This window comes from Onychostruthus taczanowskii, unplaced genomic scaffold, assembly GCF_017590055.1.
Source record: "Onychostruthus taczanowskii isolate IOZ18803 unplaced genomic scaffold, ASM1759005v1 scaffold91, whole genome shotgun sequence".
NCBI lineage: Eukaryota > Metazoa > Chordata > Aves > Passeriformes > Passeridae > Onychostruthus > Onychostruthus taczanowskii.
In genome coordinates, this window is record NW_024507105.1 from 2,315,530 (window position 1) to 2,432,777 (window position 117,248).

At 54.6% G+C, this 117,248-nt stretch overlaps 17 protein-coding genes across 29 annotated transcripts in view; 12 read left to right on the forward strand and 5 right to left on the reverse strand.

Annotated features, from left to right (window-relative positions):
* WNK4 (WNK lysine deficient protein kinase 4) overlaps positions 1–10,699 on the forward strand; it is an 11,733-nt gene extending 1,034 nt beyond the window's left edge. The window contains exons 2-20 of one of the 2 annotated variants that reach the window (XM_041426329.1): positions 4,349–4,521; positions 4,674–4,894; positions 5,111–5,268; positions 5,781–5,869; positions 5,943–6,162; positions 6,232–6,562; positions 6,721–6,851; positions 6,926–6,993; positions 7,073–7,214; positions 7,306–7,422; positions 7,496–7,651; positions 7,941–7,998; positions 8,138–8,272; positions 8,383–8,963; positions 9,186–9,282; positions 9,382–9,808; positions 9,921–10,123; positions 10,198–10,295; positions 10,372–10,699. In XM_041426329.1, coding sequence (XP_041282263.1) covers positions 4,349–4,521; positions 4,674–4,894; positions 5,111–5,268; positions 5,781–5,869; positions 5,943–6,162; positions 6,232–6,562; positions 6,721–6,851; positions 6,926–6,993; positions 7,073–7,214; positions 7,306–7,422; positions 7,496–7,651; positions 7,941–7,998; positions 8,138–8,272; positions 8,383–8,963; positions 9,186–9,282; positions 9,382–9,808; positions 9,921–10,123; positions 10,198–10,295; positions 10,372–10,374 — 3,408 coding nt within the window. In that variant the 3' untranslated portion in view covers positions 10,375–10,699. The remainder of the gene's footprint in view (positions 1–4,348; positions 4,522–4,673; positions 4,895–5,110; positions 5,269–5,780; positions 5,870–5,942; positions 6,163–6,231; positions 6,563–6,720; positions 6,852–6,925; positions 6,994–7,072; positions 7,215–7,305; positions 7,423–7,495; positions 7,652–7,940; positions 7,999–8,137; positions 8,273–8,382; positions 8,964–9,185; positions 9,283–9,381; positions 9,809–9,920; positions 10,124–10,197; positions 10,296–10,371) is intronic. The other variant, XM_041426328.1, reaches the window with a different exon arrangement.
* A 133-nt stretch (positions 10,700–10,832) lies between these two features.
* Positions 10,833–11,537, reverse strand: LOC121347597 (cytochrome c oxidase assembly factor 3 homolog, mitochondrial). Its single transcript, XM_041426342.1, has 2 exons — positions 11,281–11,537; positions 10,833–11,199 (listed from the first exon to the last, which is right to left on the reverse strand). Exons 1-2 carry the CDS (start codon positions 11,477–11,479, stop codon positions 11,087–11,089), a joined length of 312 nt encoding a protein of 103 aa, XP_041282276.1. The 5' UTR covers positions 11,480–11,537; the 3' UTR covers positions 10,833–11,086.
* An 83-nt stretch (positions 11,538–11,620) lies between these two features.
* On the forward strand, positions 11,621–16,565 carry CNTD1 (cyclin N-terminal domain containing 1). Of its 6 annotated transcripts, none has more exons than XM_041426335.1 (7): positions 11,621–12,059; positions 12,145–12,220; positions 12,842–13,013; positions 13,486–13,585; positions 14,039–14,183; positions 14,598–14,742; positions 15,431–16,565. In XM_041426335.1, the coding sequence occupies exons 1-7, from the start codon at positions 11,882–11,884 to the stop codon at positions 15,590–15,592; spliced, it is 978 nt and encodes a 325-aa protein (XP_041282269.1). In that variant the 5' UTR covers positions 11,621–11,881; the 3' UTR covers positions 15,593–16,565. The 6 variants fall into 6 exon arrangements, with proteins under 6 accessions (XP_041282269.1, XP_041282265.1, XP_041282271.1 ...); XM_041426331.1 differs by having other exon boundaries at positions 11,624–12,059; positions 13,423–13,585; XM_041426337.1 differs by having other exon boundaries at positions 11,625–12,059; positions 13,423–13,585; positions 14,598–14,659.
* BECN1 (beclin 1) lies at positions 16,455–20,504 on the reverse strand. Its single transcript, XM_041426330.1, has 11 exons — positions 20,288–20,504; positions 20,140–20,207; positions 20,005–20,063; positions 19,555–19,645; positions 19,172–19,308; positions 18,858–19,052; positions 18,495–18,641; positions 17,859–18,008; positions 17,713–17,773; positions 17,113–17,255; positions 16,455–16,846 (listed from the first exon to the last, which is right to left on the reverse strand). Exons 1-11 carry the CDS (start codon positions 20,418–20,420, stop codon positions 16,678–16,680), a joined length of 1,353 nt encoding a protein of 450 aa, XP_041282264.1. The 5' UTR covers positions 20,421–20,504; the 3' UTR covers positions 16,455–16,677.
* Positions 20,500–26,258, forward strand: PSME3 (proteasome activator subunit 3). Its single transcript, XM_041426338.1, has 11 exons — positions 20,500–20,626; positions 21,024–21,056; positions 21,372–21,434; positions 21,808–21,912; positions 22,200–22,248; positions 22,835–22,947; positions 23,439–23,507; positions 23,720–23,787; positions 23,940–23,994; positions 24,205–24,291; positions 24,717–26,258. The coding sequence occupies exons 1-11, from the start codon at positions 20,585–20,587 to the stop codon at positions 24,795–24,797; spliced, it is 765 nt and encodes a 254-aa protein (XP_041282272.1). The 5' UTR covers positions 20,500–20,584; the 3' UTR covers positions 24,798–26,258.
* A 3,226-nt stretch (positions 26,259–29,484) lies between these two features.
* LOC121347608 (membrane primary amine oxidase-like) lies at positions 29,485–36,584 on the forward strand. Its single transcript, XM_041426371.1, has 5 exons — positions 29,485–30,183; positions 30,295–32,164; positions 33,925–34,210; positions 34,426–34,555; positions 35,328–36,584. Exons 2-5 carry the CDS (start codon positions 30,598–30,600, stop codon positions 35,610–35,612), a joined length of 2,268 nt encoding a protein of 755 aa, XP_041282305.1. The 5' UTR covers positions 29,485–30,183; positions 30,295–30,597; the 3' UTR covers positions 35,613–36,584.
* On the forward strand, positions 36,278–39,676 carry LOC121347553 (primary amine oxidase, lung isozyme-like). The gene is made up of 5 exons (XM_041426267.1): positions 36,278–36,358; positions 36,606–37,368; positions 37,455–37,740; positions 38,450–38,579; positions 38,741–39,676. The coding sequence occupies exons 1-5, from the start codon at positions 36,278–36,280 to the stop codon at positions 39,041–39,043; spliced, it is 1,563 nt and encodes a 520-aa protein (XP_041282201.1). The 3' UTR covers positions 39,044–39,676.
* A 152-nt stretch (positions 39,677–39,828) lies between these two features.
* On the forward strand, positions 39,829–45,365 carry G6PC1 (glucose-6-phosphatase catalytic subunit 1). Of its 2 annotated transcripts, none has more exons than XM_041426381.1 (5): positions 39,829–42,957; positions 43,448–43,557; positions 43,885–43,993; positions 44,210–44,325; positions 44,424–45,365. In XM_041426381.1, the coding sequence occupies exons 1-5, from the start codon at positions 42,728–42,730 to the stop codon at positions 44,933–44,935; spliced, it is 1,077 nt and encodes a 358-aa protein (XP_041282315.1). In that variant the 5' UTR covers positions 39,829–42,727; the 3' UTR covers positions 44,936–45,365. The 2 variants fall into 2 exon arrangements, with proteins under 2 accessions (XP_041282315.1, XP_041282316.1); XM_041426382.1 differs by having other exon boundaries at positions 43,885–43,952; positions 44,172–44,325.
* Positions 45,366–45,545: 180 nt separating this feature from the next.
* Positions 45,546–51,529, reverse strand: LOC121347612 (alanyl-tRNA editing protein Aarsd1-like). 2 transcript variants are annotated; one of them, XM_041426379.1, is made up of 13 exons: positions 51,367–51,527; positions 51,171–51,293; positions 50,943–51,102; positions 50,466–50,523; positions 49,970–50,126; positions 49,766–49,882; positions 49,025–49,155; positions 48,785–48,851; positions 48,506–48,597; positions 48,013–48,067; positions 47,376–47,470; positions 46,484–46,553; positions 45,546–45,677 (listed from the first exon to the last, which is right to left on the reverse strand). In XM_041426379.1, the coding sequence occupies exons 1-12, from the start codon at positions 51,403–51,405 to the stop codon at positions 46,517–46,519; spliced, it is 1,131 nt and encodes a 376-aa protein (XP_041282313.1). In that variant the 5' UTR covers positions 51,406–51,527; the 3' UTR covers positions 45,546–45,677; positions 46,484–46,516. The 2 variants fall into 2 exon arrangements, with proteins under 2 accessions (XP_041282313.1, XP_041282314.1); XM_041426380.1 differs by lacking the exons at positions 45,546–45,677; positions 46,484–46,553 and adding an exon at positions 47,017–47,238 and having other exon boundaries at positions 51,367–51,529.
* Positions 51,530–51,568: 39 nt separating this feature from the next.
* Positions 51,569–53,815, reverse strand: PTGES3L (prostaglandin E synthase 3 like). Its single transcript, XM_041426384.1, has 7 exons — positions 53,681–53,815; positions 53,202–53,315; positions 53,011–53,077; positions 52,625–52,723; positions 52,168–52,257; positions 52,011–52,064; positions 51,569–51,797 (listed from the first exon to the last, which is right to left on the reverse strand). The coding sequence occupies exons 1-7, from the start codon at positions 53,686–53,688 to the stop codon at positions 51,789–51,791; spliced, it is 441 nt and encodes a 146-aa protein (XP_041282318.1). The 5' UTR covers positions 53,689–53,815; the 3' UTR covers positions 51,569–51,788.
* Positions 53,808–58,048, forward strand: RUNDC1 (RUN domain containing 1). The gene is made up of 5 exons (XM_041426376.1): positions 53,808–54,197; positions 54,747–54,905; positions 55,171–55,369; positions 55,638–55,727; positions 56,563–58,048. Exons 1-5 carry the CDS (start codon positions 53,868–53,870, stop codon positions 57,426–57,428), a joined length of 1,644 nt encoding a protein of 547 aa, XP_041282310.1. The 5' UTR covers positions 53,808–53,867; the 3' UTR covers positions 57,429–58,048.
* Positions 58,049–58,313: 265 nt separating this feature from the next.
* Positions 58,314–60,410, forward strand: RPL27 (ribosomal protein L27). Of its 2 annotated transcripts, XM_041426385.1 has the most exons (5): positions 58,314–58,448; positions 58,548–58,630; positions 58,782–58,951; positions 59,501–59,611; positions 60,320–60,410. In XM_041426385.1, exons 2-5 carry the CDS (start codon positions 58,550–58,552, stop codon positions 60,366–60,368), a joined length of 411 nt encoding a protein of 136 aa, XP_041282319.1. In that variant the 5' UTR covers positions 58,314–58,448; positions 58,548–58,549; the 3' UTR covers positions 60,369–60,410. The 2 variants fall into 2 exon arrangements, with proteins under 2 accessions (XP_041282319.1, XP_041282320.1); XM_041426386.1 differs by lacking the exon at positions 58,314–58,448 and having other exon boundaries at positions 58,547–58,630.
* A 269-nt stretch (positions 60,411–60,679) lies between these two features.
* Positions 60,680–64,112, forward strand: IFI35 (interferon induced protein 35). 2 transcript variants are annotated; one of them, XM_041426378.1, is made up of 9 exons: positions 60,680–60,919; positions 61,280–61,351; positions 61,606–61,761; positions 62,074–62,181; positions 62,480–62,624; positions 62,846–62,976; positions 63,141–63,330; positions 63,588–63,694; positions 63,816–64,112. In XM_041426378.1, the coding sequence occupies exons 1-9, from the start codon at positions 60,695–60,697 to the stop codon at positions 64,005–64,007; spliced, it is 1,326 nt and encodes a 441-aa protein (XP_041282312.1). In that variant the 5' UTR covers positions 60,680–60,694; the 3' UTR covers positions 64,008–64,112. The 2 variants fall into 2 exon arrangements, with proteins under 2 accessions (XP_041282312.1, XP_041282311.1); XM_041426377.1 differs by lacking the exon at positions 60,680–60,919 and adding an exon at positions 60,946–61,211.
* Positions 64,113–64,243: 131 nt separating this feature from the next.
* On the forward strand, positions 64,244–70,639 carry LOC121347609. Of its 3 annotated transcripts, none has more exons than XM_041426373.1 (5): positions 64,244–64,607; positions 64,945–65,048; positions 65,955–68,807; positions 69,141–69,349; positions 69,814–70,639. In XM_041426373.1, the coding sequence occupies exons 1-5, from the start codon at positions 64,430–64,432 to the stop codon at positions 69,881–69,883; spliced, it is 3,414 nt and encodes a 1,137-aa protein (XP_041282307.1). In that variant the 5' UTR covers positions 64,244–64,429; the 3' UTR covers positions 69,884–70,639. The 3 variants fall into 3 exon arrangements, with proteins under 3 accessions (XP_041282307.1, XP_041282308.1, XP_041282306.1); XM_041426374.1 differs by lacking the exon at positions 69,814–70,639 and having other exon boundaries at positions 65,955–66,918; positions 67,342–68,807; positions 69,141–69,807; XM_041426372.1 differs by lacking the exon at positions 69,814–70,639 and having other exon boundaries at positions 69,141–69,807.
* A 121-nt stretch (positions 70,640–70,760) lies between these two features.
* On the reverse strand, positions 70,761–78,988 carry VAT1 (vesicle amine transport 1). The gene is made up of 6 exons (XM_041426383.1): positions 78,676–78,988; positions 77,687–77,894; positions 77,158–77,328; positions 76,981–77,070; positions 75,859–76,100; positions 70,761–74,863 (listed from the first exon to the last, which is right to left on the reverse strand). The coding sequence occupies exons 1-6, from the start codon at positions 78,781–78,783 to the stop codon at positions 74,762–74,764; spliced, it is 921 nt and encodes a 306-aa protein (XP_041282317.1). The 5' UTR covers positions 78,784–78,988; the 3' UTR covers positions 70,761–74,761.
* Positions 78,989–88,284: 9,296 nt separating this feature from the next.
* Positions 88,285–89,996, forward strand: LOC121347554 (pre-mRNA-splicing factor SLU7-like). The gene is given in 2 exon segments (XM_041426268.1): positions 88,285–89,650; positions 89,653–89,996. Coding segments are annotated over 2 exon segments (1,710 nt in total).
* Positions 89,997–95,670: 5,674 nt separating this feature from the next.
* On the forward strand, positions 95,671–113,234 carry RND2 (Rho family GTPase 2). The gene is made up of 5 exons (XM_041426439.1): positions 95,671–95,824; positions 95,919–96,006; positions 106,802–106,911; positions 109,881–110,015; positions 111,793–113,234. The coding sequence occupies exons 1-5, from the start codon at positions 95,723–95,725 to the stop codon at positions 112,039–112,041; spliced, it is 684 nt and encodes a 227-aa protein (XP_041282373.1). The 5' UTR covers positions 95,671–95,722; the 3' UTR covers positions 112,042–113,234.
* Positions 113,235–117,248: the final 4,014 nt, after the last annotated feature.

Below are 117,248 nucleotides of genomic sequence, written 5' to 3' on the forward strand. Positions count from 1 at the left end.
GGTGCTTTACAGGTGGATCTGGGGCTGAGCATCCCACTGTGTTTCTGATGCTCAGCAGCTCGTGGGAGGACAGCGAGGGCAGCAGTGCCCTCTCTGCATGCCTGCCTGTGCTTGTGTTGGATCTGCCTCCCAAAGTTTGCTGCCATAGCCCTTGGTGTGCCCTGGGGCTCGTGCCTGCAGCGAGCTGGGGCTGGCTGTCACCTGGGAGCAGGGTACAACATGACCTTGGTGCTCTCTGCCTGCTTGACCTTGGCTGAAATTGTACATGGTCACCTGTGGGTGCTTTCTGTGATGCTGCCAGGGCCTCTCTGCCTGAAGCAGCTGGACCTGTGCTTCCAGATCTCTGAGGAGCATCCCCATCTCCTCTCTGCTGCCACATTCTCCATCTCCTTGGCTTCCTGCAGCCTGCCAGCAGGATGCTGAGAGCAGTGGTGATAGTGCTGCCTCCACAATGTGTTTTCCCCGTCAAGTGCTTTTGATGGACCTGATCTTGTCCAAGGAGGTGCACAGGGAAATCTGTGCTGTGGGGCTGCCTTTTCTCCTTGGAGCTCCTGGGGAGAGGTTTTGGTGAAGTCCAAAGTCTCCCTCAGGCTCCTGATCCTAGGAAGGCTCCTGTGGTGGGAAGGTCCAAGTCCTTGTTGACACAGAAAAACGTGTCTTGCGAGTTTGTTGTCTTGTTCCTAAAAGCTCAGTGCATTGCCTGGGCTGGGTCCTTGGGGTGGCTGCAGCCCAGCAGAGCAAGAAGAAATCCTGAGAGACTGGTGGGTGGTTTCTAGAGGGCTGACTACGGTCTCTTAGTGAGGAAGGTGAAGATTTGCCCCCCACTCCCATGGGCTGCACAGTTGCTTCAGTTGTTGAGAGTTCAGTTCAGAGCCAGCTCAGTTCTCCTGCCCTCACAAAGCCCCACAGCTCCATCCAAACGCCCCTGAGCTGTCTTGAGTCCCTTCAGGTGGCAACCACTGACTGGAACAGGCTCTCCTTGGCGAGCCAGGACCTTCCTTCTCTGGATGAGTCAGCTGTCCGCAGCGCTTCCCGCTCAGCCAGCTTCGTGTCCCTCCCCGTGGGTCTCAGCCCCACGTCCCCTGCCCTGGGGCCTGGCACCCACAGCAGGGCTGGCAGCAGGTCCTGTTCCTGCTCCTCCCTGCGTGCAGGCACTGCTGGTGTCTTGGAGGGGCTGTGAGGGGATGAGCCTGCAGCACCCAGGTGGAGGGGAGAAGGGAGCTGGGAAGCAAAATGCTCCCGCGTCCCGGCCCAGCAGGCACAGGCTGGCCCTGCTGCTGGTCCTGCCAGCCAGGCAGGAGTGGCACAACCACTCACTTGTCCCCTGGGGGTGGCTGTGGAGAGGCTGGGGTCCCCTGCCAAGGACCCTCCTATGAGCATCCCACGGTGCTGGGAAGATCTGACCCCTCTGGTCCTGCAGCCTCCCAGGGGATGCAGACAGGTCCCTGCTCCCACCCCGTGCCTGCCCTCTCCCCTCCCCACCCAGTGTTTGGCTCCATTCCACTGATTGCTCTTTATTCAGTGTCTCTTGTACCCAAATCTGTGTCCCACAGGGGGCTGAGAGCACAGATGCAGACATTTAGAAGTTTGTTTTCTTCAGCAATCATGCAAAGAATTGGACACTGTGACACAAATATGGGATTTGGAACCACAAATAAAAATGGTTGTGGTTCTGCCATTTTAAAAATAGCTTTGTCCTGTGCACTTCACAGTTCTCCTTCTATTGCCTTTCAATTCCAAATGAGTACTTAACCTCAGGCCTGACCTGTTCTGCACCAGAGAACCTGGTTCAGCTGCCGTGATGGATCCCAGTCCCAAACCCCAGCTCTCCCTCCTGTCCTTGCCCTGACCTTCCCTCCTCAGAGCCTGGTGAAGCAGAGGTTGGCTTTGCCTGTCTTCTGTCTCCCTGAGACCCCTCAGGGGACCTGCCCATCCCTGTCCCCTGTCCTGAACGCAGCGTCTGTCTGTCCACAGCCCCGCTGTTTGTGCTTTCCAGCTTTAGCCTGGCACTATTTCTGTCCTAGGTGCTGCGGGCGGTGGGGAAAGAGGAAACAGGGAGGAAACCAGAGGCCCAGAGTGGGGTCTGGCTGTAAATACCTGACTGTGCAATTTCCCTGTGGAACCCCTTGGGGTTCCCCAAGTGGGCAAAAGCATTCTGGGCAGCAGGCACTGCTGTGCCTCCCCTGGCTCCAGCGCCCAGGTAACCTCAGCCAGCAGCCCTGGAGCTGTAGGGCACCTTGTGTGTGTGTGCTCACATGGCTGTGAGCACACAGGAGCTCCTGCTTGGCAGGGCAGACCCACAGGGAGGGCAGCGAGGCGCTGGCACCCACTGCTCACAGAGAGCTGGCTCCTCTTGGGGGCTTGGGATCTCCCTGGGACTGTGGATGTGGCTGGAGGGAGAGTGCTGGGCACTTCCCAGCTCTGGCCCTGTGCCCCACCGTGGTGCTGCTCTGAATGCCCCTCCAGAGTGCAAGTGCCAGTGCAGAGCCAGGGATGGGGGAGCCCTGTGAGTGCTGCAGAGGGCACTGAGTGCTGCCAGGCTGGGAACAGCCTCCTGCTGCAGGGACAACAGCCGTCCCCACCCTCCCTTCTCCTGCAGCTGGCCTCAGCTCCTGGTGCTGGCTGCGCTGGGCTCCTCAGCAGCCAGCTCCTGGCTCACAGGATGGGCTGGACCATTGCCACCCCGCTCCTCGTGGTCCCCGTGCCACCACCCCCAGCGTCCTCCTCTGCCCTGTGTGGGAGAGGACGTGGTGTGCCCATGCTGTGTGCCATGTCTGTGCTGGCAGCCCTGTCTGCCCTGCCCCTCCTGGTGTTCCTCCAGCCAGGCTGTGCCCAGGCTGGCCTTTGATGCCCACACTCAACAGGGAGAGTATCAGCACAGGGCTGGGAGCTGCTGCCACTTGGGTCGTGTGGAAGGAACGATGCCAAGTGAGCCCAGCAGCCCTGGCACAGGCTCGGGGGACAGCCTTGCCTCCCCCAGGCCTTACTCCAGGCACTCTGGGAGAGGTGGCCTTGTGCTGGGCATGGCACAGTGAGGGCTGTGCTGGCACAACTGCTCCAGCTGGAGTCCACTCTGCCTCAGCTGGGAGAGCCGTGGGCACCTGTGACTGCCCAGTTCACAGCCCGTGCCAGCTTCCTCCTGCCCTTGCAGGTTTGTGGGGTGCAGTGAAGCCTCTGGACAGCTCTCAGTGGGTAGGAGAGGGCCAGAGGGGTGGTGGTGACCGTGGCACTGGGCAGGGAAGCCGGTGTGTGCTGCTGGCCCTGCAGGGGTTCGGGTGCTGTTTTCCTCCTTCCCTATGAAAGGTCCCATTCATGCTGCTGCAGCAGGCTCAGGTTCTCATCTGGGCTGAGCCTGTCCCTGAGCATGTATTAAATGTGGGGGGATTATGGAGCAGCTCCAGCCAAGCCATGGGGCCGCCTGTGATGCAATGAAAATGTTACGAAAGCCGACGGGATTGATGGATGGTGGCCACTGGCCAAGGGGCCGAGACAGTTCTGGCAGCTCTGGTGGTGGGAGCTCTGTGGCAGCTCCAGTTTCCTTGGCCTCTGAAAGTGGGCTGGGCAGGGGTCCCAGCTTGGAGGCCCCCACGCTCTGCAGGACCCCAGGTTGTGGTGGGGTTGTTGCTGCTCCTGCTCCTGCCCAGGGCTGAGCCTGTGGGGCTGGACCTGGCTGCTCCAGCCCTGGCTCAGCTCCCCTGGCCCTGCACCCCGGGGCTGCGTCCCTCCAGCATGAGGGGGCTGTCCCCTCCGCTGGCCCCTGCCCCAGCTGCAGTCAGCACCCTCGGCTTGTGTTTCCACTTTAATTAACTCGAGCAGGAGGAACATGGAAAAACCTGGGCCGGAGCCTCCCCCGCCTGCTTTCCCCAACAAAGGCCTCATTGAGGCTGGCCCAGCACCCGGCTACACGGAGCCCAGTGCTGACGGAGCCCCGGTGGGGCACAAGAGCCACGGCCACCGTGCCTGCACGGGGCAGGATGGCAGCAGCTTCTGCAGACCCCCACACGTCCCCTCCAGCTGCAGCCTGGGGTTCCCTGTCCCGAGGCAGCGTGGTGGGCTCCAGCTGGGGGCTGAGTGAGGGCAGTGGGCCCAGCACAGGGGAACTGCACGGGTTCCTTGGTGCCCCGTCTGTCGTGCACCCACCCAGAGCAGTGGGCTGGTGGGGGGACCACAGCGCAGGGTGGCCCCAGCCACGTGTGTGCCCCCGTGCTGAGGGACAGCAGGTCTGTGCTGCGGCCACAGAAGCCTCCTCTGCCTCGTATGGGGACATGAGGGACTTTTGTGGCCAGGGCAGCCCCCTGTGCTCGGCAGGATCCCCGTGCCCTCCTCACACCCCCCCTGGCTCCCACAGACACGGAAGCTGTCCAAGACGGAGCGGCAGCGGTTCAGCGAGGAGGTGGAGATGCTGAAGGGGCTGCAGCACCCCAACATCGTCCGCTTCTACGACTCCTGGAAGTCAACCATCAAAGGCCAGATCTGCATCGTGCTGGTCACAGAACTCATGACGTCCGGCACCCTGAAAACGTGATTGGGGCAGGCAGGGGAGGGAACGGGGTCCCCGCTCTTTGTTGTGGGGTCATCTGAGCCAGGATGGCAACGGGAGGAGGGTGGGCTGGAGCCAAGGCTGGGCCACGAGTCTGAGCCCCGCAGGTCTGAGCCCTGTTGGTCCCTGGCAGGTATTTGAAGCGCTTTAAAGAGATGAAGCTGAAGGTGCTGCAGCGCTGGAGCCGGCAGATCCTCAAGGGTCTGCATTTCCTGCACACTCGCTCGCCCCCCATCATCCACCGCGACCTCAAGTGTGACAACATCTTCATCACGGGCCCCACGGGCTCCGTCAAGATTGGGGACCTAGGCCTGGCCACCCTCAAGAGAGCCTCCTTTGCCAAGAGTGTGATAGGTGGGGCTGGGCTCCTGGGAGCTGTGGGGGCTGCAGGACCCCGGGGGTCCTGAGCTGCACTGCTCCTCCAGGGAGCTCCTGGGAGCTGTGGGGGCTGCAGGGGGTGGGCATCCCGGGGTCCTGAGCTGCACTGCTGCCTGCAGGGAGCTCCTGGGAGCTGTGGGGGCTGCAGGGGGTGGGCATCCCGGGGGTCCTGAGCTGCACTGCTGCCTGCAGGCACCCCCGAGTTCATGGCGCCGGAGATGTACGAGGAGAAGTACGACGAGGCAGTGGATGTCTACGCCTTTGGGATGTGCATGCTGGAGATGGCCACCTCGGAGTACCCCTACTCTGAGTGCCAGAACGCCGCCCAGATCTACCGCAAGGTCACCTCGGTGAGGCCCGGCCCCAGCTGGGGGTGGTGCTGCTGGCTGATCCCACAGGAGGCAGGGGGCACGGTCAGCTGGAGCTGTCAGGCCCTGCTGCTGACAAAATGTGTCACTGTGAGGGTTGTGTGAGTGTCTAAAGATAGTGAGGGGTTGCTCTGCCATGCGATGGAGCTGTGGGTGGTGGTGGTGGGGCATGGCTTGGCCAGACCCCACATCCCTGGCTCTGCACCAGGCACTGCCAGTGTGTTAATGGGGTGGAACGGGAGCAGTGTGCTCGGTCACCCTGGCCTGGAGCACTGCAGCTGCCCTGACCGGTCACGGCCGGCTCCTGCCAGCTCCTGCCTGTTGGGGTGGAAACTCTGCACCCTGGGGCATCCTGGCTCGTGCAGGCACACGTGGCCTGGCTACCGGGGCCACTGCAGAGCTTGTGTGGCCCTGGGCTGGTTGTTCCCTGGGCCCTGGGAGCCCCAGGCTCCGGGATGGCACAGGAGGTGCTCACTCACTCTCATTACCCCCAGGGCCTGAAGCCCAGCAGCTTCTACAAGGTGAAGGTGCCCGAGCTGAAGGAGATCATCGAAGGCTGCATCCGCATGGACAAGAACGAGAGGTGGGGGCAGAGCGGGGCCTGGGTGGCAGGGTCCCCCTGGCCCTGAGCCCACACTGAGCTGTGCCCTCTGCAGGTACACCATCCAGGACCTGCTGGAGCATTCCTTCTTCCAGGAGGACACCGGGGTGCATGTGGAGCTGGCTGAGGAGGATGATGGAGTCAAGTCTGGGCTCAAGCTCTGGCTGCGCATGGACGACTCGAAGAAGCTGCATGGCAAATACAAGGACAACAACGCCATCGAGTTCCTCTTTGAGCTCTACAAGGATGTGGCAGAGGAGGTGGCTCAGGAGATGGTGGGTACAGAGGTGGGGGAGCCCTGGGGGGTCCCTACACCCCGAAGTGACAAGCTCCCTCCTGTGCAGGTGGTCCTGGGCTTTGTCTGTGAGGCCGACTACAAGCTGGTGGCCAAGGCTGTGCGGGACCGTGTGGTCGCCATCAAGCGCAAGCGGGAGAAGCTGAAGCGTGCCCAGGGCGCTCCATCACCCGCCGAGCCAGAGCAGCCCCCGGGCGTCCTGCGGCTGCTGGAGGAGCTCAAGTCCCCGCTGCCACCTGGTGCCCCCACGCCTGCCCTGGCCACGCCTGGCTCTGGGGACTCTGCCTTCAGCAGCACCTTCCCCCTGGAGCCTGAGGAGCCCGAGGCTGACCAGCACCAGCACTTTACCTACCGGCACACCAGCTACTCCTCAGCCACCTGTACGTAGGCACCAAGGGGCAAGAGCTGGGTGGGCAGCAGGGGAGCTGGGTGGGAAGCAGGAGGGGGGTCTGTCAGCTTCTCCCAGCCCCACAGCCCTCCCCCAGCTGCCCAGCCAGGGAAGGGACTGGCTTTGGTTCACGCCAGTTCTCCTCCACAGCCGACTGTGAGACCGATGGGTACCTGAGCTCCTCTGGCTTCCTGGACTCCCCGGACCTGGCCCACCGCAGCTTTGTGGCAGTGGACCCCACCAGCCCGCCCCTCACCCGGCCCGTGCGCTGCTTCCCCACGGTGAGCACGGCCCCACGGCGGGGAGGGGGCTCAGGGCAGCTGTGGCAGCAGCTCACCCCCTCCTCTCCCTGCAGAGCATCGCCGTGCAGCTGCCCACGGAGCATTTGCCCCCTGCCAGTGGCTTCTCCTCCTCGGTGGACAGGTGAGGCTGGGGGGTCGGGCAGGGAGCGTGGTGCTTGGGAATGGCCATGCTGATGCTCTGGAGCTGGGGCTTCCTGCAGCTACACCTCGGATGTGGCATCGGGCATGAGTGATGGCTATGAGGGGCTGTCAGCCAGCGAGCAGAGCACCAAGCTGCCGCCCAAGAGAGCCTCGGGGAAGCTGCTGCGGCGCCGAGCCCGGTCCAGGCTGCGCATCACCAACGTGAGTGCCACAGGGGCCAGGCAGGGGCCAGGAAAGTGCCAGGCAGGGCCAGGAGGGTTCTCCTGGGCTGAGCCAGCCCTGCCGCCCACAGATCTCCGACAAGAACGACCGAGTGGTGGAGTGCCAGCTGCAGACCTACAACAACAAGATGGTGACCTTCAAGTTCGACCTGGATGGGGACAACCCGGAGGAAATTGCAGCCGCCATGGTGAGAGCAGGGGGAGGGTGAAGGTGGGGTCTGCCTGGCTGGGCTGGGTGCTGATTGACCCCTCCACCCTCAGGTCCACAATGAGTTCATCCTCAAGTCAGAGAGGGAGAGTTTCATCAACCGTATCCGGGACATCATCCACCGTGTGGAGACCCTGCTCCGCAAGGACGGCCGCAGTGGCACCGAGCTGCCCAAGGGCCCTGAGGCTGACAGTGCTCTGGGCAGCCCCGTGAGTGCCAGCCTGGCCCTGCCAGCGCTGGGGAAGCTGCTGCTGCTGCTGCTGGGCATGGCTTTAAATGCTGCCTGGCCCCAGGGAGTGCAGGGTGGGGGCTGGGGTGCAGGGTCCTCCTGTGGTCACTTACCAGCTCCTGTGACAAGTCAAGGTGCTCGCCAGCACAGAAGAGACTCCAGCTCCTGTCCCCACAGGTGGTGGGGCCAGGGTGGGGCCCAGTGGGGGCTTGGCACAGCCTGGCTGGGGCCTCTGCCCCAGTGCTGGGCTCAGCTCACCCTTCTCGCAGGTGGACCTGCAGCTGCAGGGGCTCTCGCGCTCCATCTCCTCCTCATCCTCACTCAGTGGTATGTCTGTGCCCCTCTGCGGGCCCTTCCCGTCTCCCCAAGCCTCGTGCAGGGCAGGTGATGGCCTCAGCCAAGCCCTGAGTGTCTCAAAGGACATGTCCTGCCCTGGCTGAGCCTGGCTGTCACCCCTGTGCCACAGACCTGAGCTGCACCAGTCCCAGCCTGTCTGTCCAGTCCCCCGTGCTGCCGCTGCTGAGCCGCTCCCCATCAGAGACCAACCTGGCCAGTCCCGTGGAGCTCCCGGCAGCCCCGGGGCCACTCGGGTCCCCCACAGGTACCAGTGGCAGGCTGGGCATGTTCATTGCCCTGGGGCTGCCAGCTGCTCCCCTGGGCAGGGGCAGGAGGTGGCCCTGGGGGCTGCTCCTGATGCTTCTCTCCCTGCAGGCTCAGTGCAGACCTGGCCCCTCGTCTCGATGACTCCATCCTGGCTCACATCGTCACCAGCACTGACACCAACGCTGACTCCCCAGGGGACCCCAGGGGGGCCTGTCCCCCCAGCCCTGCCCCAAGCCCTCCTGTCCCCCCAGCCTGTCCCCCCATCTCCTGTTCCCCATGAGCCCAGCAGCCCCCTGAGCCCCGCTGTGACCAGCACACCCTTGTCCCCCACTACCCCCCTCTTGTCCCTGGCCAATGTGTTCTCCCTGGCAGTGATGACTGTGGCCCACACTGTCTCCTCCATTGCCAGCTCAGGTGGGCACCTCTACCCACCACTGCTGCCACGGCCACAGAGTCTTGCCCTCGGTGCCCCACGCTTTGTCTACCCCAACCCCACCAGCACAGACAAGCCAGTCCCACCTGGCAGTGGGATCCCAGAGTCAGTGGGAGGTGCTGTCCCCACTGCTGGAGTGCCCATATCCTCCCTTCCCTTGGCACCAGCCCCAACGTGCCCCCCGGGCAGCGAGGCCGTGGGGAGCCCTCTGCAGCTGCTGAGCCCATCCACATCTGGGAGTGCAGAGGGCAGCACGGTGAGTGTGGGTGTACAAGGGTTGTCCAGGGCTGCTCCAGGTGGAGCTCAGTGTCAGCAGGGCTGGGTGGCTGCTGCGGATGCTGCACTGGGATGGGATGGAGCCTCATGGCTTGTGGAGCCACTGGGATGCAGCGGGTGGCAGATCCCAGGGCACGGAGGGGAGGACAGGAGATGTGGCAGGACCTGGGGTGGGGCTGCTGATGTGCTCAGGTGCCCACAGGTGCTGCCCGGTGCTCCCAAGCCCAGCCACTCTCTGATCATCTCGGAGGCACCAGCCCCCAGCGCGCCCAAGGCGCAGCTCTCGCCCATCAATGAAGGTAAGCGGGGCAGGGCCGAGGCTGTGCCTGTGCCAGGGCACCGCAGTGCCCGGCCAGCCCCTGTGCCCTGAGCCCACCAGCTGCCCCTGACCCCCGCAGAAGCCAAGCCCCAGGTCCTGGGCCGGTTCCAGGTGGTCCCAGCCCGGGACCTGGCCGTGAGCTCCGCGGTGCTGGGCAGCAGTGACGGGGAGCAGCACGGCCCGGAGCCAGCAGCGAGCGGCTCCCCGCCTCCCGCGGTGCCCGACACCAGCCACAGCTCGAGCAGCGACTCGGATGTGGCAGCGGAGGCAGCGGAGCGAGGCCCCAAGGCTGAGGAGGTGCCAGCCGAGGGGGGCACCGCTCCTGCTGCGCCGGCGGGGAGCGACCCAGGGGAGGGCCCTGGGGAAGAGAGCACAGAGAACGTGCCGCAGGCCATGCTGAGCCAGGTGTGGCTGAGCTACTCCCGCAGCTTGTCCTACGTGAGCAGCGATGACACCGAGAGCGAGGACGAGGAGATCTGGGAGGAGCTGCAGAACCTGCGCCAGAAGTGAGCCGGGGCTGGGCTGCACCTGGGAGGCGACCCGCGCTCCCAGCCAGCCCGGGGGGGAGCTCGCTGTCCCTTCCCCAGGCCCCGCTGCCAGCCCCTGTCCTCTCCGCAGGCACCTGGCGGAGGTGCAGCTGCTGCAGAGCGCCCAGAAGAAGGAGATCGAGGAGCTGTACCTGCGCATGGGGAAGCAGCCGCCGCTGGGCATCGTCTCGCCCGCTGCCATGCTGTCGGGCCGCCAGCGCCGCCTCTCCAAGGGCAGCTTCAACCCGTCCCGCCGCAACAGCCTGCAGCGCCTGGAGCTGGCACCGCCCGCAGGTGCCGCCCGCTCATCCCCGGCGGCCACGGGGCTGCTCGGCCCGGCCGCGCCCTCACTCGCGCTGTCCCCGCAGGCATCATGCGCCGTAACTCGCTGAGCGGCAGCAGCACCGGCTCGCAGGAGCAGCGGCTCAACAAGGGCGTGACCTTCGCCGACGAGCTCGGGCGCATGGTAAGGGCAGGGCGGGATGCCACGGCGCTCCCGGCCGAGCCCGCGGCGCTCGGCTCACGGCTGCTTCTCTCCCCAGTAGCCGGCTGGCCAAGAATGACTCCGTGAACTACCTCATCCAAGTGCCTGCTGCCCCGGGGCGGGCAGAGCCAGCCCGGCAGAGCCCGTGCTCCCAGCCACAGCCGCGTGCCCGCTGTCCCCAGCCCCTCAGCTGGAGGACACGGGCGAGGCGTCTCCGTCCTGGGGGGCTGGAAGGAGCTGAGCCCGCCCCGAGGATCCCCGGCTTGTCCCAGCCCAGCCCCGGAGCCCGCCCGCCCTGCCGGCTGCAGCACCGCGATCCGGGAGCACTTTGATATGAACTGGCGTTGGAAAAGCGTTTTCATAAACACGGATTGAATACAAACGGTGTCTGCTGCGTGTCTGTGGGGCAGGACGCGCGGCTGCTTGCCTCACTGTGTGAGGATAAAGAGCAAAGCAGAAAATCCCCCCTCAGCCGCCCCTGAGCCGGGCTCAGCTCAAGAGATCCGTGACAACGGGCGCTGAGGCGTTCTCCAGTGAGGGATTTATTGTGGGGAGTGCCGGCACCGGGGCGCCCCTGTCCTTCCCGCGGGCACGGCCCCGGGCCGGGCTCTGCCTGCCTGCGGGGAGCCCCCGGGGCGTTCTCCCGGGCCAAGCAGAGCACGGGGCAGGCCCGAACCCCTCAGGCGCAGCTGCCTCGAGGCCCGTCCTGCCTGGCGCGGGCGGCAGCTCAGTCCCGGGCCGAGCCGAGCCGGGCCGGGCCGGGTTCTCCCCGCTCAGCTTGCGGCGCCCTCGGCCCGCGCCCGGGCCCGCGCCCGCGCCGCCTCCGCCTCCTGCTCCAGCTCGTCCAGGAACCGCTCCTGCGACACCGAGTAGAAGGTGTAACCGTCTGCGGGGGGAGTTAAGGAAAAGCAGCGGGCGCGGCCCCCGGAGCCCCCCGGCCCCTCGGTTCCCCGGCCCCGGAGGATACAGATGCCAAATGTCACGGCGCCGATGCCGAGCGCCAGCAGCACGTTGCGGCTGCGGAGCCGGCGCTGCAGGGCGCGCTGGCGCTGGACGTGCTCCACCTGCGCCATGAGGCGGCGCTGCTCGGGGCTGAGCCCCGGCTCCCGGGCCGGGTCGATGCGCCGCGCGAACGCCGCCTCCCCTGGCTCTCCCGGCGCCGCCATCTTTCCCCGCCGTCCCCGCGCGGCGACGTGACGTCACATCCGGCGGGGACGCGCTGGCCAATCGGAGGGCCCGAGCGGCGCGCGGTTGGTGCCGGTCGCGGCATCGGCGCCTGATGATTGGCGGAGCGGCGTCACGTGACGGGGGAACCGGGCCGGGGCCTGAACCGGGCCGGGGCCTGAACCGGGCCGGGGCCTGAACCGGGCCGGGGCCTGAACCGGGCCGGGGCCTGCCCAAAGCCCGGCCCGGTCCCGCAGCCGAGCACCGTGGGCCCCGAGCGCCCGGCCCGTCCCGTCCCGGTTCCGCCTCCGAGCGGCCGGGAGGAGGCGGCGGAGCCGCGTCCCGGTCCGTGCCGTGGCGCCGGTGAAGTCGCTGCCATTGCGGCTGCGGGCCTGCCCCGCTCCATGGGGTCTCAGGCGCCCGTGCCAGGCCGCGGCCGTGACTCAGGCCCCGTGTTCAGTGGCGTTGCTGCTGAGGTCATCGAGGACACCCTGATGCACCTGGCCACGGAGAACGAGCAGTACCTGAGCGAGCTGCCAGAGCAGGCTGGGCTCTTCAAAGAGACGCGCATCGTGGGTGAGGGTCAGCCGCGGCAGCTCCCGGGGCAGGGGCGGCTCTGCGCTGAGCTCCAGGAGCCTGCAATGAGTGCCTGCTGTGCTTTTTGCAGAATTTATATTCCTTTTGTCTGAAAAATGGCACTTGGACCAGTCCACACGGTACCAGGCAGTGGAGTTGCTTGAACGGTAATGAAGAGTCCTCAACACTCAGCACATTTCCCATTCCCTGCTGGGGTTTTATGGCCCAGCCCTGGCCCACTCTGTCCCAAAACCACACATGATTAATGTGCTCTGTCTCCTTTTTCATTTAATCCAAATTACCAACATATACTCTTATACATATATATTAAAATATATATGTATGTATAGTATAGACATGTATAAATAGTATATATACATATAAAACATATGTATATATAGTATATATAGTAATATGTATGTGTATATACATTTTATGTATAGTACATAAAATATATATGTATATATAGTACATATACTATATCTAGTATATGTATATATATAATAATCCAAATTATTACTTCTACATATACATATGTATTCACATATATATAAATATATATATTATATCATGTATATATATTATATATACACATCTACACATATATACATATATATACACATATATATATAATATGCACATGTCTGTGGAATTGCCTTTGTTCCTTTTTGTGGGCAGCCAGAACCATCCTCTGAGCAACTTTTGTTGTACATGTATGTGGAATTGCCTTTGTTCCTTTTTGTGGGCAGCCAGAACCATCCTCTGAGCAACTTTTGTGGCTTTTGTAGGTTCATGATCAAGCAGGTAGAACAGATGTGTGATGGCAGAGGGAGCACCAAAGGTCGTGAGCAAGGCCAGAGGAGCAGCTGGAGCTCTGTGAGGGATCACATCACCAACACCTTTGTCCTGAGACTCGTGTCCTGTGTTCAGCTTGCCAGCAAACTCTCTCTGCACTACAGTGTAAGCCAGCTCAGCCTGTCCTTGCTCTAGCAGCGTGGTTAAATCAGCAGGGTATTAATCTCTCTTAAAAATAGATTTCCTTTTTGGAAGACAGTAGTGATAATGAGATGCCAAGGACACCACATTCCCTTTAGGGTAGGTAAATTGCTGCTCGTCCAGTAACAGTTTGCTGGGAAGTGTTCCCAGTTCTGAGGGGATAAAAAAGGGCAGGAACATCTCAAAAATGGTGTGTCCACAGGGTTCACACCTGCCTGGAATGGTTTGTTGAGCTGACACCTGTGGGCAAGGTCAGAGCTGGATTTCCCATGCCAGCTCAAAGGACTCGTGCTCAGCAGGAGCAGAGGTGACAGAGCACTTCGTTCCTGCCTTACTGCCTGGAAGACCTTTTGTCTCTTTTTTTCTTCTTCAGAGAGTGACCAGTGACACAGCTTTAACATTTCTGCAATCCTTAAAATACTCCTACACTAAACAGGAATTGCTGGAGTCGGAGCTTGCTGTTTTAAACACTCTGCACTTCCACATCAATGTGTCAACTCCCTTGGCCTATGTGGAATTGCTCCTGGAGGTCCTAGGTGAGAGTATCAGTCAGGGAGAATGGGAAGGAAGTTTTTTAGTAGGGTCACAGAGCTGTTGCTGGTCTGAAATGTCTCATATTACAGATTTTGCATGTGGAACTGTTCAGACTGTCCAGAGCTTCACTTTTTAGAGGAGAACTCTGTCCTTTGTAGAATGTTGTTGGACAGCCAGTCATGACTCGTTCAGTAAAAGATTAAGAGTTTAAAGCCCCCAAATGTGGTGCCAGGCCACATTTTCCACAATCAGTCACCATTTTCTTGGACCAGTTCTGACAGCCTGAATTTCAGAGTGAAATTACATTGAGGCTGAGGGATGCTGAGGCTGAGGGATGCTGTGGCATTCAGAGACAGGGCAGTTGTCCTCAGAACTCCCTCTCCCTTACGGTACCCGAGACTCCTAATTCAATGTAGTGACCCAAAATGTGGCACTGATGGTGTGATCTCTGCCAGGATACAATGGCTGCTTGCTTCCTGCCAAGCCCTTACACCAGCTGTGTGTGCAGCTGCTGGACTTCTGCTACCTGACCAGAGAGACCATCTATGACACTCTGCTGAAGACTGCCATCGAGAACTCCACACCAAGCAAACTGCAGATGTAAGACCTGACAATGACTTAAAATAACCCTTTGAAATGAAAACCCTTGAGAAACTAATAATAATCATAAAAAACCCCTTTGAAATTAAAACCCTTGGAAAAGCTAATAAATAGCAGCACAACTCTCATTATGCCATTCTGGGGGCATGTTTCAAAAAATAGTTTTTGAGGAGCATTCATCATTGTTTCTCAGTGTACCAGTTCAAAGCAACATGCTTTTCCACAGCTGCTTCAAGGCAAGGAAAGTGTTTCATTTGGTTAAAATCCAGCCTTGCACTGTCAGTTCCAGCTTCTGGTGATGGGTTTTGGCTGGCCTGAATAAACCAACATGTCCTGGGCACTGGCATGCAGCAGCAGGTGGCTTTTGAACTGTGAAGCAGCATTTTACAGCTGAACACACTTTTCCTCCTGCAGAGCCAAGTTTTTAACAGTGAAGGAAGATTTCATGCTGCTGGCTGTTGGAGTCATCAGTACAGGTGTGTTCATCCTGAGCCCCGGGCACTGGGAGCAGGTACAGTCACTGCTGAAGGCGTTGGCTCCACGGGAACACAGTGCCAAGGTGGTTGATCTGCTCCAGCACAAGTGGGGCTGCACTGGGATGGGCACCTCTGTCTTTTAGCACAAAGCATGTGGGTTTTGTCAGAGCTGAGGGCATGGGGCAGTTCTGTGTGCCACATCTGTTGTGTTACTTTTTGAGTTAGCTCAAAGAGAAACTCATTACACTTGAGATAGCTAAGCTACTTTGAACAGTATAAAATTAGTAGGATGGCTTTTGAGGTAGTGTTGGAAATAGAAAAAGGTTTAATAAAAGGCAAAATAACAAAGCTCTTAGAGAGAAAAACTGAGTTAGGGGTAAGAGGTTTTTGCTCCTGCTAAAACACCCCACAAAAGGGATTATTTCCTTTGTTCCCTTCCTTTTCTAGTGAATTACCTAGACAGGACTCTTGGCCTCTGTCTAGTTGGACAGCCCCAGGTCTGAGGTGAGTCCCAAAAATCCTATGAGGTGTCTTTTGTACCAAATTGTGAGAGAAACTTCTGGGCTTTTTGCCTTTTTAAGCAAAGAATAATTTAGTCACTCCATCAACAGGGGGCACATTCCTACAAGTGTCCTCCCCTTTAGTGCTTCCCAGCCAGAACAAAACCCCACAGCAATGTTTCACTGGCAGGTAGAGCAGCAACCTCATGGAGCAGTTACTCTTGTCAGTCTGTAAACTCACAGCCTTTAGGTGTTCTTTTATTTTCTCCAGGTTGTGGAGCATTTGAACTGCATCACTGGCATTACTCCCCAGAGCATCCTGGAGTTCTCCTACGCCGTGGTGAGGCGCATCGTTGGCAGCACCACACCTGAGCAGCACCGTGGCAACTGTGGCACCAAATCTCCTGAGGACAGAATTCCTCCTCAGAAATAAAACCACCCTGGCCATCCAGGCAGCAGCAGCAGGAATTGTCACGCTGCTGGGAACTGTCCCTCCTCTGTGACACTGCCCAGGCACCCAGCACAGCTCAGGGTTACCTGAATTCTGTCACATCTTAATTAGCAAAGCTCGTCCTGCCAGGCATCACAGTCATGCTCTGAAAGGAGCCCAACAGCACCACAGTGTTTAGAAATGTCCTAAAAGCTTTATTGTAACAGCTGCCTTTTTAAATTTTGAATCTAAGCTCCCTTTAACCAGAGACCCCTCAGAGTGGTTGTGTTTGAAAGGTGCTGCCATGCCTGGTGGGACCAGCTCCACAAATGGGGCTGCTCTGTCTCCTCCTGCTGCTTTTATAAAACCCCTGTCCCAGCTGCCTGTGATTGTCCCCTCTGTGCCAGCACCTCCTGCCCTGCCACAGCCAGCAGTGTTGTGTGAGGACAGAATGGGGCCAGTGCTGTGACTGTCACCACAGCAGTGCCCAGCCTGGGTGTCCCTGCCAGTGCCAGGGGTTTGTACTGTGCCAGGCACTGCTGGAAACACCTGGAATCATTTCATGGTTTCCTCAGCACAGCCCTGTGCAGGAACAGGCTGCAGGAGGGATTGCAGTGCTGTAATGGTATCAAACCTTGCTAAGTGCAGCAGCACAAAGAAGTGCTGATATGACTTAGGAAATATTTTATTTTAAACTATTTAATGACCAGGCAGAGTTCTGGCAGTTTTCTGACATTATTCCCTGTGTTTGTAATGTCCTGCTTTTCCAACCTTGCATTAGCTGTAACAGAGCAGCATCAAACTGATGCTCATTTGACAATGATTTATGTGCATGGCCATAAACCCCAAAAATAACAGTTTAGAATCCATTTAATAGCTGGGTTTTATTCTGTTCAGCTCAATGATACAACTTTGCATATTGCTTTTCTATTAACTACTTGTAATAATGGCATTTTAAAATAAAGTGTCTTGTGGATTTTTGGTATTGTAAACATTTTGTACTGGTTAATAGTAAGAGACATCTGAATTTGCCTTTCTCCAACACAAAGCAGACACTCCACAGCTGCCAGGCCAAGTTCTGATCACAGTTACTTGTTATAGAATTGGGATGAGACCCAGGCCAAGCCCCATTTCAGGTTAGTTAACATGAATTTTAGTGCTTTTGTCCACTGCTCTTCAGAGTTAAATTGTGTTTTAATTGAATAAGAGCCACCACTGCCACCTGTGTCTTCGATCTTTCCTTTCTCCACGTCCATCCTGTATCACACACAAGCTTTAATTAGTGTATTCCCACTGCAAACATTTAATCTCAGTATGACACCAAGCACTACATTTTAAATCTGACAATAACACTATCCTGTTTTTAAAGGGACTTGAGCAAGCCTCAGGACTTAAGTTTCATTCTAACTAGCAAACACATCATTAAGAATTCCAGATGATTTCTGAAAAATCAGGGCTGAAACAGCAAGCAGTGCTAGGGGAGCATAGAGGGCTGAATTTGACAGTTTTGTGGCAACACTCACCTGTAAGGCAAACAAAACCGAGTTTCACCTTTCTCCACTTCCTCTTTGAACTGCTGCACACAGTCCAGGAATGCCACCATGGCATGATCAAACTTATTGTCCCAGAAGAACCTCAACCCTCCAGAGCAGTACAGGGGAAGCTCCTGGGAAAGAGATTTGTGTCAGGAACACCAAGCACTTGTTTCTGGTATGGTCACTGCAGCTTTTTAACCTCATGTGAAGCTTAAACATGTGATGGGGTGCTGAGAAATGGCTTGTGGCAGAGGGCAAGTGTGACTGGTTTTGTGCAAGTGCCTACCATGTGCAGGCATATGTTCCTGACTTCCACCAGCCCCAAATCATGCCATCTACCTGCCAATCACCCCAAAATATGCCTTTGCCTCTGGGCATTCAACAGTTCTTTCAGTTTTAACACTGCTGGCTGGCAGCACCAGTGGCTTCATACAGGATGTGAGATGTCACCATGCTGGAGGAGCTGGGGCAGCCAGCTTTGCTGGATTCCACATGCACAGAGACCAAGCTTTGCTTCCTGCATCCCCAGTGTGACCAGGGCTCTGGCACTCAAGATCAACGTCCCATGACTTGTATGGGATCCCTTACCTTGGATTTGTCTGTGAGAGACTCCAAATAGGAGTGGTTGCCATAGGGGACAAGGCGGTACCTGAAAAAAGGAGACAGAATTCACAGGCACCCGAGTCTGCCTCTTCCTCTGGGCCATAAATGACCTGTGTGTGGTATTTGGGTACCTCTGAAACTTCAGGCCCATTTTGTTGGCCAGGGCATGCAGCAGCAGCACAGTCTGCCCCCAGGCAGCGTTGATCTCATTCCATTCCACAGGAACGCTGGGGAGGCGGCCAAGCCTGAAGTTATTTATTGTGCCAAACTGCCCACTGTGCCTGTGATAAGAAAAATTATAAATAAATGTGCTAGGCTGGAAAAAGCTCCTGGCCTGATAACCAAAGAGGGGCTGCGTCCCAGCAGCACAGCACACACAGTGCCAGCCACGCAAAAGGAGGGTTTGGGGCTGTTCTTAACAAATGTATGTAAACACCAAACATTTGTTCTCTTTTTGCCATAAAAACACAACAAAATCCCCCAGCCAGCCTCTCCAAGCTGCCTGCTTTGTGAACCCTAATGCCAGTGTCACTGCTTGCTGGCACAGGGGGTCCCCAAGTGTTACTGGGACTGGTGAAGGAGCCATTTCCCAGTCCCACAGCCTGGCACACCTTACTCAGCTGCCATGCCTGGGACATGGCGTTCACTGCTTTGCTGGGAGGTAACTGTGAGCTGGCTTGCACCTCCCCTGTCAAATGCAGTGACTTAAACAGCTTCACACTGCAGATTCCAAGAAAATGGATGTAACATTCCAGTGTCCACGTTACCAGATGTGGAAGGTAGCGTTGAACACGTTGGTTTTCTTTAGTTTATCCAACTGCATCTGGGCATAGCGCATTTGGTTGTCCACACTTTTCAGCTCATCATCCAGCTCCAGCTGCTGCCTCTTGAACTCACAGTATTCCTTCTGGTACCTTTGAGCAGAACCAAGACAAGAAGTGCTGAGTGCTGGCTCCTACCTCAGAGTGACAGCTCTGCAGGCCAGTTTGGTCCTGCCACCTTTCCTTCTGCACAGAGCGAGCCACTGGCACTTGGGCACATTCACAGATTTCTCATGTTACCATTTACATGTTTGTCATTATTTTTTTGCCTCCAAGCCCTGCCACAAGCTGCAGGAGCAGCTCACTCACTGAGCCTCCTCCTGCTCCAGCCGCTCAGCCTCTGCCCTGACTTTCTCAAAGTCCTCAGCCACAATCTTGCGGTTCTTCTCCACATCCTCCAGCTCCTGAATCAGCTGCTCTTCCTCCAGCGCCAGTTCCTTCAGCTCTGCCTGCAGCTTCTCTTTATCATCCTCATTCATCTGCTCCAGTATCTCCAGGCATCTCCTAGAGAACAACAGGATTACCAGAACAGGTATGCTGGGAGTCCTGCACCGCCAGCCCTGTCAATCCTGAGCTCCCCACACTGACTGTGCCTCACGTGCCTCAAGCTCTGCATCACTCACTTGTAGTTCTGGCACTCGTTCTCCGTGATGTTGAGCTGTGTGTCCAGCTGGTCCAGCAGAGTGTCTGTGCACTCCTCACACAGAGGGTGATCCACATCTGTCTGCCCAGACATGATGTCAAAGAGGTCCCCAGTGACCTGGAGGAAGGGCTCACATTACTGCAAGTGAAACCACAGGCAGCTGCCTGCTGCTTTTCAGCAGCTTCAGTTAGCAGGAATCTTCTTTGCAGGCCAAATATAGATTAAAATCATTTATCTCTGCTCAACTAGTCACCAACCAAGCCCCTGGAAGGCAAATGCTATGGGAAACTTTGCGGTTTAGTTTTGCAGAGCATCAGGAAAAAGTGATGCTCCACTGCCAAGGATCTGAGTTTGCCCACTTGCCTTCAGTCTCCTGCTGAGGTTCTCCATGGTGCCACCATCCGAGGCCTCTCCGATCAGCGTGAAACTGTTGGCACTTTCTGTTGACATCATTCTTGGAAAGAATGTGACTGATATGAGCGCTGAGTGCTGAGAGGAGGCAGCTCCAGCGCCAGACCAGAATCTGGGGCTGACTCAGGGAAAAGGGAGAGCAGGAGGCAGGGGTAACCCGTGTTTTGGGGGCTCTGTCAGGTTTGCTGACCCACAGTGCCCCAAGGACTGTGCAGTTCTGTGCTCAGACTGACAAGGGGCCCGGGGGATCCTGCAGGGGAAGGTGACAGGAGCTATCCAGTGTCACCCACCGGCGGGGGGACATTTCTGAGGCGCTGCCCCAGCGCAGGCTCAAGCTGTCCGCAGGGAGAGGCCAGGCTCCCGCAGGGAGAGAGCCTGACGGGACTGCGGCGGCGGCTGTACCTGGCTGGCGGGATGAACCTCCTGGACACGCCATCCTGCCGGTTCTCCACGAAGGCTTCCTGGAGGCACGGAAACACCGTTACGGGCAGGCCCGGGGGAGACGCCGCCGAGCCCCGCCGCCGAGCCCGCCCGTACCTCCGTCAGGGCGCTCTCCTCTTCGTGCAGATCCCCGGGCCTGGCCGGGGCGGCGGTCACCAGCGGGGCTGTGGGAGAGACGGCGTCAGCCGGGCCCAGGCCTAGGCCCGAGCCGCGGCCCCCCACCCCAGCCCGCGTCGCTCGGTACCGGTGAGCTCCTGGATGGTGAGGCGGTCGAGGACCTTGAAGGAGGTGTCGAGCTTGAGCGGCTGGCAGCAGCGCTGGCACACGAAGCTGACGTGCGCGGTGCCTCCGCCGCCGCCCGCCCGCGCTGCCTCCATCGCGCCGCCCGCGCGCGCCCCGCCATCGCCGCGCGCCGGACGTGACGCAGGGGAGGCGGGGCGCGGTCCTGGCAGGGCGCGCGCGGCATTGGCGGGCGCGCGGCGTGAGGTCACTTCCGGCGTGGGCCCGGGGAAGCGGAGCGGCCCCGAGAACCGGACCCGCCATGGCCTCGCTGCTCAAGGTGGACCCGGAGGTGAAGCTCAAGGTGCGCCCGGCCCCGCCGCTTGCCCCGCCCCGCCTGGCCTCGCCCGGCCCGGTTCGGTCCCGCTCGGCGGCCGCCTCCGCTCTTGCTGGCGCCGGCCCGGGGCGGGGCGGGCTTGGGGCCGCCCCGCCCCCGAGCCGGGCCCCGTGTGCCGGGGGCGGCCCGGCGCATCCTTGGCCCCGGCGCATCCTTGGCCCCGGCGGGAGCTGCGCGGTTTCCAGCTCCCCGCAGCGCCCGGGGGCGGGCGGGCGGACGGAGCCGCTCCGGGCAGCTCCCGCTCGGTGTTGGCGGGCTCCTCCCGGTCCCCCGGGAGAACGGGAGGCTCATGCGGGGCTCAGCGCGGCCTCCCCGGGCCCCGCTGTTCGGAGCGACCCTGACGTGTCCCTGTTTCGTTCTGTAGGTTGACTCCTTCAGGGAGCGGATCACGAGTGAGGTGAGTGCCAGGGCTCGGGCAGGAAGGAGGGTTTTTTGGCCTTATCTTTCTGACACACTCGATTGTGGGCTGAGCCTGCCCTGGCAGCTTAGCAACACCCAGCAACACCCAGCTGATGCCCTCATCGCTGCAGTGAGGCTCCTGAGCCTCGTGCCTTTCTTCTCACCTGGGCTTTGTTTGGTGTTGGCAGCAGGAAGCAGTCGGTTCTCTTTGTTTCCTGCTTGTGTACAGATGATTTCCCTGCTGTTCTTGCCTGCTAGTGGGAGCCACGTGGCCTTCTCCCTCATCACTGTTTGTTCTTTATTTCTTTCTTAGGCTGAAGACCTCGTAGCAAACTTTTTTCCAAAGAAGCTGTTAGAACTCGATGGATTCCTTAAGGTAGGGTGTGCCCTGTGCTTTGTGTCCTTTTCCACTCTCAGCTACATTTTGGAAGTGTTGTGGCAGGTCTCTCCTGGGTGTTTTCCATGCATTTCACCTTGCTGCAGAGACACAAGGCAGCAGCTGCAGTGCTGTTGGCTCTGGAGGGGTGCTGCCTTGTGCAGTTTGCTTTGTGTGATTTCTCACATTTATCTTTCTCCCCAGTGTGCTGCTCCTGGCACTGCTGGGGGGTCCACAGCCTATTACCAGACCTTCTATCTTCACTCATCCCAATTTTGAACAAGAAGGAGGCTTGAATCTTTTTTCTTGTTGTGTTTGGTGTGACAGAATTTGTTAGCTCGTGATCAAGTAACAAATCTGCTTTACTTTGCAGGAACCCATCCTGAATATTCATGATCTTACTCAGATCCATTCGGACATGAACCTCCCAGTGCCTGACCCAATTCTTCTCACCAACAGCCACGATGGGCTGGATGGGGTAAGGTTACTCTCCTGGCTGTGATCCCAACCCCTGGTAAAACTGCATGGTTTGCTCTGTGCTGGGGTAGGATATTCTTATTTAATACCAGGCCTTGGCCCAGAGGCTTTTAGAGATTGATCTCTCGAGCCTGGAGGTAACGCTGCTCTGCAGCTCTTCCTGGGATTTCAGGAAGAATGCTCAGAAACCAGGAACATGGCAGGGCTCTAAGTTTTCCTTTTTTTTTCCTTTGCAACGTTTTTATAGCTTACAACTAGTTTGTGAATAAAACACTTTGTATGTTTTAGCCAAATATGAAAAAGAGGAAGCTGGAAGACCACGAAGAGACCTTTCAGGGTAAGACTCCCCGAGTCCCTTGTATTGCTGCCTGCCCCCTGGACTGCTGCACTGAGCCTTGGAGATGCCAATTGTGCAAGCCCCACTTGCCCTGCCCTGCCAGCAGCTGCTGCTCGTGCAGGCCAGAGCCTGACCTACAGATGTTCTGATGTGGAGGATTGAGGTTCCAGCTCTTAGAAGCATAATTAGTACTTCTCTGATAGACATGAGTAGTACTTGGCTGGATCTTGGCCTGCTGACAGAGGCAGCTGATCTCCTGGTGGCCCTGTGCAGTTCCTCTCTTTGTCTGGAAGAACATTCCAGGCTTTGCATTAAGCTGAGACAGAAACTTCTTGTGCACCAGGAAAACCCTTTGTGCTCAGCATCCTCGAGCTCTTCAGTCTCATCCTGCTCTGGGTTCTCTTTTCCTTCCCTTGTGCTCCCTGCTTGTCCCATGTCCCTTTCCCCTTCCCTACAGGTGGCCATAGCCTGGCTCAGTCCCTTTCTGGCCTTGGTAGAGATGAGTGAGGCTCAGGTGGCCCCTCAGTCCAACCCTGGTGCAGCTGCTCCTGCGAGTCCCTGACGCTGGGGTTTGTCTCTGCCACAGGTACCAAAGTGTTTGTGATGCCCAATGGGATGCTGAAGAGCAACCAGCAGCTGGTGGACATCATTGAGAAAGTGAAACCAGAGATCAGGCTGCTCATTGAGAAGTGCAATACGGTGGGTGTGAGCCTGGAGCAAGGGGGGCAGCGGGGTGGTGTTACCCCTGGAGAGCTGGGGCTGTGGAAGGAGCAGGTCCCTCTGTGCTGCAGATGAGGAAAGGCAGGGCTTTGTCCTGTCTGACAGGGGCTGGGAGGCAGGTGAAACCCTTGGGGAGCTCTGTGGTTCACCTGAAGGAGAAGGATGTCTGTTATCTGGCCTGGTGAGGCTTTGCCTTGCCCTTCTTTTGTCCAGGCACAGACTCCTGCCAAGGGCTCCTGTGGCATGGTGAGGAGAGATTTCCATGGGAAGCTGGGCCTGTGCTGGCTTGCATGGCATCCCAGCCATGTGGGAAGTGATCTTGGAAGTGTTATAGGTGCATAAGGGACCTGCAGCAGTTCTTCATGAGCTGTGTTGCAAAGGCAGGGTCCTAGGAGCTTTTGCTGACATTCCTGAGAGAAGTCTTTGTGCAGATGTTGGCATTGGTCAGTGCTGTGATCTCTCCACTGCAGGTCAAAATGTGGGTGCAGCTTCTCATTCCCAGGATAGAGGATGGGAACAACTTTGGTGTTTCTATTCAGGTAAGGCACTGCTCTGTGCTCCAGGGACTTGGATCTCTGGGCTTCCTCTGAATCTTGCAGTTCTTGGTGTCCAGCAGCTGCAGTCATGGGGGTGGCTGAGATTTTAAAACCCAAACCTGAACTCGATGTGGTGCTGCTGAGACAGTGCTTCCTGGGCCCTGAAGGCCAGCTGCAGCCTACTGCAGCTCACAGCTTCCTTGTCTCCCCTGCAGGAAGAAACAGTTGCTGAGCTTCGGACTGTGGAGAGTGAGGCAGCATCTTACCTGGACCAGATTTCTAGGTAGGCATGCAAGAACAGACTTCTTTTTTGGGATCTCCTTGGAAGAGGAATGTGTTTGGGAAAGGTCCTCCAGCTGTTGTTACAGGGCAGCTTGGACCTGGAAATAATCCTGGTTGTTTATCTGAGCTTCAATTTCTCTCTTTTCCTGCCAGATACTATATCACAAGAGCAAAGTTGGTTTCCAAAATAGCCAAGTACCCTCATGTGGTGAGTCAGCGGGGACGTGGAGATCTACATGGTGGGGACTTAGATGATGCTGGCACTCTGAGCTGCTTTGTCACTGTCCTTTCTGAGCTGAGGGTGCTGGGGGAAGAGTGGGAGATCATACAAGGCCTGAGCTGAAGGTGGGGGTGCTTTGTGGAGGGCAGGCAGAGTGTGGGAGGCTGGGCTGAGCCCCGTGTGCCCCCGTGTCTGCAGGAGGATTATCGCCGCACCGTGACGGAGATCGACGAGAAGGAGTACATTAGTCTGCGCCTCATCATTTCAGAGCTGAGAAATCAATATGTGAGTGAAAACACACAGCTCACACTGTGCTCCTGCTGCTGCTCCTCTCCCCTTTCCCCCTGAGCATGGCCACTCCTGGAGGAAGCCTGCCTGCTTCCCACTTTGTCTCCAGCAAAGTGCTTCTCCACCCTCTCCTAGAGGTGCAGATGTTTCCAGTAGTGTTCACAGGGCCCTAGTGCAAAATATTCCTGTCCCCTCTGTGGGAACCTAATCCTCAGCTCTTGATACAATACAAGCCAATCCTAGGGTTTCTGAATGAATGTTTTTGGTATTACATGCAGTGGTTTCTGTAAGGTCTGGAAGCTCTTACCTTAACCAGGTGTGTGGTTGCACACGGGGGTTGAGGGCGGTGCTGCTGTGGTAACCACTGCTTGTGGTGAAAGCTGGATGGCTTCCTGTCTGAGTCCTGTTCTTCCTTTTTGCAGGTCACTTTGCATGACATGATCCTTAAAAACATTGAGAAGATCAAGAGGCCTCGGAGCAGCAATGCTGAGACCCTCTATTAAGTGTCAACGTTTGAACTTGAGAACTGTTCAGTCAACTAAAGACCGTCATTGCCTTGGTTTGTTACGTGACTATCGAGATGGGAAACTGGCTGGAAATAGTATTGCATTCTTAGTTAAACTCTAAAGAAATTCTTGCCTAGTTTTGTGATTGGTTTTGTTCAGGTCTCAGGAGCTCTCCCTCTTCCTCTAGTCACTGGTAGCAGAGGCCATGCTGCACTGGACGCCCCAGAGGCTGCAGCAGCCAGGCAGGGACATTCCTTCATGCCTTGCTTCCTACCTGAGTGGGAACAACACTATAGACCAAGCCCTTGTCCTGTCCCATCTCTTGTCTGGTGGCTGCACTGGGGTTTCTGGAGCAGGGCAAACAGCCCAGCACAAGGGCAGCCTGGCAGTGCCACAGCAGGGAAGCTCTCTCCCCACTGCTGGCTGTGGCCAGGCCCCTCTGCCACCAGCTCTGCACTGACCAGGGACCCTGCCCCTTGGCAGCTGTGCTCTGCTGCCTCTGAGCCATCTGCACTCCCTGTCTGGCGCTCTCCTGGCTCAGCAGAGCCTGCCCCACAGGTCCCTGCCTCACCAGTTCTGTCTGGATCAGTGCAGAGCATGAGGCAAATCCTTGGAACTAGAGCTGGTGCTGTCCTGGCTGTCATGAGCTCAGGTGGCTTCTGCCATTTGACTAGAGCCACTTTCTTGGCTGAAACCAATGTTCTTTCACATACATCCCAGTTGCCCCTTCAGCATGGGTTGCTTTTGCCTGGGCTGAGGGAAGGGAGGGGTTGGAGATCTGATGCTAAAGTCCTAAAATATCTCTGCATGTGATCAGACAGAGTCCCCCTGTCCCTGGCAGTGCTTCCTGGTGCCTGGGCAGAGCAGGCTGGCTGCCACAGCTGGTGCTTGATGGTGAGGGTGGCTGATACCCACCTGGTACCTTGCAGACCTTGCAGTTTTTCCCCTGCCAAGGGCACACTCCCGTGCCCCGTGACTCCTCTGAGCTGCCAGAACATTTCGTGGTCCATTACAAGCCCCTCTGGAAATGACTGGTTGTATTGCGTCAGTTTTTGTGTGTGGCAAGTGGGCCCATAACGCTGCAGGCTTCAAAATTTTCTTATTTATAGTATTTCTACTTAAGTCCCCTAATCAGGGAATGTTAAATCATTTGTTTCAGGAACCTTGCTGTTTCCCAGGTCTCGCTGTTACACCTGTATATTCTTATTGTGCAGTAGCCTTAAGAGTTGTGTTAATCTCATTGTAACAACAGTGACAAAATTTTTTTTTTTACTTTGTTTTTAGTTGGTTTTTTTTTTTTCCTCTGCTTCCACATCTAAGAGCCATGTTGTCTCTTGCTGGTTTCCCAGGGATTTGCCCAGAGTGTGGCGGGCTGCTGGCCCCTGCTATAGACTCTTCTGTTGTTGTTTGTAGTAAGTCAACTCTTAGTCTTCCCGCTAATAAACATTCAGTAACAAACCAACTGCGTTGAGCTGCTGTGTGGGAGCAGCACTTCCCCTTGTGTTTCTTTGTATTGATTCCTTTTAATTTGTTCAGCTTTCTTTGCGAGATGAACCTATGTAAACTTTTACCATGTTAAGAAATTAAAATAAGGTACTTGGAATTCTTTCAAGGCAGCCCCTTGTGTGTGATGCTGGGCTCTTAGGCCATGCAGTTTTAGTGTCCAGTTCTGGTTCTGCTTTTCTCACACTCAGTTGCTCCTTCCCTTCATTCTCCTCATTCCTCTTTGTTATAAACTAATCTGCTGTGTAGGTGGTTTCTGTTCCATCAGCATGCCTCACGTTGGGCATGATTTTGCCCATGGGCTTGGGATTGATGGAATCTGTCCCTTCTCAGCCCAGAATGGGACTTGGGCTGTCCCAGTTCAAACAGACGTGGTGTTTCTCTGAGCCTGCAGTTGCTCAGGGTTTCTCTGCCAGGCAGGTGTCTCGTGGCTGTCCTGGATGCAGCACCCAGTGTCTCTGTGGGGCACACATCTCTTGCTCCTGGCTGCCCCCTGTGTGTGGTACCCAAGGAGAGGCAGCTGCCCTGCAGTGCCCTCTGCTCTTCTGGGCATCATCCTGTTCCTGCCTTCCCTGTGTGCTGGGGCACTCCAGGCTCTCCTGAGTGTCCTGCCCCCATCTGCAGGGCTGCAGCCCCTCTGAGCCAGCAGAGGGTCCAGGGCTGGGTGCCAGACTGGGGTTGTGCCTGTCCTGGTCATGGTGCTGCCCAGCAGAGTCTGACTGGCCCTGGGAGCAGCTGCAGACTGGAGCTCTGGCTGTGGCACCTCCGGCTGCCCAGGAGTGGGAGCAGCCACTTGTGCAGGGAAGTTCCTGCAGTGTGGGAAAGCCCTGCAGGTGCCTGACCCGTGCAGGGAGGGGGCACTGAGCTGCACACAGATCCCAGGCCAAGGCAGCTGGAGCAGAGCCCAAAGGAAGGACTTGCTGGCAGGACTTGGTGTGGTGCAGCACGAGAGGCTCCTCCTCACCCCAGTCAAAAAATCTGCACTCCCAGGGAGCCAGTGCCAGCACTCCCATGGTAGGATGGAGCACCCAGGACAATTGTCCTGGCAGGTGCTGGCAGGGAGTGGGGTTCCTCTGTGGGAGCAGGGGAGGGTTTGTTTTCTGGGAGCAGTTGCAGTGTGCAGTCAGGGCTCTCTGCTTCACCAGTCCTTGAAACATCCCAGCTCAAGTGCAGGGGAGGAGAATAATGGCTCAGCAGCTGTGTGCAGCCACAGCACTGCCAGCAGCACAGCTGGAATGGAGCAAGGGTCAGGCAGGTCCCACTGTTGTGCTTTGCATAAGCTGATCCCATGAGGTGAGGCATTGAGAGTGGGAGCTTTCTGAAGTCTGAGCTCTGGTTTGGGGCTTGCTCAAGCCTTGCTGGTGTTGGGAGTGTTGGCAGGGGTGTTCCTCCTGTGCCCTTTCCCCAGCTGTCACAGTTACTGTCTCTGAGTTTCCCCAAGCCAAAACCTGTCTGGTTTGGGTTTCAGTAAATTTCAGATGCTATTTTTTGCCACCTTTACCTTTCTGTGTGCGTGAAAAACAGCACTCCCATCTCCCTTGCTGTGTCTGGGGAACGTGGGCAATTTAGCAAATACAAGATGGGCAGTGCCTACAAGCAACCACACAGCCAAAATAAAACATGGGTAGGATGTGAATTCTCCATGGGGTGTGGGTCAGTGATGGGCTGATCACACTGGGGACTGGCATGTGGGAAGCAGTACGTGCACTGAGCAGGTCATAAACAAGTTAGGGAGAAGTTACAAGTTGCTGCTGTTATTACAGAGACGTGCAATTTCTTTAATTCTAGGTTAGCTTTAAGCTGCTGCAGGCTCCTTTTGGAGAGGGGACACGAGCAATTCCATGATGTGTGTGGCCCCCAAAGAGCCTTCATTGCTTTCCATCAGGCAGCTATTGACACAGGTTCTGGCTCTGCAGACTTAGTTAATTACTCTGCTTCCTCAAATTCCTACTGCAGGATGAAGATGGATTTAGGGCTGTTTTGTTTATTCTGAATCAGCTTTAAACCAGCGCTGGAAAAATCCAGCAGAAACAGACAGGACTAAAAAACCTGTTATCAGACAAGGCCTCCGTGGCACAGGCTCTGCAGTGGGGCAGAGGCAGTGCAGAAAGCTGCCATCCTTATCCAGCAGCCCTGGGGTGTGTGCTGTGGTTGGTTTGTCATGGGGATGTCAGTACAGATTAGGGTTTCTCTTTCTTTCCAAGCCCCCAACGTGCAGAGAACCAGGAGTGTTCCCACAGTCTATTTCTGGATCTCTCTCAGCCCAGCTGCAGGGTTGAGTTGTGATTTGTGGGGCAGGAAGGCCTGTGGAGTTTTCCTAAACTACTGCTGTGCTGCTTGGAAAGGGCCCTTCTGTAATTGCAGCCTGTGCCGTGGCTTTGAGGAGCTGGAGATGCAAACCCAAGGGGCAAAGTCAGACCTGAACAATCTCTTTGTGCTTCTCAAAGGAAAGATCCACATGAGCTTTGTCCTGCAGCCATGGAGGTTCTGTTGCAGTCTCACCTTGGCTGTGCTGGTGTGTGTGCCAGCAGAACACTTGTCCCATTCCTGGGAGGCAGCAGGTATGTCCTGGCTGTGCTCCAAACCTGACCCAGGACAGCAGAGCTGCTGCTCTCTGCTCCAAGTGAAATGGGCACCATGTTCCAGGCCAAAACCAAAAGGGAATTTTTCTCCCAAGCCTAACCTCAGGTAATCCTTGAAACCTGACTGACTAGGAAATCAGTGCTGCTTTGCCTTGTTTGGGGTTACCCAGAGGCTTTTGATTCTGCTGCTGGGAGCTGATGAGAGCAGGTATTTCTGCCACCTGTGGCTGCTGTGTCCCATGCAGCCACGGCTCTGTTCTCCTCTGTGCTGTCCCTGCCCGTGCTGTGTCTGTGCTGCAGTGAGCCCTTTGCTGGCTCTGTGGCTGCATGAAGCAGAGCTGTGGCTCTGAGGCTCTCCTGGCTGGTGAGGCAGAGCCCTGTGTGCTGGCACAGATATGGTGAGTGTGTCCCTGGCCTCACAGCTGCCCTGAGGAAGGCTCAGGCTGCCATGGTGCTGAGGATAATGGAGTGTGTCCCACGGCAACGTGGCTTTCTGCCTTCCAGCCCGGTGTCTGAGCACAGAGGGGCTGAGCCCCAGGCAGGATGTGCTGCAGAGGAAGAACCAGGGGCTGGTGGGCGCTGTCTCCCATCAGGAAAATGATGCAAGGAAGAGAAGACGAGGGTGAGGTGAGGTGAGGCTGGCAGCAGGAGTGGAAATATTGGGTTGAATCTCCAGCCATGGTTCTCTTGGATGCCTTGTCCTACTCAGCACCAGCTCTGGGACTGCAGCCAAGGTGGTGAGTCTTGTCTACCCCGAGCATCTGCTGCGTGGCAGGAGGGAGCACCAAGTCCTGGCTGCCTTGCTCTGCCAGGGCTGTGAGCAGCACTGAGGCCAGCAGGGACTGTCTTTGGGGTGGCACAGAGCAGCTGTGCTGCCCAGCCTGGGCACTGTGGATTGGCAGCACTGACAGCAGGCACTGCCAGGTGTGGGTTCAGGGTCCTTCTCTCCTTGAGGGAACCTCTTGGAAACTGCACCTCGGTTTATCTGTGAATTGGAGGCAGAGACAAAGGCTGGATGATCCTGTGGCAGTGCAGTGTTGGGGATAAATTGGCTCAGAGCTGGTCTGAGGTGCAAACTAAGAGCTGCTTGTTCACAGCACGTTGGGGCCTGATTCTCATCCTGAACTACATCTCCATGCCTGCCAAAGTTTTTCTGCTGCTACATAGAAGGATGTGTTTTCAGCAAAGGCTTCCATGTGGAGACTGAAAAAAATTAAATAAAAAGTAACTCCAAGCTTGGAATGGTGTTGCCAGGGAGAATGTTTACAAGGAAGCAGCCTGATAAACAAGGAAAAGCGGTGAGTTGTAAAGAGGTGAAATTGTACAGTGTGGCAACAATTCCCAGCTTGTCAGAGCCTCACAGTGGTCACAGCCACCACAGGCTGACTGCAGAATCTCCGTTTTTACAGGCAGCCTCAGGAAAGCAGGCTGGACTGAAAAAGTAACGGAATTATGTGGAACTTGTCTGAGTCACTGACCCTACATCTCCACAAGTTCTTTCAGGGCACTGCTGTGAAGGAGGACCAAAGAGGCTGCAGCTGAGAGGAGATCTGCCCTTTCTGGTCACCAATGGTTTCAGATCTCCTCCCCTAGCCTCTCCCAGTCTTTTGTACTTTCTGTGTTAATCCATCCAGTGCAGCATACACTGACAGAGGCAGGAGCTGGAAAGCCTGCTCTGAAAGTGTCTGATTGCTGCTGGACCAGCTGCAGGCATGAACCTGAAAACCGTGCTCATCCTCCTCGGTCTGGCATTAGCCACGATCTTCGCTCTGGTCTGCGTGCTGCTGACCAGAGAAAGGACCCCCAGAAGCTGCCAGCACCTGCCCCCGGAGCAGGAGGACACGGAGGATGGGCAGAGCCTGGTGTTTGCCGACCTGACAGCTGAGGAGATGTCCCAGGTGGTGCTGTACCTGCGGGGCCACCTCGGGGTGCCGCTGGTGGACGCGTCCCGTGCCAAACCCTCGGAGAACTGCATCGCCTGGCTGGATCTGCAGGTGCCCGCCAAGGCAGAGGTGCTGCGGTTCCTGGACGGCGGCGGGGCTCGTCCCCCCCGGGAGGCTCTGGCCGTGCTGTACTTTGGGCAGCAGCCAGAGCCCAACATCACCGAGTACGTGGTGGGGCCGCTGCCCGGGCCGGCGTACCACCGGGACGTGACGGTGCAGAAGTACGGGGGGAAGGTGCCCTACCACCGCAGGCCCACGCTGGCTGTGGAATACAAGCAGATCGGAGCGTTTCTGAAGAGCCAAGTGTTCCCCTCGGCTCCAGCTTTCATGCAACAAGTAATGGAGTACGACGGAGCCAATCTTGCCGCGGTGACGGCTGCTCCCCGCGGATTCCAGTCTGGGGATCGGGTCACCTGGTTTGTCCTGTTTCAGAACGTGAGTGGATTCTTTGTGCACCCGGTGGGGCTGGAGGTGCTGGTGGACCACAGCAGCCTGGACGTGTCGCAGTGGGCGGTGAGCAGGGTGTTCTACAACGGGCAGTACTACAGGGACATGGTGCAGCTGGAGAGTGCCTACGTGCAGGGTCGGCTCAGCGTGGAGAAGGTGAGGAGAGCACCGTGGGACGGGGACTTCTCGTCCATGAAGCCCCGAGCGCCTGCGGCCGCGCTGTTCCCGCTGCAGTTTGAGCCGCAGGGTCCCCGCTACAGCGTCAGGAACAACCGGGTGCTCTTCCAGGGCTGGAGCTTTGCCTTCGGGATGAGCGTGAGCACGGGCCTGCGGCTGTTTGACATCCGACACAAGGGGGAGAGGGTTGCCTATGAGATCAGCGTGCAGGAGGCGCTGTCCGTGTACGGCTCCAACTGCCCGGCCGGGATGTCCACCCGCTACATGGACGGCAGCTTTGGCCTGGGCCGCTACACCTCGCCCCTGGTGCCAGGGGTGGACTGCCCCTACCTGGCCACCTACGTGGACACGCACTCTCTGTCTGACAGCCTGAGGCCCAAGAAGAGGAAGGCTTCGCTCTGCGTCTTTGAGCACAACCTGGGCTCCCCTCTGAGGCGCCACTACTCCAACTTGCAGTCGCTCTACTACGGGGGGCTGGTCAACTCCGCTCTGGTCCTTCGCTCCATCACCACCGTGGGCAACTACGACTACGTGTGGGACTTCATCTTCTACCAGAACGGGGCCCTTGAGGGCAAGGTGCAGGCCACGGGGTACCCAAGCTCGTCCTTTCTCCATGGGGATGGCCTGAGATACGGCAATAGGCTTTGGGAGCACACCCTGGGTACGATACACACCCATTTTGTCAACTACAAGGTGGACTTGGATGTGGGAGGTAGGTCTGGGTCTTCTCTTAATGCCTGCCATTGTTCTGATAAGCCCCAGAGCTTTGGGGTTTGCCTCCTTATCCATACAGTACCTAATAACTCACATCAGAACTCTGCTTCTTTATTCTCCTAACCTCTTCTTTCATCGCAAATTTATTATTCGATCTATAAAACAGTCTGTCAAGGTCATTGAGTGGAAAGCAGTGGGAATTTCTGGGAGCTCTGTGTTCAGCTCAGGGAAAGTATGAAAGGTAGCAGCTGAAAAATGTTTGTGTTTCCTTGAGGCCTCCGGTCTGGCACGCTGTGTGTTGCCATAGGCAAGGCCGGGCAGACGGGGAGTTGGCCCTGTCTGAGCACAGAGTGAGCCTGCTTTCACAGCACTGCTGCTGCTCCTGGCACTCCTTCTCCCTTGGGAAAATCCTCCTGGTGTCTCACTGCCCCATGTAAAGCAGGGCAGGTATCCTGGTGCTCAGTGGGGCTGAGCTCCTGCAGATCCCTCCCCTTCTTCCCTTGAGGAAACACTGGGGTGTTGGATCCTGGATTGTGAAGCTGCTACAGCGACCCAGCGAGGTCCCCTGCTCCCGTGTGCAGTCACAGCCTGGCAGTGGATGTCTGCACAGGGTTTTTGAGTCCAGGATAGCCCCCTGCTCACAGTGAAGTGCTGGCAGCTCCCTGGAAGTGCAGGGATGCTCGGGGCACCTCTGAGTCGCCCAGAAGGCGATGGCAGCTCCTGCAGTCTGGGGACAGTGGGGCCACACCTGGTGCCTGTTGTTGAAAACAGCTTCTGTAAAGGCAGAGGGAAAATGTTCTACATCTGCACAGGACCAAAGAGGTCGCTGGTGGGCAGTGGCTACATCTGACCAGCCTAAAGAGAAATGCAGGGACAGGGAACAGGAACAGCCCCAGGGATCCCGGCTGTCTCCTGCCGTGTGGAAAGTAACCTCAGAGCTGTGTTGGTCAAGCTGCAGCTAACCCCAGAGCAAGCATTTGGTGTCCTCCTGTGATGCAGGGGTTTGTGTGGCCTTGAAAGGTGCTGCTGCTGTTTTTACAGTCAAAATCAGGGCTGGTACTGGTTCCTTCCTGCAAGCAAGGCTCAAGAATGTGCTAAAATACCATTCCTGTTTGGGGGTAAGGTCCTTTTCTGTGACTTCAATGCCCCTGTGTTTACAGAGCCTGAGCCCTGACTGCTGTACAGCCCTCCTGAGCAGAGCAGTGTGAATCCCAGACTGTTCCTGTGGTGAGAGGGGAGCCCTGTCCAGGCAGGAGGGCTCGGGGTCGTGCAGGGAGCTCCTGCAGATCCCTCCCCTCCTTCTCTTGAGGAAACACTTGGGTGTTGGATCCCGAGTTGTGGAGCCACTACAGTGACCCAGAGAGGTCCCCTGCTCCCGTGTGCAGTCGCAGCTTGGCTGCCCCAGGTGCCTCCAGTGTGCAGGATGAGCAGTAACAAACTTGTGCTCTAGTTAATTAGACTGTGCTTACATGGGAGGCAAACCTGTCCTTCTGTCCTGGGGTGGAAGAACATCCCTTGTCCCCTCTTGTCTCTCATTGCCTCTGCTGCAGAGTGGTGCTGCCCAGCTTGGACAAGTGTCCAGCCCTAGGTCCACACAGGGGGTGTTGTCATGGCACGTGGGGCTGCAGAGCAGCAGCTGCTCCTGGACAGGGTCGGTGCTCAGAGCCCATGGAGAGCAGGGAGAGCAGGCACTGTGATGTCCTTGGGGAACAGGGCACCGTGGGCACTCTCCTCAGTGACTTTGTTTTGGCTCCACAGGGGTGAAAAACTCCCTCGTGGCCCATGACATGGCATTTGAGATGGCACAGGCTCCCTGGAGCCCAGAGCAGCAGATAGAGCGGCCACGACTCACCAGGAAAGTCCTGGACACAGAAGACCAGGCTGCCTTCCGACTCCAGTCCAAGATGCCCAGATACATCTACTTTGCAGCCAACAGCAAAAACAAGTGGGGCCACCAGCGTGGCTACAGGATCCAGATCACCAGTTCTGCAGGGGACCACATCCCCGAGGCCAGTTCCATGGAGAGGGCCATCAGCTGGGCAAGGTCAGGCTGCTGTGGCTGGCGTGGCAGGCTCTCAGAGACCCCCTCAGCCCTGCCAGCTGGGAAGGCATTGCTGGATGTCCCTTGATGGGAGGCACAGGGAAGCACTCTTCTGGGCTTGCTCCATCCGAGCAGGCCTGTGCTCTGCAGGCTTTCAGGAGCTGATTTAGCTCTGCCCTGCCTCGGGGGGCTGCTCCCTTCTCTTTTCTTGTCCTCAGGTACCAGCTGGCTGTCACCCGGAGGAAGGAGGAGGAGCCCACCAGCACCAGCATCTACAACCAGAACGACCCCTGGACACCCACTGTGGCCTTTGCTGACTTCATCAACAACGAGACCATCACCAACGAGGTGAGCTGGGGTCCCTGGGCTGGAATGCAACACCCAGCCCAGGCTCAATGGGAGCTCCAAGGAGCAGGGAGACTCCAGCACCACCCCTGGGACAATGTGCCCAGCTTTGAGAGCAGCAGCCCAGAGGAAAGGGCTTGAGCATCCCCTTCTCTGTGTCTGCTTGGTACTTTGGTCAGAGAACATAGAGAGTGTGTGCAGAGCAGAAGCTTGTTTCTCCTGAAATATGAGTCTCCTCAAGCCAGGTCTCATAAGGTCTTGGAGATCTATTTCACACCAAAGATAGCTGAGCTACCTTAGAAGGCATAAAATCAGCAGAATGGCTTCTGTGATAGTGTTGGAAACAAAAAGGTTTTAATAAAAGGCAAAATAACAAACTCTTTACAGAGACAAACCGATCCAGGTGCAAGAGGCCCTCTTGCTCTTGGTAAAACACCTCACAAAAGCGATCACTCTGTCAACAAAAGACACATTCCTATATTCTCCCTGTGGAGAAATGCTGGTAAAACCTCATGAAAATCTCTGTGAGGCCAAAGTGAGGCCATGGAGGTCAAGGCAAGGGTCCTTCCACTGGGTGAATATCTGCAGCCATGGCTGTGGCAGGTCTTCGGGGAAGGGCGGAGCTTTCCCAGGAGAGAGGAGTTTGGTGTGTGGGAATGCAGCTGGCTGGTGCCCATCGGGGTCCCCCTCCTCTGTCACTCCCCACTGCCCCATGTGTATTTTGGTCACTGCAGCTTCTGAAGTAACCCTGGGCTTGTGGCTCTTCCCTGCCTAGGACCTGGTTGCCTGGATAACTGCTGGCTTCCTCCACATTCCGCACTCTGAGGATATTCCCAACACTGTGACCGTGGGAAACTCGGTTGGTTTTCTCCTGAGGCCCTACAACTACTATGACCTGGACCCCTCTATATACTCCCAGGATGGTGTGTTCTTCACCAGCGAGCAGGACTTTACAGCATGTGAAATCAACCCTCTTGCCTGCTTGCCCAAAACTGCCTCCTGTTTGCCAAATTTCCCCCCATTCACCTATGATGGTTTTCGAAATATGACCAGGGTTTAATGCTGCAGGATGGTGAGGAGATGTGGTCAGAGACACCAGGCTGACCGTTCTGTCTCCGATTTTCAGCTTTTTAGTGAAGTTGTCTCAATTTTCAGTTGTCCAGTGACTTCACATTTTGTCATTGCTTTTGAAATAGTGCTCTTGAAGAGGGAAACATGATTTTGCTAACATGATGTGAGATGGAAGTCTACATTATCTGTTAGTTCCTGAATTTGAGTCTATCGCCAGAGGAAAGTGAGGAGAGAATCCTGTTCCTCTGCTGTAGAAGCAAGTGCTGTGTAGTGCATATCTCAGGTTAAAATAATGAAAATGGTGCTGGTCCAATGCTCTAAAGTGTCTCTTTCTTACAACTTACAGCAGCGTCTCCTGGGGATAGTGCTGGACTCTGCCATGTTTCCTGTGCCCACAAACACCCAGCGTGGCTCTGGGTGTTGTCAGGGCACGGGGATGTCCAGCTGGAGGGCAGGAGGGACAAGCTGTGGTGGAGGTGGGCACTGGCACCAAGCTCTGTGGCTGTTGGGCTGTTGGGTCGTGGCCAGGACTGTGTGGGTTGTGGCTGTCAGGCCCTCAGTGCTGGGCACAAGGCAGGGATCTGGACAGGACCTTGCAGGAAGTGGTTTAATGGCTTTAATGGTTTCATCTTTCCTGGCTGTTGGTGATGCAGGATGGCCAGTGCCATTGCCTGTTTGGCTGGACCCTGTTCCCCTCCTCCAGCCCCATCTGCGCTAGGCTGTAACTCAGGATCGGTGGGCACCTTTGGAAGGTGACAAACAGCTGTCCCCTGCCCCCTGGCTGCAGGACCATGGGGATGCTGGCAGCAGCAGTGATGGCAGGGCTGTGTCAGGATGGGGCAGTGGTGCTGTGTTTAGCACTGCTCTGCACTGGGAAGGATTGTCTCTCCAGCCACTGCTTCCTGCCCAGCATCTGTGGGGTTAAGAGAAAGAGAAGTGAGAATGTGCTTATTCCCCCTAAACAACTGCATCCATCCTGGAGTTTGTGGCTGGCACACTGGAGGTGGTCAGGCTCAAGCAGCCCCAGGCTGATGCGGTTCTGGGCTCAATGAAGACCCGGCGCCTGCCTGGGCCCCCGGGCCCGCTGCAGTTTGAGCCGCAGGGTCCCCGCTACAGCGTCAGGAACAACCACATCACCTTCCAGGGCTGGAGCATCGCCTTCGGCATGAACCCCAACACTGGCCCGCGCCTCTTCGACATCAGGTACCGCGGGGAGAGGATTGTCTATGAGCTGAGCCTGCAGGAAGCCTTAGCCCTGTACGGCTCCAACTGCCCGGGGGGAATGTCCACCCGCTACCTGGATGGCAGCTTTGGCATCGGCAGGTTTGCCTACGAGCTGGTGCGGGGCCTGGACTGCCCCTACACAGCGACCTACGTGGACCGGCACTACCTGGCAGAGACGGATACTCCCAAAACCAACCAAAACTCCCTCTGCATTTTTGAGCACGACTCTGCCCTCCCTCTGAGGCGCCACTTCTCCGACTCACAGTCCTTCTACTACGGTGGGCTGAGGAAAAACACGCTGGTCATCCGCAGCATCTCCACGCTCATCAACTATGACTACATCTGGGACTTCATGTTCCATGCCAGCGGGGCCGTGGAGGTCCGGGTGCACGCCACTGGCTACATCAGCTCCTCCTTCTTCCATGGCCGAGGCACCGACTATGGCAACAAGGTTGGGCCCCACACGCTGGGAACGATGCACCTCCACCACATCCACTACAAGGTGGACCTGGATGTTGACGGTAGGTCTGGCCACCTTTGTGCATGGCTGTGGTTTACTGTGGCCTGGGCTGCAGAGCTTGAGAGGGTTTTCTGTTCTGCTTCACAGGGCAGCTGAACTCTGTGGAGACCCAGGATATGGAGTACGAGTTTGTCAGAGATCCCTGGAGCACACAGAGCACCATTGAGCGGCCATACCTCCGCAGGGAAAGGCTGCAGAGGGAGGATGAGGCAGCATTCCCACTCCATGTCCCCATGCCCCGCTACCTGTCCTTTGTCAGCCCCAATCCCAACAAGTGGGAACACCCACGCAGCTACAGGATCCAGATCATCAGCTTTGCTGGGAAGCACCTGCCCACCAACAGCTCCATGGAACGCTCTGTCAGCTGGGGCAGGTGGGTGCCAGGGCTGTGCAGCCTGAGGCTCAGCTGCTTCTGCTCCTGGTGGAGGGAGGTTCTCACCCCTGGGCAGGCCTGCACCAGGCTGCAGGGAAGGGTTAAACAAAGGGTTAAAGCAAACATGCTTTTTCAGAGCTTTTGGCTCTGAAATTTCCTTGACATATTGCTCAATAACATCTGCTTACAGTAGTTCACAGGCAGGAGTCTGACCCCACGTCAGACTAATTTAGAGCAACCCCATGTGTTTTTCCCTTTGAGGGGAAGTAGGCTGCAGAATGAATTCCTAAGGGAACCACTGGCATTGCCAGGTTGTGATATCTTCCCACGAGGACAGAATGCCTTTTTGGAAAATGCTTGGGATAAGCACAGACCAGTCTCACTGCCAGGGTGAACTGGTGGAGCTCATGCTGGGGAAGTCTGTGTGGGGAGAAGCAGCTGTGGCTTAAGGGAGTGCACTGGGCACTGAGTGGCAGCGTTTGCACCTGGATCCATCCACGTTTCCCAGCCATGCTGGAAAAGCCACAGGCGGCAAGGGATCCCCCACAAAGCTTGGAGATGCTGGGGCTGCTGCCCATTATTGCCCTCTTGGCCCTTTCCTCCCTGCCCCAGGGCAGACTGGGGATGCCCAGCCCCAGTTTGGCAGTGCCTCCCAGCTGGCAATGCCATGGCTGGTGTGGGCAGGCCCCTGTGATCCCTGTGCTGGCAGGTACCAGCTGGCTGTCACCCGGAGGAAGGAGGAGGAGCCCACCAGCACCAGCATCTACAACCAGAACGACCCCTGGACACCCACTGTGGCCTTTGCTGACTTCATCAACAACGAGACCATCACCAACCAGGTGAGCTGGGGTTCCTGGGATGGAGAGAAGCTGAACCTTGTGGGGACACCCTGGCTCCTGCCCTGGACAGAAGCTGCTCGTGTCCCAGAGCCAGACTGAGCAGCTGCTGGGCTGGCAGAGTCCTGCTCAGCCTGACAGATGCCTCGTTCCTCTTCTCCCAGGACTTGGTTGCCTGGATCACTGTGGGGTTCCTGCACATCCCTCATGCTGAAGACATCCCCAACACAGTGACAGTGGGGAATGGTGTTGGCTTTTTCCTGAGGCCCTACAACTACTTCAACGAGGACCCCTCAGTGGATTCACCTGACAGTGTCTACTTCAGCAGTGAGCAGGATGTTGGGGCATGTGGGGACAATCCCCTTGCCTGCCTGTCCCCTGCTGCCACCTGTGCCCCCCGCCTGCCCCCCTTCCACTTTGGGGGCTTCCTCAACCTCAGCCTGGCACCGCCTCTTGGCGGGCCCTGATGGGCCAGGGGCTGCTGCTGCCTCTCGGGTGGGTGCTCAGAGGGTCTCTGTCCCACAGCAGGACCTGCCCTCCCCCTGCCCAGGGTGTCCTGTGCTCAGGGTCAGGTTTTGGGAGAAGCTCAGCTCTTGTTTCAGCACTGCCAGAGGAGGACCCAAAGCCTCTGAAAAGCAGCTCCTGGAAGTGATTTTTTTGTTTCACCCTGGATGTCACCCTGTGTACTGTGGGGTGCCCACAGCCGCTCCCCTCCTCCGGGATGGGCTTCCACCACCCCCCATCACTGCTGCACACAGGGGCACAGTGCTGGCCACAGCACAAAGCTGCAGCTGCCCTCGGAGCTGTGGTCCAGCTGAGGTTTTGCCCACAGTGGCAGGAGTGAGTGGTGTGGTGCTGCTGTGGAACTGCCACAGGATGCCCAAATCTCCTCCCCAGCCACACAGCCATTGCAGCATCGAGGGCCAGCAGGGCCAGCTCTGCAGAGGGAGGTGCTGCCCTGGGCTCACTGGGAGGCTGCTGGAGGAACCCATGGCTACAGGAGCCCATGGCTGGGCCTCTGGATGGGCACTGCCCGGGCTGGCTGCCCCGTGTGTGCCCTTCCCAATAAACAAGCACTCGAGTGCTTCTCCTGAACAAACTCCTGGGTGCTGCTCTGTCTCCTGTGGCACGGCTGAAGCCCTGTTAGGGATGGCACTGGCTCAGCTCTGTGGGGCTCCCAGGGCTGTGGGGCTGCCCCAGAGCCTGGCACCGTGCCTGGCATGGCTGTGTGAGTTGTCCTGGCGATGCTCCTGGACCCCGGTGCTGGCAGGAGGCTCCTGCCAGGGAATATGGAGCAAACAAGGGAGTTAATGTTTAACAGTTGTTCTGAGCTGTGTTAATCAGTCCTGGGCTTGGCTGCTGCCCAGCCTGCTCAGCCCCTCTGTGTGGGGACCCTTGATTCCACACCCCTAGTGCATGTGCAGCTCTGGGCTGCAGGATCCCACAGAGCCCCTCCCCACCGTGCCAGGCTGGCGTGGCGACACCAAGAAGCTTGGTGACACCAGTGCCAGCCCTGGCCCATGGCTGAGATGCTAAACACTCACCAAAGTGTCCCTGGGGGCACGGTGGGTATCCATCCCCTCTGACCCCTCCTGCAGTGGATGGGTCTGTCCAGAACATGCTGAGAGGGGCTTGAGCAGCCCTAATGTCTGAGCATGTGCCCCTGGGAGCCAGCTCAGCTTGCTGCAGCACATGGGAGAGGTGAGGGGAGGCGAGGGCAGCTTGGGCCATGGCTCAGTGTGGGGCTGCAGCGGCCCCTGGGTGCCCTGGGCTGTGCCCAGAGGAGGAAGGTCGTGCCCAGCCAGCTCCCTGCCCACCGTGTGCCCACATGTGCGGTGCTGACGCAGTGACCACGCTGCCACAGCCCAGCCTGGACCTTGCAGCTGTCAGGGAACATTCCGGACCAAACACGGGCACTCCACGTGGCACGTTCAGCCCCCACTGGTGCTGTGCTGGCCAGAGCTGCACCTGAAACCTTGGGCAGCACGGCCGCAGCGTGTGGCAGAGCCTTGGGAGCACGGGCACAGCGTGTGCCAGAGCCTTGGGCAGCACGGGCACAGCGTGTGGCAGAGCCAGCATCCAGAGCCTTGGGCAGCACGGGCACAGCGTGTGCCAGAGCCAGCTGCCACTGCAGTCACACAGCTGGGCAGAAGTTGGGCTCCCCCAGCCTGGCCCCAGTCCTTCCTTGGAAAGCCAGCCCGTTTGCAGTTCACATCCCAGTGGTGCTGCTGGCAGGGCCGTACAGAGCAGCACCCTGAGCAATTGTCAGACCAGGCAGAATGCAGAACCCTGCAGTGCCCAGGCAGCTCTGCTGCCCTGCCCTGCCCCAGGTTCACACAGTGACTTTGGGGCTGGGGATTTATCCACAGGGCAGGGCATGGAGCAGTGCTGGGACCGTGTGGCACCTCTGGCACAGTCCTGACCAGTGGCATGTACACCTGGCTCTGCACAAACACACTGGGGTACTGGGCTGAGCCACTCTGTCCTCTGTGCTGGGAGGGAGGAGGTGGCTGCTTCCATCCTGCTTCCTGCTCTCTCCCCATTATGGCCCCAGTTTTCCTGCAGTGACTTTTTCCTAGGGGACTGGAGTGCTAGTCCCCATCCCCCAGCACCTTTTGCCCCATTTTCCGCTGTGAAATCTCCTGGGAAGGATTTATTGCTGATGGTTTCAAAATATTTTTGGAACAGAAGCCAAGTCTGTTGCATTCCTTCACGTTGGCCAAAGTCACTCTCAGTTGAAGACCCTGGAATGAGCTGTTAGGGAATTTATTTTGCAAGAGCAATTATGTTTCTCTGCAAACTCCTTTTTTGTTGGGATGTTTTGCTGGTCAGGAGCTCAGTCCAGGGTCTGGGACCACCTTCCTTGGGTGCAGCACGGCCAGGCTGGATGGGACATGCCTGCAGCAGGGCTGAGTCTGTGTCTGTGGCCTTTGCCTGCTCTCCTCCCAGGCCATCCATGCCCATATCCCAGGGAGCAAGGTTTGCTGGTGTTTTGCCTGGCAGACCCCATGGCTCCCTGGGCTCTGCATGGGCAGAGGGGCAGGATGGGGCCTGTAACTCCTGCTGTTTGTCAGCAGGACTCAGGACTGGACACAGCTCTCACAGAGACAAACAACATAGGGCAGGAGTTCAAGGATCCTGACATGAATTTTCTCAGGAGGGAGATAAGTGATGCATTTCACTGGCTGTTGATCATTAATGCCCTGCTGCCTGCTCAGCTCTGGTGGGTGCTGGCTGGGCACCCTGTGCTGCTGCCACAGGGCTGTGTCCAGGCACTGGCAGTTGTGGGTGACAAAGATGCAGTGCCAGCACTGCTAGCAGGGACAGCAGAGTGCAGCTGGGGTGGAGGGGATGCCATGGGCACTGCAGGATGAGTTCTGTGCTTGGCTCTGTACCCACAGCTGGGGTCTGATGGGGCAGGAGGGATTAACCCAGTGGAGCAGTGCTGGGAGAAGAAGTGCAGTCTCTATTTGCAAAGGTCCTTCTAGACCCACTAGAGATCAGAAGAACACGACTGGCAGCCAGGAGCATCCCAGGCCTGGCTGTCTGGGACTGCAGGGACCTCCAGGAACGGCTTTGAAAGTTTCCCATTATGCAAAGTCCTGGTTAAATTAGCCTGGCAAATGAGGAGGGGGGTGGGCAGTCTGCCCTCTGGTCCATGCACCCACAGCATGCTCCTGGGCATCCTTGCCATGCTCTGGTGGTGGTTCACAGGGGGGTGGCAGAGAGACCAGAGCAATTGACAGCCCTGGACGTGGCAGCTCTGCAGGACTGTCACACACAGAGTGTGGGATAATGGAGCAAGGGCTGTGGGTCAGCCAGAGCAGTGAGCTGTTGTCCTGGCTAGCTGGAGGAGCCAGCTGCAGGATCCCCCTGTGTGAGGGGATGGTGAGGGGCAGGGGATGGTGCTGGGGTTGGAGCACTGCGCTCCACGTGCCCTCGAAACCTGTTTTCCCCTTTTACGTAAGCTGTTCCAAACATGTTTGTTACAACCCCCTGGTGATGTACCTTTGGAAAGAGTGGTTTTGGGTCCAAAGATCAGTGCTGGGACAGTGACCTGCCCGCTGCAAACAAGACCCTGCAGAGTATAAAACCCCAGTGGCACAGTGGAGTACGGGACAGCCAGAGGCACGCCGAGGGCAGAGAGGAAGATGGAGGCCAACATGAACCTCCTGCATGATGTGGGCATCCAGACCACACACTGGCTGCAGCAACGCTTCCAGGGCTCCCAGGACTGGTTCCTCTTCATCTCCTATGCTGCTGATCTCAGGAATGCTTTTTTTGTCCTCTTCCCCATCTGGTTCCACTTCAGTGAAGTAGTGGGCATCAGGCTCATCTGGGTGGCTGTGATCGGAGACTGGCTCAACCTCGTCTTCAAGTGGTGAGTGGCCTCGAGCCAACACTCCCACCATGTGCTGGCACACCTGGAGTGATGTGGGCCAGATGGGTGCTCTCAGCCCCAGGGCTGGAGTAGAATAGAGTTCAGCCCCAGCTGGGCAGTGACAATGGTCACTCCTTCCCAAGCCATGCAACAACAGCTCTCCCCCTCTGCTCCAAGCAGAGATGGAGCCTCCTGCAAACAGAGCCTCCCATCAGCCAGGGCTGGTGCTGAGTGGGGGGATCTCCACAGAGCCCCTCGCCACAGGAGGTCATATTGACTTGCTTCCAGGAAGTTCAGCTCTGGGGCTGGGGCTGGGGATGGGGACATGGACAGGCAGTGTCAGCTGTCAGGACCAGGCAATCAGCTGGGTGCTGTGACTGTAAGGATGCTCTGCACCTTGTGGGTCCTTCGCTTCTTCCATCTCCCAGGACAGATCTAAATCTGCAGTTGCACCCTGGATCTCCTCAGATCCCTTCTCTTTTCTTTTTAGGATCCTCTTTGGGGAGAGACCATACTGGTGGGTCCTTGACACAGACTATTATGGCAACAACTCTGCACCAGAGATCCAGCAGTTCCCGCTCACCTGCGAGACTGGCCCTGGTAGGGTTCCCCGAGCCATGGGAGGGGATTGCAGCCAGGACAGGGGGTGCTTGCCCATGGTGACCTGAACAGGCAAAGAGGGGGGTGCTGGCCTGGCCTGCCTGGCAGCCTGCAGGGAGCACATGCCTCTGGACAGCTCTGGAGAGAGGGCCCTTGCTGCTGTGCTGCTGGGGACACTGGCTGTGCCTGCAGGGGAAGGAGGCAGGGCAGCCCCTGCACAGAGCAGACTTTGACCCTTGGTGAAGCTGTGGTGGATCAGCACAAACCCCTGTGGGTGCTCAGCTCTGGCCCATGCAGAGTCTGACCTGGCTCTCTCTTCTTGCCCAGGGAGCCCATCTGGCCATGCCATGGGTGCAGCAGGCGTGTACTATGTCATGGTGACAGCCCTCCTTTCTGCTGCTGGGGGAGAGAAGCAGTCAAGGACACTGGGATACTGGTAAGCTGAGTGCCAGAACCACCCGTGCCAGGCAGAGGTGGCTCCAGCACTGACAGGCACAGCCAAGCCCATCCAGGTGCAAGGCTGTGGGCTGACAGCTGGGTCTGCATGGGGACAGGCTCAGCGACAGCCAGGCATTGTTTGGAGTACATGATGGCAGTGCCATGGGCAGTGCAAGCTGGCCCTGGCACCAACATGGCCTCCTGTCCCTCACAGGGTGCTGTGGGCAGTGCTTTGGATTGGGTTCTGGGCAGTTCAGGTCTGTGTCTGCATGTCCCGAGTCTTCATTGCTGCTCACTTCCCCCACCAGGTGATTGCAGGGGTTTTCTCAGGTGAGTGTATCAGACCCCCCTCCCTGTCCCTGCAGCAGCACTGTGCTGGACTGCAGTACCTGCAGCACTGACCAATGCTCTCACTTTGTTACTGGCAGGGATGGCTGTGGCCAAGACCTTCCAGCATGTCCGCTGCATCTACCATGCCAGCTTCCACCGGTACCTGGGCATCACCTTCTTCCTCTTCAGCTTCACCCTGGGTTTCTACCTGCTGCTGTGGACATTCGGCGTGGACCTGCTCTGGACGCTGGAGAAGGCACAGAAGTGGTGCAGCAACCCTGAGTGGGTCCACATTGACACCACTCCCTTTGCCAGCCTCCTCCGTAACCTGGGCATCCTCTTCGGGCTGGGGCTGGCCCTCAACTCCCACCTGTACCAGGAGAGCTCCCGGTTAAAGCAGGGCCAGCAGCTGCCCTTCCGCCTGGGCTGCATCGCTGCCTCCCTCCTCATCCTCCACGTCTTCGATGCCTTCAAGCCTCCCTCCCACATGCAGCTGCTCTTCTACGCCCTCTCCTTCTGCAAGAGTGCTGCCGTGCCGCTGGCTACTGTCGGCCTCATCCCCTACTGCCTCTCCCAGCTCCTGGCCACACAGCACAAAAAGGCTGCCTAAGGCACCCCGACACCCCAGGGGTGTCTCAGGGGCAGCTGGGTGCACCTCAGCCACTGTTTGCCTCCCGCTGAGTCTGCACAGGCTGATTCTGCACTGGGAGCAGACCATGGAGGCTGGGCTGGTGGTGCTGCTGGGTGGCTCCCACAACACGGACCCACAGTGCCAGTCACGCTGGGCTGGGGCTGGCACAGAGTGCCCTGCATGCCCACGACTCCCCTGCTGTCCCTCCTGCACCCACAGGTTGGGGTCACCTGCCCAGGACGCAGCAGCAGCAGAGGGAGGTCCTGCGCTCCCTTGCAGCCCCTGGGGACAGGCCACCTCTGTGCTGCAGGGCTGGGGACAGCACCACTGGCAGCAGGGCTCTCACCTCAGCATGGCTGGGGTCTGCTGAAGAGGCAGCTCTGTGACAGGAATGGACAGACTGTGACACGGAGATAAGTGCCAGTGTGAGGGACCCCCAGCCCTGGGACATTTGGTGTTCACCTCTGTGTGATCAGTGTGGGGGGCACTCACACCCAGGTGTGCACATGCATTACGTGGATCTGTGCACACATCACGTGGGGTGGTTGGGGTGTGAACAGGAGGTGTTTTATTAAAGCTGAAGGTTGTTTAGCTGGCGAGTTCGAGTGTCCTGCTGGCCTGCACCATGGGATGGGGATCAGCTCCTGGATGCAGGGCTGTGCCATGGCCTGCAGATGGTAGAGGAAGGACATTTCTCCTATGGGCTGAAGACCCTCAACACCTGCAAGACATGTTCAAGCCAATAGGAAGGGCACTGCCCAGTGCCCTGGGTCGTTACCTTTTGCCCTGAGGTGCAGCTGAACACTGACAGCACAGTGGGGGCAATGAGCTGCTTTTTGTGTTATTTATCCAATGTTTCTGGGTGCACTTTGTGCCAGGAACAGGGACGAACTTGAGTCACTTCACTGCTTACAGAAACGAGCTCAGCTTTGGGACCAACTGGCCCAGCTGGGGCTGTGCTGAGCCCCCAGGGTGTTGGGGACAGAACTGGCATTTTGCCATGGTGTGGGGTTGGGGTCATGCCCTTCCCACCTCAGTATCCCAGCCCAGTGCTCACTCTGCAGCAGGGCTGTGGCCTCAACCTGCTGCCCTCCAAGCTGTGCAGGCTGTACAGCCCAGTTATCAACCTTCTCAGGAAACACCCTCGCTCAGTCTGAGATAGCCCAAAATACACAGGGAGGTGCAGATACTTTATTCCTGCCAGACTCTGTGTGTGTGAGTAGGATCACTCCCAAAGCACCAGCCCCTGCAGCTCTGATCCCACACCCAGTTCCAGGCCTCAGTGGTGGTCCCTGTGCTCTGATGCCATCCCAACAGCTCAGCCAAGGCTGTGGCCATGCAGCAGTCACACCAGCCATGGGTAGGAACCTCATCTGCTGGGGCTGCTCCCATCCCCTTGCTCATGACAGATTAATGTCCTTAGGATGGAGGTTTCTTTTATTCTGTTTCTCTGTTTATTAGCAGCATCTGGGGTAAACCTGTCACACCATTTCTAGCAAGAAAGGGAAGGGTAAATTCTCAAATTACCTGTTGAGCCCTGTTGTGGCTCCACAGCGCCCTTTAGTTCCTCCAGAGGAGACTGCAGCAGCTCCAGGGCCTGCCTGGGCAGGAGAGGTGAGCTGAGGGGACAGCTCTGCCTGATCCCGAGGGAGTTTGCATCAGCTGCATCAGCCTGAGAACTACCAATGGTCAAAAAACGACCAGTAACTGCACCCCACCAAGGGAAAGGATTTGGTGTGTGGTGAGGAGTGATCTCCTGTCCGTTGGGCACCTGCTCTCCCTTCCAGCTGCTCTCTGCCTTGCCCAGCCCAGCTGCCTCTTGCTTGAGCATTCCTGCCAAGCAACTCCTCCTCAGCAACTGGCACAAAGCAAAATGCCCCAAAGTACTGCCAGCAGGAGGCCCCTTCTGGGTTTGGGAACCCTACAAAGTGGTTCACTAAGGACTACTTTAATCCCTGCACCATTTGTCCTGAGAATTGAGCCCTTGCAGAAAGGCATCAATGGCAGATCCCCTCCCCATTTCCGTGAGCAGCCCACGCAGAGCATGTGCACACCAGCTGTTGGGTTCAGGTCTTTATTCTCTGGCAAGAAGCCAGTGGAGCCTATGCAAACAAATATAAGACAAACCTACTTTGAGAATTGTTTCTCATGCTCCTGGGTTTTGATGGCTAATGAATTCCTGGAGCAGAGCTTGCACTTCTCCTCGCCGGCTCATCTTGGCTGCCTTGCCCTGGAAGCGGCCGCGCTTCCCAGCTCCTTTCCCACCCAGCAGCTCTGCCACCCTGCAGCAGCAACACCACAGGCTGGAGCCCAAGCTGCTCCAGACAGCACACACAGATCCCTGCCTGGATCACACTGTGCAGCTGCTCAGTCTGCATCAGAATTCTTACCAAGTTAAGCAAATCACAGAACATGTTACCTGGGACCTAAATTTTCAACTGCTTCAACAGGTCCAGCTAGAAGGAAGAGTCCTGCTTCTTTTTCATCTCCCACAGTCAGGAATAGCAGGGTTTCCTGTGGACAAAGATAGGCTTTGCTCCAGATAAATCAGTGCTTTCCACACTGGCCACAGGACACAAACAGCAAACTGACAATTCAGAAGTCTATGTGCATTACTGAAACTGAAACTGCTTGAAAAAAGTAAAAGGGCATCTGAACCTTTTGTGCCCAGTCATGTGCTGTTGGGACATAACAGTACTGGGGTATCCCAAGTTAAAAGGATATAGCTGGCAGCTGAACTGGGTTGTGACTGAAACCTGCTGTTCTTTCTATTCTACTCCTACCTAATCCTATCCTAACCTATTTCAGCCAGTGAGGCTCTGTACAGCTCTTGGGGGCTAAGACTTCTCCAGGGCTCTGCATTCTCACTGGGGACTGCCCTACAGACTGAGGCTGCTGGGGACAGGTAACCTCAGGTACCTGTCAAAGGAGCCAGATCTACAGATCATGACTGCAGGAACAGCAGCCTGGCCAGCCCCTGTCCGTGTAAAACAGGAAAAAAGAGTGAAAAAGGTGAAAAAAGAGTGGTGTCAGTTTAGTCTTTATCAGTGACTCACCTCTGTCCCAATCTCATTAGCAATGATGTTCATAAATTCAGAATCACCCTCTTTCCTGTATGGATGAATAAAAAAAAACACTTCAGAAAGAAGCAAAACCCCCCTCTAGAGTGCAAAATCTCAATCAGAAACAAAGTGCCTGATCAGGATTTTGGCCTCTTGCTCTTATTTGTCTATATATGTAAAACCTTGCTGGGCACTCCTTAGGAATTATGCAAGTGTTATCTTTAAGAAATAGAGCTCCCTGGTTTTATTTGAAAATATCAGGTGCGTAGGGAATTAGATGGACACAGCAATTTCTAAGCTAAAGAACCAGAAGAATTCAGTGACTGAATTACAGATTCCTTTAATTGCATTATTTTGCAGCAGGCTAAGGCAGTTTAATATTCTATTTACTTTGTTTAAATTCTTCCTTGAGAAAACAATCTGCTCTCACAAGGTGTGAGAGATCCAACTGTCATAAAACGTGTGGGATACTGCTGCTCCCCCATACCTGTGCAATACAAACAGCTGCTTTGGAGCAGGTTTGCTCTTGAAGTCCCGGGCTATCAAAACAGCAATGTCTCTAAGCAGGTTCAGGTTATTCTGAAAGAGAGGGAAATTAACTGTACTGCAGCTGGAGAAGTCAGTGTGAACACAGTTGTGTTCCCAGAGGTTTCAGCACTTTTCATAATATCCACAAAAACTGAAGTCGAAGATTTGACTCCCAATTACCACAATTAATGATCTACAGGAAATAATGACAACCCACTTTTCCCAGCCATTCCTGTACCTTCTGGAGCAGTTTCACAGAGCTCTGCAGTCTCTTCACAGCCTCTACGTGCTCACCTGGTCCATTTCTGAAAGAAATGGGAGACTTTGGATCACTTCTCTGAAGGACAAAGGAAGGATTTCCTAAAGGAGCAAAACAGGCAGCATCATACACAGCCCCACAACATGTACCCTGAGGCTTATGGGGTGTCTCTCAGGAGGAGGAGTGAAGATGAAATAACAGAAGTGGAAAGGGCATTACTTGAGCAGGGAGGTTAGAGCCTTCTCAGTACTGTGACTTTGTTCGATTGACTTCAGCACTCTGTTTCCCACCAAGAAAACCAAGTTGGTTTTGTTCTTTTTCCCTTTTTCCACGCCAAGGAGTTTAATAACCTTAAAAAGAAAATCAACCTGGTCAGGACAGCATTTTGGTAATTCACATAGGTGGTCAGTTCCTGCCAGATTATGCCTTGTGGTGAAATTTGACTCTCTGCTAGTGAAAATAAATAGATTAAAATCAGTCATAAGGTCAACATACAAAAAAAAAAGGATGGTGGTACAATGGAATTTATGCAACCTTCTAGCCATGGGATGTACTCTACAAGGCATCTGGATGTATCTGCTAGGAAACAGACTCCAACCAATGACTGAGAAAGTACAAATACTTAAAGGCAGTTCTAGGATTTTATCACAATTTCCCTGCACAGATTTCTCATCCATGATGAGCACTCAAAAATATCAGAGCTTTAAGCAGAGGGAATATGGCCAACACCCCTGCCAGTGTCACTGCTGCATACAGGGCTGAGCTCTGCAAGGAACAAGGAAACAAAAGCACTTGTGGCACCCAGCCCATGTGTGACCCTCCTGGGGCTCCCTCAGCCTGGGGCTGCTGCCACCCCCTTCCCCATCAGCACAGTCTGGAGCAGCCTGTGCATCCCAGAGACTCTGCCTGTACTTTGTGTGGAGTGTGGCTCCCAGAGGCAGCCCAGCTGCAGCAGCACACCTGGAGGTCACTCAGGTTGGAGACGTGAGTCCCACAGCACAGGTTGGAGTCGATGCCTTTGATGTCCACCACGCGCACTGGCCCTGCGTGGTCATCGGGCAGCCCCCGGCTCCTCACCTGCCACAGCAGAGTGACAAAGCAGGTGACATCTGTGCTCAGTTATTCCAGTCCCACGTTAACCATCAGTTCCCTCCCACCACTCACTGTTTCAACTTCAGGGTCATCTGCAGCCAGTTCCCTCACTGTTACAGGGACCCTGTCCCGGATTTTCTCGTTCACGCTCTTCTCCAGGGCCTCGACCTGCTCTGCTGTCACCAGCGGGGTGTCCAGCTCAATGACACTGCGCTGACGGCCCAGCTCCCTGCACCAAGGAAGAACATCTGCTGCTGTAGCTGAGACCAGCTGGGACATCCCTTTGTGCAGCACCAGCATCCCAGTGCTGGCAATGTGGCACTGAAACAAAACAGACTTCCCTCCTCCCTGTTATGTTAAAAGCACCAGGTGGAAACCAAACACTTAAGGAGGACAAGACAGAGCGAACACTTTGTACAACTTCTCTCCAGGTCAGTCACCTCTCCTGCAACATCTGAGCTCAAGTGAAACATCCAAATTGCTTTTGGTGTTTCAGGGCTCAGGCTCTGTGCAGGGTAGCATGGTGGCACATACCAAACGGGTCAAAAGGAACCTTTACCCTGCTCACCATGAAGTCGTCTTGAATCCAAACATCTGTTCTGCAACGGCTGAGATGAGATGCTGTCCTGGAAGAGATGTGCAAGCACTAGCTCTGAGTGCCACTGCTATTTTCAGTCAGGCTGTGCCTTTCCTGTTGACATTCTCCACGACAGGCGAGTGCTGGGCGCTGAGGGGCTCTGCCAGTGCTCAGGAGCAGCAAGGAGACAGCTCTGGCCTGTGAGCCTCGGTTCCTGGCACTGCAGCACACGCTGGGGCTGCAAAGCAGGCTGAACTTTCTCTTCCAAACCTGTGTTTGTTTACAAGCCAAGGAGAGCTCGCACAAGGGCAGCTGCTGCCTTCAATAGTCCCGGGAACAGACTGTGCAGAGCTGCCGGCTTTCTCCCTGCTCTGACCAGGGTGGGCACACGGTGGGCGCTGACCGCCCCCCCGCCCATCGGCACGCCCCGCGGGGTGTTACCGTGCGCTCCCCGGTACCGGCACGGACCTGAATGCTGCTGCATGTGGTCGAAGCGGCGCTCCCAGTCCAGCGACAGCAGCACTTCAGCGCCCGGTTCCAGCGCGGCCGGCACGAAATGCACGGCCTCGGGGCCCCGCCGTGTCACGCGCAGCACCGGCACGTCCCCGATGAGGCCGCGGTCATCCGGCTGCGGACACGGGACATCAGTGCCGCCGGCCCCGGCCCGGCCCCCGCCCCGCCCGGCCCGGCCCGTACCTGCCCGCCGCCCTCGGGGAAGAGGATGGTGTCCTCCAGCACCACCTGGAACCCGCGCACCGGCTCCCCGCCGCCCTCGGGCCGCAGCTCGGCGGCCCGGCACGACACCACCCTGGTGGTGAACTGAGACAGAGACGGCGGCGCCGTGAGGGCCCGCCCGGGCCTGCCCCGCGCCCCGGCCCCGGCCCGACGCTACCTGCCGGGCCCAGCTGTCCCGCTGGCACCGGAACACCATCGCGACCGTTCGGCACAAGCGAGCCGGGACTGGCGGCGGGCGCGGCCGCGGAGGGACAGGGACGGGGACCGGCGGTGGCGGCCGGCGTGCCGCGAGCGGGCGGGGCCTGCACGGTGACGCGCGGCTCCCGGTGCGGCGGCGGCCCGAGCGCACGGCACACGGCTGCGGCAGTTCACGTTTATTGCCCCGTGCCCCGCCAGGGTGGCCGGCTACGGGAGACCGGGCCGCGTCCGCCGCCCAGGGTCGGGAGCGCTGCCCGCGGCGACGCACGAGCTGAGGCGGCTCCGCTTCTCCGGAGAAGCCTGCCCGCGCTGCTCCCCGGTGCGTGCTACCGGTGCACCGGCTGGCCTCCTGCGGCCGCGGCGTCCCCAGGGGCCTGGGCGTCAGTCATCCTGCGGGAGGGAGGAACGAGCTGCCAGGGACGGGGCCGAGACCGGGCCAGCGCCGGTGGCAGCGGGTGGCACCAGCCAGTTGTCCCGGGGAGCGTTTCCAGGCTGCCCGAGGGGTGCAGCGGGGGGTGCTGCCGGTGCCCCGGAGCCGGCGGAAGGCTGAGGCTGGGTTGTGCTCGGCAGGGCATCAGGAAGCAGCTGGCAGGTGGTACTTACATCCAGGTCATCCATGGCTGGCGGGGGGCCTTTTTCTGTCACCTTCTCCAGCATCTGGATGGGAAACAAACGTCTGGATCCACGAATGCCTGGCGTTCCCCCGTGCCACACACCCGTACGATGTGCCCATGATCCTGAGGCCGGTGGCCCAGCTCACCTCTGCGTACTGTTCCACCATGGCCCTCTCCACCTCCTCGTCCCCTTCCCAGTCTCGCCAGTTGTCAAAGTCCACGGAGAGCCAGGCTGGCTGTGGGCACAGAGAGCATCCTCTGAGCAGGGAGAGCAGCACCACAGGGACCTGCAGCCCAGGGGCAGCTCCTGCACAGGCAAGGGGCCTTGTCAGACTGGGCAGGGGCAGGAAGCAGCAGTGTCCCTTTGCCTGCAGGCACTGGTCATAGTCCTGAGTGTGTCAAGGAAAAGGGGTGCCACAGCCTTCCAGGAGGGCAGAAGTCTGTGGGCTAGTGGTGATTATCAGGTAGGGCTTTTTGGGAGCTCTGTCTTGGGATCCCCTCTGGAAGCCTTTGTGTCTGTCCTGGGGGCAGGTTGGTTCCTAGGAGCCACAAGGTGCTGAGTGGGGATAGCACATGCACTGAGGCACCAGGCTCCACACACACCTTGATGTTCTCCTTGGTGATGCGTGGCCAGGCCACTTTCTCCTTCCACTTCCTCATAAAGCACGTGATGGAGCGGTCAGAGCGCTTCTCCCGTGAGTCCTGCCAAGGGATCAGGGGTGCCTCAGTGTCTGCCAGGCTCCTCTCTGCACAGGGTTAAAGCTCAGCCCTGTGCAGGCTGTCACAGAAGCACAGAGCCAGGTTGTTTCTGGCTCAAGGCAGCAGCGTGAGTATCAGCCCCAGGGTTGGGGTTCTCAGGCTCACCCCACTGACACTCTCAGGATGGGCAGCATCCAGTGTTAAGCAGTGTTGCTCAAGACTGCACAGACTGGCTCTGACTCTGAGCCTGACAGCCTGCCAGAGAACAGTTTGTTGGTGGGAAACCTCACCTTGGAGTTGACTCTGGCGTACAGGTTGATCTCATTGTAGAACTCCACACCGTCCGCATTTTTGCAACTGCAAACATTGTAACAACCGGCCTTAGGAGAGAGCTGAGGCCGGGCGTGCTCTCCTCTCACAGAGCCCTCCCGCTCCTCTGAAGCACCCCCAGAGCAGGGCAGGCAGGGCAGCGGCAGCTCACCTGAACACCAGCCGGTGGTCCTCGATGACGACCTTCACGTCCGTGCTGTCCTCGACGCAGAACTCCAGGTACACGTACCGCGGCCGGTCGTACCACAGTGTCTTTGCGGGTTGCCTTGGGGAAGAGCAGAGCAGCGGGCATCACCAGCGGGCATCACAGCGGGCATTTCCCGGTGCCCAGCAGAGCTCAGCAGGGCCCGCGCGGGGCAGGGGTCCCGGACACGGGCTCTGCCTGGGCCGAGCCCCGGGACGGGCAGAGGGAGCCGGGCGGGGGTGGGTAGCGGACACTGGCCCCGGGACTCTCCCCGCTGCCGTCCCACACTCCCCTGGCCGGGCTGGCCTGTGTCCGCTCCCTCTGCCTGGCCCGGCGGCGCTCCCCACTGCTCCAGGTCGGAGGCTCCTGTCGGGCAGTGCCTCTACCGGGCACCGGGCACCGTGCATGGGTTCCGTGCGCTGCCTGTCCCGTCCGGTCGTGCTCACCTCGCCATGGCGGTGCCGACCCCGCCCCGCGCTATTTCGGGCCGGGGGCGCGGCTGCCGGGCGCGGGGACCGGGCAGGCCGGGCCGGGCCAGGCCCGGGGCAGCCAACCCGCGNCGCGCTGGCCCCGCCCGGTCCCGCCCCGCAGCGCCAAGATGGCGGCGGCGTCGCGGCGCCGGTAGCGGCAGCTATGGAGGGAGAGGGCGGCTCGCTGGGCCCCGGCGAGCGCTGGGCGCCCGTGGGCGCCGTGTCAGCAGAAGAAGATGAGGACGAGGAGGACGAAGAGGCGGCGGCCACAGGGGGAGAGTCGCCCGAGTCGCTGCCGCGGCTGCGGGCCGAGCGGCGCCGGCTGCACGGGGCGCTGCTGGCGCTCGCCTCGCACTTCGCTCAGGTGCAGTTCCGGCTGCGGCAGGTGGCCCGGGCCGGCCCGGCCGAGCAGCAGCGCCTGCTCCGCGACCTCGAGGACTTCGCCTTCCGCGGCTGCCCCGCGCCGCTGCCCCACGGTCTGGGCGCCGCTCCGGTGAGTGCCCGCGCCGGGCTGAGGGGAGCCTTTGCCGGGAATAGCCCCGAGGTCGGTGTGTGGGCTTAACCCCGCCTGAAGCCCATTGGCGGCGGCTGCGATCCCGGCTGCGCTGCCCGCGGTGCTCGGGTTTGCACGGAGCTCAGCGCCAGATCTGCACAGGCTCCTGGTGACTCGCAGCCAGCTCGCAGGGATGTGCCCTAGAGCCCTGAGTGGTGTGTCACCGCTCCACGCCCTGGTACAGCACGGCTGACTCAGAGGATCTGTGATATGTACGTGTTATTTGGCCTCTTTCTTCCTGGATCCCTGGCCTTGTGGATCAGGACATGGATGCAAAGGGTCTGGAGAGGTGTTCCCCTCTCTTATGAGATGAGGTGATGTAGCTGGTACCTCTGCTTGGTGCTCACATTTCTCTCTCAGACTGGTTTGCAGTGCTGACTAGTGAAGTACATGAGCTACAGGAGATACTCCTCACATCATAATCCTGTTCTCTGTGGCTTGGGAATGACAATAAACCTTCAATTTTATTTACTGATAACTTTTTTTCAGGGTGAGCGAGAGAAGCAGGAGCAAATTGAGGTCCAGAAAGAGAAGCAGAGAGAGCTGATCCTGCAGCTCAAGACACAGCTGGATGACCTAGAGACCTTTGCTTACCAAGAGGGCAGCTATGATTCTCTACCACAGTCTGTGGTTATGGAAAGGCAACGGGTAAGCCACACAAATCCTCCTGCTGTATTCCCTAGCCCTTCTGAGTGTCCTACATACTGTAGGCACTCATCAGTCTGTATTTCTCACCAGCAGCTGTAGAGTATCAGGAGTTTGTCTATATGTCAACCTGTCATGTGTCTTTTGCAATTATTTCTGTGCAGTAAAGATATCCACTTTCTGAGGGAGCCTCTGGGAAAGGAGTACTGGAAGCTCCTGGGCAGCAGTGCCTCGTGGTGAAATTGCACTGCTCACTTGTGTTTTGCAGATGATTATAAATGAATTGATAAAGAAGCTGGACATGGACTTGAGTGAAGATTTTGCAACACTCTCTCCCGAGGAGCTGCGGCAGAGGGTGGATGCTGCCATAGCACAGATTGTGAACCCAGCCAGGGTGAAGGAGCAGCTGGTGGAACAGCTGAAGACCCAGATAAGGGACCTCGAAATGTTCATCAACTTCATTCAGGGTCAGTGATGAGTTTTTGAATGAGCAGACTGAATTCCTTTGTAATTCCCTGACGTAGTCATGAGGAGGAAAGTCACAGATGTCAGGAGATGGAGGAACAGCTTCTGGGTCACAGGAGAGTACAAATCTCTCTAAACTGATGGTGAGGAAAAGTACTGATAGAGTGACAAAAGAGGTCTATAGGGGTCTGAGGAATGTTGACCTTGATATTTGGGATACACAGATGAAATTCACAAATGTGAAATAATGATGTGAAATCCTTTTTGCAGATGAAGTTGGAAGCTCTGGCAAGGCAGAAGATGGCCACTGTGACTGTGGAGGCTCCTACAAACCCAGCACCCGACCTTCTGGGAACAGAGGTGGGCACTGCTGGGCTCAGCACTGTCAGCAAAGCTCCAGCTCCTTCCTGGAGCTCTGATGAGCACGAGCCAGTCACTGTGTGCTTTTTCCTGGCAGCTGGTTTCTGTGCTTTGGTATTCTCTCTGCTGAAGGCCTGTGTCCTGTTCCTTTACCCACCTTCCATGGGATCCCCAGAGTAGTCACAGAGCCTGAGCATGTTGCATGGAGGGTGGGCTCAGTCCTCAATGGGAGTCAGGAAGAGACTGCTGATACTTGGTGCAAAACACACACTAATTCATGCTCTTCAGGCTCTGAGCTCTGAGAGCAGGTACAGGGAGCTGGGAGGGATCCAGTGTTGTGATAAGGCACGAAATGATGACACAGACACTGCTGCTCTCGAGGGGAACAAAAAAAAAGCATCTTTGTTTTCTGACTCCAACATTTGTAGTTTTCCAGAGGTGACAGTGGATTGGAGGGTGACAGTGCCACCTCTCCAATGCCACTGGACAGACCAAGGGTCCATCAATTCTCTCCACCTCCATGAAAGAATGCAAAACATAGGTTATTTACAGAACTGTGTGTGAGAAAGTTTGTTGAAAGAATGTAAACATCAGAAGGCTTAACAAAGTCTTACAAAATCAGGGCTACAATCCAGTGTTCTTTAGAGTTTGAGACCTCCCTACTTATCCCTTGAACCTGCTGGAAATATAATAATATAGCACGAGGCATCTGCTGCTACTCAGTATGCTAACCTGAAGGGATTTCCAGATATTTGCACTTCCTTTGTGTGTATGAACAAGCAGAGTTGTTGGCTCCCTAATTAGATCATGTTTTTCTCTTTTCTAACTTGGTCAGTGAACCCAGAAGATGCCAGAAGGATGCAAGAAACGGGCCTGCAGCTCATGCGCCGCGTGCTGGCCGTGCTGCAGATCTTTGCTGTCAGCCAGTTTGGCTGTGCCACGGGTCAGATCCCTCGCACCCTCTGGCAGAAGAACCAAGACAACCAGGACTTCTCCCCCTTAATAGAGAAACTGGAGTTGTCGGTGGAGCGGGTGAGGCAGCTAGCCCTGAAACACCAGCAGGCAGAGCACGTTATCTGCTCCTCTGAGCTGCAGGACGTTCCCCTGGGAGGCAGAGACGAGCTGACTCTGGCTGTGCGCAGGGAGCTGACGGTGGCCCTGCGGGACCTGCTGGCCCACGGGCTCTACGCCTCTTCCCCAGGCATGAGCCTGGTGTTGGCCCCCATCGCGTGCTTGATTCCCGCCTTCACTCCCTCGCCGCAGACCATGCACCCCTGGGAGCTCTTTGTCAAGTATTACAACGCTAAGAACGGACGAGCCTTCGTGGAATCCCCAGCTCGCAAGCTGTCCCAGTCCTTCGCCTTGCCTGTGACAGGAGCAGTGGTGGCTACCCCCAAGCAGAGCCTGCTGGCAGCCATCCACACGGTGCTCACGGAGCACGGCCCCTTCAAGCGCAGCGCGGACTCGGAGCTGAAGGCGCTGGTGTGCATGGCGCTGAACGAGCAGCGCCTGGTCTCGTGGCTCAACCTCATCTGCAAGTCTGGAGCTCTGGTTCAGTCTCACTACCAGCCCTGGAGCTACATGGCCAACACCGGCTTCGAAAGCGCGCTCACCCTCCTCAGCCGCCTGAGCAACTTGAAGTTCAACCTCCCGGTTGACCTGGCTGTTCGGCAGCTGAAAAACATCAAAGATGCGTTTTGATGTGTTTTTATTGTCGTTCATCCATTTTTTCACTAGTAGGCAGCTGCTGGGCTCAAGAAGCCTGGCTTTTGTAAGATCAAGTTTGTCTCTTTGGTATTTGCTTTTAGGAAAATCTTAGGGTGTTGTGATGTTGGCAGTGTGTTGTCTGATGCAGAGCGGCTGGAGGCCACAGGCTGGGCGGCAGCACCTCGCCCTGCCCACTCCCTGCTGCTCTCAGGCCAAACTGCCCTGCCCAGTGTTTGGGGGTGGGGGCAGAGGCCTGGCCACGGGGCCTGCAGGTGGGGGAAGGCCCGTGGGATGTGCAGCTGAGCTCCTTTGTGGTTATTTATCACAGTCTCTGCTCTACACCTTGCACACACACGATCCCTCGTGGAGGAGGGAGCTGGCGGGTGTGGGGGCTGCCCAGTCACAGGCGACTTGGCCTCCCCCGGTAGGAGAAGAGGAGGGCCGTGCCGGAGGTGCCCGGGGGCTCCTCCAGCGGCTCTGCAGTCTGTGTCCCTTGGGCTGCCGGGGCGCTTTGTCCGACGGACCCAGCTCCTTGTTCCGGGCTTCTGTGGGGGGTCAGTGCAGCCCGGTGTCCCGCGGGGTATATTAAATACCGCTGTACTACCTGTGGGCCGAGCCCGCCGCCGTCCCGTGTGCTCTGTCCGTTACCGGGGCTGTGCCGTGCCCGGGGAGGGGGCGGGCGAGGCGGACACCCGGCACCGCCGGGGCGGGGGTGGCTGAGGCGGACTCGGCACCGCTGTGCGTGGGGGAACGGGGGAAGCGGACACCGGCACCGCCGTGCCCGGACAGCGGTGGCTGAGGCGGACTCGGCACCGCTGTGCGTGGGGGAACGGGGGAAGCGGACACCGGCACCGCCGTGCCCGGACAGCGGTGGCTGAGGCGGACACGGCGCCGCCGCCCGGCGCCGGCAGCACCTCCCGGCTGCGCGGCGGAAGTGACGCAGGCTGTCTGGGTAAAAGCCGGGCGCAGCGTTCCCTTTGCCTTCCGGCCCAGCGCCATCGCAGCGGAGCCTCGGTGAGTGCGGGCGGGAGCGGGATCCGCCGCCATCCGCGGGAGTGGCGGCCGGGGCGAGGGTGGCGGGCACGGTCTGACTGCCGGCTGCTGTGTCCGCAGAGATGGGGAAGTTCATGAAGCCGGGGAAGGTGGTGCTGGTGCTGGCCGGCCGCTACTCGGGGCGGAAGGCCGTCATCGTGAAGGTGAGCGTGGGGCTGGGCCGGCGGGGCCGGGGCGGGCGCGGGTCCGCGCTGTCCTGCCGGGGCGAGCGGGAGCCGGGGGGGCGGCACGGGCGCGGGTCCTCCGGGGCCGCGGCTCCTCGGTGCCATCGCCGCCGCGGCCTGTGTGTTTCAGAACATCGACGATGGCACCTCGGACCGGCCGTACAGCCACGCCTTGGTGGCCGGCATCGACCGCTACCCACGTAAGGTGACTGCTGCCATGGGCAAGAAAAAGATCGCTAAAAGGTCCAAGATCAAGTCCTTCGTGAAGGTTTACAACTACAACCACCTGATGCCCACCCGGTGAGTGCTGCTGGCGGCAGGGGTCTTGGCTGCTTTCGTGGTTCTTGTGTTCTCGACTGAACACCGAGAGTTACCAAACTGTTAATGCTGTGGCTGAGTGAATGTGAGGCTCAGGCTCTGCACAAATGGAGTTGGGGTCTGAGGCTGAGTGGAAATATTAATGGGCTTTTGGAATGAGGCAGCTGGCTCTTATTTCAGCCACACTGATCTTCCCTTTGCTCAGGGGGTGTCAGGAGGTGAGCAGTTTGACGGCTGCGAGGGTCTGGAGCTGACAGAGCCATTTCTTACTGTGCCTCAGGGCTCTCAGAGCAGCTCCCAGGCACCACATGGGACAGAGCTGCATATCCCTCAGAAAGGGTATGGTTGTTCGCTTTATAGGCTGAACTGAGACTGCTTTGGTGGTTTGGTGATTCCTGAGCTGAGGAGACTTTACGAGCTGTAACTCCTTGTCTGGACACTAGAATGAGTGTTGACTGATCCTGGCTCTGCTTGGTTTTCAGCCCTGTGCCAGGTGCCATGCCCCTTGTGAACTGTTCTGCTCTCTCCCAGGTATTCTGTGGATATTCCCCTGGACAAAACAGTGGTCAATAAGGACGTGTTCAGGGATCCCGCTCTGAAACGCAAAGCAAGACGTGAAGCCAAGGTGAAATTTGAGGAGAGGTGAGTTGGGAGTTCGTCTCTTCAGTGGTGTTTGTGCTGTTACTGGTGTGAGGGGTCGGTGTCACTGTGCTGCAGTCTGTGTGTTTCTAAGTTGGCACTTCCACCCCAGCTTCTTTGCATGCATGTTTGTTGAGTGTGTTCCTTTCACCAGGGTGTGTGTGTGCACCATCATGCCAGCACCTGTGGGGCTTTCAGGTGCCACAGGATGATCTGACAAGATCATTGCCCATTCATCCTCTCTCTTATCACTGGGCTGGGTGGGCCAGGGCTGTGCTGACCTTTGTGTGGGAGTGCTTGGGTTTCTGCTCTTTCTTTATGGTTTTCTGTTCAGAAGCTCCTTCAGAGTAAGGAGCTGTGTGGCCTCAGTGGGACACAGTGTCTCAGGCAGCCCCTGAGCTGTTCTCCAAGGGCATCTCCCCCTGCCACATGAGGTGTCCAGCAGGATGGCTGTGTCCTGTGCTTGTATCCGTTGGGGTGGAAACTGCCACAGTGCTGGTGTCTTTCATGAGAAATTTGGACCCTGGCTCTTGCTTCCCTTGCAGTTTCAATATTTAAAGTGGGTTTAGTTGTAGCTCAGACCATAGAGAACAGGTGAATTATCTCTGGGTGAATTAGGTGCTACATTCTGTCTGTCTGGGACAGCTCAGCTACAGGTTTGTTGCTGTTACCTGCTAATACCCATCCTTTAATCTGTGTGTTCTCTTTCAGGTACAAAACTGGCAAGAATAAGTGGTTCTTCCAGAAGCTGCGATTCTAAAGGTGTAACAAGGTTGCATCAATAAATGTTTATTAAAAACCATGTATTTTTTGTTATTTAACAAACAAACAGTGGCCTTTGTGGTGTGGTCATGCTTGCTCTGTGTCTCTAAGAGCTGGGGAGGGAGCCATTGCAGTCCAGGTGAGCATCAGTACGTTTGTGGAGCCTTGTGCAGGTGTCACCTCTGGCGCTGCTCCAGGTGTGGCCAGGGCTGCGCTTCCTTCTGCAGCTGCAGGCTACTGGATCTTGCCATAGGGGAAATCTCTTATTCCCAAAACTTGGGTGATCCCTCTGGAAAAAAAAAAAGGGTGAGAGAGGGAAGGCAAATGAGTGATTCCAGGTTAGGGCTGAGTGTTGGCTGGCCTGTGGGTGTTGGATTTCAGCTTCCCAAACGGGGCGGTGCTGGCTGCTGGCCACGGGGGGAGCGGGGGCTGGGTCTGCTTGTAAATCCAAGACTGAGGCAGGAAGAGTTTGTTTTTGTATTTAGTATCTGGTTCGTTCGGAAGAGTTTATTCCTATATTTAGTAGCTGGTGCATTCCTGGCAGGCCAGGTGGGTGCTCAGGGAAGGCGAGGCAGGCGGGGCGGGGATGGGGAATCGTGAGGTACCGGGCAGGGCTGGGCGGGCCCGGCCTTCCACCGCCCTCGGGCCGCGGTCGGGGCTGCGCTCGGACGGGCCGGGGCGGGGCGAGTTTGCGAAAACGAAACCGAAAGACGAGAGCAGACACGGGGTCCCCGGTAGCGCGGACGGAGCAGGGAGAGCGGTCCCGGTAGGCAGGGCTCCCCGCGGGACCGGGGCTCCGGGCCGTGCTGCCGCCAGCGCCGCGGGGATGGGCTCGGAGGAGGTGAGGAAGAGCCAGGGACCGGCGGGCGGGGGGCGGCGCAGCGCGGCTGAGACCTCTCCTGTCTTTAGGAATCCGTCCGGCTGCAGGACGACAGCCTGAAGAGCCCCGAGCAGCTCCGGCAGGAGATCGAGCGGTGCAAGGTGGGTCCGGCTGCTCCCGAGGGGGTTGGCCGGCCGCGTCCTGGCTGTCCGGGTTCCGCCCGCTCGGCCCTGGCCCCAGTCTCTTCTGTAGGACTACGAGTCAGAGGCGGCAGAGAGGAGCAATCCCATGGAGAGGAGAGCCTGTTCTAGAGCCCAGGCTCATTCCCACGGGCACAGCCTGTGCCGGGGCTGGGTGGCTGGTGGGGGTGACTCAGTGTCATCAGGGTCTTGCTGTCTGATGGTGCTTCTCGCAGGAGCTTTACAGTGTTCTGGAGAAAGACTGTGCGAAGCTACAAATGGCCAAGGAAGCTGCACAGCAAAGGACACAAGGGCTGAAGAAAGAAGGAGAACTTCATAAAATTTTAGAGCAACAACTGCCTTTAAATGGAGATGAAGAAAGAGCCCACCAGGTCAGTGTTCAGTGGACGTGTCTTTGGTTTGGAAGGGTGGCAGGGGCTGCGTGATGCAGGTCACTGCTCTGAGATCACTTGCTTAGGATCTAGTGGAGGTTTTATGGGAAATACAAGGCCTGTGCCAAGAAGTGAGGCAGTGCTGCAGCAATGGCAGGGCTGTCCTCAAAGGAGAGGAACCAGGGCAGAGCTGCAGGCAGTCAAGAGCAGGAGAATGGGCTGGAGCTCTGTGCTCAAAACAGAAGTGTACTGCAGCCCCTTGTGTCCTGGTGTTCCCTACTTCCCACTCTTTCTTTCCTTCTTTCCTTCCAGATTTCTGCAATAAAGGAAGAGAACAACAGACTGAGGCAGGAGAAGCATGCTCTGAAAAATAAACTGGAAGAGTTGAAGAAGAAGGTCCTCTGGAATGATCCTGTGATGGTAACAGAGTGTGTGTGGGCACTTGTGGGTCTGCTGGCAAAGGCACAAGTCTGGCTGGAGAAGCTGCAGGTGAATGCAGCTGGGCACTGTGTGATGACTGGAACAGCTCCTCTGCCAGGGTCAGGAGCTCTGGTCATGGCTTTGGGATTCCAGGCACAGCCAGACACTGGGAGAAACTCTGCTGAGGTTCTCCAGCAGTTTATTTGAGCTATGAGTTTATTTCTAGTCAATGGATTGGCAGGGACATGCCCTGTGCGGGGTCCAGTCTCCTCCAGGTGCTGTCTGTACTTGTACCTAGATACTGTCTGCCTTGCCAGAAAAGAAAATGATCTTTAAGGGACTCACAGCAAACAAGGAGGACATGAACAAGCTGATGCTCACCCCACTGATCCACTGCCCTCTGCCAGGGGGCTCAGCTCTCATCACCTTTGAGGAGGCAGAGGGTAAGTGTGAGAAGAGCACTGCTCTTCAGGCCAGGTGTCCTCGATCATTTTTGGGCCTGCCCTGTGTCCCCTCCCTGTGCCAGAGTTTGGCACTGCCCCTCTCCCTGCCTTGTGTGGGGCTGTGCCCCCTCCCCAACACCTTTGCTGTGCCGTGTCCTGTCCTGGAAAGCTCTGGGAGTGGGCAGTCACTCCCCTGTGCCGGGGGCTCTCCCTGCCTGCAGTGGCCCAGAGGATCATAGAGATGAGGGAGCACACGGTGGAGCTGAGCTGTGGGGAGCTGGAGGAGCTCGACCAGTGCAGAGTGCGAGTGCGGGCAGTGCCAATGGACATCCTGCTGCCATCTGCCCTGGAGGTAGGGCCCCTGGGTCCCCATGCCATGGGGGTGTCCTGGGCACGCTGCTTCCCCTGTCTGAGCCTGCCTCGACCAGGGCTCTGCTACCAGCCACACACAGCACTGCTCCCCTGAGCTCTGGGGCCAGTCCTGCCCTGGCACTGACTGGCTGGTGCCACCCACAGATCAGGCTGTCTCAGAACAGCAGGAGCATCCTTGTGTCTGACTTGCCCAGCCTGGACATCTCCAAGGAGGCACTGCTGGACAAGCTGGAGCTCTTCTTCAGCAAGACAAAGAATGGGGGCAGCGAGGTGGAGAGCAGGGAGTTCCTGGAGGACTCTCACCAGGTGGTGCTGACCTTCACACAGGATGGAGGTGTGTGAGGTGTGCTGAGCCTGGGTGGCTGGCAAGGGTGGAACAGCCCAGCCTGCTCTGGGGGCAAATCTCCTGAGAGCAGATGAAGCTGTGTTTGGGGAACAGCGAAGATACAGTGAGCCCCAGGCTGTCCTGCCTCCCCCAAAACTGTGCTGGTGTGGGTGAGCTGGGCAGTGTCAGCCTTGGTGCCTATGCCAGGGACAGAACCTCTCCTGGGGCTTACCTGGGCAGCTCAGGGCTTTTCTCTCCATATGCAGTGGCAGAGCCGCTAGTTGAAAGAGGACATACCCAGGTGCCCATTGGGAAAGCGAAATACAAAATCAAAATATCACCATGCATGAGTGGAGACATCTCTAACGTGCAGGTAAGGGCAGGAACCCTGTGCAAGCAGCACCTACCAGCCTAGGTAGAGGCAGCACAGGTTGGGGGGCTCCTGAAGCCCCTCTCCCAGCGCTGCTGTGCTGCTCACCCCCTGCTCTGCCCAGCTCCAGCCCTCCCGCTGCCCCAGGACCGTCCTGCTCCTGGGCATCCCCGATGTGCTGAGTGTGGAGTCCATGAGAGACGCCCTGGAGATCCACTTCCAGAAGGCCAGCCGCGGCGGCGGGGAGGTGGACGCCCTCGCCTACGTCCCAGCGGGGCGGACAGGGGTGGCCGTGTTCGTGGAGGACACGGGCTAGTCCTGCCTAGCTACGGGCTAGTCCTGGCCAGCCCCGTCAGCTGAGGCGCTCCGTGCATCCGTTGACCCGCGGGCACGAGGGGAATTAAAGTGTCTGTTGGGAGCAGCCACCGTGTCTGTTGTGTTGGGGCCGAGCCGGGCTGGGGGCAGGCTGGGCCCTTCTAGGCAGCGCTCTGAGGGACCGGGGCGAGGCTGGGCCCTTCCCCGCCGCTCTCTGAGGGGCCGGGCCGTGCTCTCCCGCGGGCCCAGGGCGGGGCGGCTCCGCTTTCGCTTTCGTTTGCCCGCGGCGGCGGGGCCGGGGCGGAGGCCGGAGCGGCGGGACCGGGCGGCGAGGGCCCGGTGTGGTGAAGCGCGGCAGCCGTCGCCGGGGCTCCCGGGAGGCCCTGCCGGTGTGGCGGGGCTCGGGCAGCCGCCCCCGCGGGCATGGCGGGCCGCACGGTGCGGGTGCAGGGCTTCCCGGCCGAGCTGCCTCCCGACAGGGCGGCTGACAAGCTGACCATTCACTTCCTGCGCTCCCGCAACGGCGGCGGCGACATTGCCAACGTCCGGGTGCTGCCCGGCTCCCTGCCCTGCGCCCTCATCACCTTCGAGGCGCCGGAAGGTAACGCCCGCGGGACCCTCGGGGGCCTGCCCTGTCCGACCATCCCCAGCCCCCCTCTGCCCTGTCCCACCTTCCCCAGCCCCCCTCTGCCCTGTCCCACCTTCCCCAGCCCCCTTCTTCCCTGTCCCACCATCCCCAGCCCCCTCTGCCCTGTCCCACCAACCCCAAGCCTCACTTGTCCCTGTCCTGCTACCCCCTGTACCACCATCCCCAGCCCTGACATTGCCTTGCCCACCCTCCCCTGTCCTGCTGTCCCCAACCCCACCATCCCCTCTCCCCCACCCCACTGCTGTCCCTTGGCTGGGCTGACGCAGGTCTGGGTGGCTTTTCCCACCAGTGGCCCAGAGGATCTTGAAGGTGAAAAACCATGTGCTGGCGATTGGAAAGACACAGTACCCGCTGGAGGTGACGCCCCACGCTGCAGAGCTGAGCCCCAATGAGGTACTGAGGGGATTGGCAGCCCCAGCTGCTCCCACACAGACTCTGTGCCTGGCAAGCAGCTTGAGAAGGGAGACCTCACTCTCTCCTTTCATCTTAATTACACTTAAATCCATTCTCATTCTTATTCAAATTAAGATTTTTTTTTTCCTGTGCTAATAGCACAGGGACAGGCAGGCAGGCTGTCTCTCAGTCATCTGGCATTTGTGCCTGTCAAATGAAGGGTAGTCAGGCTGGAAGAGAACAGACACTTTTCCCCAGTCCATCTGGAGCCACACAGGGGATCCTGTTAATGCCTCTGCTGTGTCATCAGCTGGACTTACAATTTATTGTTCCTCTTTCATTCTCAGGAAAGCTTAGCATACAGACATGCTGGTGTCTATGGAGCACTGCAGAGTTCTTACCTCTTCCTCCAGTCTTGAGACCGTGGCTGTAGCCATGTCTTCTGTTTTCATGTCTGAGCCCCAAAACCAAGGGCATGGGCATTAGCCTGGCCTTGCAGACCTTTTTGCAAGCCTGTGGTACCAAAAGTGCTTGAAGATCTGGAGCTGAAGCTCTGCAAAGGCAAGAGAGCAACTGCATTTTAGATGCAGAAGCAATAGTGGATTTCTTCGGTTTGGGCTTTTTGAAGAGCTCCCAGTGTGTAGAAATATGACCCTATCTGTGCAATTTCCCCCTCTGATTCCTTGTTTGCAGAAGGCTTTTGACAAGTGTGCAAGGTCAAGGAGTTGCTTAGTCTGGGTCTTTTGGTGCTGTCTGTGTCAGGGTCCATCTCTCTTGAAAGTAGGATGCTGAGGGAGAGAGGTGGAAGAGTGTGTCACAGTAATGCAGGGGCCACTTGTCTTCTGTGCCTTTGAAAGGGGTTGGTTTTGGTCCTTGCTCTCTCACTCCCTTGCTGTCTACTTGCAGATCTTCATACACATGAGCATGACAATTGACTACAGCAAGCTGCCCACGGGCAAAACCCTCCTGAAGGACTTGCACAAAGAGTACAAAAATATACACTTCAGCTTTGACTCAAAGAATATGCAGTGCATAGTCCAGGGGCCGTTCACTGAGCTGCAGACCTTCAGCAGAGAGCTGCTGGGCAGACTGAACCTCAAGAGAGAAGCCACTGGCCAGATGGTCACACCAGCTTCCAGCTGTGGGGCCAAAGAGATGGGAACGCCTGATCACCAGCAAGTGCCTGACTCCACTGAATCAGCACAGGAGACAGCAAAGCAGCCAGATTTGGACCAGGTGCAAGAAATGGCAGCTAAAGTCCCATCACCTCAGAGCCCAGTGGGTGAGGAAGCTGCGGGACTTTTGGGGAAGCTGGAGGACTTTTCCCTCACAATGGACTTGGACATTTACTTGTACATGCAGAGGTTCTGTGCTGCTGAGTTCCAGGGTGTGCTGCACCAACATCACGTGGATGTGGTGGATGTCAGTGCTGATGGCATTGCTGTAGTGTACCTGCAGCCATCTGGAGGTGTGTCTGGGGACACAGATGCCTTGAGACAGGCCCGCCTGGCCCTGCAGCAGCTCTACCAGCAGCTGGAGGTGAGCCTGCACAAGGAGAAGATTGCTAAGGAAGGGCTGGGAATGGACAGCCAGGCAGTCAGGGCCGTGACACGTGAGCTGAAGGAGCTGTATCCCCAGCTGCTCTGCCATGAGGATGTGAAGCAGCTTTATCTTGTTGGAAACCTTGTTGATGTGTCTAAGGCCAAGCAGTTCCTCGAGGATTCGGTCACCGGGAGAGGTGCTGCACACACGGTTGACATGCTGAGCAGTTCCCAGCCCTCTGGCACCACAGAGGCTGCATTACACCTGGCCAAATCTCCTGTGAATACTTCAACCACAAGACTTAGCCCAAGCAAGTCAGAGCTGAAAGGTGAGCACAAGCTAGCTGCCAACTTCAGCACCCCAAAAGCTGACAAATCTCAGGCTGCCCAGGGCTTCTTGGTGAATCAGGACTCTCCAATAATGGGACAGGAACAGCTTTCTGGGAAACATTCATCAGAGATAGATGCTCCTGGTCAGAGTGACCCAAGGGCACTGACCCAGCAGTATCAGCCTCCCACCCCTATGACAAATAAAGCTGTGGGGTCAGCAGCAGAGCCTCAGCAGAATGACCCCACAGAAAGGGGCCATGTGGAAGGAGGTGCCAGACTCAGAGGAGAAAAGATGCTGTTGCCCTTTACAGGCAAAGAAAACAGCACTTCTCAGCATCCTGAGGTCTCTAAAGGCTCAGGTCCAATTGGCTACTGTCGCCCCTCCAGCAACTGTGATGTGACATGGACCTCTTTTGCTTCAGGCTGCAAACCCTCTGCATCCAGGCCTGTGCTGCGACGCTCCAACAGCTTCTCCCTGACAAGGTTAAAGGAAAGCAGTAACTGTGGAGAGATCAGCATGGTGAGTGAGGAGATAAGCCTGGACACTCTGCAGTGGTTTTACCTGAAAGATGTCTGCCATGCCACTATTGATGAGCTGTGCAGGGCTGGAGGGGTGCACATCTTGGAGCGCCACGCTGGGGACTGCACAGTGCTGGTGCTGCAGGCAGAAGACAGGAAAAGGCTGCTCCAGGCCAAATGGAAGGTGGAAGATCTTGTGCAGAAGTGCCCTGACTTGGTGTGTCAGAGTGTGAGCTACTCAGAGCTTGCTGTCAGTGGTCCAGATGACAGTGACCTGAGTGAACTGTGCAGCCTCTTGCGAGGAAAATCCTTCCAGGTTGGACTCAGCAAAGACAAGTACAAGCTCTATCTTGCCTGCCCCAAGGAGATGCTGCCAGGAGTGACTGAGGCCTTCCACATGTTTTCTTCCAGGAGGCTCTGTGCCATGAAGTCTCCATCCATGTCTCCTGGACCAGAGAGATCAAGTGTCATCCAGCCAAGCAGAAGCCAGGACTCAGTGCTGGATGTAGCCCTTCCTGGCAGCCTGAATGCCCTACAGCACCTGAACATCATCGATAAAATAAACTCTACAGATGTGCTCAGGGCTTCCTGGTTGCCAGAGACTAAGGAAAGGTCCCCCAGTCCTTGGAGGTACCAGCAGGCTTGGGGGCAGGAAGAGGCCACGGGCTATATTGATTCTGGGTCTGGAAGAAGAGGAAGCAGCCTTCTGAACATTAGTACAGGGGATAAGCCAAGCCCTCCTAGCCTGAGGGAGTTCCAGGAACAGATGAAGACAAAACTGGCTCTGGGGGAACCTGACATCACCCAGCTAAAACAAGTCTTGCCAGACAGATTCCAGTTTACAAGAGACAAGAGCAGAGGAGGCCACAATGAAGCAATGGGACAGCAGCACTGTCCAGTCCCTGTAGCTCATGAAGCTCCTCACTCTCTGCACACCTGGCCACCCAGGGCCATGGCTGCTGAGCCACCACCAGCTGTGGCCCAAGAGGCACCTACAGCAGAGCCCACAGACTGGGGAAGGGCCCAGCTCCCAGGGGGCAGGAGCAATGAGCAAGAGGAGCCTGACCTCCCATCACAGCAGAGAAGAGACCCCAGCCTTGGACAGGAAAGCAGCACCATCCCTCTGGACCAGTGTTATACTTGCAAGGGCTCAGGTGTGACCTGCCAGGGCTCCTGTGGTCACACCTTGTGCAGGACATGTTTTGCAGTAGACAGTATGCAGCCAGCTGGCTGTGAATCCTTCTCAGCTGTCCCAAGCTACAGTATCCCAGGGACACTGAAGATCTCCTCCTTGTCTCAGAGCCTGCCTGGATACTATGGGGACACAACACTTCAGCTTGCTTACAGCATGCCTGATGGCGTGCAGAAGGTAGGTACCACCACAGAGCTTCCCCATCCCACTGCAGCCCACACTGGGGGGGCTGTCAGGGTGGTTGGGTGGGGGAAAGAGCAGCCACAGCTCCCTGTCCCACATGCAAAGCAGCAGAGATATTAACCTATGAAAGGCAAAAAGCTCCACAGCAGGTTTTGGAGCAGCTTGCTGCTTCTCAAGAGCATGTGACCTCTGGTTTTATCAACAGTGACTATCAGCCCATGGGGTTCATGGTCATGAGTGTGGTTTTCAAGCTAGGCAAACCTTAGAAATCCCTTCAGAGGCAAAACACTCCAGCTGTTGTTTGAAATGTCTTATTCCTGTTCTAAGGCTGGGGACCCTCGCCCAGGACACCCTTACAAAGGGGGGAATTTTTGTGCCTTCCTGCCTGATAACAAGGAAGGGCTGAAGATAGCAAGGCTGCTGAAGAAAGCATTTGAATGTGGACTGACATTCCAGATCAAGTCCTGCAATGGAGAGGAAAGAGTAACATGGGGCCCTATCCCCCACAAAACCTCCTGGGAGGGAGGCAAAGCCAGGTATGGCCCAGCTCATCCTAAGCTTCTGGGTATGGTTGTGGTTTTTTTTAGCAATGGGAGGAGGAGAACCATGGGCTTCAGCTCAACAAATTCTGGCAGGGATGGCTCTTCCACCCTCCCACAGTGGCAGAGTTGGTGCTTCCCTTTGCTTCAGCTTGCAGGGCAGCTATGGCATGGCAGACCTGGCACTCTCCAGCTGGAGCAAAAGCCATTGCCCATCCCACATCCATAAGTGGTGTGGAAACCTGTAATTCCCCATGGACAAGAATTGTGGGCCCTGTTCACTTACAGCTTTTCCCATGCCTGTGCTGGGTACAAGCTGTGCCTGCAGGCAGCAGGACATCCCAGGAGCAGGACTTCCCCTCTCAGCCCCTCTGAAAGGGTGGGGCAAAAATAAAGGGCTGCTTCCCACTGTGGTTTTGGCACTTCAGCAGGATTTACAGTGCTTCTTCTCTGCCCCACAGGAATGGCTACCCAGATGCTCAGTACCTCCATGAGGTTGGCACAGTTCTCAATAAACTGGGCCTCATGTGATTCTCCCACAGCCACAGCCTGTGGCTTCCCTTCACCTTCCCTTCTTGCTGAGAAAACTGCAGCTTAACAGAGACAGCTCAGGAAAAAGCAGGTGTTTATTGAAGGAGCTTCTGCTTTCCCCACATGTAGCCAGACCATTGCACATTAGCAAAGAGCAGCACCTCTGTCCCTGCCCCATGGAGGCCCCAGCATGGAGCTGAAACTTCACTGAAACTCCAGCTCCTCTTGGATGCATGTCCTGAAATCACAGAGCTGATTGCAGCCTGAGCCCTGTTTGGCTTTCAGTAGCAGACACAAACCTGGGCAAGAGTCTGCACCTCATCCAGCCCCAGCTTCTGGAAGTCTCTTCCACCTCCTGCCACAACAGAGAGGTTCCAGCTCAGCTGCTGCCAGAGCTGGGGTTGGAGATGAGCTGTCCTTAGTGTCAGCTCTCAGGCCCCCAGCCCCATGCTCCAGCCCCTCCCCAGCCCCTGCTCTGAGGCCAGCAGGTGACCTGGTGCTCTCTTGAGGAGAACATGAACAGCTTTCAGCAGCCACAGCAGCTGCCTGCCTGGGACAGTCTCTATGCTGACAAATAAATAGGATTTATTCTCATGTTTGGTAGTGGCTGTTCATGCCTTGTCTTACCCTCAGCTCAGGCACCCACTTCAGTCCCACCTGGCTACTGAGACACCCAGATATGAAGTGCAGAGCCCAGGTAAAGGCTTCACAAACAAAAAATCACCATGGCTGCCCTCCAGGATTAGTGTCAGGAACAACACTCAAGCCAACAATGAACAGCTGTCACTGAGAGCAGAGGCATCTCCTCCTTTGTCAGCTGAACCTGCCCTGAGCTGTGGGCACAGCGTTCACAACAACAGAAACCTGAGCAGCATACTGTGGAAGGTTTTGTTATGCTTTTAATTAACATTTGAAACACATAAGGCATATGGTAACATTTGACAGAGGAGCAGTACACATTGTAGTCATGTAAACAGCAGTGGCACAGTTGTCTTCTGTCCAACTTGGTTACACGCACAAAGCGAAATATATTTTTTAAACAAAAGATTTGCTATGTGTCTGTAGGATGAGCATCACTTGTATCACAAATCTGCAAATCAACACAGTTCAGACAGTACAGACCAGACCATATGCTGCAAGAGGCTCACTCAGAGTCTAACACATTTCACATCATGCTCATGTACTACTTGCCAATAACACTTTGCCTCACAAGAGCTCAGCACACCAGAGACTTCAGGCAACCCGAGTGGTTTAACACCTATGATAGCAGCTGTCAGCAGGCCAGGATCCTGCACCAGCTGAAGCCTCACACACACACAGTGCTTCTTCCTTCTCCCTGGCCAATCAATTCTAGTTTAATACAGGTGTCTGAAACAAAACCTAGAGCTGAACTCCTTCCCAGAGCACGTGGCAGGGGCCACACTCCTCTGTGCAAGCAGAGGCCACCTCTGCTCCCTTCCCCTCCTGCAGTCAGCTTGCAACACAAGTGAGCTTCAGAGAGTCAAAAATGTGGCAACTGCTGCCTGGTGATAGCAAAGGAGTTGCATTTTGTCCAAGACCAGCAGCACCAGGCTGGGAGGCCACTACAGCACTGACAGGAGAGGCACTGGCACCGAGCCCCCTGCAGCAGGCAGGGCCGTGGGTGCCTCCTCCACTCATCAACTCCTTACACTTCCACTTGGACTCCTCATGGCACAACCTTTGAGTCAAGACAATCAGTAAAATAAACATTAAATTGCACTTCTGGAATGGCACACGTGATTTAAGTACAGGAATCTCCCAGTTCCTCAGTAGCACAACTTTGCCCTAAACAAGCAACATTGAATGGAATGATTTTTATCCTAGGGTTTCGTTTTGGTTTTTTTGCTTTGGTCCTTAGTATACAAACTGGCTGGTTAACTGCATTAAGACACTTGAAGTTGTTTTACATAGGTTCTATACTTACTGGCCCATGAGAAAGAAAAGTAAAAAACCAAAACACAACCAACCACACCCACCTAGAGCAGAACTTTGAGCAGGGGCAGATGATTGCAAGGTTACATTTAATCTTGGTTTTCCTGTAGAAAACACTGTTGCTACCAAGAGACACAAAACAGTCAGTGCTGACCTCGAAGAGGCAGAAACTGCTCGGCGGCGTTCCTGCCTTGATAAGGGCTTCAGGAATTTCTACGTAGAAGACATGTGAGCCCAAAAAGAGCCAGGAGCTAGGATTGTTTCTAAAGAGCCAAGGCTGGAGCAGCTGATAAAGCCTCGCCCTGGAGCCAAACAGCTGCCCTGGGAAAGACAAGGGCTTTACAACAGGTCTTATGGACTGGGGGGAACAGAACCACCAGGTCAGCTCCAGAAAGGCTGGAACACCTGGGGGGAGAACAGCTAACTCGTGAAAAGTCCAACAACATCACCAGTGTTCACAAAACAGAGCTAATAAGAGTCAAAACAGTGTTTTGGCAATACTTTGAAAGGCCAGAATGGAAAAGGCCCCAGTGACTTCCTAGTCCTGTAGCAGAAGGCACTGAGATGCTGTTTCCTGTGGCACACAGGAGGCAGAGGGCTCTGATGGGAGCTGTGAGAGCCCTGCCACACTGCCTGACCCAAGGCCATCCACGTAAGGCACTGAGCACGAGATTGGCTCAGGATAAAGCAGGGAGAGAGAGGATGTTACTGTGAAACACACCTTAACAGCTTTCCCTTTTACAATCAGATGTGCAGGGTTGTGTGCCCTTTGAGCATGCTGCCCTGGCATCAAGGTGAAGTCCAGTTTCTCAGAGGAACAGGTCCAGACTTTCCATTGCAGCAATTTAGACAGTCCTTCTGTTTTCACACCTGGTAAAGCAGCATTAGACACTGTTGGATTCAATCTGAATTAGCACAACAGGGCAGGTTGAAAGAAGCAGCAAGATTTTGGATTCAGAAAGGTAAAAAGTTGTGCTTGAGAGTTCCATCAGCCTGTGTTTATGAAGTTCAAGAGATGAACTGACAAGGATCTGTGAGAGGACTCCAGCACTCCTCTGATGTTGTAGGGAACAGGATTGTTGCAATATTTAAAGTCAGCCAGGGCACGACCCCTGGAAGCTGTGCCTGTGCATTTCTAAAGAACTCTGGACTGAGCCCAAGCACCTGAACCCCAGGCTGCACTGGCAGTCAGGAGTCCCACCGGAGGAGCTGAGGGAGAATTCAGAGAGGAGCCCCAGCCCTGTGTGCCCTGGGCTCTCTTGGGTGGTGGTGGGGCTGCGTGCCCAGCCCTGTGCCCAGCAGGTACCTGCCCTCCTTGGGCCCTGGGCCCTCCCTGGGGCTAGTTAAGCAGGATTCTAGTCTCAAGGTTCTGCTTCTGGAGCACAAGTTCTTCCATGATGGGCAGCTCTTCTTAGAGCCCTTGGGTTTACCATTTCAAATCCAAAATGAAAGCCCCAAAAGCCCACCACATCCACAATCCATGCCAGGTAAGCACCAGAGTTGCCCAGAGCTGCAAGCTGGGTCTAGGACAGCATCACCAGGACTCAAGTTGCTCACAGAGCTGGGCTTGGGTCTCTACACAGCTCTGTTCCCAAATGCACACAAGGAAAGAAAAGTAGAAGAGGAAACAGTTCTGGTATAGGGAGGAGCAGCTCCTAAACCCTCAGTGCTGGAGCCCCAAGACACAGATTCAGGGGGAGAAGAGTCAAGCCTTGCTGCAGCAAATGAGCTAGAAATGGAAAACTGCTCAGAATGTGCAGGTGAAGAGGCTTGACACACAGCTGGGCTGTTTGTCATCTAACTGCTACCCTGGCAACAGCTTTACCAACCAGAGTGCCACAGGGAGAGCCAGCCCAGGCTGCTGGGCAGCCAGCCCACAGGAGTGGCTCTGGAAAGTTGCTTCCCAAACTGCAACACCTCCTCAGTGCACAGGGCACTGCACAAAGCATTAATAGGGGATTATTTTGTTTCCATCTCAGCGAAGTCCAATTCAATACTGCAGCTCTTGGAAATACAAAGACAAGGGTGAAGCCCTAACAACACCAACTTGGAGCCCAACATAATAAAGAACAGAGCCAACATCAATTGTTCCAGTCGTTTGAGACACAGTTGAGTCCTTATGGTCTCTAAGAATCAGACACTGCTCAGATCTCTCTATACAATTTGGAAATAGAAAATGGACAGGATCAGGTTATCTAATTGAAACTTTTCTTCTGTAGTCAGACACAGCCCAGCCCAGCCTGTCAGGGTATTTACAGAGTGCACAGAGAAGTGACTGCAAATGGAGTATGATCTGCCATAGACTCCAAATTGCCAGGATGGTCAAGGGAAAAACAACATGAGCTGTTACTATCTGGCTGTGTTAGTGGCCTACAAAAAGCAGAAGGAATAGAGCCAGGTTAGTGTGAACAGAAGAGAAACCCATGCTTGAATTAAACTAGGCCAGCTGTGGTTTTCCTTTGGCTGTGGAGGAAACATCCTACATTTGGCCAATCCTCTGCTGAACAGGCTTCCCAAAGCTGACAGTGCAAATGCTTCAGCAGGGCTCAGTTTCTGCAGAGACACTTGGCAGTTGTTACAGTACATTGTGCCTTGACTTTACAGTGACAGGCTGTGCAGTTGTCAGTCACCAACTGCTTGGAAGCTTCAGCCTCACTGCCAGAGAAAAAGAAGGTTAGTCTGGAAATTCAGTGGAGAAGCAAGTGGTTAGAAAGCAGTATGAAATAAACAGGCTTCAAAAGAGAGAGCAGGAGGCATATCTGGCAAAGGGTCAGTCACAACAAGAGCATGCAAACCTCGTCTGAATGATAACCATGATGTTCTTGTACTGGTGAAAGATGGAAGATACTGATCTGTCCATTTCCAGGTCCCAAAGAGATCAGGGAGTTAAACCATGAATTCATAATCTGCATTCATCTCTTCTCCTTAGTTCTCTGCTTTTTTAGATTCTTCCTTGGGTGCTTCAGGAACCAGGATGACTTTTCCAACATTCTTCTTTTCTTGCATCTGCTTCATAGCATCTGCCACCTGGAGGCAAAAGGAGTCTGGTAAGACCCCCCACCCACTGCAGAGAGCATCCATGCCCTTCCTGGCCCCTCAGCACCACAGAGCAGTCTGAGGCAGCTGGGAGGCAGCTTTCCTGGTAGTTCAAGCATGTCCCAAGCATTCAGGTGCCTTTGCACAGGTGTGTTTTGGACAGAGCTAGCCAACTACCCCAGAAGACCTAGAGGAAACTATTCTCAAGAATTCACACAGCCCCACCTTAACACACACAAGGAGGCTCTGCTCACACAAATGTGGGAGTGCAGTGTGTGTCACCACAGCTTCCTCTCCAAAGGGAGGAATCCAGCCACCTGCCAGCAGGACAAAGCCTCACCAGCTACACAAAACAATATATGCACAGAATTGTATCATTATTATCATTATTTTCAAGCACCTGGGCCAGGCCTGGAATCAAAGCTTTCCTTAAGCCTTTGCATCAGACTAATTCTCAGGTATGGACACTGACTATCATCACTAAGTTCTTTGCTCCCTTGCAGCAGGTCCTGCCCAGCCCAGGATTCCCAAGGGAAGAGCCTGACTCTGCCTGAACACATCAATGCAATAACCCTGAGCAGAGCAGAACTGCTGCTCCCTTCTAATATCTTCATTCTGCTTCACTGCCTGGGCTCTTTTGCACTCTTGGAAGGGCAGCAACAACCTTCCCATCTGTCTGCTTAATTACAGGGTACAGACTATCAGGGCATGCTGCAGTCTGATGTACAAGCCAGCCCCCTCCTGGCTGCTGCTGCCCACGGAGCACAGCTGAGCTCCTGCCCTGCTCCACAGGGACACTGTCTGGCATTGCCCAGCCCCGTGCACTGGAGCAGAACAGCCCAGCTACTTCACTCAGCCTTAATATTTTAAAAGGAATAAGGCACTGAATGTCTGAGAACAGATGGTTATTAGACATTTTCCACAGTCCAGGCCCCATGGACAAGATGCTCACTCTGTACACTGCCTGTATGTCAGCTCAGACTCACCTGATCAAAGGGCCATACAGAATCTATTTTGGGCTTGATTTTGCCCTGACTGTACAGGTTAACCAGCTTGGCTACCACACTTCTGAGAAGCTCAACTTCTTCATCCATGTATCCAAGATGGTAGCCACACACAGCCTTGTTCTGGTGCAGGAGCTGCAAGGCAGTGATGCTGAACTGGTTCCACCAGGTTTTAGCCATAGCCATGAGGTTCTTCTTCTGCCCAGTGAGCAGGTTTGCTACACCTGAAAAGAAGGCAAGCCACAGGTAAGCTGGAACACAACACAAGAGGCAATGGGCATCCCATGGAACAGCTCAGACCAGGCACAGTGAGGGACAGAGCTGAGAACTGACACAGCAGAACCTGCCCAGTCGACCTGCAATGGAAACAGGCACCTGCCTCAGGATAAGCAGAATTTGGATTATCAGCACTCATGTGGCAAAAATGCAGAACAACTACTCCCTCTGGCCCTCCTAAGGCAGCAGCAGTGCAGCTAGACTGGAGGGCTGGCAGAGGTAAGAAAGGGTTACAAGTGACATCCAGCCAGGCTGGCAGGACAGCTTTCCCCTTCTCCAGGGGAATCACACGCTGCAGTGGCTGGGACAACCAAAGCAGCACACTGCTGCAAGTGTCTGGAATCCCACTGGGGGTTGTGTGAGGGCTTTGTCTGTGGGACAAAATCACAGTGTTCCAGGGCTGGGGAATGGAGAGATAAGTATTCAGTAGCCTCAAACCTCATCTCCCACACATCCTCTAAAAGAAAAGCAAGGCTGTGCATTAACTCAGCCTAGACAAAGCAGCTATGCCAGTATTCCTCCCTGAGGACATTCCAGCTTCCCCTGCAGGCATCAGCTTTTACTCCACGAGAGATTTCACCATGGGAGGGAAGAGCCTTGCAGCCTGTGAACACAGCTCTGGGACAAGGCACAGATCTGACTCCCTTCAGTGTCTCACCAAGCCAAAGCACCCTGAAGACCTTAATGAAATAAAAGAACTACAACACAGGGTGCAGTGAGGAATAGTGTCCCTGACAGCCATGCAACCAGACATGGAGCATTCCTGCGTGGATCCCATTCCACCATCACACAGTCCCTGGGTTTTTTGGGCACCTTGCTCACACTCACCATAAGTGATGAGTTTGCCCATCGGCTTCAAGAGGTTAAAAGCTTTGGACGTATCAGATCCTCCCAGAGGGTCCAGGACAATGTCAACACCTAGAGAGGGAATTGGAAATAAATAGAATCTTCTTTGCAATTGAAAGAAATGCAAGATAGCTGCACAAGTCCTCCACCACATCATACCTTTGGGAGAGATTTTCCGGACCTCCTCTGCATAATCCATGCTTCTGTAGTCAATGGGGTGAGCAACTCCACTCTCCTTGAGTGACTCGTGCTTGGAGGCAGATGCTGTGCCAAAAATGGTGACATTTTCTACAGTCTTGCACAGCTGGATGGCAGCAGTTCCCACACCACCTGAAAATCAGCAGTAAGAAAGATTTAGAAGCAAACAGCCCCAGCAGTCAGAAAAACCTCATGTAAATTAAAAAACCTCATGTGAATTATCTCAGTGAATTATCCCTGCCTGTACCAATCACACAGCACAGCAGCCTGGGGAATAGAGGCTCTGTCTGGTGAGGTTGGTGCCTGGGACACACTGGGAGAGACTGACCCCAGCTGCTGGGAAATGGGGAAATGCACAAAGCCTGCATCTCTGCCAGGTGACACTTCATCAGCCCAGCTCCATTCTGATCATTTCCCCACCCATGTCACTTCTTCAAAAGCTGCACGGTGAAACCAAGAGTCTCAGCACGGTCTGGCAAGAGCTATTTACCTGCAGCCATGTGGATGAGGACACTCTGGTTGGGTCTCAGGTTTCCAAAGTCGAACAGAATCATGTAGGCAGTGATGTAGTTAACAAGAAGAGCAGCAGCTTCCTCGAAGCTCATCCCCTCAGGCATTGGGAAGGTGTGACTGGCCGGCACATTCACCACTTCTTGCCAGAGCCCTGACCTGGCCAGGACCATTACCTTATCACCAACCTAAAATCAGAGGACAAGGTGGTGTGAAACAAGCCCCCAAGGCTAGCAGGAGCCATCAGAGCTAGTGCATCCACTGTTCTCTGTGCAGAGGGCTGCAGGGGCTGCAGCACCCCCGGACCCACAGAGACCACAGCTGGTTGAACTCCCTCCTCATGGGGAGGCTGCAGCACAGCACCTCTCACCACAGCACCCACCAGGAACCCCAGAGACCACAGGCACTCCAGGCTCTGGCTTTGTAGCGCTACCCAAACCCAAACTGTGGTAGCCCAAACCAACCACTGGATTCATGCCGGATCCTCAACAACACAAGATGGATGAGGATCACGTCCTGCCCTCCTTGCCCAAGCTGGGAGCAGAAGTTTAAACACCAAAAAATATTACTGCTGGTCCCTGTAAGGAGAGCAGGAGGCAGGAGCCTTTGGGAAACGTTTAGTAGCATCAATCATGGAAAATGCACGTCCAAACTCAGGAAAACCTCCCCAATCTAAGGCACTCGGCTTCCCCAGCTCCCCCCGCGGCTCCGGCCCGTCGGGCAGCAGCGCTCCCGTTCTCCCGGAGCAGCACCGGGGATGCTTGCCCGCCCTGCCCCTTTGTCCCTGGCCTTTGTCCGCCGCCCGGTCGCCGCCGAAACCTCGGCGGGTGGGATCGGTCGGGTCCCGGGGGGCTCACCGGGACCCCGGGGCCAGCGCGCCGGGGGAGCGGCCGGGGCTACGGCAGCGGGCGGGGTCGGCCGGGGCCGCACCTGCGGGCGGCTCGGGGCACCGGGCCGGGCCGCCCTCACCTGTCGGTCGCGGACGCCGTCGCCGAGGGCGCGGACGGTGCCGGCGCACTCCATGCCGGGGCAGACGGGCGGCGGCGGCAGGCGGTCGTACAGGCCCTGCCGCGCCATCAGGTCGGCGAAGTTGAGCCCGCAGGCGCGGACGCTCACCGAGACCTCTCCGGGCCGCGGCTCCGCGCCGCGCCGCGCCTGCACCTTCAGCTTGTCGTAGCCGCCGAAGCCCGTCAGCACCAGCGCCCGGTGCTCCGCCGCCTCCCCGCCGCCCGCCGGCGGCTCGGGGCCGGGGGCCGGCTCGGGGGCGGCGGAGGCCGGGGCGGGCTCGCCGCCGCCACGGAGCATCCTCGCATCTTCTCCACCACCCCGCTTTTTTTGTCTTTTATATTCCTTTTTTTTTTTTTTTTTTTTTTTTTTTTTTTTTTTTTTCCCCCCCTTTTTTCTCTTTTCGAGCAAACACGCTGCTTGCGTCCTTCCTGGGACATGGTTGAAATGGCAGTTTTGCTGGAGCATCATTTCCCTGAGCTCCTTCTAGGATTTATAGTGCGGAAATCCTGAGGCTTGCGGGAAGTTCAGTGGCCGCGGCTCAGCCACAGGGAGGAGGCACGGGCTGCGCAGAGGTCGGAGGGAGGAACTGAATTCTAATCCTGCAGCTAAAGACAAATAAATTAGGCAGTGTGTGCAGACATGGCTGGATCCAGCCTCTTTCTACCAGCAGACATCAGCTTCCTCTAGGAGCTCACTGCTCGGGTCCCAGTCAGCTCCCAGATATCGCACTGGGAATGTGTGAACACTTCCATTTCCATCGGGAATGCCGATTCGGTGCCATTTTGTGAGTGCAGAGCACAACAGAATCCACACCTCGCTTGTCTGGTCTTGGTGAGCCCATCCCTAACAACCCGCAGCCACTGCAGCGTGGCTGCTCAAGCGAGCAAATCAGAGAGGCTCCAAAACAGAAAAATATCCGTGCCCAAAAAGAAAACACAAACCACCTGGAGGATAATCAGTGTGCTGGGAAATCTCTGTGTCATTCCCAAGCCAAGCAAAACCCTGCACAGGGCACTGCCAGCCCTGTGACAGCTCTGGCTGGCCCATGGATCAGCAAACCCAGGCATCTCCAGGGCCTTTGCAGGCTGCAGGAAACCCAGTGTGAGCTGCTGAGCTGGGCTGCAGGAGCTCTGCATGGCTGTGTCCTGCAGGACCACGCTCCAGGCTGGGCTGCCCTGACCCTGGCAGTGCCTGGGGCCGCTCAGGAAGAGGAGCACAAAGACAGGAAAGGAGGCAGGAGGACAGAGCCTGGGGCAGACTGCACATGGTGTGTGGCAGATTTATGGGTGTTGGGGTGGCTGCAGCGGGAACAAGGAGGAAATCATGTCCAGTTGCACGGCAAGATCACGGTACAGCTTCACCCTTTGTTTGCTGTTGGTCAGCTCTGAGAAATACAGATGTGCCTTCCTGATGCGTGGGTATGTCCCACACCCCAGATCAGAAAGAAGCAGTCAAAACAATCCTCTGTCTTCTACTGCTCTTCCTAGGAGCTTTCCTAGCCTTCCTTCTTTCAGTGATTTGTGTTCACAGCCATCAGGGCTCTTGTGGTGGATGAAACCAAAGGTGGATGCTGGTCCAAAGGGAGCCTCTGTGAACCCCAGAGTTCAGGGAGGACCCTCAGAGACTGAGTGGTCACTGAAGGCAGTGGAATTGGGAAGTCAGGTTCCTCTTCTGCGAGACTCTCCAGCTGTGTGAAGCCCTGGAGCAGATTGGACAGGACAGGGACATTACTGCATGTGGCAGGTCCCTGTGGTAGGGCAGGCTGCTCTTTCCGCCTTGGTCTCTTTCCTATTTCTGACTTTTCCTTATCAGCTCAGCCAGTAACATTGTCCCTGTAAATCCTCACCCAGGTCACTCTGTGTCCTGCTGGGGTCGTTTTCTCACTGCATTGGAGCAGCAGGGTTAAGGTCAGTCCTGGCTGCCTGCTGCTCTGGAATTGCTGTGAGTTGGGCTGTTTTGGGGAGCAGGCAGGGAGGTGCTGGTGTGTGGGCATGGGCAGCTGGCACACCCTGAGCTGGCACTCCCAGCACAGTGGGCACTGCCCACTGGGGCAGGATGCTGGTGCACAACAGCAAGGGAGCATTAGCTAGACAAAACTATTTTTCCCAGTGGAATTGCTGCTTGCTGGAATAGCCCATTTACCAGCAAGCCCTCCAAATGTGAGTTTTGCTGCCATTCTGAATGGTGCTGACTTGTGATTTACAGCCAGAGTTGGGCACAGGCCACCGAGGTAGCTGTTGTCATTCTCTCTCTGCCAGACACAGCTTTCCAACAGCCCTGCACTTCCCTGTAAGCTGCTGTCCTGCTTTTTCCAGCCTCCTGCAGTCCCCTCTGATCTCCTGAAAGGGGCTGAGGAGGATGTGCCACAGTAGGAGCAGTGCCAGCTCCCCTGCCTGGGCCTTTGTTCCTTGTCCTTTATTTCTACGAAGGGCTCTAGCACTCCCTCTCTGCTCTCAAGGACATTTGAACAATGACCAGACAAAAGATAAAAAATGCCAACTGGCAGCAGTTTTCTTGTCTTGGGAGCTGCCTGTGCCAGCTCCCAGGGCTATCTTAGGACAGAACCCCAGAGGCTCAGGGCAACAAAAGCTTCCCCTTGCAGAGCAGGGCTCCCTGAGACCCCACTGGTGGCCAGGGGCTGGCTGCTGGTGAGGTGCTCACACCTGGGGCTCCCCATTCCAGCTCTGGCCTGACCTGGTGCCACCATCCCCCTCTCCTGCTCTGCTGGAGCTGCCCACACTCCTCGAGCCCCCCTGCTCCCCCAGCTGCAGGCCAGGGCAAGGGAGCAGCTGTGGGGCTGCAGTCAGCCCCCATGGGGTGCTGGGACCCACACAGCCCCTTTCAGGGCTCTGCAGTTTGGTACCCTAGCTCTACAGCAAGTGTTGACCTTGATCCATCTGCCTGGATTTGTTGGAAACCCCAGAGAAAGATTCTTCCTGCCTCTGCTCTGCCTTTTCTTCACCCTTGCATGCAGCGTGTCAGGATGCACAGAGAGGGACACACAGACAAGGTGTCCCACCTGCATCACATGTGCCAGGAGTGCTGTGCCTCCTGTGACACTTACTGAGCCTGTATCACAGAAAATGACATTTAGATTTGACAGCTAGAGCAGCAGGTGGAGGAGATCTGACAGAACCCCTCAGACACAGCTGCCACTCCCAGCTGCAGCTCCCTGCCTGCTGTTTTGATCACAGACAAGCTGAGGCAGTTGTCAAGCGCTGACTGAAGCTCGGTGGATGGCAGCTCGCTCCTCGCACTGGCAGCAGACTGAAGAAACCCTCCCAGCACAGAGCATCACTCCCACAAAGGCTGAGGGAATTCTCCAGCCTCTTCCCCTGCACAGCCCCAGCAGCAGAGGCTGAGGATGCAGCACGAGTGAATGGCATGGGGCCAGATTCCAGCTGTGCACAGAATGTTGTATTTTCTGCGACCCCTGTCGTTGGAAGGAATGATGAACCTGACTCCGTGTTCTCAGAAGGCTAATTTATTGTTTTATGATGCTAAATTATATTAAACAATACTAAAATATACTATACTAAAGAATACAGAAAGGATACTTACAGAAGGCTAAAAAGATAATAATGAATTTTGTGACTCTCTCCAGAGTCTGACAGAGCTTGGCCCCAACTGGCCATTAAGTCAAAACAATTCACAGCAGCAATGAAACAATCACCTGCTGGTAAACAATGTCCAAACCTATTCCAAAGCAGCAAAACACAGGAGAAGCAAATCAGATAATTATTGTTTTCATTTTTCTCTGAGGCTTCTCAGATTCGCAGGAGAAAATCCTGGGCAAAGAGATTTTTCAGAAAATATGATGGTGGCAAGAGAACAGCATCCCACCATGCCCTCCTCTGGAAGGAGGCACTTTCTCCACTGCAGTCCTTGGAGAAATCATGTGAAATGAGAATCAGTCTCCTTAGCTTCAACCTTCTGCCACAGCATCAATAATTTACTGACAATTATGGTCCCAAAATCACAGGCTTAGCACATCCACCTGCTGTGCATCTGTGAGAACCCCATTATCTGGTCACTGGGTTTTACCACACTGAAAGTGCACACACTTGCCTCTGTGTGCTGAGCAGGCAGGACTAGGCAGTGTGGTTGTGCCTTGGATCAAGGCCTGGTGTGAAAAATAAATATTTTATGACTGGTTTTTCCCAGATATTCAAATGAATATTATATGTGTTATGTTTGAAAGTGATGCTGTATTAATGTTCTTAAGCAGTGTGTTAAATATAGTTTTAGGTTATAACATAATGTTAAAATAGAAACTGTGCTATGTATGATACTTTTTTTTTTAAAGAGAGGAATGAGGTACTTGCACTGAGATAACAGCCACAGGACACCTAAATCTTTAATAGAAAGAGAATTTATTGCTCCGTTATCAGAATAAACTAACTTCTTCCTGCTTCCTCAGCCCTGAAGAACTGCCAGGATTCAGAGGAAGAAGTTGACACTGACCAGACAGAATCCTTTGTTTGAATGGAATTTATTCATCATGTATGAGGTACATGAATATCCAACAGGCTGTTGCTTTTAAGGGTTAATCCTCTGTTAACGTGGGTCCTTTTTTGGGCTTATTTTGCCCAGAAAGAGGTACCCAGACTGTCCCTAACTCTTTGTTTTTATTGTGTCATATTGTCCTAAATCCTAATTGTCTAAATTTTTATTACTCTAACTATATTACTATTTTTATAACCATTTTATTACTATTAAACTTTTAAAATTCTAAACCCGAGTGATTGGTGTTTTTCACACCTGGCTTTCTCTGCAGCACCACCACCTCTGCTGCTGTCTGAGGGCCCTGGCAGCTTCTGGCACTGCTGTGCTTCGGTGCTTCCCTGGCTCAGCCCAGGAACAGGAGCAGAGAAAAGCAGAGGAGGGGCTGGAGCCCACCATGGCACAGCATGGGGCTGCAGAGGCAAAGCCCTCCCTGAGCCCAGCCCATCCCTCAGGGACCTTCCCTGCTCCCTGCAGCCCCACGGGCACACACAGCCTGTGGATGCTCCTCTCTGTGCTGGGCCTGCAGAAAGGGAGACTTTAAAATCTGCTTTTTCTCCAATTTGTGTTTGGGATATTGCTGCCCTGATTTTTTAAGTTTTTCTAAGCCTTGTGGTGTTTGCATTCTTGTAACGAAATTTCTCGCACGCTTTCTGTAAATAACTTATTGTTTTGCATTCTTTTATGGAGGAGGAGAAATTTGATGGACTGTTGGTTTGTCCAGTGTCATTGGAGAGGTGGCACTGTCACCCTCCAATCCACTGTCACTTTTGGAAATCTATAAATGTTGGAGTCAGAAAATAAACTGCCCTTGTTTCCTCAAGAACAGCAGTGTGATCGTGTCGTGGTTTTTTGTGTCTTATAGTGACAGGATACGCAATTAATTTTTTAATTAAATGGTAAAGGAACAAAAAGTTTGAGGGTTTATTTCTGTTTATCCCTTGTCCACCTCACCTCCACATGAAACAGAATTGCAAAACTGCAGGATTTCCAATGTGAAGGCAGTGGGGATCACTCCTGTGCTGAAGAAGCCGTTTCCTCTGAGCACCTCTGCCAGGAAGGCTCAGCTGGGCTTGCCCTGTACCCTCAGCTGGAGCTGTGTGCTGGAGCTCAGCCCTGGCACAAGGGGAGTGGTGGAACCGTGCGTGGGAGCTGCACTGCTCCACCAGAGCGAGGTGAGCGCAAGGACAAGGACAAGGCCAGCACAGCTCTGGGAGCTGCGTCCAGCCCAGGACAGGATGTGCGTGCCAAGGAGGTTCCCACATCCAGCAGGACACAATCAGCTGTTTTCCTCCTCACATCCTGTCTCTTTTTATGCCTCCGTGCTGCAGTGCCTCTCCAAGGAGCCTCCTGCTCCCTGGAGGAGAGAAACCAGCTGTGACCAACCTATGGAGCCCCCATTTCTCTCCAGCTGCCACTGGGCCTGATGAACCCTGAGGAGAGATGTCTGGAGAGACAGAGGGGAGGAAAGGGAGCTGCTCCCCTCCAGAGGAGTGCTTCAGAGGCTCAGATCCTGCCTCCACACAGGGAAATCTGCAGCAGTAACTGAGGCACTGTGCTTCCTCAGCCTCCAGCACACATGCTCTGACTGCAGCCTTTCCAGCAGAAGCCTTGGCACGTGAATGCCTCCTTGCTTTAATCCCTGAGAGTGCTGAAGGATGCTGCTTTCATCTGATAGCATTTATGGACAGTTATAATGAGCTTTGGCTTGCTGAGATAAATTAAATTGCTCACCCAGAGGTGCAAACTTCATTAATGCCAGCAGTGAGTCAGATCAGCATTATTCTAGCCCAGAATGCAAACAGGCTGGACACATGAAAGGGGATTTGGCTGGGATTTCTTTTTTCTCTTTCTTTTTTTAACCTTCCTAATTGCTGCTGACTTGTATTCTTTTGCTGCATCTCTACTGAGGAATAAATCAGCCCAGACTCCATTTTCTTCATTCAGAAAACCAATTCTTTATTCACCAAGCTCATATTTGTAGGAAATATCAGAAGGCACTGTGTTAAACCTAATTGGCCAGCAATACAGTGAAACTCAGTACATTCACATTGTATACAGCTATCAAATTTTCTCTCTCTAGATATGTTTACATTTTTCCTTTGTGTATTCTCATGGGACAAATTTAATTTGTTTACACAGGTGCATTTGTTTTTTTCGCCCGCAGAATAGATTTTTGTGTTAAATAAACTCCTCATTTGCAAATTAACTTCACATGGGAACTTGCAAAGTGCTTGTTAGCTGCACTTAGACGAAATGACAGGCCAGCTTTGGCAGTTTTAGCAGAGGGAGGCCTGATTTCATAGGGCCTTTATTTTATAGTTCTTCCTGTCCGTGACATCTCACCCTTTTTGTTAATTTAAAAAAGGCTCTGTTCTGATGTTAAAACATCAGAGGGTATTGTATCATTAAGGTTATCACTGGTTATCTATTAGATATGGGATAAGATACATAAAAGACCATTTACAATCATCTAAATTAACCAAATTCTATCAAGTCATTGACACAGGCCTTCCCAGCATGAGCAAACAAAAGAGTAATGCCCAATATCTCTTAGGGAAAAGGAAATAAATGGCCATTGTTTTAAAGTCCATTAGCTGGAAATGTTGATCTTTGACATCACTGATTGTCCTCCTGGATCCTGGAACAGGGAATAGCTGAAGAAGGGTAGCAGGAACACTGTACCATGATGATGAGATCAGGCTTTTTTTACAAATTTTCTTTACAAATTGCCTCTGTGGTTTGCAGACACAGCTGTGTCTTGGCAGTCCCAGTTCTGTTCCTGTTCTGGCCATGAAGGCTGCAGGGTGATTAGGTTGTTTCTCTTTCCACTTGGCCTCATTTTCTCAGAGGCAGTTGGTGTCTGAGGGAATGAACAGGTGACTGCTCTGAACCTGCTGCTGATAAAACACAAGCAGAGCTTCTCTTGAAGCCAATTAATCAATTAGGCTTTGCTGGCACACTCAATTGGGATTTAAATTTGATGATATTTTTTCCAAATTTCTAATGCAAATATTGCACTATTCAAAATTATTTGTTGTCTAAACTTCTAATGTACACACAACATATTTGGATATTCTTAAGGCACTAAATTTCCCTTCTTCCTGTTTTTTTTTTTTTTTTAATGAGATGCATGTCATTGGTTATGAGCATGAATAAACATCAAGGCAAAACAATACACGTAGTGAACAAGAAACTGACAGCAATCAGGAATAAGTCAGATGCAACAATTAAGAATATTTCAGATAATACACATAATTAATAATAATTGTGAAATTAGGTAATTAGGAATCTCTGAAATACTGTACCATCATCCCAGAGTCTGCAAACAGCTGACAAACCTCAATTTAGTGAGGGCTTGGATAATTATTTCCAGCTAATAATTCCCAAGCTTACTCTAAAAATAGGTTCAGCTGTCATATATAAAGGGTCAAATTGTCACGTCAAAGTAACCTGAATTTAGTTTTGATGCAGAAAACATCTGGGTTTGTTGGCAAATTCTTCATCCAGATAGACCCAAGGCCAGGCCACCACCTAGGCTCCAATTGGGAGAGAATTCCCTAAACACATTTTAAAACAAGGCTCCTAAAAATAGCAGTTATGAGTAAAGGCCTTGGGGTTAAGGACTAATCACATCATCCAGCAGCTGGATCCCTCTGAAGTTTCCTTCAGGATAGAGATGCTTCAAACACAGCAAACTGCTGGAGTGCTTCTGTTATAACTGGGAAAAACCACTAGACTAGCAGTTTGGAAAAAGCTTTCAATGAAGCTCAGGTAGCTTTTCTTGGAACTCTGAAAAATACTTAAAATTATGAGACAGCATGGGGTCAAACCATAGCGCCAGTGCAGGGACCAGCCAGAGAGCTCAGCTGGTCTAAGAGATGCATAAGTGGCTAGAGAAGAAGAAAGGATCCTGAAATGACATGTGTATTTTAGATAATTACACAAAGAGATGTTAAAGCATATATGAAGCTGGCTATAACTACAGTAATAACATCTTATGAATGATGCCTGTTAGAAAATCAGTAAATTCACATCATGTAATCAATACACCATGTAACCATGTTGTTAGGAAGTTGAGATAACACCTTTCTAAATAGTCATGTAACTATGACAGCAAAATGAAACAAACACCGAAACAGCTCAGAATCAATAACAGCCATAATGTAGAATCATAACTGACTCTTCTGTGGAAGATAAAACAGCAGAGATTGTAACAAGCAACAGAATTTTTGATAAAACCAAGGGTGAATACCCTGTACCTTCTTTATCCAGAAACAGGTGTTTACCAGTGTTTCATCACAGCTGTTTTAGTCAGAGTCATTTCTTAAAAGAAAGCAACTATACATCTTACAATGCAGAAAAGTGATATTTAACTGTCTTAGATTGCAGTGCAAGATGTAACCAGGAGTACATATTCTATCACCAGCTGTTAGCACCAGGTGGGGCAGTTTTCTTTATCTCTTCCAGGACTCATCCTCCCTCCAGGAGATCTCTTCTGCTAATGGGCCATTAATGATGAATTATCTTCTGTTAATGGGCCATTGAGTGTCACTGCATGGCTGATAAAATTCCCTCATCCCATTGTGAGAAGCTCTGCCCAGGGGGAGGAGCCAAGCATTCCTACCTGGGTATAATCTGAGCCTTGGAACACTACAGCTGCCTTTTCCCACTGCATTCCCAGAGGAAGATCAGACACTTCCAGGCCTTCACTGGACCTTCAGAGGAACACTCCAGCCTTGTCCAGGATCCCTGTTCTACCAGAACCACAGCTGGCACTGCAGGAGGGCTGCAGCCACCAGTGAATGGGACTGTGTCACCACCCTGACCCATGGGCTGTCAGGGCCTGTTCTGACTTTGTCTGCTTCAGCTGTAAAGTTTTTTTGCTGTGATCTAATTATTTATAATCTAAAGAACTGCTGCTGATAAAATTCAAGGTTATAGGACATAGTTAAGAACTTAAAATTAATTGCTGTAAATAATCTTGGGAGAAGAGGAGAGCCACAGGCTCACAGGGGAGAGGGGTGTTGTGGGGTGGTGCTGTGGCCTGGCAGGAAGAAATCCAAAATGTTCTCAGGTTCAGGAGTGGCAAATAATGTGAGCCTGGAGGAACCAAAGAAGATGACAAGGGAAGACTGGAGGAAAAAGAAAGAATTAGAAGAGCAGAGAAAACTTGGAAATGCACCTGCTGAAGTGGATGAAGAAGGAAAAGATATCAACCCTCACATTCCTCAGTACATCTCCTCAGTACCATGGTACATAGATCCTTCTAAGAGACCCACACTGCAGCATCAGAGACCTCAGCCAGAGAAGCAGAAGCAGTACAGCTCCTCTGGGGATTGGTACAAACGAGGAGTTCAGGAGCACCCTGTGGCCACGAGGTACCGCAAAGGAGCCTGTGAGAACTGCGGGGCACTGACACACGGAAAGAGAGACTGCATGGAGAGACCCAGGAAAGCTGGAGCCAAACACACAGGCATGAATATTGCTCCAGATGAACACGTGCAGCCTCAGCTGATGTTTGGTTATGATGGGAAGCGAGACCGGTGGAATGGTTATGACCCAGAGGAGCACATGAAAATTGTTGAGGAATATTCCAAGGCTGATTTGGCCAAATGTGCACTGAAAGCACAGAAGCTTCAGGAGGAGTTGGCATCAGGGAAGCTGGAGCAAGTGAACTCCCCAAGACACCAGAGGGGAGAAGAGGAATCAAATTCACAGACAGAAAGAGATTATAGCAGTGAAGATGAAGACAAATACGCAGAAGACATTGATATGCCTGGGCAGAACTTTGACTCCAAAAGACGCATCACAGCCCGAAATTTACGTATTCGGGAAGATATTGCTAAATACTTGAGGAACCTAGATCCAAACTCTGCTTATTATGATCCCAAAACAAGAGCAATGAGGGAGAACCCTTATGCCAACACAGGCAAGAATCCAGATGAAGTTGGTTATGCAGGTGACAACTTTGCTCGCTACACAGGCGATGCCATTTCAATGGCACAGACTCAGCTCTTTGCCTGGGAGGCTTATGACAAAGGCTCTGAAGTTCATCTTCAAGCAGAGCCTACAAAATTAGAGCTCCTTTATAAATCTTTCAAGGAGAAAAAAGAAGATTTCAAGGCCCAGCAGAAAGAAAGCATCCTAGAGAAGTATGGAGGACAGGAACATTTAGATGCCCCCCCAGCTGAACTGCTGTTAGCTCAAACAGAAGATTATGTGGAGTATTCTAGGTGTGGAACAGTCATCAAAGGACAGGAGAAAGGTATTGCTTGTTCTAAGTATGAAGAGGATGTGAAGATCAACAACCATACATGCACTTGGGGTTCCTACTGGAAAGGTAAGTGGGGTTACAAGTGCTGTCACTCCTTTGTCAAGTACTCCTACTGTACAGGGGAAACTGGGAAAGAAATTGCTGATACAGAGGCAAGTTTATGGAAGAGCAGCCTGAGGAGGAAGAACACACGACAAAACCCAAAACACTGATGGAGATCCACCAAGAGAAACAGAAAGGGAAGAAAAAGAAGAAGCACAAGAAGAGCTCGAATTCTGACAGTGAGGGTGAAGAGAAAAAGAAGCAAGAAAAACTAAAAAAGGCTCTGAACGCTGAAGAGGCTCGACTTCTCCACATCAAAAAAATCATGCAGTTAGATGAGAGGAAGAGACCATACAACAGCCAGTATGAAACCAGGGAGCCAACAGAAGAGGAGATGGAGGCCTACAGAATGAAGAGACAGAGACCTGATGACCCCATGGCCTCTTTCCTTGGGCAGTAATCACAGGAGGCATCACTCCAGTACACAAGGCTTTTCTCACAGTTGTTAACGACTCTCTAGACTCTTATTTTTGCACGTCTGAAATAGCAGAAACCTTTTTGTGCTCTGAAGAAATTTGTGAAAACTTCTTTGAGCAGACATGAGCAGTCTAGCAGTTACTGGAGTTTTGTAAATGTGTGTGTATGTGTACAAATACAGGCACATATATACACACATATGTAACATATGCATAGATAAAACACATACTCTTTAAGTCCTTGAAGGAGCTCTGACTGAAATCCTACATTTATTTGGCCAACTAATATATATATATATATATAAGAAAGGCACAAAGCGCCCGCGGCTCTCCCGGTCTGGAGCCTGAGGGGACCGCAGACAGAGGAGCCAGCCCCGGGGGAGCCGCTGGGTCCGGAATGAAGCTTGGCTCCAAAAATACTGTCGGGCCCCGCTGGTCCTGCAGTTTACGAGCTCTGCTGCAGTTTAGGAGCTCTGCTGCAGGACCAGACCCGCTCAGCCGCTCGCCACGCCAGCCCCCGCAGTCGCCACGGCTCCCCATGGAGCGGCAGCCGGCCGGCCCCGCGCCGTCGGTGGGAGGGTAATTTAATCTTGCCGGAGGAAATTTTGCATGGGCACACAACTAAGTTCTGGTTCCGAGCTCGTGGCTGTTTGTTTCTTCACGCGGTTTGAGTCTGGCCGCCCCTGGGGTAGGAGGGAAAATGAGCGACACGGGGCCGTGCGCTCCCGAGCATCCGCAGCAGGGACAGACACACAGACACACAGAGACACACAGACACACACACACTCAGACACACGTACACAGACACACAGGCACTGTCCCAGAACCGGAGTGTAGCCTCAGGCTCCACTAAATACATTTGCCGAATCAGTGACCAGCCCCTGGACCACACAACACAGTAGCAAAGGTATCAGCACATACTTATGGTGCTGTATCTCTCCTTTTCCCAAAAATATTTTGTTCTAACTTTGTTTGGCTTTCTTTCCGTGACGGGTACGGAATTCATTTCCACGTCACGCTTCTATCCTGCCGTTTGTTTCCCCACACCTTTGCAGGTGAAAGTTCACTCACCACTGTTCTTGACACAGTTAAAAGTAGGTTAGAAACTGTTGTAAAATAGTTGATAATTGTTAAGCATGTACTGTTAGTTTGGTTATGGTAAAAGGGGTTTAAAAGGGTTGTTGTAAGAAATATGGCACTCAACGTACCATAATACATCTAAATAAAGTGCACCACGAGCCAGCCTGGACAGAGCTGTAATGGGACAATCAAGCGCATAAAACCTTCATGCAAATGAAGGACCCAAAAAGAAATCAATCTAAACGGACATAAAAACAGGATAAAAAGGGGACTTCGGACCCACTGAACTTGTGCCGCTCCACCCAGGACACCAGTGACATCGCTGCTGAAGCAGCCCCAGCGCCGGCGCTGCAGCATCCTCGACGGGATCGCTCTGCTCGGGCCTTTAAGTCTTTTTCTTATAATAAATGCTGAAATCACTTTAGTACCGGGAGCCCGCTGTCGTTTTTAACAACAGTTTTCCCCACGACTCGCTGAGCACTTCCCTCCTCTGCAGCTTCCTCACCTTCCACGGCTCTTTTTCGGCTGCGCATCCTCCGCGGTTCAGGACCGCGCATCTCCCGCGGTCCAGGACGGCGTTTGCAGCTCGCAGTTCTGTTCTCACCGGCTGCTCCCTTTCTCCCAGGTGTTGTGCTCGTTTCTGTGCGTTCCACGCCGTCTGCAGCCCCGTGCACTCCCCGGCTCCGCTTCACCGGCTCTTGTCTTTGCTTGTTGCACAGCGATCCCGCGGCTGACCGTAGCCGCAGCCTTTTGCTGCTCTGCATATTCCTTTTGCTGCTTTGCATATTCCTTTTGCTGCTTTGCATATTCGCTGCTTGAAATTCTGATCCTGCGGCCAGTGCTGCGTTCGTGTGCTGTGCCTGCTCTCGCTGCAATCTTCCTTTCACATCTTTGGATATTCCATCTCTAAATCCTGTCCCGCGGCTGGCTTGGCTCGTTTCACCTCCTTCTTTTGTGTCTCCTGTCGATCGCGTCTTCGGGGACACCTTGTGCTGGAATAAATCAGCCCAGACTCCATTTTCTTCATTCAGAAAACCAATTCTTTATTCACCAAGCTCATATTTGTAGGAAATATCAGAAGGCACTGTGTTAAACCTAATTGGTCAGCAATACAGCAAAACTCGGTTCATTGGATGGTAAGGGTTAATGTACATGACTATCAAATTTTCTCTCTCTAGATATGTTTACATTCTTCCTTTGTGGGCTCTCATGGGACAAATCTCATTGTTTACACAGATGTATTTGTTTTTCACCCTCAGAATAGATTGTTGTGTTAAATGAACTTCTCATTTGCAGGATCTATTCAACAACCTGGGCATATATGTTCATGGGAACTTGCAAATTCCTTGTTAGCTGCACTTTGCTTGTTAGCTTGCTCTGCTAAAATTGCCAGCTTTGGCAATTTTAGCAGAGCAAGGCCTGATTTCATAAGGCCTTTCTTTTATAATTCTTCTTCCTGTCTATGACACTCCACTGCTTTTCTACCTCTGTATCTTCTAGGGGAAAGCATCAAATAACACCTCTGGGCTGAATTATGTAACTCCACATGTCCATAGTTAGCAACTCTAGCAACTCATAGTTAGTTACTCTACAGCTTGGCCTGGATGGTTTCTAGCTCTTTCCTATATTTGACAAGTCCAAAAAGATATTTAAGACTAGATCTGGTGAGACACTAAAGTGTGTCCCTTATTTCTGTCCCAGGCTGGGAAATAAGACATTGCACGCTGAGACGAATGCCAAAGAGAAGATGGATAAAAAAGTGAACAATCATCATAAAAATGTAGGAAACTGTCACTGCATGGTGTGAAGAGCAGGAGCTCCATCCCTGATCCCAGGGTGACACCAGGGCTCCTCTCACCAGGTGTGTCTGTGTTTCTTGCAGGGACCATGGCCATGTGGCAGACCACAGGACATTGCTCACTCAGTAATTCACTTGCCCATCATGTTTGAAATTCAGCCCAGAGCCTCTGACTGGCTGTACAGGACCAAACTCTGGGGCTCTGCAGACTAGAATAAGATGTCACAGGCTCCAGGTTTCAGGCTGTGGTTCCTTCAGTGAAAATTGGCTTCTCACAGTGTATTTTCCCAGTGCAGAATGTCTTCCCGTTTCTTTGTACAGAAAATGGCATCAATATAACACAATAAATTTAATTCATAATAGCAATTAAGACCCCGAGAGGGTGGATCAGCAAGGGAGGATCCAGCCACTGGGGAAGCACTTCCAGGAGCAAATGTGTGAGAGCCATCTGTCGCCTCTCCACACACAGCGACAGCCACAGCACGTCTCTGCAGCCTACTCAGAGAATTCACACCATGATGAAGGCTTGTTGAATTTATTCTGCAAGTGCTCTGCACTGAAGGGGATGCGAGGCTCAGCCATGGTGGTGCCCAGCAGCTCTGAGCAGGAGGGGCAGCTTGCTGCCTCTCCCTCTCCTGAAGGAAAATGTGGCTGTTGGGTTTGCAGAGCTCTGAGTACTCCCTGCAGAGAGCGTCCTGCCTCCACTGAAGCTTTCAACAATCTGATGGTGGGGAGCAAAAACCAAATTCTTACTGAGAAACATGGTGAAGTGCTGTCAGAAAGGGGAAAACCCTGCTCCAGGTGACACTGATGAATGCCCTGCACTCCTTTACCTGCAGTCACAAGCCAATGAACTTTCCTTTCCATTCTTCTGCATAAAAATGGAGCGTCATGCGCAAATATAAGAAGGCAAAAAATCACTACAGGCCTTATAAAACCTGTCAGTGCTGCACAGGCTCCTTTCCCCAGGGAGGGTTGGAGGAAACGAGCATGAGACAGTCACTCATCATTTTGCTTAAGATGAAGCTGGGAGGCCCAGGGATGCTGCAGCAAAACCCACAGCAAAGCTGCAGAACAAAGAACTGACTGAGCCAGCTCCTGGCCCACACAATGCAGGAATCAGATCAGTTGAGGACAGGAGCCACAGGGATTCCAGGGACTGTCTCCTTGGACCTCCTCATCCCTTCACCTTTCAGGTCTTCTCTGGTATGTGATGATGAGGTGGGACCTGAATTCCCATCTGACCAGCTGAATGTGCTTCAGACACACCTTTAGCCCTGCCTGCACCTGGCTCCTGTCCTAGGGGTGCAGCCTGACAGTGGGACCTGCGTGGCTTGTGACCACATGAAGGCATCTGGCTCCAAAGTGCTCACTGAGGCTGGTGTATCCCCAGGGGCTCGGCTGGCAGGGGTGTCAGAAGGCCAAAAAAAGCACCTGAAACCACTGGGTACCTGCATGGCAACCCCCCATGGCTCCCTATCTTTGCTCTTTACTTGTCCCAACACCATGCACAGAACCAATATTTATATACAAAATATGACTGTGATTTCAGCAAAAAAACAATCTGCCCCCTCAGTCCATTAATAATCTTGTTTCGCTGCCAAAACATTTTCATTTCCTTTTCTCCAGGCCTTCTTTGTCTTCCTTGTGTCTATTTTTACTGCATTTTGTGACAGGCAGCCTGTCAGTTTGCCATTTAGGTGAATCTTTCTGCAGTGTGGCCAGCAAAATACTAGCAGCAGAGAAGCCTGCTAATTAAAACCGCTGCCTGTAATTTACAGATGTGCTGTCTGTGCTCAAGGAGGGATGGAGAGCAGAAATCGCTGCCCTCTCTGCAGAGGGCTGTGGGGTCATGCAGCCGCTGCAGCGACTGCTTCCCGGCCCCTGCTGATGTCACTTGGCCGCGGATATCGGGGACACGGGCTTCTCCGAACGCAGAATGCCGGCTGTCCCCGCTTCTGCCGAATTCCTCAGGGAGCAGCTCCCGTTCCCTGGGAAAAGGGCATCTCCCGGGCAGGGAGAGCGGCGCGGGGCAGGGCTGTGGGCCCATCCAGGGCAGGGAAAGAGGCACGGGGCCGGGCTGTGGGCCTGTCCCGGGCAGGGAAAGCGGCACGGGGCAGGGCTGTGGGCGCATCCCGGGCAGGGAGAGCGGCGCGGGGCCGGGCTGTGGGCCCGTCCCGGGCAGGGAAAGAGGCACAGGGCCGGGCTGTGGGCACATCCCGGGCAGGGAAAGAGGCACGGGGCCGGGCTGTGGGCCTGTCCCGGGCAGGGAAAGCGGCACGGGGCAGGGCTGTGGGCGCATCCCGGGCAGGGAGAGCGGCGCGGGGCCGGGCTGTGGGCGCATCCCGGGCACGGAGAGCGGCGCGGGGCTGGGCTGTGGGCCCGTCCCGGGCAGGGAGAGCGGCGCGGGGCCGGGCTGTGGGCGCATCCCGGGCACGGAGAGCGGCGCGGGGCTGGGCTGTGGGCCCGTCCCGGGCAGGGAGAGCGGCGCGGGGCCGGGCTGTGGGCGCATCCCGGGCACGGAGAGCGGCGCGGGGCTGGGCTGTGGGCCCGTCCCGGGCAGGGACCGTGGTGCTGAGGGCACCCCGGACCCTCCACCCGCCGCATCCCGGGGCTGGCGACCAGCGGCAGCAGCGCCGAGACGACGGCCTGAGGGCCCGAGGGGACAGCCCGAGGGGACGGCCCGAGGGACGGCGGGGGCGGCTCCCGGGGCCGCGGCCCTGCCCAGCGCCGGCTCCGCTCCGCGCCTGGTTGGTGCCGGCGGGGCCGGGGGCGCGGCCAGGCCGGGGCCGGCCCGGTAAAGCGGCGGAGCGGGCGCGGCGGCCCCGCACCATGGAGGGGCACCTGGCTCGCTGCAAGATCGTGGTGGTGGGGGACACGCAGTGCGGCAAGACGGCGCTGCTGCACGTCTTCGCCAAGGACTGCTACCCCGAGGTGCGGGAGGGCTGCGGGAGGGCGGGCCGGGCTCTGCGCCCCGCGTCCCCTCAGCTCACCTCAGCTCACCTGTGCTCTCCCCTCCGTCCCCCAGAGCTACGTGCCCACCGTCTTCGAGAACTACACGGCCAGCTTCGAGATCGACAAGCAGCGCACGGAGCTCAACATGTGGGACACCTCAGGTGGGCCGGGGGGTGGCGGGGCCGCTCTCGTCCTTCCCACCGATGGGCTCCCGTTCCCACCGATGGGCTCCTGTTCCCACCGATGGGCTCCCCGTTCCCGGAGCCGCCGGGCTGGGGCAGGGCCAGCGGCTCCGAGCCCTGCGAGCCTCCCGGGCGCTCCCGTGTCCCTGCAGCGGGAGAACCGGCTGCGGCTGCAGGGGACCAGGCGGGAGCGGGGAGGAGGGAGAGCGCTGCTGGAGGAGGGAGCCCTCGCCTCGGGAGGGATGCTCCGGTGCTGCCACAGAGCCTCTGGGGTTCTCTGGTGTATTTTTGGCTCGGTTTGGTTTCGCCTCTTTGTGTCCTCGGTTGTGGTTGTGCTCAAAGCGCCGGGCACGGCTGTCCCAGCCCGCCGAGACCCGTCCCAAACTTTGTGCCTGCTCGTGCCTCGCTGGAGGCACGAGCTGCGAGAGGAGTGCGTGATGCAGAGCTAATAGAAATATCGGCATCCCACAAAGTTCACATGTACTCTCTAATTTACCTTCGGATCCTTTTGTACAGGCAGTGCAGCTGCATGCTGTGCTCTGCTGATGAATATACATCGTGTGCTTCCTGGTGCTCTTTCCCCATAGTCTCTTAATTTCTGGAATCCTGGTGATAAATGAAGTCTTCTCAGTGTCCAAGAGCAGTAGTAAATGCAAACATGACCTAGGACTTCCTGTTGCTCATTCAGATTCCTTGCTGTAATTTTGCATTCATTAAATGACAGCTATAGCATCAGCATAGCTCTAGCTAGAGTAGTGGCTTTACTGAGTCTTGGACTAGCCCAAACATGTAAAATATATTCGAGTCTTCTTCTGGAGTAGCTTGCTGACCAGGAGACCTTGCTTTGCTGATTTTTGTTCCCTGAGACAAAAAGGGAATTAGATCCAGCTTTGCTGGCAAGCTGCATGCTGTGATGTGAGCCATGAGGACACTGGCTCCTGGGGCAGGGGATGGGGCTGGAGATGAAAATTTGGCTCTTGGCATTTGACCAGGAGCTGTGCTTGAAGCACAGAGTGCTGGTTACATGGAAGCCCTTGCAGGGTGGTTGCTGCCAGGCTGGTGTGTGTTTGGAGACTCTCAGACGTGGCCACAGTGAAACCATCCTGGCTGGTCCAGGGCTGCAGAGGGCTCCTTGAGGCTGCTCAGGGTGTGCCAGGGCTCAGGGGTGCTGACCTCACGTGTCACTGGGGTGCACATGAGTGTTCACCCACAGCTTGTTCACCCCCATGGCTGGGGGAGTCCAAACCTGGGCTTCTGCAGCCTTGGAGGGGATGTGGTGGGTTATCTTGGCTAGGCACTGAATGGCTTTGCTCTGGAGTATCTGTGTTTGATATAAAAACTTCATCTTTGCAGGGTGTAGAAGCACGTTTGAAGCATTGCTTGCTTTTTAGGAATCCTCCAGAATGATGTGCTTTGGTCTTACAAATGTTTAAAGAAAAGGACATGATAAAAAGTCCCTGAAGTATGTATCTGGCACCTGCATCTGATGCTGTCACACGTTCATTTTTCCCCTTGCGACAAAAGATGTTTTTCCAATATTTGTCTCTGCAGCCAAAAAACAAATGGACTTTGATTCTTTCTCTTTTGTCCTGTGAAAAATGTCAGACTTTAACAGCTTTGCTGTAGATAGAGTTCATCAGGTAGTTTTCCAGATAAATTCCCTTTGATTTGAAATACGCAGGAGCTAGTTTTAATAAACAATCCTGCCAAGCACTAGACAGCAGTTTTCCCTGGTAATCAAACTGAAATTTTTAGCTGTAGACCGCACACCTCTATTGAGTTTCCACTAGCCTGCAGTGGCCCTTGTAAATGGCAGCTTTGGCACAAGAAGTTTTGCACAGTAGTGAGTTGAACCAGCTGAGCTGAAGGGATCAGGAGTAGCTCCTTGCCCACCCCAAGGAGAATGACAGGCATTGGTGGGCACTTCCCCTTCTCTCTGGGCTACCTACTCTTTCTTTTAAGCTGCTTTTCATATAGGGGTTTATTGTTCATGATAAAAATCCATCCCGGCAAGAGTGGAAAAGGAGGTGTTGAGAAAGGGTGATCCTGACATGAGGAGGGGAGCACTTTCTATTTTAAATGCTCTCCTTCTCTTAGATAAATGATTGGAACTGAAACTCCCTGGGAAATCAGCAGAGACCTGGAGAGAGGAGGTGGATATTGTTTTTTTAAATTTTTAATTATTTTCCCTTGCCCCATACTTAGTTGAGGAAGCAGTTGGAGACTTTGGAAGCTGCACAGAGTGAGCTGAGCATCTCTCAGCAGTGAGTGATGGGGAAAGTGCAGTCTGGCCTGGAAAACTCCCTTTATGATGACTGAGAGTGGCTGCAGTCCACCTGGCCACTCAGCCATCCCACTGGTGAGCCCTGTACAGCCCAGGGTGTTGTTTGCTCCCTGTGTCCTTTCATCCTGTTGGAAAATGCAGCCTTTTGAGCTGAATTGACCTCTCCTAAATGGCAAACACAGGCTGTGACATTGGCAGCTGGCAGGCAGGAGCTCTCATTAGAGGAATATTGACACAGAGTGGATGGCAGTGATGGAGAACTGAATGGCTCCCTAATTGTATTGGGACATCTGATTTTCTTTAAATGCCTTTTAACTCTTTGCCCATTGTTTACTGGGGCTAGAGGGTGACTCTGGAGAGTTTCCAGCACTGAGAATCCTTTCCAGGGTGAAACCTGTGGTGCTCTGACAGGACAGATGCTGGGACTCAAAAGGGACTTAAATCTGGGAATGTACCAGGGAGAAAATCCCCTTGTCCAACATCTTCAGCTGCTGGTTGTGTTTCATGGTTGTTTCCATTTGTGTCCCAGCTCGGGACAGACCATGGGAGTAAAATTGCTTCAGGTGCCATGTCACAGCATGGCAGGAATGTCCCATGCCTGCTGTCCCCAAGTGCTACATGCTGTTTGCTAAAGCCTCCATTGAACAGCAGTCTGACACCCTTGTCTGTGAGGCAAGGGGTGCAGAGCCTGCGTGGGGAGGCATGGTTGCAGCTCCAGGGAGTGGCCGTGCCCTGGCACGTCTGCTCGTGAGCCTTATGGAGGGCACCATGCTTTGCTGCTCTTCTTGTTCCTGTTCTGGCAAATTCTTTTGGCTGCCTGTTGGCTGAACACGCTCAGCACAGAACCAACTCCTCTGCACAGGGCTGGGATCTTGTGGTGGGGGAAACTCCTGTTCAGTGGGATGTTTGATGGCTTGGGAGTGCTGTTCCCAAAGGGTTGGGTGCTCCCAGACCCGGAGTGCCTTTGCCCCGGACCCGTCAGGAGGAGCTTTGTTCCTCGGGCAGGTGGAGGAGGGTGCATGGCTGGTGATGATTAGCGATGCTCTGCAAGGAGTGGGCGAGTTTCGAGTTTCGTTTGAGTGATTCAGGTCTGGGAGGGAGCATCGTTACCCCCAGGCGTGCAGGGGCAGGGAGCTTCTCCTCAGCAAGGTAATAATACTGCTTTCCCCGTGGGATCAGGGAGTGTCCCCAGGTCTGGAAGTGGAACCATTGAGGTGCTCAGCAGGTCTCTGGCAGAGAGAGCCTTCAGTGAGCAGGCTGATCTGCTGCCAGGGCTGCCCTGCTGCCCAGGGACCAAGGCTGACCTGCTGCCCAGGGCTGCCCTGCTGCCCAGGGACCAAGGCTGACCTGCTGCCAGGGACCAAGGCTGCCCTGCTGCCCAGGGCTGCCCTGCTGCCAGGGACCTGTGCTTGGAGCGTTTCCCACCATGACCTGGCATTGCCAGCGCACCCACTGCCCATGCTGGACTGGCACAATGCCCTGCCCGCTCTGCAGAGCTTCCCTGGCACTGGGTGCCATCAAGGGGAGAGAGGAGCTCAAGCCATGCTGCTGCCCGGGTTGGCAGCACTGGTGCTGGCAGCTCTGAGGCATTACCCTGTATCTAGGTGGACTTTTGGTTCTGTTTTCAATAATAATGGTGAGGAACCTACGCTGTGCCTTGCAGCCTGGGCTGAGTTCTTTGCTTTTGGCTCACCCCCCATGCTGGGAAGCTGTGCCTGCTGTGCCTGTGGCCTCACAGAGCAGGCAGGCAGAGTAGGGAGTGACCTGAGGCCACTGAGCTGCTTGATGCATCTTTTGCTGATGCAGACTCAGCTGCAGAGTGGAGCTGCCTGCTTCTGGTAGGGACATCTTTGCCAGGGCTCCGTGGGAGACTCAGCCTGGCATTGTGCCTTGCACAAGGTCACTGCTGCCTTGGAAAGCTGCTGGAGGGACTGTCCTTTGTGGAGCATCAGGATGGTGGAGAGTCACAGTGCCTGCTGCAGCCTGCAGTGTTGCAAAGGTCAGTGCTCACTGGTTCAGCAGTGCCCTGCTCAGCTCAGAGCAGAGGAGCTGTGTGCCTGCCTGTAAGAATCCTGCCAGCCCTCCACAGCCACTGTCTCTTCAGCAGATGTGCTTTCAAGACAAGAATAACACTGTGAATTGCAAATCCCCCTCCGCCTTCCTCTTTGCCTGTGCTCAGCAAACAGTCTGCCTTGGAATGGCCTGTGTGGGAACCCACAGGCTGTGATAACAGATCCTTCTTTTAAGGGAACTACTGAGGAATGTTGATGAGATTAGAGAGCTGAAAGGGGCTGAGTTTAGCAATCTCCATGGATGCTGGGGCTGTCTGTGCCTGGATTCCCAGTGTGCAGCTCCAGGATTGCCATGGCTGCCTCTTCCCAAGTGTAAGAACAAGTTCTGTCTCAGAAAGACTTCAATGCACTCTGAGACAGACAGAAAATGTGGAGCTGCCCTTTCCATACCAAAAGAGCTCCTCCCATGCTTCCTGTTCAGACTGAGAGCCTAAAACCAGCATGCTTGTGTTGTGCCTCAGCACAAATATGTAGTTAATCCTAAAAATACGTGCAGCTGGGTCACATTCTCACGCAGGTCAGTAACCAGTCAGACAGAACTTTAAAGGGTTGCAGCAGAAATGCTGATACTGAAGTGGGTGGAGGATGGACCTTGAGAAGACATGACAGGGCAGAGCAGTGCCCAGGAGGATCTCCTCTCTGGGCACAGTGTGGAGGGCATGCTGCAGTGCTGTGTGGCTCAGGGATGGAGCTTGGTTCTGCTCTGATGATCCCTGTGGCATCATTCATCCTTTGTCCCCTCCAGATCTGAGAAGCTCAAGCCTCTGTGGGGCCATAAGATGTCCTGGGAGTTGTGGGGGTGCTGAGGAACATTTCCTTTAGTGACAACTGGCTGACCCTGCTGGCTGCTGTGGCCTCGTGGACAAGGAAGGATGTTCTGGGGGTGGGTTTGTTCCCAGCTCAGGTGCAGACCCCTTTCCCACAGCCCAGAGGTGATCTGCTCTCTCCTATGCTCTGCTCTCCCTGCTCCTCTTGCCCCAGATTCTGAAGATAAAATCTCCACTCCATGAAACTTTGCAAGTGTACAGGCACAGCCTTCCCTGTGGGAAGAAACCTTATCTGGCAGCCAAGTGCTTGGGGAGGGACCTAATGCCTGTGAACAGTAAACCTGAAATGTGCAGCACTGCACCACGAGAATTGTGTTCATTCAGCCCTCAGCCCTGTTCCCTGAGGGCAGAGTGTGTGCTGGCTGTGCTGCAGGAAGCTGTTGCCACTCTAGGTCCCTGTTGTACCCTGCAGAAAGGATGACAGGCAGGTTATGGCAATGCCAGATGCCCTTGTGACATGGCAAGAGTGCCAGGAAGGGACCTGTGACCCCCATTTGTCTCCCTGGTCAGCTGCTGCAGGCATCAGCTGCGTCTGCACACCCAGTCCTGCCATGCCAAACACCCTGTGGTGCTCCCCCAGGAGCTTTCAGGGGCTCCTCACAGTTGCTGGAGGGAGGTTTGCATCTGAGCAAGCTTCTCTGGACCACAGGCATGTGTGAGGCAGGACACAGGACTGGGAGGAGGCAGAAGAGCTCAGTTCCTGCCTGAGCTGGGGATTCCTCCACTGGTAAATCCAGCAGAACAGCCTCCTCCTGAGGGGCAGGCTTCCAGTAATAAGATCTGGAGAAGGGCCCAGAAATGCCACCTCAGCCTATGCAAATACCATTCCCTTCATCCTCAAGGTGTGCCAGCTGGGCTCTTTAGTAATTCACTAATTTTTGTATGTGTATTGTAAGAATTAGGAGCAGAGGTTAATTGTCCAAACTGATGAGCTGGTTTGTTTTTTTTTTTTTCAGTTGTGCACTTCCCAGAAGAGTGTTTGTTCTATGTCACAGAGCAGTTTCCTCCTTTCCTATACTTCAGGGGTTTGCAGTGATGCTGCACAAGCAAGACAAATGCCAAAGTTCAGCCAGGACAGAAGGTTGTGGAAGTCCTGGGGCTGTTGATTTGCTCCTGCTTTGGCAGCTTTGCCCTCTTACCCAGAGCTTGGGTGGGATCTGTCTGGCAGAGTGGACATCCTCTGTCATCTCTAAAGGCTGGTGCTCATCTGGCACCTCTGTGTGGGGAGGTGACCCAAAACTCTTTGTTTTGTCAGTGTAGCCCTCCAGAAAGCTGGGATGAATTTGAGTTTCATTCTATGAAGGCTGCTCTTGGCAGTCCCTGCAGAGAGCAGCATGTGCCTCAGCATTGCTGCCTCTTTGGGGAGAGCTTACAGTGAGCCCCCCAAGTTTGCTGCTGAGAAATTGAGCTCTTGGCAGTGCTCATCTCTGTTTTAGCCAGAGCTGGGCTGTGGGAGCCCCTTGGAGAGCAGATCATGGCTCTGCAAGCACTCTGGCTTTCCCTATTGTGGGATGGAGGGTGCTTGTGTGAGGAGGCTCATCATCTCTAGAACAGCTAATAAGGAACAAATGAAGATTAGCACCATGATGGAAGAGATGAAACAGCATATTTCAGTCCCCTGCCCAAGAGTGGCATTGCTGAGCTGCAGTGCCAGGCACTCCAGGAGCTACCAGCCAAGGGCAAAGAGGAGCTACTCATGCTTGTATCCACCCCTGAACTGCAGACAACAATGTGAATTTTATTTTTAAGCTGGTTGTAGGCTTGCTCCAGTTTTCTCTTTAATCATGAACAGATGCACTTAGGTCCTGTTTCTTGCAGACCTGGGTGCCAAGTGGGAGAATGACTCATGCAGCAAAGGAAGGCTGAATCTGCAGACACACCAGCCTTGGGCTCCTTGTGTGTGTTTGGAATTGCCAGGCTGTGGAGTGTCTTGCTGGAGGATCTGTAAGGTGTCAAGTGCTCATAATCCATAAAACTGAAGAGCTAGAGTTGAATGCTCTGGCTTTTTTGAGTTGTTTAGGTGGGGTTTTGGGGGGGTGTTTTGTTGTTTTGGATTTTTTTTTTGTGTGTGTGTGTGTTAGTTGTAATATGCAATGAAAAAGTAATAGATACAAACCAGAATTTTCTGATTCAGCAGAGATGTCTCCAGAGCAAACTGGGGATTACCTTGGCTGGGAGCAATGCAGCTCCTCTGCCCCACAGGGCAGCACTGAGGTGGGCAGAAGCTGCTGCTGCTGGCTGGGAGCTGAATGCCAGCTGAGGTGCCAGGGATGACTCTGTCACCTTGATCTCATTTAAAAAAATAAGGTTTTTTTTACCTCGTGCTTCCCTTCCCTCAGCACGGGAGTCTCTCCTGTGGTCCCAGGTGATGAGAGCAGGATTCCTGTCACTGGGGTGAGCCTGTGGGGGTCCTGTGGGATGGTGGGGGGCTGCAGCAGAGCTGAGGGCTCTCTGCTGAGGGGCTGGCAGGCTGCTGAGGAGCAGCAGGTTGCTATGATACAGTTTGCTGTGGCAATGTCTGTGCTGAATGAGCCAAAGCTGCCCCTACAAAAGGAGCATTCCTTGGCTGGGAGGGGGTAGATTTATCTGAAGTGTTTATGTAAAACTGAGAAGCTGCAGGGAGAGGATGTGCGTGGGAACGTTTCCTCCAGCACCAGGGCCCCTGTCTGGAGGCAGACAGCTCTGTGTGCATGGGGGAGAGGGCAGGGCTCAGATAAAGGACTGGGCTCATTCAGGCATGCAGATCAGCCCTGGATCTCCCGTCCTGTCCTGTCCTGTGCTCTCAGCCCATGGCAAAGATGAGACTGAAGAGCCTGTTCAAAGGGGAGCTCAGCACTGCTGTGCTTGGTGCTGCTGTGAAAGCAGCCAGGGCAGGGCAGGGCTGGCTCATCTGGCTGTGCCATGGGGAGTGCTGTGTCTGCCCGGGGTGGCTCTGCCCAGGGTGAGCTGCAGCAGTGTGAGCCTGAGGCAAGATCAGAAACCTCTGTGCCCAGGACCCCGGCTCACCCTGCCTGCCTGACTGGCATCTCTGTCCCCAGAGCTGCCCAAGATGCCACAGGGACTGGCTCCTTTCCATTAGGGAGCTTGACTTTCCCTCTAGGAAGAGGCCTGGGCTCTGCAGAGGTGAGGGTCTGTTTCTTCAGTGCTGATCCTAACCCCTTCCCTTCCCAGAGACTTTGCAGGGACAGAGCCCCATCTCTTCCCAAGAGGAGCAGGGGCTGCAGGTGCCTTTGCTCCTCTGGGCTGGCTGTAAGAGCTGCAGACACCTGGAGCCGATTTTGCTGGGATCCAATTGCACATCAAATCGAGGGCACCTTCCCCTGCAGGGGCTGGGCTGCTCAGAGCCCTGGAGCTCTGCTGTTGTAGGTACCATGGTCTGAGCTGGATGGCCAGTCTCTGGCACTGGGCAGGGTTTGGGAAGGCTCCACAAAGCCCTCAGGCTGCCCCACGTGGGCTCTGGGCAGAGGCAGGAGTGTCAGGCTCTGCTCCCCAGGTGTTTGCAGAGCTCCTGCTGGACTGCTCCCCACTCTGCACCTCAGCTGGGAGCCCCTGTGCACACAGGACCTGGGGCTGGAGATCCTGCAGAGAATCAGCCCATTCTCCTCTGGTGCCCAGCCCAGGCAGATTTCCAGAAACATAAGCCATTCCTTCCAGAAACATAAGCCATCATCATCCATAATTCATCAGGTGCTGAACTTCATTGAGGAGCCACCTGACACCTGGGCTGCACCCTTCCCCTGGGGTGGGAAAGTGCCAGATCCAGACATCCCAAGGAGCTGCAGCAGGAAGCAGGGCTGGCTTCCTCAGCCTAGGATGGCAATCCTGCTTTTGGAGGAGGCAGATTCACAAGGACTCTGGTGTCTCTGTTTCCTCTTCCCATAAATAAAATCTGCTTCTCATCCCTCCAGGAAATTTGTTTGTTTTTGCAATATAAAACCAAACCAATGCTTTTAAGTAGCAGTGAGGCTGATTGTTCCATGACTGTTTGCTGAGGTGTCTGCACTCACCAACAGAGTGCAGTGCAAATAAAAATGCTATGGCACAGTGACTTTATTGCCTGAAATTTGCATTGAAGGTACGTGTGTAGTAGAAGCACTGCAGGATTCAGGCTGGGCTCTTTGCCTGCTCACAGAGTTCCTGTGGAATGCAGAATCATCCTCTTCCATTTATAGCTCATTCACCAAATCCTGTCACTTCTTTTATATACCAAAAAGAATCTGTCTGACTTTTCCCAGCACAAATCCAGAAAGAAGGCAATTCATTTTTACCTGTCACAAATTCTCACAACCTTTGTGAGCAAGCTCTCCTGTATAAAGACAGCGAGGGAGGATACAAACCAGCAGGAGCATTTTCTGTCTTCTCTCAGCCACACCTTTCTGCTGTGAGGGGTGCAGCAGTGGCATGACAAGTGATGGAATCCAGGCGTGAGTGGTGAGCCAGGCGTGTGCAGTGCTGAGCCCTGCTGCGTGAGCAGCATCCCCAGCAGCACCTGCCAGAGGCTCACTAGGGAGGGAGAGGGATGCAAAATTTGCCTCTTCACTCTGTCAAGGGGTAAATATAAGAAAACAAGGGCAAAACCTCTGACTTCCATGCCTAAACAAAGGAACTAAAACTCTCTGCCAGTCCATCTCTGCTGAACCTTATGGGGTGTGGTCACTGGTTGTTCTGGTTTGAAAGCAAAACCAGTGAGAGGCTCCAAGTCAGACATGCAATTTATTAGGAAAAGAAAAAAAGAAAAAAAACCATGCAATAATACAAAATATAAACCAGTGACAGAGTCAGAATACAGCCTGACACCCTCTTGGTCAGGGTGTTGGTAGCAGTCCAGTTTGAATGGTGGCTGCCCTCTTGGAGTGTCAGGTGTGGTTCTGTTGGAGCAGGGATCCTGTAGAAGGATGTGGTCTTCCTCTGAAGATCCCATGGGAAAGGCAGCTGTTCCTCTGGGAATCCAGTGAAAAGGCTGTGCTGGTGTCCCAAAAATCTCAGATTCTATCCAGGTAGGAATGCTTGGCTCCTCCCTCTGGGCAGAGCATCTGACAATGGGATGATGGAATTTTTATCCGCCATGCAGTGACACTCAATACCCATTAACAACAGGTATCTCCCCAGAGGGAGGATTGGTGGAAGAGATAAAGAAAACTGCCCAGTTAACAGAAGATAACTGCCACACCTCTAACAGATGGCAAATAAAGTACATATTGCCTTGCAATCTAGGAACTGGTCAAAAGCTTGGGTTAATATCCTTTGTTTTCAACAGAGCAGTCTGCATCTTGATGCAGTGTCTCCAGTAGTTACTGGATTAAAGTCCTGTGCCTGGTGTAGAGGGCTGAGGGTGCCAGACTGTCCCTTGGCCCAGCAGCAGTGGCATGGGACTGCTGAATCCATCTCTGCTGAACCTTATGGTGGTCATCAGTCAAAAGCTCGGGTTAACATCCTTTGTTTCCAACAGAGCTATCTGCAGCTCGAGGCAGTGTCTCCAGTAGTTACTGGAATTAAGGTCCTGTGCCTGGTGTAGAGGGCTGAGGCTGCCAGGCTGTTCTTTGGCCCAGCAGCAGTGGCATGGCACGTGCTGACCCCGCTCCTCTCCGCAGGCTCAGCCTATTACGACAACGTGCGGCCCTTGGCCTACCCCGACTCGGACGCTGTGCTCATCTGCTTTGACATCAGCCGCCCCGAGACCCTGGACAGCGTGCTCAAGAAGGTGAGTGCCCAGCAGCCAGAGGGGTGCTCTGCCCCACCTTGGGGTCCCCATGCCCTGAGGCTCTCGTCAGGGCTCGCAGCTCTGGTCCCTGGCCTTGCCTGGCGTTCCTGTGCTCAGAGGAGGACGGTCAGGTGCTCTGCTTGGTCTGTGCAGAATGTGAGATATTTCCCTTTGGAAGGAACCTAGGGGATGGTGGCAGCTTGCAGCATTTGTGTGGGGTCTGTGTTCACACCTACAAATGTGGGGGCAGAGAGAAATGTTGGGCATTTGCTGTGTTTTCCATCAAGACCTTGGAAGGTCTCTGTCAGCAGAGCCACCAATGGCTATGGATTGCCTGCAGCAGCTGGGAAGTAGCCCCTGTGCCTGTTTCCAAGCAAGCAGAGTGCTCAGTTTTTTGGCTCTCCCCTCAGTTTAGCATCTGCATAGTGAAAAAGACAGCAATCAGTTCTCTATAGCTCGTCAACAGAAATGATGAGCTGTGGTGCTGAATTTGAAGTGAATTAATAAGATGAGATGGCACAATGCCACTGGCCTGGAGAGCAGGCAGGGCCCTAAGCCTGCCCTGGCACAGCTGAGTGGCTGTGCTCGGTGGGAACAGCTGAGAGTGCTCTACCTGCACCTTAGTGCCTTTCAGCAGAGCTGATATTCCAGCTGGCAGGTCCCAGAGAGCCTCACAGGGCTGGGGATCTGCTGTGGAGCACCCCTGGCTGGTCTCCAGTGGGGCACTTCTGGGAGAAGGTCCCACACAAGGCTTTCCTCTCAGGTGAAGTCCAGCAGCCTCAAATGCTGCTCAGAGGAGGGAGGGTCAGTGGCTTCCTGACTGCATCCTTTGGTCCTGGCTGTGCCCTGCTTGGTTCTGCAGGACAGCATCTGGCAGCTGCATCCTGTCCTGGGGGGCTGGCATCTCATTTGTGACACCCTCTGAGACACCAAGGCATGAAAAGCAGCTCGGAGCAGCTCCCATGGCTGTTCTCCTCAGAGAGCCCCAGGGCTGGAATGGCCACAGCCTGAACATGTCATGCTGTGCTGCTTGGCCTCTTGGCCTCTCCACATTTTGCCAAATGTTGTGCTGAAGCAAGTGCCTCTTACTCAGCTGCTGGGAGGGCTGAGAAGTGGGTCTTTGTCTCAGGAGTGTCCTGGTGAGGGGACAAAGACCCTTCAGATAAAGTGGTCAATGGCTCAGTGTTGGCTTCCAGAGCAGGTCCTGGGTACCAAGCAGGCTGGGTGGAGGGAGGGTGTTTCATGTGGACTCAAAAGAATTCACTGCTCAGCTTGGGAGTCAGCAGAATAATAATGCAAGTGAATCACTTGTACCTTAATGAAATACAAACCTCTCAATAATTAGGTGGGGCTGGGAGTTATTTGTCTCTCTGCTCACTCTTCATGTGAGTCCACCCTGCTCAGTGTGTGGCTTTCCCTGTACAGCCTCACAGATGTTTTGAGTGCTGTTAGGCAATGTTTTTTTGATATGGTAACTTAAAATACACCCTAAATCTCAGGGGATTTCTTAAGTGCCTCTGAGTAGATGCCTTGTTTCCTTTGGTGCAGGCTCACAGCCTTATGGCAGTGAGGAAAATTCCTTAGACACCATGAAGCTGAAATGGGTTTTAGCTTGTGATATCAGGCAAATAAGGAAAATAACATTTCCTGTTCAAGCCTCAGGCAAAAATTCAGCAGAGGAAATCTTTATTAATGCCTCTCCTCTGATGCCTGGGCTGCTGTACAGCATGTACACTTGAAGGGGCAGAGGCATCTGAGGGAGTGCAAGCAAGCAGCTCTGCCTTTCATGCAGAACAAGTTTTTGTGGAGTGCTGCTTTGGTTCTGACAAAGTCTTGATAGCACAACAGGTTTTGGGCTCCCAGAGGTATCAGTCATGCAGGAAGGGGATCACAGCTCTCTCCATAAATTAGGGAGCCCTGTATCACTGCAGAGACCTCTGCCAGGTGTGAACAGATAGCTCAAATCCTTCAAAATTAGGGTGCTTGTATTCCAGCTCCAAAAGAAGTGGATCTGTTCATTGTGAGGTTGTTCAGGCATTTAGTGCTCTGTGGCTGCAGCACCATGACCTCCAGCACGCTGCCCAGGGGATGGGGGTGCCTGAGTCCTGGGGAACCAGCATCCTTGGCAAGCAGATACCTGGAGATACCTAAAACAATCTCCTGATAGAAAATAAGATTTTTCATATTTTGCAGTTGGTGGTTTGGTCTGATGCTGGTTGAATGACATTTGGGTGGTTTTTAGCACTCCCTTCCCCACGAGGTTGTGGACACTGGGCTTGGTGGCTTGGTTTTCTTTCTGCTTCTAATTGCCCAGGGTATAACTTAACCTTGAGTTATTGTAGCAGGAAATTGCTAATTCCAAGTGACACTTCAGCTGGGGGTAATCTCTATTTATTATCTGCTTTCTACTTCAGCACCACTAGATAAGTAACTGGGGCATTGACATGCTGATGGAGCTGTGCAGGTCTCCCCCGGGGGAGGTCACAGGTGATGGATTTATTTACTGCTGCAGACACAGCTGACATCAGGCATACACTTTGGGAGCTCTGAAAGGAGTAATTTATATGAAGGACATGGATGTTTGCCCTGGCCTTCTCTTTCCATTGCTTCAATTCTTAATTTCCCTGGCTGTGCATATCATAATGTCTCTAGCAGGCGGTTCCCAGTAATAAATAGTGTGTGAGTGTGCAAAGAGCTCTCCACTGGCCCTGTTGACCCAAATCTGAGCACCAGACTGTGTGGCTGTTTTTCCACAGCCAGGGCTGGCCTCCTGTGGCCTTGCACAGGGGAGCACCACTTGGATGGGGCAGGTTTGCAGGGAACAGGTGAGCATGAAGGGTACTCTGGCCATTGCCATCCTTGACCTTGGCAGTCATTAAAGAGCCCTGATATGCTAATCAGTGTTTGACCAGTTGTGACACCCTGTTTGGGAAAGCCACACCCACCAGAGCCTCTCCTTTCCTCTGCAGTGGCAAGGGGAGACACAGGAGTTCTGCCCCAATGCCAAGATCGTGCTGGTGGGCTGCAAGCTGGACATGAGGACAGACCTGAACACCCTGCGGGAGCTCTCCAAGCAGCGCCTCATCCCCGTGACACACGAGCAGGTGGGTTTGGCCAGGGCCCAGGGAGGGGACAGCTGTGCTCTGTCACCACTGCACCCAGGCCTTGCAGTTGCAAGTATAGAAAATATAACATTTCCCAATAATTCTTGTAATTACATTCCTGAAAGTGTGATTTTATCCCAAAAGTAAAAGTTATTTGTAATACTTACTGCAGAAGTATTTAAGAACCCATTACAGAGTGAACAGAACATAACATTACACATCTAAACAAAAATCTAGCAAACAATGAGAATTACCTGCTCTCATAATAACTGATAGCAATTTCTTCAGTAAGATTTCTCTGCTGTGCAAAATTATTCAGCTGCAGCTGGCTTGGTCATGGCTCAGGGACTCAGAGCTGCTCGTGTTTCCACCACTCTTGTCCCCAGCTCTGGAAGACCCTGACTTATTCCTGGTGCTCTGCTGAGCAGCCACCCAGTTAGCAGCCAAAAAAGTCATTCCTCAAAGCAGGTGGAAGTGCCTGATTTGACGGGCTGGACTGGCTAAAGGGGAGTGTTGTCCTCCTGCATCTCCAGTTCAGTGCAGCTCTTTCTGCTCCCAGTGACTCCTGCTTGGCTTCTGTGTTGGGGCAAAACTGCAGGAGGGAAGAAACCACAGCTGGGGGCTGAGGGGCTGCTGCCAGTGGCCTCCAGAGGAGCCAGCAGTGTCTCCAGGCTGGTGACAGACCCAGACTGGTGCAGGCACTGAGCTGGCTCTGTGTTGTGCAGGGAAGGTGACTGTCCAGGTGAGGGGGGTTGCCCAGGGGTCTCAGCTGCAGGGGGGGCACTGTGTGAATGACAAAGTGCCAGTACCCCAGAGTGGCATTCATGCTCTCTGAACAGAGAGAGACATAATTTTCTCTCCCTGGGTTTTTCCTAGAGAAGAAGAGAAAACAATTCTTATCTCTGCTTGCTGCTCCTGTTATTTTTGCACATGTGGAATGTGTTATGGAGATTGTTTACCTACAGTGATTTGTCAATTAGATTCTGCTGAGGATTATTTTGTTTCCTTAACCAATTGAGTCAAAGTTGTGTCCTGGCTGTCTCAGGATGTTTTCTTTAATATTCTTTTAGTATAGTATCTCTTTAATATAGTATTGTATAATAATATAATATGGTATAGTTTTAATAAAGCAGTTGTTCAACTTTCTAAATCAATATGCCAATCATTCCCAGATGTTAGAGTCACCCTACATTCTACAATGCCCCAGGGCCCAGAGGCTGGCAGCACTGCTCAGGAGGCTGCCCTCACCTCTGCAGCTCTCACAGAGCCTTGCCCTGGTGGGGAACCACTGTGTCCCCAAGGTGCCACTGGCAGGGCTGCTGGCTGGGTGGCAGGCTGCTTTGTGAAAAACACCAATCACTTGTTTTTAGAATTTTAAAAGTTTAATAGTAATAAAATGGTTATAAAAATAGTAATATAGTTAGAGTAATAAAAATTAGTATTTAGGACAATAGGAGACAACAAAAACAGAGTTACAGATAGTCTGGGTGCTTCTTTCTGGGCAAAATAAGCCTGAAAAAGGACACAGGTTAACAGAGGATTAACCCTTTAAAGCAATAGCCTGTTTCATATTCATACACCTCATACATGATGCATAAATTCCATTCAAAAAAAGGATTCTGTCTGGTCAGTGTCAGCTTCTTCCTCTGAATCCTAACGGATAACACATCCAATATTAATTTTAATATCTGCAAAAAGCCAACCCTAAAATACACATTTTCCACGTGCTCCTCGGGCAGCGAGGTGCGCTGACCCTGTTCCCTCTCTCTGGCTGCAGGGCAGCGCGCTGGCACGGCAGATTGGGGCGGTGGCCTACGCAGAGTGCTCCTCCAAGGTGTCGGAGAACAGCGTGCGGGACGTGTTCCATGTGACCACGCTGGCCTCGGTCAACAGGGTGCACAAGAACCTCAAACGCAGCAACTCCAAACGGGGACTGAAGCGGGCGTCACAGATGCCTGGCAGGACAGACTTCCTGAGTGACACAGAGATCAGGAAAGACCGAGCCAAGAGCTGCTCCATCATGTGAAAAATGGGCTGTAAATAACGTGTGTGTGTTGTCCATTTGTACAGTAACTGGCTGAGACAAGGGCATGGTGCTGGCTGCAGGAGCTAGCCTGCCTTTCCAAAGCCTTTTTCTCAGTCTCCAGGGCTGAGCAAAGGTGCCAGCTGCAAGCAGGGCTGCACGAGTTGCCCTGCACTGTGGAGAATTCTGGGCTGGCTGCTGCTGTGCAGATTGCTTGGGATGAAGGAACCACTTGGCAGAGGAGTATTCGGGTGCTGGAAGGTCTGTGACTGGGTGAAACAAAGTCAAAGGGAGCGATGCCGTGTGTGTGTGTGTGTGCCACCCTCCTGTACCCGCAGCCCAGGCCCTGCCCCTGTGCAGCTGTACAGCACACACAGTGTGGGCTGGGGGCTGTGTGGGACCTGGGCTGGAGGGAGGAGGGGGATTGTGAGCAGCAGAGTGTGATCAGGAGAAGGTATTCTTCCAATCTTCCTTCAGAAGGGAAATGATGTTTGAGGTGATGCTGCCCTCAGCCAGGTTGGACAGCAAGTGCCAAGGAAGGTGCAGTTCTGGGCCAGAGCTGGGAGGGAGGGAGGCTGGGAAGGAACCTTAACCTGATGAGACACCACAGCACTCCACCTCCTGCAAAGAAAATAGGCAGATCTCTCTTCCCACAGCAATTCAGATACTCAAACTGCAATTGAAACGCAGCTGAGTGGATCTGGCTCCACGGGAGAGGTGTGTCCCACTAGATGCATCCTGAGAATGGTGGTTCCCTTCAGCAAGCAAATGCCCCTGGGCAGCTTTGCTGACACCTGGGCACTCCCTGGGCTCTCCCCCTGTCCTGCACACACAGCTCCCAACAATAACTGCAATAACAATCCATATCCTGCTCCCCACCCACTTCCAGCTGCAGATTGTGTTGCATGGTGCTGTGTTTGTCTGGTATCAATGGGAAAAAATGCCTTTATGCATATCTGCACCCTGTCTCTGCTGTGGCAGTGGGAGAGGAGGTGCTCCCTGCCCTTGTGCCTTGCTGTCTGGCCTCCTCCCAGCATCTCCCATTGCTTCTGCTGCTGCCCCCTCTGAATGCCTTTGATGACAGTATTAGCCTGGGCTTAATGTCACATGGACACTTTATGGAAAAATAGAATCTGCTCTGTTGCCAGATCCAGCTGTGTCTGTGGGCTACAGGAAAAATAAACATGATTGGAAAATCTGTGGTGCTCAGCTGTGTTCATTTTTAACTCAAACACACATCCTCTCAAAACCTCTTACTGCCCAGCTTACCTTTGGATCCTGATGTCTCTCTCTAGCTCTTGAAATACACTTGTGCACCCCCATCAGTGAAAAACCCAGAGGATTTATCTGCATGTATTCATTTTGGAGCTGAAACACCTGCTTTGAACAGCCTCTTCCTCTGTCCTGACTCCTGAAATGTTGTGCAGCATTTGCAGGTTGTCTCTGCCTGATTCAGCAGCCTGGGCTGCCAGGAGCTCTGTCATCACTACAGCATTAGCTTTTGACTCAATATTTTGTGTCTGCTCTCACACCCAGGTCTTGGGCTGCAGCTGCACAGGGAAGGCATTTTGGGGGATTGGAGCTGCTGATTTACCAGCACAAGAAAAGCTCCATCAGTGACTGGACACTTGTGCTGTGAGCAGGTTGCAGGAGCTTGAAAACACCCATCTGCAGTCTGGGAGGAGGAGGAACTGAGCAAGGCAGTGTGTGGAGAGCAACCCTCAGCATCTTGATGCTTTTCTTGCACTCTCTGGGCTCCCCAGAGCCTTTGCAAACATTGTTGGACAGAACCAGATCCCAGCTTGGATCCCAGCAGCCAGAGGCACACAAGAGTCACTGCCCACTCCTCAGAGCTGTGTGCAGGTATTCTCACCATCCCCATGGCACACTGGGACTTCCTCCCTTCCTCATGCACACAGCAAGGGCATTCCCTTCCACTGTGCTCTGGCATCTTTGAGCTTCTGAATTTAATGTGGCAGTCCCTACAAAAGCAGTTTGCATTTAATGTAGCAGTCCCTACAGAAGCAATTCCTGGGTCACTGATCAGTTTAAACTTGTGCTGGCTCTACCTTAACTTGCTGTCTCACCCTGTAAGCAAATCTTAATTCCAGGATCCATCCTGAGGGGCTGTGCAGGGCAGCACCCCCTCCCTGAGGGCTGTCACCACCCCTCCAGAGCTGGCACAGCACATCAGTGCCAGACAAGCAGCTGCTGTTTGGGGTTGCACAAAAACGATGGGATCTTTCTTGAAAACTTCTTGTTCTGCTTTCCTTAATTCATTTTCAGTGCTGGAGGAAGTGTCATTTCTACCCACCTTGCACCCCCCTCAGCACAGCTTTAGCTGGCCTGTGGTATGAAAATAATGGTGTTGGAGTGAAAGTAATTTGTGCCCAGCTGCTTCTAGAACAGCCAAAAAAAAAAAAAAAAAAAAAAAAAAAGGAAAAAAAATAAAAGGTATCAGCCAAAAAAAAAGTGCATTCTGCCAGAGTGAGCAGGACCAGACTCAGATGCAGACATGTCCAGAGGAGGTTTGGACACAGAAATGTGCAGCTCATGAGAAGCTAATGAAAGCCAAAATGCAAATGCTGCCACAGCTGAGCTGGACCCAAAGCATTCATCTGCCACCCTTGTGTACAGCCCAGACGTGCACTGCTGGGAGCCTTCTTTGAAGGCTTGGGCTTGTGGCTCAGAGTGGGGTTGAATTCTGGGCAAATGAGTGTCCCTGTCCCTTCTCTGCCCCTCCTCAGGGGACTCCAAGGCTTCTCTCTGCAGCCACAATTCAGCAAGCAGCTTAATATTCTGGCACTGGCTTCTCCACCAGCTTTCTTGTCTAATAAAGAGTGTTTGGACTCCCACAGTAGCTCATTTAACCAGACTTTTCAAAGGAGCTCCTCTCCCTCACTCTCCTTCTCTACAGAGGAATAAACAAGACAAAACAGGAAGAAAAATCAAAAGAAGAACAGAAAAGGGGAAAAAAAAAAGATTAAAGTCTGAAGGAGAAAAGGAGAGCCACAGGACAGATCAAATGAACCCATTGTTGGGTTCCTTCTCCAAACCAAAACAGAGTCTGCTGGGAGAAGTTTGGGAGTCTTTTGTGTGTGCATATATATATATACACATATACACATACACTATATATATATATGTATATATACACACTATATATATATCAACACAGTATATAGATATTCCTCTTTATGAATATATACATATTCAGAATATATATATTGTGTATATATATACAGATATACAATATATATAGTCATATATCTATATTTATGAAAAAATATATAAATAGGAGTAGATAGAAAATAGTCAGTGGAAGTTTTGGGATTGTCAGCATGGGAACAGCTCCAGAGCACCTGCTGAAGTTACTGGCAGGTAATTCAGGATAAAAAAAGCAGCAGTAGATGTGTGGGGGATGTGGCCATGGCCCTCACTCCCAAGCATCAGAGGTCTGTTCAAAAGCACCAGGAAACCCAAAAATGTCATTCAGGGCTCCCACTGGAGCCCAGGGTGTGGGACTGTGGCTTCTGACCCCATGGAGAGGGCTCGTGGGCCCAGCCCAGGGCACCTCCTCTGGGTCTGGGGGAGGCTCCAGCCCACCCAGAGGGGACAGGAGCTGTCCTGCTGGCAAGTGGGAAACCTCAGGGTCAGCTGGGGATGGAGTTTTCCTGGGAGACTGGATGTCCTGGGCTGCTGCATAAACAGGAGAGGGGACCAGGCTGCCCAAAAAAATGACTCAAATAGCCCAAATCAGCTGGGAGTGCTGGGGCTGGAGAGAGCTGCCCGTGGCTCACACGGGGGGCAATCCCTGCTCCCCTCTGTGCCTGCCCTGGCATGGGGCAAGCCTTGGACCTGCTGGCAGGGGATGGAGCAGCCACACACGCTCAAGCTGCACCAAGGGAAATTTAGGCTGGATATCAGGAAGAAGTTTTTCACAGAAAGGTGATAAAGTTCTGGAATGGCTGCCCAGGGAGGTGGTGCAGTCACCATCCCTGGAGGTGTTTAACCAAGGCTGGATTGGCACTGGCTGCCAGGGTTTATTGAGGTGCTGGGGCTGGGTTGGACTCCATGATCTTGAAGGCCTCTTCCAACCCAGTGATTCTGGAATTCTGTGGATTCTGTGAATTCTGTGAATTCTGTGAGCTGCTGCTGCAGAGCTCCCCAGAGGCACAGCCAAGGAGTGCCTGGCTCGGGCAGATGAGTCAGCACAGGAAAAGAGAAACAAAAACAAGCAGATGGAAGAAATGGAACTGACACACGAAACACACAGCAAGCGAGGAGGACTTGAGGCCCCTAATTAGTGCCTGCAGAAAAATTAATGAGCAGCACTGCCAGTGCAGGTGTCCTGCCAAAGAAAGCATTCCCCATGGATGGGGAGCAGAGCAGGGACAGGCAGGGACAGGCAGGGACTGGCAGCCCCTTCAGTCTGGGTCACAGCAGAAATTGTTCTGCTCCCAAGAGAGGGAACTTGTGAATCCTCTGGCAGCCCTGGCAGGGCAGCAGGCCGAGGGTGAGTGCTGCAGGCTGAGCCCCAGCAGTGATGGAGGGAGGGATGTCCTGGGAAAGGCAGAGCTGAGTGATGTGACCAGCAGCGGGCTCAGGGAAGGGCTGGAAGGCCACCACCAACTCCTCAATAGGCCTTTCAGAAGGTTGCTAATGAGAGATAATCACTGTCAGTGTCCCTGCTGGAAAGGAAGGGATGGGACTGTTTTCAGGCTCAGAATGATTTATTGCTCAGACAAACATCAGTCTCAGGGGCTGTGAGGTTGTAGAGGAGCCAGCATTCAGCCATAGCTCACAAGTTCTTCATTACAAGACAACACAGAACTTTCTAACACAATGGACAGTTGCCACAGGATTTATTTTGCTTTTCTGACCTATCCCCTTTACTCACTTCTGCTGCACTGTGGATGTTTTTACCCAATGATCTTCTAACTCACATGCACACATTGGCTTCTATTATAACTTCTAAACTTTTAACTTATACAACAACACCCTTTTAATTTTATATAATCCTTCACCATTTTATCAGTCCAGTTTCTCCCTTACTTAAGGCATATTCTAACCCACAACTATAGAAATGCAAGTTTATGATTTTTTTTGCTTAATATGTGTGTATTGTATTTTTACATCAATCAATCTAAGCTTCTTCCAAGGCTGCAGATCAAATCCTCCAGTGTCTGTGGAAGTTTCTGTTTTTCTGA

Coding starts and splice junctions, on each gene's coding strand:
- LOC121347597 (XM_041426342.1), bottom strand. CDS start 11,479: ATGGCGGCGCCGGGAGAGCCAGGGGAGGCGGCGTTCGCGCGGCGCATC. Junction 11,200..11,280: donor CGCCGTGACATTTGGCATCT/GTATCCTCCGGG, acceptor CTCCCCCCGCAG/ACGGTTACACCTTCTACTCG.
- CNTD1 (XM_041426331.1), top strand. CDS start 11,882: ATGGGGTCTCAGGCGCCCGTGCCAGGCCGCGGCCGTGACTCAGGCCCC. Junction 12,221..12,841: donor GCAGTGGAGTTGCTTGAACG/GTAATGAAGAGT, acceptor TGGCTTTTGTAG/GTTCATGATCAAGCAGGTAG. Junction 13,586..14,038: donor ATTGCTCCTGGAGGTCCTAG/GTGAGAGTATCA, acceptor GATCTCTGCCAG/GATACAATGGCTGCTTGCTT.
- BECN1 (XM_041426330.1), bottom strand. CDS start 20,420: ATGGAGGCAGCGCGGGCGGGCGGCGGCGGAGGCACCGCGCACGTCAGC. Junction 18,642..18,857: donor CTGGAGCAGGAGGAGGCTCA/GTGAGTGAGCTG, acceptor TTCTGCTCAAAG/GTACCAGAAGGAATACTGTG. Junction 17,774..17,858: donor ATGGGCCTGAAGTTTCAGAG/GTACCCAAATAC, acceptor TCCTTTTTTCAG/GTACCGCCTTGTCCCCTATG.
- PSME3 (XM_041426338.1), top strand. CDS start 20,585: ATGGCCTCGCTGCTCAAGGTGGACCCGGAGGTGAAGCTCAAG. Junction 22,249..22,834: donor CCACGAAGAGACCTTTCAGG/GTAAGACTCCCC, acceptor TCTCTGCCACAG/GTACCAAAGTGTTTGTGATG. Junction 23,995..24,204: donor TAGCCAAGTACCCTCATGTG/GTGAGTCAGCGG, acceptor CCGTGTCTGCAG/GAGGATTATCGCCGCACCGT.
- LOC121347608 (XM_041426371.1), top strand. CDS start 30,598: ATGAACCTGAAAACCGTGCTCATCCTCCTCGGTCTGGCATTAGCCACG. Junction 32,165..33,924: donor GGTGGACTTGGATGTGGGAG/GTAGGTCTGGGT, acceptor TTGGCTCCACAG/GGGTGAAAAACTCCCTCGTG. Junction 34,211..34,425: donor AGGGCCATCAGCTGGGCAAG/GTCAGGCTGCTG, acceptor TCTTGTCCTCAG/GTACCAGCTGGCTGTCACCC.
- LOC121347553 (XM_041426267.1), top strand. CDS start 36,278: ATGGCCAGTGCCATTGCCTGTTTGGCTGGACCCTGTTCCCCTCCTCCA. Junction 37,369..37,454: donor GGTGGACCTGGATGTTGACG/GTAGGTCTGGCC, acceptor TCTGCTTCACAG/GGCAGCTGAACTCTGTGGAG. Junction 37,741..38,449: donor CGCTCTGTCAGCTGGGGCAG/GTGGGTGCCAGG, acceptor CTGTGCTGGCAG/GTACCAGCTGGCTGTCACCC.
- G6PC1 (XM_041426381.1), top strand. CDS start 42,728: ATGGAGGCCAACATGAACCTCCTGCATGATGTGGGCATCCAGACCACA. Junction 43,558..43,884: donor CACCTGCGAGACTGGCCCTG/GTAGGGTTCCCC, acceptor CTTCTTGCCCAG/GGAGCCCATCTGGCCATGCC. Junction 43,994..44,209: donor TCAAGGACACTGGGATACTG/GTAAGCTGAGTG, acceptor TGTCCCTCACAG/GGTGCTGTGGGCAGTGCTTT.
- LOC121347612 (XM_041426380.1), bottom strand. CDS start 51,405: ATGGTGTTCCGGTGCCAGCGGGACAGCTGGGCCCGGCAG. Junction 51,294..51,366: donor GGGACAGCTGGGCCCGGCAG/GTAGCGTCGGGC, acceptor TCTCTGTCTCAG/TTCACCACCAGGGTGGTGTC. Junction 50,127..50,465: donor GGATTCAAGACGACTTCATG/GTGAGCAGGGTA, acceptor TCCTTGGTGCAG/GGAGCTGGGCCGTCAGCGCA.
- PTGES3L (XM_041426384.1), bottom strand. Junction 53,078..53,201: donor GACCACCGGCTGGTGTTCAG/GTGAGCTGCCGC, acceptor CAATGTTTGCAG/TTGCAAAAATGCGGACGGTG. Junction 52,724..53,010: donor ACGCCAGAGTCAACTCCAAG/GTGAGGTTTCCC, acceptor ATCCCTTGGCAG/GACTCACGGGAGAAGCGCTC.
- RUNDC1 (XM_041426376.1), top strand. CDS start 53,868: ATGGAGGGAGAGGGCGGCTCGCTGGGCCCCGGCGAGCGCTGGGCGCCC. Junction 54,906..55,170: donor TGGTTATGGAAAGGCAACGG/GTAAGCCACACA, acceptor TGTGTTTTGCAG/ATGATTATAAATGAATTGAT. Junction 55,370..55,637: donor GTTCATCAACTTCATTCAGG/GTCAGTGATGAG, acceptor TCCTTTTTGCAG/ATGAAGTTGGAAGCTCTGGC.
- RPL27 (XM_041426385.1), top strand. CDS start 58,550: ATGGGGAAGTTCATGAAGCCGGGGAAGGTGGTGCTGGTGCTGGCCGGC. Junction 58,631..58,781: donor GGAAGGCCGTCATCGTGAAG/GTGAGCGTGGGG, acceptor TGTGTGTTTCAG/AACATCGACGATGGCACCTC. Junction 59,612..60,319: donor AAGGTGAAATTTGAGGAGAG/GTGAGTTGGGAG, acceptor GTTCTCTTTCAG/GTACAAAACTGGCAAGAATA.
- IFI35 (XM_041426377.1), top strand. CDS start 60,957: ATGGGGAATCGTGAGGTACCGGGCAGGGCTGGGCGGGCCCGGCCTTCC. Junction 61,212..61,279: donor CGGGGATGGGCTCGGAGGAG/GTGAGGAAGAGC, acceptor TCCTGTCTTTAG/GAATCCGTCCGGCTGCAGGA. Junction 62,182..62,479: donor TCTGGAATGATCCTGTGATG/GTAACAGAGTGT, acceptor ACTTGTACCTAG/ATACTGTCTGCCTTGCCAGA.
- LOC121347609 (XM_041426372.1), top strand. CDS start 64,430: ATGGCGGGCCGCACGGTGCGGGTGCAGGGCTTCCCGGCCGAGCTGCCT. Junction 65,049..65,954: donor CAGAGCTGAGCCCCAATGAG/GTACTGAGGGGA, acceptor GTCTACTTGCAG/ATCTTCATACACATGAGCAT. Junction 68,808..69,140: donor TGCCTGATGGCGTGCAGAAG/GTAGGTACCACC, acceptor TCCTGTTCTAAG/GCTGGGGACCCTCGCCCAGG.
- VAT1 (XM_041426383.1), bottom strand. CDS start 78,783: ATGGCGCGGCAGGGCCTGTACGACCGCCTGCCGCCGCCGCCCGTCTGC. Junction 76,101..76,980: donor GGGCAAACTCATCACTTATG/GTGAGTGTGAGC, acceptor CCTTCTTTTCAG/GTGTAGCAAACCTGCTCACT. Junction 74,864..75,858: donor CTGTATGGCCCTTTGATCAG/GTGAGTCTGAGC, acceptor TTTTGCCTCCAG/GTGGCAGATGCTATGAAGCA.
- RND2 (XM_041426439.1), top strand. CDS start 95,723: ATGGAGGGGCACCTGGCTCGCTGCAAGATCGTGGTGGTGGGGGACACG. Junction 95,825..95,918: donor CCAAGGACTGCTACCCCGAG/GTGCGGGAGGGC, acceptor TCCGTCCCCCAG/AGCTACGTGCCCACCGTCTT. Junction 96,007..106,801: donor CAACATGTGGGACACCTCAG/GTGGGCCGGGGG, acceptor TCCTCTCCGCAG/GCTCAGCCTATTACGACAAC.